The sequence below is a fragment of the Juglans regia genome, chromosome 13, assembly GCF_001411555.2.
Source record: "Juglans regia cultivar Chandler chromosome 13, Walnut 2.0, whole genome shotgun sequence".
NCBI lineage: Eukaryota > Viridiplantae > Streptophyta > Magnoliopsida > Fagales > Juglandaceae > Juglans > Juglans regia.
Genome location: NC_049913.1, coordinates 38,928,394 through 39,072,572, shown reverse-complemented (window position 1 = coordinate 39,072,572; position 144,179 = coordinate 38,928,394). Strand labels below are relative to the sequence as shown.

The following is a 144,179-nucleotide window of genomic DNA, read 5'->3' as shown; positions in this document are numbered from 1 at the left end:
TTATATTTATCTGATTCTTCAACTACAATAACTTTCAGTATAAGTCAATTAAAGTTTCTTTATATCTAGGCATGCTAGAGAAGTGAGGATGACTAGATGCAGAAAACAGTTTCTAGCAAGTTTTTTCTTGAGAAGAGGATGGTACCCCGTAATTTTATTCAGGAACCCTCATTTATGGCGGAGGAGTTCCTAGAAAATTGATACTGATGTTATTCTTTCAACAACTTCTCAGTTCTCAGTCATCTCCTAGTATGCAAATACTCCAAACATAAAATACCCAACATCAGAACTACATGGATACCATCTACATTCAACAGCACTAGTATCCTCATTTTCAAAGAAGTCTCATTTCCCATTGTAGATGGGAAATGTAAAAGGTGACAGTAACATACCTAGTTCAGTCTGAATGACATATTCACCTTTGTAAAGTTTGTAGAACAAGTTGAATAATTCTCATTAACTAGCAATAATTATGTGGATGAGAAGCATACCATTCTATATCAACTTCTGAAGCTTCGTTTCCATAATCACTTTGACTTGTCCTCTGAATCGAGATAGCAGTGACACTCTCATGCTTTGACTGAGGAAGGGACCTTTTAGCTTTCCTATATCCAAAGATGAATTAGTTTAAATAACGAATAAGAAAATAATACAATGAAAGAATTCCATCCCAATGTCTGATATTTTCTACATGATGCAAAGGGTCTTTAGATCATTTCAACAAAATGTTTGCTTTCGTGCGTTACCATAAGATGCAGAAAATCACAATATTTAAAAGGCAGCTATAATAAACATTTGGTATAACAAGTTATTGCATCATTTGCCAATTCTGCATAACAGAACAGAGAGGAGTGGGAAAATGCATGTACAGAAAATATTTGGGCTAAAAACAAACTAAACACCAAATCCAATAAAATGGAAACATGAGCAGGATTTATTTTAAAAATGATTAATTTAATCAAAAGCAGAAAAAAGTACACAATGCTGTACATCAAGGAGTCCTGTATACAACCATGTACTTTTTCTGCCTTCAGTGAAGAGCACCCTATACTGCTGATCAACATGAAGAGCACTGGATGATGCTTATGAACATGATATTACCTATTCATTAGTGATAGCAATGTTTCATCATCAGAGTCATGTGACGCATCTCTAAAGGAATCATTAAGATTCTCATCCTTCAGATGCTTGTTGGCTTCAGACATCTTACGTCGAGGAACACATAAGCCGAGTTGCTTAAGTTTATGAGAAACTTGGAGTGCCGTAAATTTACCATCTGAATCCAATGCTTTCGCAATCATGTAGCTACATCTCTTATGCTCTTTGAATCTGTGCAGATCAGACAGTCATTTTTTTGAAATTAAATAGAAAATAATAGATTCCAGCATATCTTTATTAGCTTTCGAGCATCTACATTGTAAAAGGAGATTTAAGCTAATACTGTAAGAGCAAAAAATATTAAATCAAATCTTGTAACCATCAACCAAGCTAAGTAACACTCACTTCTCATACAGAGCCCTGATCATACCCTCCTCATCTTCACTAAAGGCCCGTATTCTCTTTCTAGAGTGCCTACAAAAATATAATAAAAAAAAAACCAATGCACCTATTAGAGAGTTATTCCAAAATGTGAAGGAAAACAGATAAACAAGAAACTTCGAACTAAAAACAAAAAAATAATACCCAGAAGCTTTTTATATGGTTCACCCTTTTTGTAATACCCAGAAAGTAAGAAATTTTTAATACTTACAGAGTCCGACTCAATGAACTTCCTTCTAAAACATCTGATTCATGAGGTCTTTCCACTACCTTTCTTTCTCCCTCATGCTCATCAACATATAACATCTTTTTCCTTGGTGCAACTTTCAGTCCTAGCTTTCTAAGCTTATTAGAAACTTGTGCTGGTGAAACATTACCATCAGGATCTATAACTTTCGCAATAAGATGACTACAATGCTGGTCATCTTTGAACCTAAAATGGCCACATTCATCGGAAAAGATTTAGTGCAAAGAGTTCAGAAGGTACTGGATAGAAATAGAATGAGCCTATGCTGCTATATAATGTATATGCAAAATGCAAACTTGGGTAGAACCTAAACGTATATACCTAATCAATTCACCAAAGGCCATTGTCATCATAAGAGATGTATGCTTCAGATTGCATTAGGTATAGATGTGATCAGACAAAGTTTCTTTTAAAAGAAACAGTCCAAGAAAAGAAAATAGTAAAGGTTAACACAGACTTACTTCTCATAGAGATCCTTAATTTTTCCCTCCATCTCACCACCAAGAAAAAGTCTCCTCTTTCTTCTAGGAGCACTCTCAGATTCTTGTTCCATGGACTGGCTTATACTACAAATATTAAATGAACAAAGGAGTTTCATAGTTTCATATATATAAAATTTTTTAAGCACAATATCAATTCCAATGAATAATAGGTCCAATGGCATACTTATCAGAATTTTCTTTGATGCCTCCTGCTTTGTCAGAATTTTCTTCCATACTGCACAAAAAAAGAGGGTATTTAACAACTCATTTTATTGAAGCACAAATATTCAATCAAAACATATTACCATGTTTCATTTCTATCCTAATTGAGTCAAAGATGATGAAATCTTATAACTATAAGTACAAAAACAGTATATGTGAACCAGACAGCCAACAAATGGTTGGTTTGAGATACAGTGTTTTCGCTAAGAATTAGAAAAATGTAGAGGTCAAGAAAAAAAAATGAGACTAAAACAACTACTCAAGTTTTCAGAAAACGTTTTACCTCTGATAGCCTAGCTCATGAGAGATCACAACATCCGCTTCATCTTCACCAAGTGCATCTGCTATGCTCCTAACATTCCATCTGTTGGCCTGCGATGGACCAATTTCTCCATCCCCAGGAACATTGTCCCCGTTCTTAACTCCTTTCTTCAAAGAACCAATCTCATGCACTAAATATTCAGCATTAATAAAATGGCACTCTTTGCGGGTCTTCCAAAAGAGGGCTTCCACGAAGAGAAGGGGTTGAATTTTCATTTTCCTTAGCATCCTTCTTACCAAACTCTTCAAGAAATCAATGAGATTTTCATATTCTTTTGATGGGCATGAGTTCTGCTCAACCAAGATATTATGAAAGATTGTGAGGATTGATATCTGCAAAAGTGTACCAGAAAGTAGCAAATTAGACATGCATTCATGAAAAACCTGGATACTTTTTTCTTTTGAAGAAGCACGATTATTATTTTTTGAAAGATATAACATCCCTGCCATTTTATAATTTTTCAACGGTAAACACATTACAAGTTTTAACTTGATAAATTATAAAATAAATTTTTTTTAACCTGATACAGCATTGGAGAGAGCTCCAAGTCCTCAGTAATCCTTCGCAACAGGCATATTATGTAGTGATTTGTACTAGCAGAATTGCTCTTATAAAACTTAAGCAACCAACATAATCTATGTATAATGTTGTTGTTTGCAAAAGCAGAGATCAAAGTTGATAGGTTAAAATCAACTTCATCAGTTGCATCTAGTTGCTCCTCACCAGAAGAATCATCAGTGCCATAACAAAGATCATCATTAGCTTGATTGGCACCTTTGTTGCCCATCTCTGGCAGACTGCCTTTAAGTTTCCTTGTCTGTGACACAGCCATTTCAGGTTCATCAACTGGAGCAGGTATAACAATGTTTTCTTTCCCGTTAGTATTTGTACTTGTTTGGCTTCCCTGGTGGCAGATGCTCATATCTGCTGATTGCTCATTATTAGAGATTCCAAACTCATTCTGAATGGTGACACAATCTCCAAGTTGTTCATTTTCTGTTTCCTTGCTGCTCGATGACTTCTTCCTCTTTCTCCTTGATTTCCTAGCAACCTTAATAATGAAAAGATTTTAATAGATATTCTCACAACAATGGCTTTCCTAGACTAATAAACGGAAATATTGAAACTAGATAACCAGAAGTAGGCTCAGGTCATGTCAGAATATCAACTATAAAAATTTAAATAAACACAAAAATATTGATCTAATAACGGATTCCTTTTCCTAGCAATAGCAATGGACAAAAATGGATGCATCAGAATACAAGGACAGTTTTCAAATCAAAAGATGCATGCAGAAATTCAACAATCATTAACAGATATATGCTACAACAAAAATCAAGACTTCTTTTTAACGAAGATCAAGGTTGCAATATTAACCAGATTAATGAAAAAAATGCTGCAACAAAAGTCAAGTCTTTTCTTTTTTATTTTTCTTTTTGAAAAGTAAAAATCAAGTATTTTTTTATGAATATCATGGGGGTAAAACTTGTCTTTGTGCCAAGCATTGCACTCTCTGCTGACTGATTTGTTCCCCTGTTGTATTCTCTATTGTTCATGGCAGATGCAATTCTATTCTTTTTTTTTTATAAGTAAGAAGTTATATTAATCCACGTAAAAAGGCAATGCCCAAGTACACGGGAAGTGTACAAGAAAAACCTAATTACAAACTACGCGCTACGGAAAGTAGCGTAAAAGTCATTAAAATTCCTCCCATTCAATACAATAGAAGAAGCCCAAAGCAACAAAGTGTGATAAAAAAAGGCCCTAAAACTATCCGGAGAGCGTTCCTTATTTTCAAAACATCGGTCATTTCTTTCATTCCATGTGCACCACATTAAACATAGAGGTACCATCTTCCAAGCAGCTGCAATATGACAGTTGCCCCTAATCCCTCTCCAACATGACAATAAATCCAAGACTCTCCTGGGCATCACCCATGCAATACCAAGCCTAGTGAAAATGTCATCCCATAAAGCCTTGACTATTTCGCAATGTAGAAGTAAATGGTCTGCTGATTCACTGCTGTGTTTGCACATAAAGCACCAATCGGTTAAGTAAAGGCCTCGCTTTTTCAGTTTATCTATAGTCAATATCTTCCCAAGGGATGCCAACCAGCCAAAAAAGGCAACTTTAAGGGGTGCATTGCTCCTCCAAATGCTCTTCCAAGGAAAGGCATTGGTGGGATGAGCCGTCAAAAACTTGTAATAAGAGCGAACTGAAAATTTCTTGTTCCCAGTGAGTGTCCATATTAGTCCATCTTCCCTACCTGCTTGTACTTTCATTGCGTATAAAACATTGTAGAAATCAATAATGTCATTTAACTCCCAGTCTTGTACAGCCCTAGAGAAACTCACTGACCAATGAATAGAATTTGCGGAGATGCTCATATTATCAGCCACCGAAGCATCCTTGTCTGATGCAATCCTATAAAGCGAGGGAAAAGCATTTTCCAAGGCCACATCGCCACACCAGATATCATGCCAAAATCTTATGCGCGTGCCCCTTCCCACCTCAAATCTAAAATTACCGAGTAGGTCTTCCCATCCATTTCGAATGAATTTCCAAACACCCACCCCATAGGCCCCTCTTACTGCATTAGAGCACCAATCTCCCCAAATACTCCCGTATTTAATGTTGATGATGCTTCTCCAAAGAGTGTCCCCTTCCTTATGATACCGCCATAACCACTTTCCAAGTAGAGCCTTGTTGAAAATTCTCAGTTTTCTAATCCCCAAACCACCGCAAGACAAAGGGGTGCAAACTTTATCCCATCTAATCAAATTGAATTTTTTCTCATCTTCTAGCCCTCCCCACAAGAAATCACGGAAGATCTTTTCCAGTCTATTTGCCACCCCTGCAGGTAAAGGGAACAAAGATAGAAAGTATGTTGGAAGATTAGAAAGTGTGCTCTTAATAAGCGTGATTCGGCCGCCTTTAGACAAGTAAATTCTCTTCCAACCTGCCAGTTTACATTCAATTCTCTCAACAATCCCATCCCACATTACCTTAGATTTGTGGGGGGCCCCCAAAGGAAGTCCCAGATACTTCATAGGCAAGAGTGACACCTTGCAACCCAAAATGGCAGCCACTTCACTTAGATTGTTAACCAAGCCAACTGGAACTAGCTCGGACTTCGATAAGTTCACTTTAAGACCTAAGACAGCTTCAAAACACAGAAGGAGGGCTCTCAAGGAGCGAATCTGATCTGGGTCTGAGTCACATAAAATCAACGTATCATCAGCGAAAAGGAGATGTGTGACTGATAAGCTTTCATGCAAGGAACTACCCACGGAGAAGCCCGAGATGAAACCCCTATCCACCACCCCCTCCAACATTCTACTCAGTACATCCATCACTATAATGAATAACAAAGGAGATGGAGGGTCCCCTTGTCGCAAACCCCCAGAGCTGCAAAAGAAACCTTCGGGGGTACCATTGATCAAAGTGGAAAAACTAATGGTTGTGATACAATGTTTTATCCACTGACACCATCTTTCCCCGAAACCGTGCCTGCCCAGAATGTACAACAAGAAATCCCAATTGACATGATCAAATGCTTTCTCCATGTCCAATTTACACAAGAGACCTGGGGTGCCGCTTCTAACTCTAGATTCCAAGCATTCATTAGCAATAAGAACGGAGTCTAAAATTTGTCTTCCTTTAACAAATGCACTTTGTGACTTCGAGATGATCTTCCCCATAACTTCACTTAGTCGCTTCGCAAGAACTTTTGATATGATCTTGTAAACCCCACTCACCAAACTTATGGGCCAGAAATCATGTACCTCCACCGACCTTGCCCTTTTCGGGATAAGGGCGATGAAAGTGGCATTTAGGCTTCTCTCAAATTTCATGAAAGAGTGAAATTTGAGAAAAACTTTCATAAGATCAACTTTAATAATGTTCCAACAAGTTTGGAAAAAAGCCATTGTAAAGCCATCGGGGCCCGGCGCTTTATCTTTAGCCATCCCGTTAAGCACACTTAGAACCTCATCCTCCTCAAAGGACCTCTCCAACCAAGCTGCACTTGCTTGATCCATTGAATCAAAATCTAGTCCGTTTACCTTTGGTCTCCATTGATATTGCTCCGTTAAAAGCTTGTCATAAGAATGCACAATGTGATTTTTTATCTCAACACTATCAGTCAAAACCCTGCCTTCCGAATGTAGGACCTCAATAGCATTGTTTCTACAATGAGAATTAGCAACTCTGTGGAAAAACTTTGTACATCTGTCCCCTTCCTTCAACCAAAGGGCTCGAGATTTTTGTCTCCAAGAGATCTCCTCCATAAGGGTGATTTTTTCCAGCTCAGCTACCACTACCATTTTCCTTACTTTTTCATCCTCCGAAAGAGTCCCCCCCACTTCTTTTACATCAAAATGCTGCAGCTCTTGAGAAAGAGTGGATCACTGGTCGTTAATATTCCCAAAGACTTCCAGATTCCATTTTCTTAGATCCTTTTTCAAAACTTTTATTTTCCCAACCAAAATGAAACTAGGGGTGCCCGTGAGTTGATAGGAGTTCCACCATGATCTAACTTTCTCCGAGAACCCATCAACCTTTAACCACATGTTCTCAAATTTAAAATATCTCCGTCCCCCGTGAAGACCCCCACAATCTAGTAAGAGGGGAAAGTGATCGGAACAAAGTCTAGAAAGTCTTTTTTGGCAAAGGTTGGGGAAGTGGACCTCCCAAGAGGAAGAGACAATGAACCTGTCCAACCTAGACCAAGCCCTCCCGTTAGACCAAGTGAAATCTCCTCCCGCCATAGGAAGATCAACCAGTTCCAACTCAAAAATAAGTGCTGAAAAATCCGCCATGGCTGGGCCCATGTTGGAATCCCCTGATCTTTCACTTGGAAACCGCGTGACGTTGAAATCGCCTCCAATACACCACAGGATATCCCATCAACTACACATACCAGCTATTTCATCCCACAGTAGTTGTCTTTTATTATCAAGATTTGGCCCGTAAACACCTAAGAAACCCCAAACGAAACCATCATCAACATTTGAGAAAGAGCAAGCTACTGAAAATTCACCAACGAAATCCTCCACCAAATTGACTACTCTTTTATCCCACAACACTAATATGCCCCCTGAAGCACCCTTAGAGACAAGGGTGGTCCATCCTACGTAAGGGCAATTCCACAAGCTTCTTATTAATTGCCTATCAATATACTTCAACTTAGTCTCCTGCAAACAAATCACATCTAACTTCCACTCCCGTAATAAGTTCTTTATTCTCAGGCGCTTGTTTGGATCATTCAAGCCCCGAACATTCCATGAGAGGATCTTGGGCTTCATGGACTATCGAGGTTCACCCTATCATTGTGTCTTCCCCTACTCACGCTTCCTTCTCTTGCATCATAATTAATGGAGCAAGTAAGCCTCTTGAGCTCCCTGTCTTTTTTAGCAACGGATTTAGCAAGCTATGGCTGTCCTGCTTCTATGGCAATAATGAGGGCTTTAAACTGTTCCTCGTAACCTTCACATGAGATCCCAAGGCAGTGTCGAAGAGCATCAACCTTTTGTAATACCCAATCAGATTGTAATCCCGCCCCTAAAGGTGCTGGTGGCAGCGAGCATAGAGGACTAGAAACATCTCCATACTCCTTACAAACTAGTTGAAGATCAGACCCATGTGAAGACTCATCATCTGAGAGAGCCCCTTCAATCGATGACTCATCCTCCCCTTCTTCCACAGTACACAGCACCATTGAAGGGGTCTCCAAAACATGGGATGAAAAAGGCAATCCCTGGGCCCTAATGAGAACATCTGAGAGTTGAGGAGGACCAGAAGTGTGCGAGGGGACGTCTGAACCCACACCCGAAGGCAGCCCAGTGGAGGTCGAAGCCTCCATGCAAACCTTCCTCCTTTCTGAGGTCGGGGGTGAACCCAAAAAATTAGCCAGAGGCCTGGAAGAGGCCATCGGCACTGTCTGTGTCTTGGGTGAGCACGACAGCTCTTTCTGAGTCGCCGAGGAACTCAAGATGGTTCTCTCAGCTGTCGGCAGTGGGTCTACCCTGATAACCAGGGGCCGGATTGAGGCCATCGGCGATTTCTGGACCATCGGCGAGCTCGAGATCTCTTCCTGTGTCGTCGGAGTGATCCCCGAGGCCAGGGTGCAATCGGCGACACCAGTCGACTCCTTCTGCCTCGGAGAGCTTTGGTTCTCTGTCGCCGTGAGTTCGCCGGCAATCGTCGGTGAGTTCTCAGCCGCTAGTGAGTCGGCGAGGTCGACCGCCGGAGGGGATGAGCCATTACGGCCCAGGCGCTGGGGCTCACGGGCTCGAGAATGCCCCTTGGCCATCCAGGAGGCTTGAGGCCTGATGGGCCTGATGGGCTCGAGGCCCACGGGCTCACTTACAACAGATGGGCACAAGGGCCCTTTGAGGCCCATACCAGACACTCCAGCTTCCTTTCCCACCTCCATTACCAAATTAAGTCCTGCATCCACTTTATTCATCAATACCGAAACTTCCTCAAATACACCAGACAACTGTGCTCTGACAGCCCACAAGATACCTTCCACCTCCCCCAATTTCGTACACAACGTTCCACTACCAATACAGTGAGAATCATCTGGTACACTGAGGTCCTTGCCTCTTGACTCCATGGCAGAATTGCCTCTTGTCTGTGAGGATGCTGGTGACTTCAAAACAGAAGCAAAAGAGACGCCATTAGAGGGAGAAGATTTCTCTGTAACCACACCACCCCCCCGAAGGCTAACCATCCTCTTAAGGTGGTAAGAAAAACCTTCCCATCCATATCCCTTCTCACCTTCAGGAATAATAAAAAAACCCCTCTTCCTACCATTCCAAAACTCCTCCAAACATAAAAAACAACCCCTACTGTTTCTATGGCGTTGGAGTATGAGAAAACTATTGCCCACCCACAACTTTCTGAAAAACACTTGGCACCCACGTGAAGCAAGAGCTTCCTCCATCATCCTTGCCAACCATGAAGCTGATGTCCCATTAATGAAGAGAAACAGAACCATTTTCCTGCCCCTCTCAGTAATACGAAAGCTATTAGCAGCCACCTTCACAAAGCTGAAAGTTTTATACTCCACCGAAAAGCTTCCATCAACATCCATGATAAAAACAGCAGCAGAGGAAGGGAGGAAAGAAACTCAAAAAAACAGAAGGAACAAATCAAACTCAAAAGCAGATGACTATCTTGAAACTTCAACCATCCAGAATATCATCTCCTAGCATAACAATAATGGCCCAATTCTATTCTTAGAAGATCTCTTTGGGAATCTCTTTAATTTAGTGATTAATAATTTGCAAATATTGTAATTGGAGACTTTAATATCATCTATGTCATGATGAGAAGGTAGGGGGTGTGCCAGTTTCTCTCTGCTAATTCTGAATTTTGAATTTAGTTTTGCACAATGCTTAGTATGATCTGCCTAATTTTTTTTTTTGGTTCGAAGTACACATGTTTCTCTTATCTCGGTTCTTAAGAAAGCAAATATGAGATTACAGAAGGCATCATTACCTCCTCCCCTCATCTTCTTAACATCAAACTAGATCGTACGAATTACCATAGTAGAAGGGAGGTTTTATTCACTTGGGAGAGGTTGGATAGAGCCTTAGTTAATCACCATTGGGAATCTTATTTCCCTAGTCATTTCAGCTCATTTAGAGAGGAACCACATTGATCATCCCCCTCTTCTGCTTGAAAGTAAAACTCATTCCAAGTCTGGTCCTTTCAAGTTCAAAAGAACATGGAGTTCACATACTCAGTCTCATGACTTTGTTGCTGGGAATTAGAATCAATCTTGTCCTTTATCTATTCTTCTTTATTGCCGTTTAAATCAAAGAGATTAAAATGGGTCTTAATAGATTTAAATCATTCTATATTTGGTAATATCTTTAAAAGGTTATTGGATTTAAGCTATTTGAACTTGTTGTGAGGTTTGGAGTAAGAGTACGATTAAGTTCTTCAAGAGAAGATTTTTTTACTTATTTTTAATAAACAAAGTCTATTTACAATTGGGGATAGGAATTCTAGTTTCTTTTTTCTTTTTCTTTTTTTCATGCGATGATTCTCACAAAGAAAGGAAAGCCACAACTTAGCTAATAGGCTGTCAACCTCAATGCCTAAGCTGGTTTCTCTACACTCTACAGCAAGGTGCCATTTTGGAAGGAAGACTCATTTCTAAAAGCATAGCACTCACGCTCAAGATTTATCTCGTAGTTTGGCTAACACCGTTAGCATAGAACTCCCATATTGGTTCTAGTTTAGGTGATAGATTAGATAACTACAGAAGTGGCCAACCGGATTGAGAATTTGTTTTGTGCTTTTTTATGAAGTGGTATGGGAGAGGAAACTAAATTCCATCTTGTAAGTTGGAATAAAGTTTGTTCTCCTATTTCGGTATGGGGGTTTGTAACTTGAGGATATTTAATAAGGCTTTATTGGGGAAGTGGCTATGGAGATATCAATTAGAAGCAGAGTCACTTTGGAGGGAGGTCATTGATCAGAAGTATGGAAGAACTTGGGGGGTTGGTGTTCTAATAAAAGGGCGTGGGACTTGGGAAGTTCATTAGAAAGGGTTGGGAGAGCTTTGTTAGTCATGTTAGTTATGCTGTTGGAGAGGGATTTGGGATCCTTTTCTGGTTTGACATTTGGTGTGATGATCGAACCCTCAATAGTGTGTTTCTGGCTATCTTTCGATTGGCTTCAGATCGAAGTTTCTGATTTGCTTTGTCGTTCTAATGGCTTGATTCAGTGGGATATTTGCTTAACTAGAGCTGTACATGATTGGGAGATTGACAAAGTTTCATCTTTCTTCAGCTTTTTATACTCTTTGAGGCTTGGTGGTAATGATGAGGATAGGATGTTATGGAAGTCTAAGGGGTGAAAAAAGTTCACTGTTCGTTCGTACTTTAAGCTGTTGACTTTTCAGAATAGTTCTCCTTTTCCTTGGAAGTGTATTTGGAGGTCTCAAGTGCCTTCCAAAGCTGCTTTTTTCATTTGGACTGCCTCTCTTGGGAAAATTTTGATGCCAGATAACTCAAGGTAGCAGGGTATTAAAGTTATGGATTGGTGTTTCATGTGTAAAAAGAATGGAGAAACCGTGGATCATCCACTCTTGCATTTTAAGGTGGCAAGGGCTTTGCGGGATGGCATTTTTAGTAGAATTGGCTTGGCTTGGGTGATGCCTTTGAGAGTGGTTGAAAACCCAACAATATGAAAGCAAAACAAACAACTTTTCCATCTAGTTTTAGTCCAACAGAGGCATGAAAAAAGCATGATCATACCCTCAATGTTCCTCGTGCTTGAAGGTTCTCCATGAGCCGCACAATTTTATGTATAATCTCAATCAAATCTGCAAGATCACTGTAAAGAAAAGATCATGAGCATGAGATTAATATATTCAGAAAAACCAAAACTTCATTTTTTTTCGTTTACATGCAATTTGTGCGTGCAAATAGAATGACATAATCACTCTAGAGAAAATTAATTTTGTCTAGGGAGGGGGAAATCAGGCATCCATACATATTAAACAAACTACAACCTTTCATTATGTGAATAGCTATTATATGCCTACAGAATATTATAGCTTTTCAAGAAGGATGGTCATTATGCAGAGGGCTCAATAATGGGATTGAATTAGAAGTCATACCACTAAAATATATAAATAAGAATGCAATAACAATCAAATAGAGGCGAGCCTAGTTATAGAAGAACATTTCCATGCAGGAGAAAGTAGTTATGTGTTTGATAAAATTCCGTTAGTTTTAGTCGAAACATACCTTTGCTCACATCCAGCAAGTCCAATATATGATGCATTATATGAAAGTGCATGGGCCTTAAAGATGTCACAAAATAGTGATTTACAGACGCATCTAAATAATGTATGAAAAGAAAAGACGGTGTCCATCTGTCCAGTTCTAAAGATTATAATATTGAAGTATAACGCAATAAAGAAAGCTTCATATTGTTTCTCTGACCAAATGTTCATTTCGATTTTCTGATATTAAAATTGAACTGCCAAAAGTAAATTTCTTGCTACTGGATTGAAAGATTGAAAAAAGAAGTTTGATAAATTATTTATGAGATTAAGATGATGAAGAAAAACCTTTTTGGTTGTTTGTGCGTGTCAAACATTCTGATCAAATTTAAAAGGAACTGTGTAATCCCTTGATCCGTCTGGTCATAAAATAACTTGTAAAGAAGGATGCGAGTTGTGCGAGGCTCCTTAGACTCTTCGGGCAATAACTTAAGCACCAAATCTAGCATGCAAATCTAAAAACAGGAAAAACAGTTAGGAAGAATGTTTTTTTTTTATCAGTACACAAAATTTTATTGATAGTAGGGATGGTAGATAGCCCAAGTACACGGGACATATACAACAGCATTACCTATGCATGATAATCTTGTGGTACAAGAAATTCAGTTAGGAAGAATGTTACAAGGCTAGAAATCAGAAAGAAGGTTAACTGCAAGCGACAAATATGCAGATCTCTATTTCTCTTTATGTAGCATGTTAAGTGGTGTCCCAGTTAACAAGTGGAACATCTGACCAAACAGAAATTTCGAATATGAACATATAATGTGTACAATTAGAAAATTGTGCATATCTTAGACTGTCTATTGCCGTCTAGAAATAAGACTCCAGGATAGGACAAGGGATGGACAAGATAGGGTATCCTATACACATACTTTGCAATAGAACTGATTAGACTGACACTTTTCAAATTACACCCAAATCATTTGTTGGCCTTCAGTGCCTAAACACATTTAAGGGCACCCAAGAATGCATCTTTGCTTTGCAATAATTCAATTTCATATGCTGCTTCAGTGCTATTCTATGAATCTTCAACAAGGCAATTTCATGTATGAATTTTGGCTTCCATAGAAAATTTCATTTCTTTTGATGAAATTTCAATCTTCCAAACAAATATTTACAATAAGAGGACAGTATCCTCAAATCAGATTAATTCACATAGATTCTGCATCCATTAACAAATCTCTCCCCATGGTCATCACAAAAATCAAATTTTATCTCATGTAAAAATAATTTGAGTTACAAAAACCTTTTCTTGTCTAAATACTATCATCATTGGAAGGTCTTGCCCATACATCCAGTTGCATAATATTTTGCTCTAATCACTGTATGTGATCTTGAAGCAGGAAGGAAAGAAATGACATGCAAATAAGCATAGCTCACATAGCCTTAATCTAAATGTATTACACTAAGTGCAGGTCGAAATAAGAAGCTCAGCAAGCAGAGAGATGTTTATTGATACATCATCCACAAAATAATAAACTATTGAAGCATATATTTGTAGGGCTAGCACAGGCAGTGATACAGAACTTCGAATTAAAAAAGTAAAAATTACCATTGTTTTCATAAGAGAACCAGCTGCAGAGAGGAATTTATAGTTATTTGTTTCCTTTAGCCCCTCGAATGCACTACGCCACTTCAAAATGACAAGTTGGAACATTGGCTCATTCATTGATTGAGCGATTGGACCACATATATCACCTCTAAAAATTGTGCTATCAGCATCTTTATCAGCAAAAGCTTCAAAAATGTCTGATCCCACATTTGGCTGTTAAACCAAAGAAAAATCAAGCGATAACTCAAGAATTTCCAACAATTAAAAAATAATTAAGTTACAGTAAGTATGATTGAGCACTAAGAAATATTTTAACAAGACATAAAAAACCGGAGCTTGAGAGAAATGCTACCTACCAAGGCTATAAGCCAGATTAGCCCTAGCTCAAAGACAATTTCTTTCTAAGAACAAGTTGGAGGGTGAAGTCATGAGTTCACAACTCACTCGATGCATGTGAAACCTACCAATTAATAAAGAGGCAATTTAACATCAAAAGTACGATTGCAACATTCAGGAACCTTGTCGATGGGCCAACTATAAGAAGTGAGATGAGGTTAACTTCCTAGTCACTAGCAAGAGAATCCCATAATTTCTAGGGATTTGAGACCAGATCTCCTGGTGGCCTTCCTAAGGTGACGATGTGCAAGACATCTCAATTAAATATGTTCATTTTAGATTTCTAGAAAGATATTAATAGAAGAGGAATGAAAGAGTAAGTTCAGCAAATTCTCTCTCTCTCTCTCTCTCTCTCTCTCTCTATATATATATATATATATATATATATGTATTTATGTTTATATGTATGTGTACATGTGTGTGTGTCATTTCCTTGCTTTCAATCACAAGCCTATCATATTCATTCAATCACAGGTTTTTCCAAATACTTTTTTTTTATTATATTGAGTCCTAATTAAAAGAAAAACACAAAGTTAGGGCTTGTCTAACCTCTAGCCAGAGTATCATCAAAGAAAAAGTCAAGTTCAAACATATGAAAATATGTAGATATAGGAATATGCTGAAGTTCATGTCTCACCTTAGATTTTAAAAGCTTGTGATATTGATAGGAAGTAACAAACTGAGCAACCTGAAAGAACACCATGACATCACTGTTCTGAACTGCATGATGCTCCTTTTCAATATCTTCACGAATCGATTGCATCAAAACTGATAAGAATTTGGATTGCATTAAGATGAGCCATAAAATTACAACTAAAAGCTTGGAGAAAAAAAGATTGTTCAAACAGGCATTCATTTCCAAAAGACTTGCCATTGTAAGCCCCCAATAGAAACTGGCTCACAAAATCATGAAGCAACTCCAAAATTTTATCCTTTGTTGAAGTTAGTCTTCCAATGTCCCATGCAATCCTTTTTACTGGACCCCGAGGAACATTGTGGTGTTTAAGCAGGATATCTCGAGTCGCAGAAGTCGGGTTTCCCTTTAGAACTGCCTTTGAACCATCCTGTGGTAAGAGCTATTGGTGTTACCAAATCTTTAAATGAGAGCCCCTTGGTAGCAACAGCATCAGTGAAACTTCTTACCATGGTAAGCCGTGTAAATGTCCCACTAAACTGAGAATGACGAACCATATTCTGTAATCTAGAAAGCCTTCTTTTCTCTTCTTCTTCCTCCATAATGGACTTGAGACTACCAACAGAAGATTTGGTGTCTTCATCCACCTATTGAACAAAACCAATTGTTATTGGATACGATATAGATGCCAATAAGCAACTGTAGAACAGCTGAAAGATTACATAAATTTTCAAATACTGTGCAACTCAACAACCCAAAACATAGAGAGAAGGAAAATTGTCGCCGGAAAATCATATCCGTCTGGTGGCTATGCCAATGTAGCTTCAGTATTTCACATCACAGATAACGATTAAGAATTATTTTATTCCTGATTTTTGTTGTTACCTTAAGAGATGCTGGAAGGAGATGAAGGGAACCAACCTTAAAACCTTTCAGATGCGCTTTGGCAACTAACTCTGGCTCTTGACCCATAAATATGTAGTGGAAAATCTCCAACAAAAGGAACTTATCATGATGGAGAAAACCACAAGAACCATCAATATGTTGACTTATAACTAAAATTAAGTCCATAAGATTCTCACGGAACAGTAGTTCCAAAAATCTATCTCTCAGTAATAAAAATTGATTAGCAGATCCCCCAGACTTCTGCTGCAATGAGATTTCTTGAATTGCTAGTACATTACGAAATAATGTAAGTACCAGTTGCACCAATTTCCAGTCATCTTCGGTGAATGTTTCACTGTTTGACATAGAATTGCACATAAAACGAATTATATATAAAGAAAAAGGTATGGTTTATGAAGCCAACAAATAAAAAGAACTAAAATAGATCATAACAAAAACAATCTTAGAGCACTAGAAACCAATGTGAAAACACAAATCTAAAAATTTGGAATCATGTTGTGGACACTTGATCATATTCAAAGAGAATGTTCATAGACACAACCGATATGCATCAGGTAACAATGGTGTTTTTTGGTACTCGCTTTTAAAGGAAAGAAAAAAAGAGTAAAAAAAGTGTTCATAAATCATGAAAACTACTCAGTCCAAAAAGCCATCTTTTCGGACAATATTTTCAAAAGAACAATGATAGAATGATCTAATTATAAGAAAAATCAAAGAGAATCATGACCTTAATTTGTTTGTCGCAAAAACTTGGGAAAAATAAATGTTTGATAACCAAATACTTGTCTTAGCTGCAGTTTAGCAAAAATTTCAATATCTGGCCTGAATGATGCAATACATATGAATTTAATTGTGCTCTTTACCATTCCAAACTTTCCAATGGGCTTTCTAGAAGTGAGACTATCACTGCCACAACATCACTACAAGTAATTGAAGACTTCAATTGCCATAGATACTCTATTTGTTGTGAAATATCATTTGAAGTACGCTCAATAGGCATCGTAAGGAACACCAAGACCTTCACTGCAGAACCAAAAAGAAAAATGATGAAAACAAAATAGAAAATAGAACTCATCAGGCACTTCCCCCTCCCCAAAAAAAGAATAAACAAGATGGAGAAATAATCGAAACCTACCTGCATTTAAAACCAAGTTATAATCATCTTGGCAGTGTTCAATAATAGGTATCAAATCTTTTGATACAGTGTTCCATTTACAGACTTGCTTAAACACATCACGAGTTTGTGGATCGTCACGCCTCAAAAACCTCAGCAAATCCTTCAAATTATCTGCAAAAAGGTTGGCAGGCAATGAAGTATGGTAAACCAAACCCCTCAAATCTCTGCACCTCAGTGGGCCAAAATTGGCTAGTGTAAAATGCGACTTCCTCTTTTATTATAGGAAGTTAAAACGTTAAATTCCAACTCTTATGGTTTTAATGAGACGTAGACAACAAACTCTTGTCAACTGATAATACATTATCCTACCTTAGGCAAGCTTTTAGATTTCTGAAACCCAATGTTAATACCACATAAACCACAAACTGTAACTTAACAATTTTAGTGACGTAGTTATGATATCAGTTTATAGAGAAAATTAATAATTTTTGAGAAATTAAGGCAGTACATTGCGAAGTGTTAATTGAACGAGAATGATAAAAAAAAAAAAAAAACAACCTTTAAGTGAGACTATTTTTAAAATTATGAAATTCAGCACAAATTTCACCCGCGATTACAAAAAGGGTACGATCAAATAGGGTGGTTTAATTAGTTTCAGGAAAAATTGGTATCCAACAATCAGCTGGGAAAGTAAATTTAGAATTCAAAATTTTCCTAATAGTTCTTATTTAGGAATCAAACGGAAATTTGTGGCCAACTTAAGGACATGTAACATCAATCAGCCTTTGGGAAACAAAACTCTAAAAAAATAACAAATCGTTAACTCCCAGCTTTCTTTCGGCACATTTTCTCGGGAACCAAAGGAAAAATTGTGGGGAAAAAGAATGAATACCTAGACAGTACTCGCCCTTTGAGTAACCGACCCGATTGCCATTCTCGTCCTCCTCGGCGATTCCGAGACCGGCACAGATTATCGATAAGCCTTCCGTGTCCATTTATTGTTACCGCTAGGACTTTGAAAATTTGGATGATTGTTTTGGGTTATTTTTTTTAGAAAGCGGGAGAGAGAGAGAGAGAGAGAGAGAGAGAGGTGACTGAGAAGTCTGATCGGGGAGAGAGAGAGAGATGCGTTAATAGTTAGGGCATCAGTGGCGCCAAATGGGGTATCCGAATCTTCCCGCGCTTCTTGCCGACCTTATAAGAATATAAAGATATACTTTTTATATAATACGAATAAAAATATACCTAAATGAAAATTTCTTCTTCTCCGTTACTATTCATCATTTCATATCCCAAATTTTATGAAAAATTCCTCTATTCCCTATAAAAAATCCATACATGTTATAAAAAATACTCTCATATCATATAAAAAAGTTATAAAGATGTAAATAGTTATTGATTTGTAACAAAATTCTACATAAATATATTTATAAGAACGGTACTACGTCCACTGCTCCTTGCTCCTGTTGGGAGAGCGGGAGCTATCGTTAGACACAATTGGTATTTTTTTTTTTAAATCTTTTTTACATGTATTTTTTTACATTTTTAAATATTTAAAAAAATAAAAATCACAATATTGTTAAAAAATAATTTATTAATTACTAAGTAAAAAGAAAAAAAAAAATAAAAAATAAAAAAATTCCAATGGTAACATTGAGTTGTAAGAACCAGTGATGAGAGTGTTATTTTTCTTAATTTTTAGGGCAGCATTACAGCCACTACTGTTCCTGTTAGTTATTTTGATTTTTTTTTTTACTCTTTTTTTACATATATTTTTTAATATTTTTTTTAAAAATTCACAATATTGTTAAAAAAATACTTTATTAATCACAATGTAAAAAAATATAAAAAAATACCAACAGTTATAGTCAGATTTATAAACCGGTGGGACTTGTATTATCCTATTTATAAACATGTGTAGTATGTATGTATGTTGACTCTTATTCCGTATGAATGGTCAGATTTAGTTGACATGATAATTTTTTTTTTTCAAATTCTTAAAAATTTAAGAGAAAATTCAATAAATTCGGTAAAATGAATTCTCCCTGACAAAAATAAATTTGGATCCATGAAGATGGATGGAATCATCCTACTCTAGTTATAATATTGTCTTATCACTTTTGTGAGTGTTAACATAAATATCACTTGCAAGTGTGTTACAATTATGTGAATTCAAAAAAAGTTTAATTTCCGACATGGTTAAACGGCGTCGCATTGATCCCACCATCGAAACCCCACGATGGCACTTTCCAAAGTCGCTGCCTAAACCTCAAACGGCGCCTGCTTCGGCTTTTCGTTTCTTCTTCGATATAACCGAAGTTCCCTCTTATCTCTCCCCTCAATATCTCCGCCAAAGTTCTTTGTTAAATCCCTCAAAGCTCGCTGGTTTCTCTCCCCCTCCTTAGTCTCTCTTTTCACACAGAACCCCACCCCCCCCCCCCCCCCAACTCTCTCTCTCTCTCTCTCTCTCTCTCTCTTCCTATCTCTGTACAATGGCTCAAGTGGTGGCCATTCGATCGATTCAGAGCTCTTTGATGTGCCCCAGCACTGGATCCATTCATGACAGAGTCGAAAAGCTTTTAAAGCCTTCAACTTTTGCTTCCAAACTTCTGGTAGGCCAGGAGAAGAACAGCTCCCGAATCGTTTACTCAAGGCCTATGCGCATTGTCGCCGGGAGATCCACACGTGCTGAGCCCCAAGTCATCCCGGTCTCGCCCGAGGATGAACCCAATGTTCGTCCTGTTTACACTTCTGAGTTTTCTTATTTCTTTGTTTAAATTGAAAGCGTTTTGAAGCGCTTGGTATTTGTGAAAGCATCTTCTAAATATTTTTCTTTTTATAAAGGCAGCCTAGCAGGCATGTGAAAAACTCAACTTGTTTATTTGCTAAGGAGGCGATAAGTATGCTTAATATTTATGGGGGCTACGTTGGGCTGCTGAGTTATGGGTTGAGAACGACGGAAATCATAAATTTCACTGCCGGGATTTTCATAGGTTTTAAGGAGTTTAGTTATAGAAAATTGTTTTTTGATAAATAAGTCAGTAAGAGAAAATGTTGAAGATAGAAACAATTCAAAAATTTTCTGCGTTTCTTCGAAAACATTTGTATGTTAGCTGAGGAAAATGAATTTGAAAAGCCAAGAAAATACATTTCTTGCGTAATCTTACTTACTACTCTTGAATACTGTTGATCAGGAGAAGTTCCAGCATTTACAAGCTCAACAGCTTCTTGATGCCACACCGGTGGGCGTGTGGTCCAAGCCGATCGTTAGGCGCAAGACAAAGATCGTATGCACGATCGGTCCTTCTACCAACACGCGGGAGATGATATGGAAGCTGGCTGAGGCGGGAATGAATGTTGCTCGAATGAATATGTCTCATGGAGACCACTCGTCACATCAGAAAGTTATAGATTTAGTCAAGGAATATAACGAACAATCCAAAGACAATGTGATTGCAATCATGCTCGACACCAAGGCAAGTTCTTGCTTCCCATTTTACTCGTCTCCTTTTTCATCAAGTTAGTGCACCGAAGCACATTTAGCGGTAAAAACTTCAAGACGCATGAGCCTGAGCGGCTAAATTTCATATTTCCCATCTCGATTAGTGGAGTAGGTTGATATAGTATATCTGGATCCAAACCAATTGCTTTTGGGTTGATCTAATGTCCTTGCCGCTCGGTGTATATATGTCTCCCCAACAATATTGGCAATATTGGCGTATTTGTGTCGGTAGCATTTACTTCAGATGAACCGATAAAAAAGAAGCAATTACTTCAGTTGAATACTGTCATCCGATTAAGCATATACAGAAAATTTATCTTCATCTGTAACATAAGAAATTTTGAACCAATATTTATCTGGTCTTTGGCTTGATTATTTCAAGAGGGCCATCCATGATTACGTCATTGCATTCTTTTTAGTACTTAACGTCATGGCACTTTGTACCGATAAAAAAAAGAAGTCATGGCACTTTGTGTTCAGAACTTGGTATATCTTGTTCTGAACACAAAGTGCCATGAAGGACATGAAGGACATATATCTTGTTCCAGTTATACGGTGACTTCAGAACTTGATAGATTTTTAAGTGGGAATATGTATTTTCTATGCAGTGGAGATGTCAACTTGGTACTAATTTTTCTACATTAAGCTTTATAAAGAGCAAAATTGTAACCTGCTGTCTAATATAATCATTGCTTGTTCCAGTCAAGTATATCTTGACTATTATTGTTATTTGATTGGTCAACATCTTTGTATATATATTTTCTTCAGAATTGATTTTCCTGTTTTTGGTTTTTGTCAGGGTCCTGAAGTTAGGAGTGGGGACCTGCCACAACCAATCACATTATCAACTGGGCAAGAATTCACTTTTACAATTCGAAGAGGGGTTGGCTCGGCAGAGTGTGTTAGTGTGAACTATGATGATTTTGTTAATGATGTTGAAGTGGGTGACATGCTTCTTGTTGATGGTATGCTATATCTTATTGATTATGTTAAGCTAGCTTTTATCATCTTTACTATGCTTATAGATAGACTAGTATCACTTGGGAGATATAATACTTTATTATTTATGCTTCATCTTTTCAACTTAATTTTGGGCATCATATATTTTAGTAAAGGTTGTTGGTATTGACAGTACAAAATCCCTGTCCGTATCTCTGGAGGGATTCATGACCCTTTTAGTTGTCACAAAGACTTGTTACCATATGCTTATATCAACTACAGAGTAAACTATGTTGCACACACGTACACACATGAACACTTCCATATTTATGTGGGAGTTTGCATCATCCTGTCACTAATTAAATATTCTTAGTTTTGATCTTGACACTTGGTGATTTAATAAAGTCTTATTTTACTTATAAAAAAAAATTAAATATTCTTAGTTTTGAGATCAACCTAGTGCACGTATTGTGTCTGTTAGTGTCACTGTGAAATCATATGATATTCCCACATGTACTAAGATGATATCAACATGAGTTAAAAATCTTTATTTCATAATTTTATGGAAGAAATAATCTAATCAACTCCAGATTGTAATCGACTACTTTTCAAGACAATGTGTACCGTGTCTCTCATATTATTCATAAATTGTATGCTGATATTGACTTATAAAAATAAAAATAAAACTCGTATGCTGATATTATAATTCAGTAGGTTCTGCTGGTAAAAAATTATTACGAATTTGTGAGTGAAAACTTTTAGATAGGGTAAAAAGATGCTGATGCCATACGCCCAGATTCTACACTTCCCTTGATTTGGATTTCAGAACCCGTAAGGCCATTAAGAGAGTTACTGTACGCTAACCATAGACTCCTTTGGTAGATGGGGTACATTTGAACTGCAAGGTTAATTGAAGAAGCCAGCCCTCTGTCGTCCGGTGTTAGACAAGAATTTGGAAAAACATAGCATATCATTGTTATGACATATGAATTATTGCCTCTTGATCTATGCTATAGGTGGTATGATGTCATTGACGGTGAAGTCCAAGACTGAAGATTCAGTGAAATGTGAAGTTATTGATGGAGGAGAGCTAAAGTCTAGGCGCCACTTAAATGTTCGAGGAAAAAGTGCAACGCTGCCTTCTATCACTGGTTAGACCTGAAACCATTTTGTAGTCTATAATATCCTACTGATTTTCCACTTTTTTTTTTCTCTCTCTCACTCAAAGATTAGGAGGTATTGAAGTTCCTTCTTATTGCAAATGGACACAAATGTCTATGTTGGTTTTTTGCAGAGAAGGATTGGGATGATATAAAATTTGGAGTGGACAACAAAGTTGACTTCTATGCTGTTTCCTTTGTCAAAGATGCAGAAGTGGTTCATGAACTGAAGAATTATCTGCAAAGTAAACATCCGGACACCATATCCTAAGTTTAGAAAAAAAACTGAGCAACATGCTTGTTACTCTGCTCCAGAATAACCATTATAATTTAGTTTTTCCATTTGATGTGGCAGGCTGTGGTGCAGATATACACGTCATTGTTAAAATTGAAAGTGCAGACTCTATCCCAAATTTGCACTCCATTATCACCACATCTGACGGGGTGATCTCCTTAATCATTTCATTGTATCTCAAATTCCATCTGTCTGATTTCTTGTGAATATTGGTATCTTAAGTATTAATCTCGGTTTGGATTGAGAGGGGCTCTCAACCCATCTCATCTTATCATTACAATTTTCACAAATTCCCACACAAAATACAATAAACAATTCAACTTTTTCAAATCCCAAAATAATAATAATATTAAACAATAATATTCTAACAATATTTTATTCAACTTAAAACTTTCATTTTAACTCACTATCCAAACCTAACCTAGTCTAAGTTTGGCTTCTTGGCTTACCAGTATATTAATTGTTGAAAGTAACACATGCCCTTCCTATTTCAGGCAATGGTTGCAAGAGGAGACCTTGGTGCAGAGCTCCCAATTGAGGAGGTTCCACTTCTCCAGGTTATTACCTTTACTAGAACAGCAATAGAAAGAGAGATTATCGTCTGGTCCTGCTATTTCACAGGGTTTTTAAGATATCAAGTTGAGTTATTCTCTCAGTTTTTTTTCAAGTATATTCTCTGATATACAGAGCATTGTCAATACAAAATGCAGGAGGAGATAATCCGAATCTGCCGTAGCATGGGGAAGGCTGTTATTGTGGCAACAAATATGCTGGAAAGCATGATTGTACACCCAACACCAACCAGAGCAGAGGTGTCAGACATTGCAATTGCTGTGCGAGAGGGTGCTGACGCAGTTATGCTTTCTGGTGAAACTGCTCATGGAAAGTAAGTTACTTCTTTATGTATTCTCGTACATGGGATGTGTTTGTTGGAAATTATTTTTGCGCATCATGAACATTGAGAAGTATTTGGGAGTTGGAACCCACCATACGGCAGCTCTGGGTTAGTACTTTCTGTATCTGTAAGTTTAGCAAGTTGAGGACTGCATGTACTTCTGACCACTCCTTGGTGCGTATAAAGGGATTTGATGTCCATGGAAACAATAACTATGGTTGAATGGTTTGGAATCCTTGCATATTCATAAATGTGTATGTCAGAGAGAGTTACCCAAGTTGTATCACTTAAAGTAACATCTTTTGCCTATAAGCCATCTATGAGCTTTAATAATGTGGTTTATTGATGTGTAGACTTTTACAGCTTAGTGCTCTCCAATTACTTGAGTTCTATGCATGCAGGTTCCCATTGAAAGCTGTGAAAGTAATGCACACAGTTGCATTACGAACTGAAGCTACCATATCAGGTGGTGAAACACCATCTAACCTGGGTCAAGCCTTTAAGGTTATTAACACGAGTTCATCTCTTTTCATCATTGAATCGATTTTTTTGTCAACGCTGATTACTGACTGGAGTTTTTATGTTCTCTGTAGAACCATATGAGTGAAATGTTTGCATACCATGCAACCACGATGTCTAACACTCTTGGAACCTCAATAGTTGTCTTCACCAGAACTGGTTTCATGGGTATCCTACTGAGTCACTATCGACCTTCTGGCACCATATTTGCCTTTACAAATGAGTGAGTTTCTTGTTTCCTTGAGTCCCATATCACAATGCAATGAGGATGCTGTTTGCATGCTAGGTTATGATTTGTTGCATATTGGAACACATCATGGCTTCATGCATATATCTGTAGGAAAATGATTTGTGCATGTCCTGATCATTCAAGTTTGAGGGAAATCTCTCAAAAAAAGGTGGCACCCACCAGGAAAAACCCTGTTCTTTTTAGATGCTTGCCTTGGGTTTGCATGCCCGGGGCTAGTATTTGGCATTACTCATATTTCATATCCTCTTAGACTTCTCTGTATGCATAAATTTCCTGTTTATTTACTCTGAGCCCATAATTATTGTGGATAAGCCGGTACAATATAGGTCTTAGTTTTCTCTGAGGTGGAGTGAGTGAGTGAGGTTCATTACTGGCTGGATTGCCAACTCATCAATGAAGTCTATGATCTATTTGGTGGGCTAACCTAGAGATTGGAACAAGGAGTATTACCACCACACCCACTTATAAAAAAAAAAGTATTACCACCACACCCCCACAAAAAAAGAGAAAAAAAACCAATGATTGTGAATCAAGTAGTGTAGCTGACGACATGACTTTGATAACCATGCAGGAAGAGAATACAGCAGAGGTTGGCTTTGTATCAAGGAGTGTGCCCTGTATACATGCAGTTCTCTGATGATGCTGAAGAGACCTTTGTGAATGCCTTAGCTTTACTACAGGTAAAGGTTTTCACAGGAGAATTTACTTGCAACCTTTGTTGGGAAGTAATTAAGATTTAAATCTGCTCAATTTTAGCTAAACCATAATCAGGATTTATTAGTTTGTTGATGTTATAAGTTCTGACTCTTCAATATTTTTTTTTTTATCTTTTCAAACCCCGAAATTTTCTGTACATTGTTGGGTTTGTTATGCATGTGGCTGGGTGCCAATGTTTTTGTCCCAAGGAAGTTGTCCTTTAGCTTTTCCTGATTCCCAGTGGTATGCTTTCTGAACAACCATGCTGTCCATTTTGGCTAAGGAATTATGTCAACCATTTAAATTAAGGGCATAGCCCTTGGAAAGATAATTTAAGATTTGGGCAAATCAAAGCTCTGCTAAGTGAACTCTTCTCGCCCTAACTTCAGAGTTTTCTTGGGAATCAGAGTTCATTGAATTGCGTTAGCCCAGAACGATGACTAGATATTTTTGTTAATTCAATCATTGTTCTTGCCGTTTGTAGATTTCCTTACATTGGAAATTGTGGTATTTTTCATGATAACATGTGTTTGTTTATGTTGGCCATCTTCATAGCTTATAATGTATCTATATCGGTTTTCACATGCAGAAACAAGGGATGGTTAAGGAAGGAGAAGAGGTAGCACTTCTTCAGAGTGGACGACAACCCATCTGGCGATTTCAATCCACTCATAACATTCAGGTCCGGAAAGTGTAGATGCAAAGTAAGATCAAGGGCCCGCATAATTTTAGTTATCTGCCCATGCATGGAGTATTCCATATTGTCAGGGCGCTCAGATTTATTCTGGGGCTTCCCCACGATTAGTGAAGTAATTTTTGGTTGGTTTGTTATTTGCGTGTATTTCGAGGTTCCATCTGTTTCTTTATGTTCTGTTTTTTTTTTTCCCGGGGAATTCTGTGCATTTCAATTTCTTGGTATGTGTTTAAATTTCATCAGCTTGCTGGTGTATGTTGTTAACACTAAAAGCTAGTTTGTCTGAGGATTATAACACTGTTATTTATGCTCCAAAATATTGAATCGTCGATCTGAACAGGCTGTAATGTCGATTAGTCATACAATAATATAACGACCACCTGCTCATGTGTAACCTTTCCGTCTCCACAATGACTATCCTCATGGAACCTGCAGAAAAATGCCCTCTAATTTTGCATGAAACATTGAAAGTAATACTGTTGTAATGAGCTATAGATATCACCCAAATGAACCTGCACGTTATTGTGATCAGATAATGTAATTATTTTAAACTTATAACTTCTGATCTAAATTATGACCGTATCCTCAATATATTATTATGATTGTTTTTGCTAATTAATGACTTGGAAATTAAGCAGGATGGTAATATATGTGTGTGGAGGTACTTATGATCTCTAAAAATAGTACATTAATTAATGCTAGGCCCTATATATACATACATATATATATGTATATATATATATGTGTGTGGAGGTACTTATGATCTCTAAAAATAGTACATTAATTAATGCTAGGCCCTATATATACATACATATATATATATATGTGGACAAATAGAAGTAGTTTAAACAAAACAAGTAGCCGGCATCCTAATTCCTGCCCCACTAGCGCCACTAAACAAAGCAAACTTGTCCCCCGCCAGCACAATTCGCACACGCATATTCCCAGTTATCCATCAATGAGAACAAAATCACGTTGGCATGCATTGAGCCAGAATAACAAAACAAGAAGAAAAGTCAAACAACATTCTCGTTTATTTCTCTTTGGAGGCAGGGTACTGACCCTGACCAGATATATCCAACATCTGGAATTAATAATTCATACACTCTTTAAAATAGTGGAACTATATCCAGTCTGATCATCATAATACTTTGACCAAAACATCACGCCTCCATACTTCCGTGACTTCCTAATAACAGGAAGAATCTGAGAGGTCAGCACGTCAGGTGGAATATACCCACTTCCGGCCGCTTGTGGAGCCGCCGGCAAACCCAAAAATATCCTCCCGGCCTTGATTTTATTCCATCTTTTCCATGAACTCACAAGGTTGGTGATGTTACCTGAACTGTATTGGCATGGAGCATTGTTATAGAACTGAACCCAAACGTAGTCATAAAGACCTGGGCAGTGCCAAGAAATCTATCGGGAAATGGACACTGGGGAGCTGCAGTTAAGTACACCTTTCTTCGTCGCTTGCTGTGTGTCTTCAGGTACTGTGCAAGGTCCTGCCAGTACTGCGTAGAGCCAAGCTCTATATCGAAGTCTATGCCATCCAATACAGCATCTCCTAGTGGACGTGATGATGACTTACCACCCAAGAAGTTCTTCCACAGAAAGCGTGCTACTTTCTTGGCATCCTTGGAAGAAGAGAGAGAGTAGTTTCCGACTCCCCCTCCGATGGAAAGCATCACCTTGATTCCAAGCTTTTGGCAACTTCTAATGCCATCACTAACTATTTTGCAACCATTGGATGCTGGATTGCAGTGACCTGCAAGGTTGATTTCTGGGGTTTGGCCATTGCCGAATATGTTGAGGAAGGCTATGTTCACGTATAAATATCTCCCCGTAGCGCAGGTATCAGATAGTGTTCCCTCGTTGCCGTTTTGACCCCAGTAAATGGCGATACCACCGGCGTGAGAGGTTTTGAAAAGTGTCAGGATTATTAGGAGGGGAAAGAGTAGAGGAGTAAGTCGAAGATCTCTAGCCATTTTTGCTGTCTACAGCTAGCGCCTCAACCTGAATCCTGTTGAACCCTCTTTTCTTGTGTGTTTGAGCTTTCAAAACGTCAAGAGAAGACTTCTTTTATAGGGTTCAACCGTTCAGATCCAGCGAGTTTAAAATTCTGACCAATACGCATTCCGAATTCAATTCGGATATAGTTAATGATGAGGTATAATATATATAAACCTAAAAAAACCTACGGCCTGCAATCTCCATTTTTTGTGCACTCAACGGCCTAGTCTTGACGTGAAGCAAGGAACATGCATAGACATGTTCTAAAGTTGTCATGGAAGACAATTAATAGATAGTTTACTTCACATTTGTTGTTATCATATGTCCAAAGCATATATATTTGTGAAAATCATATAATATATATGATAATCCTAACCTCCATATATAAAGAATTGGTTGGGAATATGAGAAAGGCCGTTAGGTTTCAGTTCTATTAGACATTACGAGTAGTTCAACAGTCCTTATCATGCATGAACAAAAATAAAGGAAACAAGAAGAAAAGGACGCATTATGCATGTATATATGTATAAGCTATATATCCGTAAGTATTGTTTGTTAGCTAGCGACTTAATCAGGGCATGTTTAGATGCTTAAAGTATTGAAGAAATTAATAGGCCTAACTTATCTCATAAAACCGGTTGTACAAGAGAGGATTGCTCATTACTTATAAACATGCCCAAAACTTTGTCCACAACCGATGTGAGATTATTCATCAACACTTTCTCTCACGTGCAGGCCAGTATTTTTTCTGGTCCTTGTCACGGGAGTAGTGTGGGCCCCTATTCGTCATGTGGTAGGCTCTGATACCATGAAGAAATTAATGGGCCTAACTCATCTCATAAAACCGGTTATACAAGAGATGATTGTTAATTTCTTATAAACATGTCCAAGACCTTGTCTACAACCGATATGAGATTATTCTTCAACAAGTATCTCAAAATTCTATGATCAATAGCAGTAAAATTATTTGAGTGAAGATGCTTTATTGGGTTTTTGAAAACGAGTGAGAAAAAATTGAAAATGAGATAGACTAACTCTTTAATGCATGTGCGGTTCCTTTCAAAGAAACTCAAATGAATGCTTTATGCAATCAAATATGAAAGGAGACTAGGCGAGCCCATCTATGTAGCCACATTAAGAGAGAGCCCCAATATTTATGCCAATCAGGGCCCTATCCCGAAGTCTACACTTCAAGTTCTTGAGGAGTTTCAAGTTTTGGCTTTATGTTTTAGAAATTGGAGAGGACGCCCCTTACTCCATTCATATGGAATGGTTGGATGGTTGAAACATTAAGATGGTTATTAATAGAATGTACGACTTGGAATCGTCTTTCTCACAACATCAAATTGAGGAATACCATGCATTCAAGTTTTGGGGTCGTGCATGCGCATCCCTAAAACATGCTTCCCCTCCTTCTCACTCTGTATGAGCTGCATATAAATTACAACATCTCCCTCTACTTTTAAGGGCAACAGACCAGGGCCTCATACTTCACAGCTGATCTAGGCTAACTCAATTGTTCGTGCATATCCCAATCGCTTCGCTCCGACTAGGGATACTCACTGAAGGAGAGAAACTAACTCTTTAAAGAATGCATGTGCAGTTCCTTTCCGGGGACACATCCCCCAAACTCCCTCCAAACTGAGAAGACTTTAAAATAAGTATCGTATTGAAATTTATGAAAGTTAATAGATAAAGTTAAAAAAATGTTTAAATATAATTTTTTAATATTAATTTTGTTTTGAAGTTTATAAAAATTGTATTAATTTTTGTATTTCAGTAATGATTAAGTATGGAGTAGAATAAAAAATAAAAAATTTAAAATTTAAAAGTGTTTTGTATTTTATTAATGTTTGAAAATATACTTATGAGAGATTTTGAAAATTTTGAAGATTTTAAAAAATTCACATATTTGCCAAGCATGCCTTTGATGAACGAGTTAAACAAAAATGAAATGAAAAAACGTGTATATATATATATATATATATATAATATTCTAACTACAAGATGCACTAGGTCGTAGAAAAATACCATTTTTTCAAAGAGATAAGACATAATATATACGACCTCTTTGAAAAAATGGTATTTATCTAGGACCTAGTGCATCTTGTAGTTAGAATTTAATATATATATATATATATATATATGGTCCTCACGAAATGAAGAAGTGGGAAAAAATTGATAGAGAGAGAGAAGGAACGAAATGAAGAGGTAGAAAAATAAAAATTTTTATTCAAAGGTTATGCGGGGGTTCCCTAGCCGGTTGCAAATAGAGTTTTTCTTTTTTCTCACCTCTTCATTTCGTTCATTCTCTCTCTCTCTCAATTTTTTCCCACTTCTTCATTTCGTTTTTCCCAATTCTGCTAGAGGGTCTAGTGCAAAGTTGAAATTCAAGGCTTCCGAAGACCACGAAGACGAGAGACCCAACAACGAAGACGAGAGACCCAACAACGATCTTGAAGATAGATGATTAAGATTTTTGCTTTGAAGACGTGCCAAAATGGTTGAACTGGAAGTGTTTGAAAGGTGAAATCAGTACCAAGTATTTCACCATAATTTCTCTGCTCATTTCAAAACCCCTCTAGTTTTCTTTTCCTTAGACTAAAATTGAATAGTGAAAAGAAAATGGATGACAATCTCAAGAATTTTATGGGAGATATTAGAATGCTTTAGAAGGGAAGCAAAAATATTGACCAATGTGAGAAAGCTTCCTGTTTTTTGCAATTAATGTTAAGATCTAAAGAGAGCTAATATTTTGGATCAACATGGTAATATTTCCATTTTAGACTGCAAAAAACGAAAAAAAAAAAATGGTTGAACTGGTTATGGAGTCGGCTGTTCTCTTTGTGGCCTTTCCGTGTAGTGTTGGTTTTGACCCATCATGATCCGCCAAGTATACCCCATCATTTCTCTGGTTGGAAAATTCTTGTTGCTTCCTTTTCTTTATACTATGTAAGTTAAAGTTGTGCTTTAATATTCCAGAAAGAGCTTTCTCTTGAAGGCTCAGAGTAGCCTCAGAAGTCTTCTTCTCATTTTTCGTCTGTTAGTTTTTTTTTTAATATATCAGCTGACGTGAGCAGATTACAGCCAATTGTACGTAACAGAACTGGGGGGAAAATTGATAAAAAGAGACCAGGAATGAAGGTAGAAAAAATATATTTTTTATTCACCGATTACGCAGCAGTTTCCAGCTGGTTGCAAATAGACTTTTTCTAGTTTTAAAGCTGTGTAGAACTAACAGATGAAGCTCCTCTTCAATCATTTTGCAGGAATCAGCATAAATGGCCAGAACTAAGCTCTAAAGGTAGTTTTCATAAAGTTGGGAACCATTGATCGTAACATCATAATAAAAGCTTTGTCATGAAGTCTTACCAATTTGGGGAATGAGCGCCAAGCTAGACATTCACAACCCAATGACATCGAAATTCTTGTACAAACGTTGCGCATTCAACTCCTCCCAGCTATCAAATTCAGACAACATTTGGGTCATCCTGCATGCTATGCAGTCAGTTCTGTTACTGTTTTCCCCGCCTAATCCTCTTCATGTAGATCTACGCTGTCATTTTCTCCTGCATTTTTTGTAAACCATAATAATCATCATTTGCAACTTATAAACAAGTGGAATGGTAAGAAATCAAAATAACCACGCACGTAACTAATACATTAAGAATATCACAAATTGGTAAGGCAAAATGTACGCCTCTTTCATATCATGTAGATTGTAAATGAAACACCTGAAGCCAAAATCTGAAATTAGATACTTTGGACGGTACTCACGTAAAATCGATCATCTTCTCGATTCAATGCTCAGATTAGTTATATATATTTTTTTTTCTGAATGGTGCGGTCAGTGCAGCGGTGCAGGATGGGTAAAGCATGGCAAGTACCAGCTATATGTCTAATTAATCTATGTATATATTATATGCAACGAGACTTAATATGCAATTACCATATATATCTATCCAGCCTGGAAAGAATACACGAGCTAGGGGACTTTCCCAATAATGCATTGTACTATTTAACACTTGTTGGAATCTGCAATCTGAAGTTAAATGCACCCACGTTTTGCTTTAAACCCTCAGTGGCTTGAAGTTTCCAAAGATTGCATGCAGGTGCTTCATGTGGTACAGATAACGCCTTGAAAATTCCAAGTCAGAAGCCAAATATATTATTTAAGAATTAATCACTAGAAAATTATTTAAGATCCAGCTTTGTAATTTATATATGAAAAATTCTATTTTCAAGCCGGTGTGTAAAGCACACTTAGTAAAATGCTTACATGGTATAATTTGATTTAGAAGATAAATTTTAGAACTTAATATATTCTCATCCAACAAATTAACAGATTGTTAAAGATACAGTTGGACAAAATGAAAATTAAAAGTCAAGTAAATTAAAGTCAATTTCTTGTGATTAGTCGATTCCTTAATTTAAGTCTTATAATCTGTTTTATACAGCTACATAATCATGTCTGTACAGCCATGCATCTATTATATATAATACTAATTAAGACAGTACTACACCTACGCTGCTACAGTGCTGTGTGCTGTAAACAACATTTTTTCAAAACATTGTTACAGATCATCGACCTGACATGAGCAACACTGACGTTGAAGAAGAGCCACATATATAATATGTAACTACGACCCCACATGCATGGCCACACCAAAAAAGTAAGACTTTGGACGTCTTATTCCAAGCACATCCATCCGACCCAACACTGCAAGAAGAATATTCCTCATATTTAAAGCCATTCTGGCCGGAGAAAATTTTCTAGTTGTTTGTTGGGAATCATACACAAAAGGTCTTTCGGGGAGACCTTCATGATCAACTCTATCCTCTATGCAAAGTCAACAGCTAGACCATCATGTTTTTAGTTCAGGAGAGCTGGAAAGATACAAGATGTACAATATATTATATCAACTTGAAGTTCTAATTCATTTGAGTATATATCCTATACTTCGGCTGTTGAATATTTGTTTGAATTCCTGCTTGGAAAATAATTTCCCATTATTTGTTTGTTGCGTGGGATAAACTTTTGCAACATCTGGCTCAACTTCCCTTAATTAATAAATATATATAGTTCTCTTCATCCTTTTTCAGCATCACCTAGCAGCTTAATTCAATACCGAATCTAATATCGTAAGCGCACGGTTCCTCCAACCAAAAGCAACCAGATAACAAAGAAGAGAAAAAGGTTATTTATTACCAAACAAACATGGGACATGAGAATTTTGAGGAATTCAGCTGACATCAAGATAGAGGGAGGGACTCACTAGTTCTCACCAACTTTATGTAAAGTTAACATATAAACATATCAGATGCTAATATCAAGATAGAGGGAGGGACTCACCGAGGAAGGGAGAGGGCGTAAAGCAATTGATCTTGAGTAAGTTCTCACTAGTGCTCTCAAGATTTTTCCAGTTATGAATAAAATCTGGTATTGTTACGTTTAAGTTGTTACCGTTTACGCGGCTGCAATGAGCATTAAAACATAATTGATCCTACAATATATTAACAAGAGTTCGTATACTTGACAAAGTACATACTATAGAAAAACTTACAAATCTGTCAAGTTTTTCAGCCTGCCAAAGTTCCTTGGGTAAATTTCCAGTTGAATTATTTCAGGATAACATCCTGCAAGGACAAGTATTCGAGACAGATCGACAAATCAACATTCAGAATAAAACAACCAGTATATTCAACTAAGTAATATATAAAAATAATAATAAAATGATAACAAGGACTCACAAAGTTTCCAAATTAACTAGCTTCCCAAGTTCTGAGGGGACTGTTCCAGAAAATTGATTTGCTTCAAGATTCCTGATTCAAAAAAAATTTCATTTCGTCTGCTATCAATTTCCCACCACGCAAACTCAAACAGTGATGTGTTTCGTAAACAGTGTTCAAAACAGATAAAAGACTCCGAAACAAATCAAGTTAGCTAGAAGTCATAATATCAAGTAAGAAAAGTTAGAATGAGAGCCACTTACAACTCTATCAACAAAATTTAACGCTTGGTCCTCATCACATTGAAGATGAAGCTGGATGATATCTGAAAAAGTGTGAAAAGAATGTCCAAGGAAAGCCTAAAGCAACATTTAAGTGATAAGTACTCCTAGAAGGTTCACCAATAATCACCACAGGAGCAAATACCAGTCTTGAAATGGTGGAATCGATTATTATCCCTGATAATTATTTCACGTTCAACTATCTTGGAGATGAGCTTGGCTGCAATATGGCAATCCCCACAGACACGGAGATTCTTGGTAATTCTAATTTGCGTCCCTGGCTCAGTGTTCAGAATGGCAAAGACAATAGCCAACTTCTCACTATGAACGGCCAGATGACATTCCTTATCCTCCTCCTCAACATCATGTAGGGCAGAATAAGTCTCCGGAACATAACCTAATTCTTTCATCTTTCCCACTAGCACGTCTAACTCTTCATATATTTCCTTAGATTGTGGATGTGATTGGTCGCCAGCAAGAAAGGTGTGAATCCTATCATTGAGCTCAATATTGCTGTTGCCAGGCACTTTCTTAATTCCTCTACTCTTCATAATTGTTCGGATAGTTGTTGCATCTTGCCATCTGCCAGCCTTTGCATAGATGTTGGATAACAAGACATAATAACTTGACTGCTCAGGAGCCAATTGGAAAAGGTGATCAGCAGCTAGAAGCCCAATATTCATATTTGAGTACACCCGACAGGCACTCAGCAGAGACCCCCAAACTCTCTCATTAGGCTCCACTGGCATCTGCTTGATGAAACTATAGGCCTCATCTACTTGTCCAGAACGTCCTAACAGATCAACCATGCAAGCAAAGTGTTCAATCTTTGGAATTATCCTATACTCCTCAGCCATCAATTTAAAATAATGTCGACCCTCATCCAATAGTCCTGCATGGCTGCAAGCCGAGATAACTGAAACAAAGGCAATAGAATCTGGACTAAGACCCAAGTCCTGCATTTTGGCAAAAAGTGCCACAGCATCACGACCTTGCCCATTAAGACCATAAGCAGAGATCATTGAGGTCCATGATACAACATCCCGGGACTTCATTCTGTCAAATACTTCCCTTGCATCTATTAAACTTCCACACTTAGCGTACATGTCAACCAATGCATTCTCCAACAGTAAATTTGGTCGAAGTTTCTTCCTCTCAACATAGTCATGCATCCGCCTCCCTAGAGATAGAGCTGAAAGATCCCCACAAGCAGGAAGAACACTAGCAATAGTGACTGCATCTGGTTCTATCCCATATGCTTCCATCTGTAAATATAAATTAACTGCTTTCTCAGGCATTGAATTATTAACATACACTCCTATCATCACATTCCATGAAACCACAGTCTTTTTTATCAACTTCATGAACATCTCCTTAACGTATGTAACATTGTTAGAGGTTGTGTTAGTTACAGCTGGCAACAGACTAGCCATTGTTCCAGCATCTGGTTTAAGTTTTAACACCTCCATTTCTTTACAAACCTCTAATGCATCTTCAAACCGTACATTTTGTGCATAACCAGCAACCATCGAATTCCAGGAAACCAAATCTCTATTGGGCATCTCATCAAGAACTTGTCGAGCCTCCATTAAACAACCACATTTCCCATACATTGCAACTAAACCATTCCCGATATACAAGTGCGAATCAAGCCCGACTTTTATAACAGCACCATGAATTTGCAACCCAACCCTCAAATCCTCCAACCCAGAACATGCTTTCAACACACAAGGGTATGTATAATTATCAGGCTCAAATCCATGGCTAGCCATGGCTTTGTAAACAAGAAGAGCTTCACGGTATAAATGGTTATTTACGTAGCTTCTTATCATGACATTAAAGAAAACAACATTCTTCTCAGGAATGTCATTAAATATGTGGCGTGTGAGACCGGGTTCCCCATGAGCTGCATAAGCCCTCATGAGTTTGATGCCAAGGGAAGGGTTTGAGTTAAAATGTTGATCAACAATGATCTTGGAATGGATTTTCTTCAAGGTTTGAATATCTGGGTATTGGTCCAATACTTTACCACACAACTCTTCAGTGAGAACTACCCTTTTCTGGGTGAATTGGGGTTTTTGGGTTAGGAAGACTTGGCTTTGCGGTTGTCTGGCAATTGAAAAAAAGTGGGAAAGATAAGTGATTGGTTTCATGAACACGTGGGGTGTCTTGAAAATGAGGTTTAGGGCGAGAGAAGTCGACCTTTCGAGATTCAGATAACATGTTTGATATTTGGTGTACCCAAGGTCCATCATCATCAATGGATGTTATCCCCTTAAACCGTCCTACTAAGCCTACTTAAATGGGCCACTTTTCTCACGTACAAGAATATTTTATGGAGTCGCATATCTTGCAGTATTGTGCTATTTATCTTTACTGCATAAGGAATGCTAGGAGTTCAGTCCTCAAAAATCTTGAAGTCTTGTGATTTTCCAGGGCGGTCTTATGGCTGAGGCAAGCAGGTGGGAGAAAGAGTGCTGACATGAGCCGAGAGACGAGACAGCTGGAAAGGGAGACCACCACACTGACATGTGGCGCGAGAAATGGTGACCGAGTAAAAGATGGGAGTGTAAGCAGACTTGAGAGAGAGTGTGTCACTCCCCGTACCCGGGGGTGAACCCTTTTAACTTGAAATCCACAAAATATAAAACTTAGATACAATAATCCTCCAAAATCAAATACCTCAAAAATATTCCCAAAGAAGGTAAACTCGACACTACTATATATTCTCTAAAATCTCACCAATCCACTTATACCACCTGGCACTTGTTTTACACTTCTCTTATAATCCTGATGTGTCATCGATTTCAGTTGTCACAACCATCAAAGTCATCTGAAAAAAATGGTTGAGATAAAAGAGTAAGTCCACCGACTCAATAAGCAGCTAACTTATACTAGTGTGTAAATATGAGTCAATTACAAAATGCACAAACAGGCAGTTCTCAAAAGCAATTGTATTTTTAGAAGCATTTCATTACAATAATAATATAGACACTATTATATCAAGTGGCAGGCTAGAGGTAAATATTAAATCCTGTGGCAAGGCCAAAGGCCACTATTGTATCTTGTGGCAAGGTTAGAAACCACTATTATATCATGTGGCACGGCCGGAGACCACTATTGTATCCTGTGACAGGGTTGGAGGCCACTATTGTATCCCGTGGCAAGGCCGGGAATCAAAGCAAAACATAATCTTATGCCTCAGGGTTTTCAGATACAATGCAATAACATAAATAATATACTAATCAGATAATATCATATGATCAATCTGAGGACTTTCAACAAAGCGCTATTGGGGAAATGGCTATGGAGGTACCATATGGAAGGGGAGTCTTTGTGGAAGGAAGTAGTATATTCTAGACATGGTGGTGCTTGGGGGGGTTGGTGCACTAATGAAGTGAGGAGGGGGGGTATGGTGTGGGTTTGTGGAGATATATAAGGGGGGGATGGCAATGCTTTGAAAATAATATTCGATTCGTGGTTGGACAGGGTACTCGCATCAGGTTTTGGCATGATGTTTGGTGTGGAGAGCATTCTTTGGAGAGGGCTTTCCCAGCTCTCTATAACATTGCAGCTAATAGGGAGACTTTGGTGGCGAATCTGCTTGTGTTTGCCCAAGGCTCTTACAAGTGGAATATTTTATTCACTCGGGATAACCATGATTGGGAATTGTTTACCGTTTCAGAATTCTTTAGTTTGATATACTCATTAGAAAGATTACTAGCTCAGGGTGATAGGTTACAATGGAGGTGCAGGGGCAGCAAGAAGTTCTCAGTCAAGACTTATTATAAAATTCTGGCATCACAAGGTAATGTACATTTCCCATGGAAAAGCATATGGAGGTCTCGCGTACCTTCCAAAGTTGCTTTTTTTGTGTGGACGGCGGCACTTGGAAAAATTCTAACCAAGAATAATTTAAGAAAGAGAGGCCTCATCGTGATGGATTGGTATTGTTTGTGCAAAAAAATGGAGAATCAATGGACTATCTATTATTGCATTGTGAGGTGACGAGAGAGCTATGAAACGGGATATTTAGTAGAGTGGATGTCGCGTGGGTTATGCCGGCAAAGGTGGCTGACCTGCTTGCTTGTTGGAAGGGTCTACAAGGTTATTCTCAGGTAGCAGCAGCTTGGAAGATGATCCTGTTGTGCATTATGTGGTGTATTTGGATGGAAAGACATGCACAGTGTTTTGAAAATAGGGAACGCACAATGGCAGAGCTTCAGAATTTTTTCATACACACTTTACTCCTATGGTTTTCAGCCATTGTTCTTAATGGAAATAGTGTACATGAGTTCTTGTCTCTAATTTAGCGTTTTGAGAATGTATTTAGGTGTCTTCTATTGTATACTCCCGGTGTACATAGGCCTATCTCATTCGTATTAATGAAACTTACTTTTACTAAAAAAAAAAAATCAGATAAAATATTTTAGAATTCATGTTCACATTTTATTCAGTAGAGAAGCAATGTACAAAAATTGCTGGTACTACGGCAGGACCCAAAGTGTAGTAGTGAGTGGTGAGGGCTTAGTGTGGTGAAGCCTGTTGGCTCACAGAGGCTCTAACAGAGGGCGTGTGGCGACGCGGTTTGGTGTCATGATCGGTATAGAGTTAGTGACAAAGAGATAAAACAGAGGGTTAGAAAGAGAAAGGGACGAAACAAAGTGATGGAGGGAGGGAGGGAGGGAGAGAGAGAGAGAGTTGGAACCGTATACCAGAGAGACACCGAGACAGAGAAAAGAGGATTGAGAGGCTTACCGGCGGTTTCGTGCGACGTCGTGAATGGGGGGGAGGAGCTGGGCGGCGTGGAGAGTGGCGGCCTAAACACGGAGGGGAAGAGAGAGGAGACCCAGTGAGAGAGAAAGATTCGGAGAGAGAGAGAGAGAGAGGCGTCAAGCCAAGGGGGGAAAGTAGAGGGGCCCTCAAAACGTACCGTTTAGTGTTTTTCTTTTATTTTTTTCAGGCGGACTGGGCTTGGGCATTAGGAATAGATCTTGGGGCTCTTACGGGCCAGGTCATTACAAATGGTGACCGAGGGGAGAGCAAGCAGACTTGAGAGAGATGGCTTTGGTGGGCGGCAAAACAGAAAATGGACGGACACTGAACCATTTATCTGGGTGGTCTCTAGTATAGGCATCCGATTCCTCATACTCTAGTAAAGATCTATTTTTCTTTTTTTCTAAGCAGTAAAGATCTATTTGCTTACACTACAAATCTCACTCAAACTCAAACAGGAAGCAGATAAAGAAACTCAGCCCGGTTCAGAGTTCACAACTTCCCAGTTCAGATTTCTCACTCTCTCTAAATAAAATTCCACGATTTCACCTCCCAAATAAAGGGAAACTTCAAACAGAAATAATTAATAAATAAGAAAATTTAATATGTCTACCGTTTCTTCCTCTATATTCTTCGGCATTCTCGCCACTGATATCTTCTCTTCTAAAACTCCTCAAAATCCACCCAAAGTTCCTAACTTTTTCCCTTCGCTTTACCCAAAATTGCCTTCATGTCTCCACCTCCTCGCCCACCGCGCTTCAAGAAAGTCCCTGACCCTGGTTTCTTCAAAGTCCTCTGGTTCCTCAGAGGAACTCTCATCAGCTAGCCCAGAGGATGAGTGGCTGAAGAAGCTTCCGGACAAGAAGAAGCCCCTATACTCTCACAGCCTGCCTTGTATTGAGGCATGGCTCAGGAACTTGGGGTTTAACCAGAGCAAAGAGGACCGAGCCGTTTGGCTTGTGGAGAAGCCCGAGTGGCACGCCCAACTCTCACTGGATGTCACTGACCTCTATATAAGGTTGGTTATGCCTTCTGGTGCATTGACATTGCGATGCTAGCCTGGATTTTGGTGCGTTTGTTGGATAGTGTTGGATTTCTAATGTGTCTCTATGCGTGTTTGTATATATTATATAACATATAAAATTAATTAGATATTTATCAAAGTTCATGTGTTTTTGGCGACATGGGTTTTATAATTTTGACAGGTTGATTGATTCGCGGTATGGTTGGGGATGTGGTGTTCAAGGTTTAAGAAAAAGCAAGTTGGGATCTATATAGGACGGTCAACAGAGGTTGAGCTACTTGGGTTTTACGTACTCTTCTTAGTTTGCGTTATTCTAAGAAGGCATGCTTGCATATTGGACCAGAGGAGCATATGAACCCGTAATTCTGTATTGGATGATTGAGTTTGTTCTGGCTCCAATATTTCCATTCACTATTCTTAACATGGTGCGATTATCATCTGCTTTATCTCTTTTGCAACTTTTGAGAGTATTGTTGTTGGGGGCTATTCAGACACAGGCTTGGTCTATTGTTCGGTTTTCCTCTAGTATAATTTGATGGGAGGTACCTAGAGATTGAAGTGAATCGTTTGATATATTGTGATTTCTTAATCAGCAGGTATAGGTAAATCTTTAATAACAATAGTCATCGAGCATTGCCCCATTGAATAATGGGATTTTGTTTTTGTTTGGTAGGGGTGTGACTGAGGGCACATAACCATAAGAACCTGAAGTTTATTAATCGGAAGAGTTTAAAATTAGCCGTGTCTTAACTTATATAAAAAAAAAAAAATAGCCGTGTTTCAAGTTGTGTAACTCCTACATGTAATTTAAGAATACCTATTTTGGGATGGAGAAAATCACCTTTACAGGCTGCTTTAGTTCCATCCACTTAAATGTTACATTTGCATTTATCTTGAAGACCATGATAGATTAAACTATGATAAATTGTTCTATGATGCATGAAACCCCCAATGGTCGAATTACCTTTTTCCTATGGAAGAACATCTGGAGAAGTAAGGCTCCCTAAAGAACGGTTTTCTTTGTTTAGACAGTGGCACCCGGGAAAATCTTACCTTGCGTAACTTAAGGAAAAGACATGACGGAGTGATAGAATGGCTTTAGAGTACAAGTGATATGAACCCGCGGGAAAGAAATCCCTTGAACCCACAGTCAATTTGAAAACTCTCCAAGAAAGCTAAAATCAAGTCAATGGATGGAGAACCATAAATCACCTTTTGCCCCATTATGAGATAGCTAGCGGTTTTTTACAAGCTGTTTTTGGACTCTTTAAGTTAGATTGGGTCATGCCTAGATGAGTGTGAGATCTGTTAGCATGCCGGAAAGGGTCATGTGACAGTCATAACCATGAGACATCATCTTGATCTGTTTAATGTGGTACATGTTGAGAGAATGAAATGATCAGAGGTTTGAAGACAGCACAAGCAAAGTGGATGACTTCAAGGCGTTCTTCTTTAATAGACATTACATTTGGATGATTGCCCACATATGTATCTTTAGCTTTAGTTTTTTAGTATTTTCTTAATCTTTTTTACTTTATTTAAGTGTATTAGGAGTAAACTCTCCATTTACTGGGATGGTGCCTTTTTCTTTATCAATAAAAGATAAAACAATGAACAATGTCTAGGCCATAGCTAATGAATTATAAGGCACAATGTGAGTTTAGAGAGATAATTCCCTCTCTTGCAATAAAGTTCTATGGATGGTATATCAGAGTTCTGGTGAAACCTCATGTAGAAGTGCACATAAGTTTACTTATAACTCAAAGTTCTGTGGTCTAGTGGCTTGAAAGTTTCCGCTTGATGCAAGAATTTGTGTTTTGCCCAGCTACATGGCATCATGTTGTACTCTGCCTAGTGTGGCTGGGCCCTTGCCACGTGGCTTATAGCTTATTGGAGGAAATGCATTATTACCTACTTTTGAATATTGTTGAGCTCAATATTGAGTCACATTATGATGACAAGCGTTATATGCCATTGTGGTTCAAAATAGTGTTGTGTTTGGTAATATAGCAAGTAGAGATGCCATGTGATAATTATACTTTTGCTGTGTAGGATGATTAGCCCCATGCCTATCGAAGCAAGCTTCTTGATAGTCTTCCTGTAGTCAAATCCACCTTTAATGGACCTGTCAATTAGCTGCTGAAGTTGTAGCTTCCTTTAATGACTTGTTCATATGCCCAATGGAAAAAAATAGGAATTACAAATAATCGTCAATAATTTTTAGCTTGTATTAGGCTATCTGGGTTAGAGATGTCTACTTTTGGGATCGGTCTTGGTCACATGGATCATAATTCTTTATCTTCAGAAATAACAAGTATCAGTTTCAGTTCTCAGCTGAAGTGCCATGCCGAACATGGATGCTAAGAAAATACCTGTTGATAAAATTAGGAAGACAGGAAGACCAAGCATATTGATTGGTAGTATTGCCCACTTTTGATAAATGTTCAAGGGGGGACAATTTGGAATGCAATGAGGATGGAGAGAGCAGAGATTTTGTGTTCTTGTTTTCAGAGAAGAAATTAGAAAATAGATAGTTCAAAAATAGAACATGAAATTTTAGAAGGTTTTGTTGTTTTACTTCTTTGGAGCTTCCCTAAAATATTAATATTATGTCCCGGCCTCCCTGCAGTGTGCCCCCCCAACCCTATATGCTTTTATCCCATTTATATTGCACTTTCTTCTTTGATTATCACGTCTGTATTGAACCTTGAAAACTGCATTTGATGCAGGTACCTGAAAAGTGGACCTGGGAATCTTGAAAAGGATGTTGAGAGGCGATTTAGTTATGCACTGAGCAGGGAGGATATTGAGAATGCCGTGCTCGGAGGACCTTAGCCAAAACATTGATTAATCTTGCTGTCATATTGTTGATGGAATTAGAAGCAGTGATGGCTTTTGATATCTATTTCATATCATTGAATGCAAACTGCAAAATGATATCATAATGTTTCAACCCTGTTGCTTTTGTGGATCCTCTAAAGTTTCTAGACATCACCGCAGTTGGAAACCCAATATACTCCCCAAATATGCCCAAATAAAAAATGGGTTAGGATGCTTACCATGATGGTGGGGCTCTTTAGTTTCTCAGTAGAAGTGGCAAATTATTATTGGTTGCTTAATTTAAGAAGAGAAAGCATGGCATTTCAATACCACACTACATGCATTACACAGTCTACAAAAGCCACTACATACATTACACAATCAACATGTTCTGTGTGGTTCTTTTTGCTTAGAATCTCAGAGTCTTTGTATCATTACTCATCCTGCTTCCGCTATATCTGATTCTTTCCATCCTTCCCATTGCTTATATAGTCTGCATGGGAAACTATTGTTCTATCTAATGGGGTTCTGTAGACTGACAACTCGACCAGTACTCTTTCACAAGCTGCCTGAACAGCGAATCTTCTCTCTTCATTAACTTCGTTGGTGCATCATACTCCACTAGTTTTCCTGAAACAGAAATGGAAACATTTCCTTCAAAGGGTCCTGCTAGGGACACCAAATATGGAAACATTTTTTTTAAAGCATATGCGTATGTACTATTTTTTAAAAAAAGTTGTTAATGTAACTCACCATCACTAATGGCAAGAATCATCGTACAATCCATCACAGTCGGGATCCTATGTGCCACTATGATCACAGTATGATCTGCAAATTCAGTCCGAATAATTTTCTGCAGAATCATGTCAGTTGCATTGTCTATTGATGCAGTCGCCTCATCAAGCATCAATAACCGTCTTCGCCTTAGAAGTACACGTCCTAGACAGAAAAGTTGCCGCTGCCCCACGCTCCAATTCGATCCATGTTCCACAACTGCATAACGGGTTCAGAATTTTTAAGGATGATCTAAAACTCGGGACATGCTGCGTGTTAAAAGTATTGAAAGCTTACCCAAGGACTCTAGGCCTTTTCCTTTCTCCAGAAGAGACTCTTGTAGCTGGCACTTTCCAATAACCTTCAAATGGGAATTTCTGTCACTGTTATTCATATTTACAACACGCAGAACTAAATAAGTGGAGAAAGAAAAATTCTACTTCTTTGCTGTACAATGATTGGTCACTCAAGAGGAAGATCCATTGATCAAGTGTACTTGAAGCAACCAGTGGCAGAAAAAGAAAATGAGTATTACCTCCCATATTTCTTGATCAGAATGTTGTGAAAAGGGATCCAAATTGTATCTCACAGTCCCATTAAAAAGAGTCGGGTCTTGAGGTATGATTCCCAGACGTGACCTCAGATCATGAAGTCCAATTTTAGAGATGTCAATGCCATCAACTGTAATCTTCCCTGAAGCTGGCTCCACCAGACGAAAAAGAGCACCTATTAGAGTACTCTTCCCACTGCCAGTTCGGCCAACAATACCAATCTTGTGCCCTCCTTCAAATGTGCAACTTATCCCACAAAGAACAAGAGGTGCAGTGGACCTATATCTGACCTGTTTTGACCTAAACTTCATTAGTATGCCAGCTACCTCTGCCGTCCTCTCTCCCCCCTCCTCAAGTTTAATCAGTAGAAGGAAAGAATATTTACCTGCAAATCTTCAATCTCCACTTTACCCACAGCAGGCCAATCGGGTGAGGGGCGGCTCTCTTGTATTATTGTAGGGGCTTCACTAGGAATATGCATGTATTGATTTAGCCTTTCTACCGAAATGATGTTATTTGCTATGCTGCACTGCTTTTGAATTGTACGAACGAGGTTGTTGCTCAAGGAAAGACCATAAGAAAGCGCCATCCCAATAAATCCTGTGATTGTAGTGTGTGTATATATATATATATATATATATATATATATCATTTAGGAGGGTCAGTACTTCAATCCCATTCTACCAATTCCATCTTCCTACAAAACTAAGCACTGGCATAGAGGTTGTGTAAACTACATAATGATTGCAACAGTTGTACATCCAGGAAAAAAATAATTGTATACCCACCAGAGCTGAAAGTCCGGGGAGGAAGCAAAACCATGCAAAGTGATGCAGAGGCAAGAACAGCAGCACTGACCATTTCTGTTCTTTGAATCAGCCACTCATCTACTGAAAAACTGTGGAAATAAGGACTAGCATTTGTGTCTATAAGGTCAAAATTCTTTGCAAAGAACCCTTCTTCCTTCTCAAAAGCCCTCACTGTCATGGCTCCTGCCATAGACTCAGCTAGATGACTTGCTATTAAGGACTTGGTTGTGCCATTTATCCGCTTCAATTGTTTTGCAGAGGCGTGGTAGTATCTCTAGAAAAAAAAATCAATTCCATTTTCTTTCAAATTGACATATTACGACAAAATAAAAATTAAAACATTTTACTTGAGCTAAAGCAAAAAAAAAAAAAAAGTCCTTGTAAAGTGCAAGAAGGGATAATCACTACAAAAACACAATTGAACCAAGCAAATGAAAATAACTGTCAACTTTGAGATTTAGAACCAAACATATAGGATGTGTAATACATTAACACAGAAGACACATATACTTTCAGATATTTAAAGATTCTGAAACTCAACCTGAAATTCCTTAACAATTTCAAAATGTTCAAGAATAACTTACAAGTTCTACATCTTATCACTAACACATGATTCGTTACTCAAAGTAAAAATAAAAAAGTAAAATTATGACTTGGTGGAACATTGATTTTTTCATATTACTTTGCTGATTTGACATAATAATTTTATCTTACTGATGAAAAGCAAGTCAATGACCAAAATTGGCCTATCTGCATTGCTTTGAAGTTCATTCCAACTTGTGTAATTTCCTACCAAATGATCCCATGCAGCCAAGGTGATGGTTACAGAGTTTCTACCATGTTGGTGACTTATATGGCATATTAAAGAGAACTGCTACCTTAGAAAATCATTCATGAGCGGGTCTCGTCTAGTGTTACCTGAAATCTTATTGTGAGATAAATCATTGGTATAGAGACAAACAAGACTTGCCAGGTTACAACGGCCAGTACTACAAGAGCAGAACAAGTGTTTATGGAAGAGGAAACAGAGAAGATGAGGCTGAAAGGCACATCAAGATCTGTATCACTCAGATCAGAAGAGACCTGCATGTAAAGACAGCAAGCACATAGAAACATTAGTTTTAGGCATTAGATAATAGGGACAACATGGTTAAGTTTCACATTCTTTACCCGACTAAGTATCCTTCCGAGAGGCGTGGAGTCGTAGAAAGACATGGGCGCGTGAAAAAAGGAGTCTAATAGCTGTGAAAACAAGGTTTCTGAAGCTTTAAGACCCAAAGCAACAGTACAAAGACTTCTACCCAATAAAAAAAGTATTGAGACTAATCCTATCAACATGTAAACCAAGACCAATCTCAATTGGTTAACGTGGGGATGATCAACTTTAGCAGCCATCCAAGAGTTCTGTAATATCTGACCAATCGCAAATAAAAGGTGAAAGAGAGCTGCCACGGAGAAGAACAAGAACCCTTTATTAAGATTTAGATATTGCCTGTAAGGTTTGAGGCCGGTGTCTCCTCTTTCTCTCTCTTCTTGCTTAATCAATTGATCACAATTATCGTCTTTGGATTGCTTCTCTACATAAGTCTTTGTAATATCTCTGGATGATATTTCACATCTATGGCTAGAACAACCTACTGCAAGTCTCTCAGAGCCCGCCGTCTCTTTGTGTGCGTTAACAAAGTCCAGAAATTCTTTGCTTGAGGCCACTAACCGATGATAAGGACCTTCTAGTAGGATTTCGCCATCTAACAGCAACTGTCCATAAAATAAAGCTCACATCAAATCCTTATTTGGAAGTAAAAAGATTACAACATAAAAAGCAATGCGAAGAACAATATGTTGTGCAGCCTAAGCTACTGCTTCAGGAAATATAGTTCATGGCACAACTAGAGAGTGGAGTTACTATCAAGTTCTAATGGAGGTTGAGAAAAGAAGATAACAATGGTAGCATAAGGACACTTTTATCAACAAACACAGACATAGACGCTTAATTCCTAAAATTGTTAGTGTAGTAGTGTCATTTCAAAAGATAAATAGGTGCTCTTTATACCCTAAATAACTATCCTGTGTACTCTGGATCTGTCATTAAGATATGAAAGACTCAGCAGAAATCACTTATGTATACAAACCAAGACAGAATCAAAAGCAGGCAGAAAATCAACTTGATGGGTCACAAGTAAGACCGTCTTCCCAGAAAGCGCTCCCAAATAGTATTCCTGTCACCGTTTATGTAAAGCGTACTCTCCAAATTAGTAATTGAACGACATATAAAGGTAAGGTAAACAAATAAAAGGCATGGAAAGGTGTTGGCGAAACACGATTACATTAAATACACTCATGGCAGTCTGTGCGTCCAAAGCACTGAACGGATCATCCAAGAGAAATATATCAGCATTCTGATAGAGAGCACGAGCAAGTTGGAGGCGTTGCTTCTGACCACCACTCAAGTTAACTCCTCTCTCCCCTATTTCAGTGAGATCCCCAAAGGGAAGCAACTCGAGGTCCTTAACCAACGAACACCTCTCTAGTGTTTCTCTGTATTTTTCACTATCCATTGCAGACCCAAATAAAATGTTCTCCTGTATTGTCCCCGTCTGAATCCATGCTGTTTGAGAAACATAGGAAATCTTTCCATAGACTTCAATCTGTATATTCAACAATTAGAAACAGAGTAATCTATTTGAATACTCATCTTTTTCCAATGTAAGAAACTAAAAGAAAACTAGCAACTTACAGTTCCCTGCGTCTTTGGTACTTCTCCAAGAATTGCCTCCAGTAGGGTTGATTTGCCCGAGCCAACTTCACCACATATGGCCACCTTTTCACCAGCTCTAACCTCCAGATTTATGTTTCTCAGAGTCGGCTTTGATGAATTCTCTCCCCACGAGAACTCGGCGGACTTTATAAAAATGGAGTGATTCACGCTCTCTGTGTCGCAATTTTTCCTAGTATTTGCACTCTGCAGCTCGGGTGCCTCGAGGAATCTTACAATGCGTGCAAATGAAACCTTCGCTTGAATGAACACCCCAATAGCGTCAGGAATTACTGCAATTGGATCCTGAACAAGGCGAAATGTTGCTACAAAGGTGAAAACATTATTTGCATGTAGGGGAACTCTGAGGAAATAACATGTTACAAAGGTAGTCGAAGACACCCAGACAGGGGTTGACCAAAAGAGAAGGCTATGATATCCTTTCTCCAACTGCACTGAAGTTAACCATTTACACTCCACCTTCCTTAAATTCTCTATTACATTCTTGAAATGAGTATCCCAAGCATACAGTTTTAAAACCTTCATATTCACCAGAGCCTCGGAAATAGCCTTGAGTCTCTCATCTTGGGCCACCATTAGCTTGGATTGAAACTTATGTTGTAACTTAGCAAGTGGGATATTGCAAAGTACAGTTAGAATTATCACCACCAATGCTGCGGTTGTAGCTAGTTTCACAGCACGGAAAACAATCACCAATGTAAGACATAGCTGTAGACTTGTCGTCCAAATCTGATGGAACCAAAATAGAAACTCTCCAATCCTATAAGCATCTAAAGTAACATAGTTCATTATCTCACCACTTGAGTGCACCAATCTAGCAGAGTTGGATAATCTCAGTTGCTTCTTATAAATTGCTGCTATGAGCAATGACCTCACTTTCAGTCCAGTAAGCTTGCTTCGGAAATACCATTGTCTTTGAGATATGGATTCTATGCTCTTTGACAAGAAAAATGAGATTGCCAATAAATGTCCTTCGTACTTGAATGATTTTTTTCCCTCAGCAACCAATATGAAGGCGTTCAGAAGTAGGGGACCGGCAGAAATTGCGAGAACCTTTAACAAAGCAAAGCACCCAGATAGGAAAATTTCTTTCCAGTGGCATGAAATTAATGCCTTAAGAATTGATGGTTTTGCTCTTTTCTGCTTATTCAACTGCTCCAAGAACAGCCTGTAACATTCTTCTGCTCCGTCTGCCTCTCGCAGTTTGGGCATATCTTCATCCTCAAGAGTTTTCGCCCGGCCCGTTTTCATCAACGGATTTAACCACCAAAAAGACATTCTACTGAGGAATCCGGCTTTTGAAAATGGAGTGACACGGTCAACAGACGGTGTTTCAACCTTCATGTTTCTTTTCCTTCTGCTCTCCATACTCTGTAATGCATACAAGAGCAGAATTATAGGTACATAGAGAAAGGATCATGCTACAGCCCCCGCTGGGGGCTCCCGCTGGGGGCTGTAGTATATATTATATGTGTTTTTTTTTAAGTTGTTTTTTTTTAAGTTGTTTTTTATATAATTTTTTTTTATTATTTTTTAATATTTTTTAAAAAATAAAATAAATTTAGAACATCATTAAAAATATTTTTTTAATCAAGAAGTAAAAAAAAAGTTATTAAAAAATACTTCCTTAATCACGAAGTAAAATAAAAAATCATAAAAAAATATTTTATATTTTACTTCGTGATTAAGCAAGTATTATTTAATAATATTATAAATTTTTTTATTTTTTAAAAATATCTAAAATTATTAAAAACATCTATATAAAAAAAGAATTAAAAAAAACACATAATAAAATACACTGGAGCTCCAGCGGGAGCTCTCAGCGGGAGCCCCCAGCGGGAGCTCCAGCATTTTCCATAGAGAAAACATGATCATGTCTACCATTACTTGGGTAGTGATAGGCTTACAACCTATCTACTACCCATCTATTATTTATAGTGTTTTTATTTTTTTATTATTTTATTTTAAATATTTTTTTAACATCCTTAATCAATAAAAAAAATTAAAAAAATATATAAATTTATTAATTATCACTTCCTTAACTATTAAGTAAAATAAAAAATTATAAAAAAAATTAAATATAAAAAAAATAATAAATAAATAATAAGAAAGTAATAATCCAATCATTTTTGTATCTACTAACGTACCATGAAGGGATTGTAGTTCAGGAGTTGCCACAAAAGGAGACGTACGTCAGAGATGACGTAATTTGCTAATTGAAACAAACCCGTCAGGTTCATAAGAATTTGGCATTTATATTTATAAATTATAATGGAGGTGAATAGGAGGGGCTCTCGCCTCTCGCTCCCCCAAAATTTGAGGAAAAATAAATTAAGGGCATAAAGTGAATTTAAAAAAGAAGTAATCCTAAAATATATAATTCAATCTTAAATTATATCATCTCATCTCATTTAATTATTATTACTTTTTCATCATATTTAATCATTATAATTTTTTCAAACTTCCACACAAAATATAATAAATAATTCAACTTTTTCAAATCACAAAACAAGAATAATATTAAAAAATTATATTATAATAATATTTTATTCAACTTTCATCTTATTTCATGTATAACCAATCGAGCTCTTAAAAAGATATTTACTATTCATCATCCTCACACATCACACAACACACTTTTTTATATTTTTAAATTTTTTTTAGTTTTATTTTTCTTAAACTAACTGAATTCTTCTATTCATCATCCATATACCATATATTTGATAAGAAAATAAAATAAAATAAATTGTGGTGTGTGGTGTGTGGTGTGTGGGGATGATTAATAAAAATTTTCTTACGAAAAATATGAATGGTCTGTTAGTGATGAATGAAGTACTCTCGAGCCTTTCCTACAACAGCGACCAATCACACTAATGACGAACTCTCTCATTAGCTCCAGAGAAATTCTTATTGCAATCCCCGAATGGGGACTGCGTTGTAAGTATAATGAAACACAGTATTTCATTACTAAATGAAATGGCGTGTTTCATTACATGGAACCAAAACCAAGTTAGGCCATACGATGAAATCGACCCCCCCCCCTCACCTAGATGAAATCGCCCCCATACCCAGATGAAATCGCCCCCCTGGCCCCATCACCATCGCCGTGAAAGTCGTCGTCGCCACTCCCCATCGCATGCTACATCGTCGTCCCCTTCCTTAAAGAAGAGTAAATCCCCTTTCTTCCTCGGATGCAGAGTAATGGCTCTTTGTAAGGAAGGTTTGTGTGGGATTCGTATTGGGTGATTTTGTGAAGAAGCAGTAGGAAGTGTGAAAGCATCATGGAGGTCTCTAGGTTGATCACAAGGAAGTTCATTACAAGCAGATGAAAAATCGTAGAATGTGTTTGGTTCTAGTAATTCCTTTTCTTCCTCAGTTGCAAGCATATGGTAATTCGTGTTTGGTTCTGGAAAATTGTAGAATATGCAAATTACTAGTAAATTTGTGTTAATTCGTGTTTGGTTCTGTAAATTTGTGTTAAGATCTTTATGTATTTATGGTTTGAGTTTTCTGGTTTTGATTGTGTGCACTCTACTTGTTTGTAAAAATTTGTAAATGGGTTCCATTTGGTCCAATTCAAAGATAGCTAAAGGCAAATTACTTGGTGTTATTGTATCATGATGACTTCGTCGATGGTGGAGTATGTGACTCTGTTGATGGTGGTTAATGGTGGCCAAGGAGGTCGTTGGCAGTGGAGTATGTGACTTCGTCGATGGTGGAGGAGATTGGGTTGTAGTGGTCGACGATGGTGGAAATCCGACAGGGTGCACGACAGAGGCGAAACAAAAATCTGCAATTTCAAATGTTTTGGCTTTAGGTTGTAGAAGAAAGAGGGGTAATGTAGTCCATTCAAGCCTAAAAATGGAGACAATTTGGTCATTTCTTACACTAAGACTGCAATACAATTCTCTTAGAAGACTGTATATAACACTGCTTTTAGCTCCAACCCTAACAATCTTGAATACCAATCAATTCTTGTCCTTCTCCATGTGTTACATATATGAAAAATATGGGCTACAGCTGCAAAATACTTTATTAAATTAAAGTTATAAATGGACGACATGATTTCATATAATCTGTTAAATTTATTTTAAAATAATAATAACTTTACAATATGACGTACTGCAACAAACTACATTAGTTTGTGAATTTATTTAAATGAAATATCTTCGTAACTAAAGTATTTCTCAATTAAAATATATTTATATTAGTGTTTTGTTGAAGATGTGTCAAGTTTTTAAGCTTGTATTTCATTAATAACATTTTTGTAATAGATTAATGGCAAACTTATAATATTTAATTGATGACAAAGTTGTAATTATGAAGTTTATATATGAAGATAAGTACCTACGGGAATCGAGAGGCAGAAGAGAAACTTTACCTTTTCCTTGTGATGTCGCGCGCGATATTGGAGAGCAACGGAAGGGATTTTTCTAAACTCTAGTTTTATCAAGATCAAATTGAAGTTTGAAGAGATGATCAAGTGTGTTTTTATGGTATAGTTTTATTAGAGGATAATACAAGGAAACCAATCCATATTTTGTGCGGTGATCAATGATTGTAAGTGATTGTAAACTCAAGTTTTGATGCATTCTTCAATAATAAAGACTCATAGATCGTTCTTGCCGTGGATGTAGACCATTAGGATCGAACTACGTAATTTCTTATGTTGATTTCGTATTTTTTTTATTATTCATGCTTTTATTTTTTGTATTGCATGAGTATATACTATATACTGTGATTTCGGGTTTCTAACAAATTTAAATAGAAAACTAAACCGATTACGTTAATTATATATTTTCTTGGGATTTGGTTGTCTGTTGTTCATTATTAATTGCATATTACAACCAGTTACATTAATGATTTTTTGAGTATTTGTTTGTGAAAGAGCTAAAATTATAACAAGTGGTATCAAGAGCTTTGGTTCGATGGGGACTACAAGGTTCGATATCGAAAATTTTGATGGAAAAATTGAATTTGGGCTGTGGAGGATCAGATGAAAGCCCTTCTCACTCAACAAGATCTCCAAGAAGCTCTTCTAGGAGAAAAGAAAATAGAATTTGTTGAAGATGAGGATAAGGAATAAATCTTAAGGAAGGTTCACAGCACACTCATTTTTTCTCTCGGAGACAAAGTTCTGAGGGAGGTAGCCAACGAAGACACCGCTGCTGAAATCTGGCTGAAATTAGAGAGCCTCTACATGACAAAATCTCTGGCCAACCGACTGTACAAGAAAATAAAACTCTACACATTCAAGATGTCCGCAAGTATATCGATTTCTAACCATCTCGATACTTTCAATAAAATTATTTAAGAGTCGGCTAATATTGATTTTAAAATTGATGATGAAGATCAAGCAATTTTATTGTTGAGTTCTTTGGATAATTCTTACACTAGTTTGAAAGAGACCATGATAAGCACTGACCTTAGATGAGGTTTAGGCTTTATTACACTCTAGAGAATTACAAACCATGTCTGAAATAAAATTTGAAGTTGGGGAGGGCTTGACTGTGAAAGGGAGAGCTGAAAAAAAGGCCAAAATGGAAAGTACAGTAAAAACAATGTGAGGGGTAAGTCTAAGTCTAAAGGAAAGCAATTAAAATGCGTCATACGTCACAAAGAGGGGCATTTCAAAAGAGATTGTCCCAATAAGAGACCTAACAAAGGAAATGGGTTTAAGGGGGAGGGGGATGTCTCGGTTGTGAGTGATGGGTATAAGAGTGCTGAGGTTCTAAATGTGTCCGAGGTTGATTCGAGAAAAGAATGTATCCTTGATTCAGGATGTTCTTTTCACATGTGTCCTAATAAAATATGGTTTGAAACTTTCACTAGTTTAGATGGGGGTTTGTGATGCTTGGTAACAATAAGTCTAGTAAAATCCAAGGTATAGGGTCGGTGAGACTAAGGCTCCATGATGGTATTGAAAGACTTTTAACTGAGGTTAGATACATACCTGAATTAAAAATAAACATAATCTCACTAGGTGTGTTAGACCAATCCGGGTACACTTTTAAATCTGAATATGAATCTTTGAGGGTTGCTAAGGATTCACTCATCGTGATGAGAAGAGTCATTAAAAATGACTTGTATATCCTCATTGGAAAAACTGTTATAGGTGAGGTTTCTTCTATCCTAGATAAGGGTGAGGATAGGGTTGTTCTATGGTACAAAATGTTAGGTCACGTGAGTCACAAGGGACTTTTTGAACTCCTTAAGCAGGGATTGCTAGGTGAGAAAAAATTGAAAAATTTACCTTTTTGTGAGGATTGCGAAAAGAAAAAAAGGGTAAGCTTTAAAACAACTACTCACACTACAAAACAAACCCTGGACTATGTGTACTCGGACCTTTGGGGTCCAGCTAGGGTCAACTTACATGGAGAGGGAAGTTATTTCCTCTCTATAATTGATGAATATTCCAGAAAAGTGTGGTTGTACATTCTTAAAAATAAGAGTGACACTTTTGAGAAATTCAAGGAATTGAAGAAATTGATAGAAACTCAAGTAGGAATGAAGGTTAAGAAATTAAGAACTGATAATGGGCTTGAGTATCTCTCAAGTGAATTTAATTAGTTTTGTAAGAAGGAGGGTATGGCTAGGCATAAAACAGTAAGAGAAACTCCTCAACAGAATGGTCTAACCGAAAGGATCAATAGGACCATATTGGAGAGGGTTAGATGCTTACTGTCAAACTCGGGACTTCCTAAGTCTTTTTGGGCTGAAGCTGCCACAATTGCAGTCCATTTAATTAATAGGAGTCATTCTTCAGTCATAGGGTTTAAGACTCCTCAAGAAATGTGGATTGAAAAACTTTCTAACTATGACTACTTGAGGGTGTTTGGGTGTGTTGCGTATGCTCACACCCGAACTGACAAACTGGAACCAAGGGCTATTAAATGTATCTTTGTAGGGTGTCCTGAGGGAGTAAAAAAGTACAAGTTATATATTCATGAGTCAGGGATACAAAAATGTATCATTAGTAGAGATGTGGTCTTTAATGAACATGAAATGGCTTGAGTTAAAACTAAAAGACTTGAACCCACTCAGGATACTAATACTAAGAAGATAAATCTTGAGGTGGAGCAACCTGACAATAATTTGATAAAATTAGAAGACCATGATGCTGAGACTCAAACTTCCACTTTAGGTGATGAGGACTAAGGTGAAGTTAGCTCATACAACTTGGTCATGGATAGAAAAAGGAGGGTTATAAAACCCCCAAGAGGTATGGTCAAACTGAGATGACTGTTTATGCTTTGAGTGCAGCAGATGAAGTTGTAGAAATGGATCTTAGATCCTACAAGGAAGCCATAGAAAGTATTGAATCTCATAAATAGGTACAGACCATAAATGAGGAAATGGATTCTTTGAAAAAGAATCATACTTGGGAAATGGTTGTTAAGCCTGAAAAGGTTAATCTGGTAGGGTCTAAATGGATCTACAAAATGAAAGAGGGCAGGTTAATTCTATCCTATACTGCTTATGAAGATTTACACTTGGAGCAATTAGATGTAAAAACAGATTTATTGCACGGTGAACTAGATGAGACTATTTACATGCAACCCCCTGAGGGTTATATAAATGAGTCTAATATTGATCATGTCTGTTTACTTAAAAAATCATTGTATGGACTTAAACAGTCCCCAAGGCAATGGTACAAAATATTTGACTCTCATATGTTGGACAATGTATTTAAAATGAGTCATTATGATAATTGTGTGTTCTTTAGGCATTCTGGGACCACATTATCTGCCTACTCTTGCATGTAGATGACATGCATATAGCATGTAGGGATGCCGATCTACTTGAGGAAGTCAAGTGTATATTGAAAAAAGAATTTGAAATGAAGGAACTTGGGCCAGCTAAGATGATATTAGGTATGGAAATAGTTAGAGATAGGAAAAGAAGACTTCTTTATCTATCTCAGAGAAACTATATCACCAAGGTCTTCAACAGGTTTGATATGTCTAGTTTAAAACCTGTTAGCACACCAATAGGACAACATTGAAAACTGTCCATAAATCAAGCCCCTAAAACCGAGGAAGACATTAGATTTATGCAAGGTATACCCCATGCAAGCATGGTAGGAAGCATCATGTATGCTATGGTGTGCTCTAGACCTGACTTAACTTATGCTGTTAGCATGGTAAGTAGGTTTATGATTAACCCTGGGAAACCACATTGACATGCTATGAAGTAGGTATTACAGTACTTAATTGGAACTTAGTGTCTAGATTTAAGGTTTGAAGGGGATGTGCAACTGGGGAGTGAGTTAGAGGGATTTGTGAATTCTGACTATGCTACTAATTTGGATACCAGAAAGTCTTTGACTGGGTATGTATTTACAGCATTTGGATTGGCTATTAGTTGGAAAGGTAATTTACAATCTGTAATTGATTTATCAACAATTGAAATTGAATATATTGCTATGACAGAAGTAATATCACTACAAGAAATAAGGCATTTTGCGGCCTTTTTTTGTCTGTTGAAAATAAAATTGCCGCAAAAAGCCTTAATTGCGGCGATTTCTACATCGTCGCAATCTTTTTTCATTGAGTTTATAAAATAGTTTTTTCCAGCGATTTTTTTATTTTTTGCGATGAAAAAAATTTGCCCCAAATACTAAATTGATCATTTCTAGCGATTTTTACTTTTTACAACAGAAGTATTCGCCGTAAAAAGTAAAAAACTTTTTATGGCGGTTTATTGTTCGACGGAATTGTGAAAGTATTTGCAATGATTTTGAGCGCTGGAAAAGTCCAGATTTCTTGTAGTGAATAAAAGAGGCTATGTGGTTAAATGGTTTTTCATATGAGTTAGGCATATTTAAAGAGGTTATAACCAAGACACTATACATCTTGCTAGGAATTCAGTATACCACGAAAGGTCTAAACACATAGACATTCGACTTCATTTTGTAAGAGATGTAATAACATCTAGAGAGGTTAAAGTAGAAAAGGTTTCAACTGAAGAAAATCCTTTTTGATATGATGACAAAATCCCTACCAGCTACCAAGTTTAAGCATTGCCTAAATTTGATTAATATGGGGAGCTATTAGAGTTCGGATTACTTTGCAGGAACAGTCTAAAGGAAGAAGAAGATCACTTTGCAAGGATAAAAGACTTGTCATGGTGGAGATTTGTTGAAGATGTGTCAAGCTTTTAAGTTTGTATTTCATTAATGACATTTTTGTAAATAGATTAATAGCAAACTTGTAATATTTAATTGATGATAAAATTGTAATTATGAAGTTTATATATAAAGGCAAGTACCTACTGGAATCTAAAGGCAGAAGAGAAACTTTACCTTTTCCTTGTGAAGTCGCGCGCGATACTGGAGAGAAACGGAAGGAGTTTTTTCAAATCCTAGTTTTATCAAGATCAAAATCTTGAAGTTTGAGGAAATGATCAAATGTGTTTTTATGATGTGGTTTCATTAGAGGATAATACGAGGAAGCCAATCCATATTTTGTGCGGTGATCAATGGTTGTAAATGATTGTAAACTCAAGTTTTGATGCATTCTTCAATAATAAAGACTTCTAGACTGTTTCTGCAGTGGATGCAGACCATTAGGGCAGAACTAAGTAATTTTTTGTGTTGATTTCACATTTTTTTTATTATTCTTGCTTTTATTTTTGATCTTGCATGAGTATGTACTATGATTTCAAGTTTCTAACAAATTTAAATAAAAAACTAAACCGATCATATTAATCATATATTTTCTTGAGATTTGGTTATTTGTTGTTCATTATTAATTGTATATTACAACTAGTTACGTTAATTTAGTTTTTTGAGTATTTGTTTGAGATGGGGCTGAAATTATAACATGTTTAATCTGTTTTTGGAAAAGTTTCACGATGAAAGAAAGAAAGCATTGTGGAAAAAATTATAAGAAAAATATAGGGTGAGCAACGTGTACTTCTAAACATGCAGAATATGTCTCAGGCTAGAAATGAAGCTCGCCTCAAGCGCACAGGCAAAACTAGTTTGGGTGAGAATTGAATCTTGCCCCAAGCACTCAATATTAATTTTATCTAAATTGATAGGGGCCGAGAGAAAATTAATGTGTTAAGAAAAGCTGTATAAGTACGCAATATCTTTGAAGGAAAAATTAAAGTTGTTTACGTTTTCGATCTAGCTATCACTCACGAGCTAGAGGGACCCCCGACATCAAGAGGATTTTCCACTCTAAGTTAAAAGGCCAGTTATCGCTGAGTTAGAGATTAATGGGTTAATTATAGGATTCCTACTCATCAAGCATTGAAATTAATTAATGGTGAAAATCGTCATGAATTTTTTTCTTTTTTTAACCAATATCTCATTCATTGAATCAAATAAGTCCTTACAACAAATTAAATCGCTTTTGTCAAACCAAACAACTTGACTTACAAATCATGAATGACAAAAATTTCACCACATTTCAATATCACTAACATTCCAAGCATGCCTTGTCTCTGTGTACATGCAAAACTTGAACTTCTTGAAAACAAGTCATCATTCTTCGAATATCTTAAAGTAGAAAATCAAAACCAGTAATATAATCAGTAAGATTATTCAAAGCACTCCCAAGAAGCAAACAATTTGTTTCAAACATTAACTTTGGAACATCGGCCCATTGGACACACAATTGCAATCCTCTAAGCATAGCAATAGCCTCAATAAATTCAGAAGACGCTACCTCCATTTCCACTTTACTGCAAGCAACTAGAACATCACCATTGTAATCTCGAAGAAGCACTCCTATCCCAGTTGTATGTTGTTCATAAAAAGTTGCACCATCAACATTCAACTTAAGGTAGCCTATTGGAGGAGAATTCCAAGATACAACTTTCTTAATGTGATTATGTGAAACATCAAAAACTTGAAGTTGTTTGAACTCTAACTTCAAAGATAGAGAATTATTAACCACCATTTGTGTTCCAAGAAGGATCTGCTCATATATAAAATTATTTCTTCTATACCAAAAAATCCAAGCAATTGCAATAAAAGTAGCCAAGTCCTCCTGATCTGACCCTCTTTCCCGAGCCATATTAGCCAATCCCAAAAACTCAAACCATAATCAGCATTTCTATAAAGCTTGAGGTGGTCTACATGGAAATTAAGTAATGTTTGGATACGGAATATCAGGAGTGGAATGTTGTACCAGCTTGTATTTTTTTGCTTTCTTGTTTTGAGGGGAAAAGACAATTAAACTAGTTACTCTTGTTTAATTATTTTAACAAAAATTTTATTGAGGTCATGGTGGATGAAGATTCTCTTTGGAGTTATTATTTCAATTTGAGGGTAATAATTAAACATATAAAGTGAGTTATATCATATATGTATATTTATTATTATTATTATTATAAATATTTTGTACAGAAGTTAAATGGAGATAATTAAATCACTCACGCTCCCTGCATGCATATATTCTCTGAATTGAAACGAACTCGTTTGGCACCACAAGTGGGAAGCTTTTTTTTCATCCCATATATATATATATATATATATATATATATATATTTATGTATGCACTTACGACTGTAATGATGATTGCATGAAACATCATAATTTATTTACCTAAAAAATAAAAGAAATCAGTTTTCAGCTCATGAACATGATGATCTAGCCTTCCTCGATCTATTAGGGTAGCGTACGTGTTAGAAGACTACTTTGAAATTTGCCTCATAATTTATACGGTCACTGAAGTGAGTTTTATATATTAACACCAAATATTCCAAAAATATCTCATTTTTTCCATAATATGGAGATTTCTTTTCATTTTTTTAATATAGCGATCAGTAATGGCAGTGCATTAATATATATGTCATGTCACTACAAGTTGAAAATTATTTATAATTTGTGACTAATTATTTTAAACAAAAATAATTATTTCTTATTATTTTATTATAAATAATCGTTTTCGTCACTTTTTATTTTTCTTACGGTGTACCCAAAAGCTAGCAGCTTCAAACTTTCAATCCTAATAACTTTAACTTTGTCCGACGGTGACCTTTCAACTTTTTATTTTTCTTACGGTGTACAGATCAATATTAAAGTTGAAGTCAGTTTCAATACACAACTATAAAAAGGCGCGCAGGATGCCCATTAAAAAGAGATCAAGGAATAAAAAAAAAAAAAAAAGAGATCAAGGAATGTACGTACCCTCTTGAAATAGTACGAGATCTTCGCGCGTAGTAGTCTACAAAATTTTCTGGAAAGAAAAAGCTAAGTACGTGTCTATATATATATATAGATATATATATATATATATATATATGGTCACCAGTACTTAATTATAGGAGTGTGCAAAATTTCGAAAATTCTGACTCCGTCTGACTTTCGCTCAGATGCCGACTCCGATGAAGTCGGAATTCGAAATAGCTCCGAATAACTATTCGGAGTCGGAATCGGAGCTACAAGGAGCTCTGACTCCGACTCCGAAATTTTTTTTATAAAACCCAGCTGTAAAACGACGTCGTTTTACAACTGGATTTTAAAAAAAAAAAATTTGAACGACATCGTTCCACTTAATATGGAATGGCGTCGTTTCATATTAAAAAGGGGGAAGAAGAACGGCGTCACCCCCCTTCTTCTTCCTTCTTCAATTCTTCTTCCTTCTTCCTTCTCCCTTCTCTTTCGCGTCTCACTGAACCAGTGAAGCCGTCTCGTGTCTTTCTTGCCAGCGTGCCGCCGTTCGTCGTTGCTCCTTCGTGCCGCCGTTCCTCGTTGCTCCTCTGTTCAGCTTCCACCTACGGTGAGAGTAAGGTTATGAGCTCTAAATTTAATTCAAACAATTTAATTCAAGCACGTCTCTTATGAATTGGAGCTAGCAGTTGTGATTCTTGTGAATTGGTTGTATTGATTCAATACTATTGAATATAATCCCAACAAATCACGGCACTCAAAACCCTGAATTTTACATTGTATTGAACACTTGTGCTCGAGCGAGGTGTCGAGCGCAAGTCGAGCGCACGTTGTATTGAATATTGGCTCGAGCGGAAGTCGAGCGAACCTCTCTGGAAGAGTTATGCTCGAGCGCTACGTCGAGCGCACATCGAGCGAACCTCTCTGTATGAGTTCTGCTCGAGCGCCACTTCGAGCGCACGTCGAGGGAACCTCTCTGGATGGATTCCACTCGAGCGCCACTTCGAGCGCACGTCGAGGGAACCTCTCTGGATGGATTCCACTCGAGCGCCACTTCGAGCTCACGTCGAGCGAACCTCTCTGGATGGGTTCCGCTGAGTCGAGCGCATGTCAACCGAACCTCGATGTAATAATACATCGATACAATAATACATTATGATACAATAATACATGTCCTATACAATAATACAATAGCCTAGTTTATTTTTAAACTAATTTTTTGCTTCTAATTTAATTTTTTCAGTTTCATTGATTGTGATATGGATCCTAAACATAGTGGAGATGATCGTCCACAAGGGGATGTGACGGATGCCAATGCTACAACTCCTACACCGGTGAGTACTTCCACCCCTCGAGCCACATCTAGGGCAGCTACATCTAGAGCAGCTACATCTTGTGCGAGTAGTCGACTCCCACTCCAAGTTGATATAGAGGATGAGGATATGTTCAACGAAGAGGAGGAGATGCCCATTGAGTAAGATCAACCACCACAGCCTTCTAAAAAGAGGTCGTGGACATGAGAGCATTTCACCAAAATTCTTGGTGATATTGCGAACCCGGTAGCAAGATGTCATTACTGTGGATCACTTTGTGGATGCCATTCGAAGAAGCAAGGTACCAGTGTGTTAATAGCACATCTAAATGGTTGCCAACGATATAAAATAGCGAAGGGATTGCAAGCCACTGATCAGACCAACCTCAGTTACCAAACTTCTACAGCCATTGATGGTACACAGACTAAGAAATTGGTCATCCCTCAATACAGTGAGAAGATGTTGAGGGACATGCTTGTAGAGATAATAATTACTGATGAGATGCCATTTACTACAGTCGAGAAAAGAGGCTTTCGAAAGTTTCTAAATTTTGTTGAGCCATGATTTCCCATTCCATCACGGTATACAGTGATGGGAGATTGTATGAAGAGGCATGCGAAAGACAAGGAGGAGATGAGGAAGATGTTTATTACCACTGGCCAGAGAGTGTCGTTTACAACTGACACATGGACTTTCATACAGAACGTCTGCTACATGTGTATCACAGCACACTACATTGACAGTGAGTGAATTTTGCATAAAAAAATTATTAGTTTTAAAGAAATTGTGGATCATAAAGGTGCATCCATTGGGGCGAAGATGGATGATTGTTTAAAGGACTGGAGAATTCGAAAAGTGCTGTGTATTACAGTTGACAATGCCAGTGCGAATGAAACAACAATTGATTGGTTTAAGCGGAACACGACGGTGAGAGATGATGTCATTTGGGCCCACAAGTTTATTCACGTTCGATGCTGTGCTCATATCATTAACCTCATAGTTTTGAGGGATTAAAAAAGGTTGATGATTCCATAACTCGAGTCCGCAACATTGTACGATATGTGATGGGTTTCCCTCAAAGGCTTGCCAAGTTTAAGGCAATAGCAGAAGATCTGAAGATTGAATGTTCTAATATGCTGTGCTTGGACGTTTCGACTCGATGGAATTCTACATACATGATGTTGGATGTGGCATAGAAGTACTAAAAAGCATTCGAGCGGATGGAGGTCTAGGATGGGGGCCTGAGGTATGCTTTGTTGGAGCCAATAGGACAAGGGCTTGGTGCGCCGAATGCACATGATTGGACCAGTGTGAGTTATTTTTTTGAATTTTTAAGAATTTTTTATGAGATAACCATGCGGCTATTTGGATCCAAATATACAACTGCGAACTCATTTTTCAGCGAGCTCTCGGAGTTTCACTTCCAGTTGTAAAATAGTTGTACTGACTCTGCTAGATTGTTATCTGCTATGGCTACGAGGATGAAGATCAAATATGATAAATATTGGGAGAATATTGAGAAGATAAATAGATTGCTATTTGTGGTTGTGATCCTTGACCCCCGAGTTAAGTTAGCCGTTCTAGAATTTTGGGTAAATTCCGTCCTCGGGACAGTGAAGGCTGCAGAGTTTATTAGATTGCTAAGAAGTGATGTTGATGACTTATATAATCACTACAGTACTAGTGCTCAGCCTTCATCCGCAGCTGGTAGCTCCTCACATTCGAGGCTGACAGGATCGACAGTTTTCTCAGGTGATACTGACCCATCTGTAGGGGTTAGAAGCCATTGTATTATACGGCAGTATCATCAACTCATGTCAACAAGGAATATTATGCATTGTACATCTGAGGTTGAACGATATTTTATAGAAGCTATCGAGGCACCTAGTGATGTATTTCAGTTATTAACTTGGTGGAAAGTTAATTCTACCAAGTATCCAGTCTTTTTCCGTGTGGCCCGAGATGTGCTAGCCATTCCTGTCACTACAGTTGTCTCAGAGTCGGCATTTAGCACTGGAGGTCGCGTGTTGGATGCTTATCAGAGTTTATTGTCACCGTCAATCGTGGAGGCCCTCATTTGCACACAGAATTGGATAAGTGAAACGCCCATTGGACTAGATACCATTGGCGTTGATGCCGAGAGCTATAGGCTTGAATCAGGTAAGTTTATATGCTTTTAAATGATGATTTAATTATTTTTAATGTTTCTAACTTCTACTTTTTATGATTTTATAGATATAATTGTGAACTCTAACATAATTACCGATGATTGAGAGTCTGGAACGAACGCCACTTGAGAGTTGGGATGGAGTTGAGAGAACCTCCTTTCTTGGTAAGAATCAAATTATTCTTTTACCGTGTTCAATTTTTTTTTATCAATTTTTTTTTATCTATTGATTGCAACTTTCTATCTTCATTTCAGGCATGACCAATGGAACAAAAAACATTTGAGTGAAATCCGTGTTTAATTTTTATGTAATTATATTTCAAGGCTAAGTCATATTGCTATTACGTTATAAATGAGACTGTTATAACTTATGGCTACATCATACATGTTATTACTTTTTAAACTATTTATATAGTTATATTTATGTTGTTATATCCCGAGCAAAGACGTGGGATAAGTACTCTTTATTCTATAATTTCTATTAGTACTTATCCATCATCTCTCAAACGTTTATAATTTATTATCCAACTGAAATTAATCGAATTATACAAATTCGTACCATCATTCTTTTCTATAAAATTTTAAATTTGTGTAATTTTCGACTCATGAGTCATGAGCACTTTTAATGCTAAATTTCAGGCGGACATAAAACAAATTAAAGATGTAATCAAAATTCAGTAACAAAATCAGAATGAATATTTAAATTATTAAAAACTCTTGAATAAACCAAATATTTGTAGATGATTCACTTTTAAAAAATATATATATGTTGCTCACTATCTGAAACGAAATTGAACAACAAAATTTAAATAATAAAAAAAAAAAAACAGAAAACAACAACTAGAAATTTATTTCTAAACGGAGTTCGGAAATTTAATTCGGAGTCGGAGCTCCGACCACCGTTCAGAGTTCTGATCGGATGTCGGAGCTCCGACCTCCATTCGGAGTTCCGATCGGAGGTCGGAGCTCCGAACTCCGATCGGAATCAGACTCCGACTTAGTTCGGAGTCAGAGTCAGAGTTGGAGGGGCAATTCGGCTCCAACTTTTGTCGGAGTTAGAGGTCGGAAACGACAACTCCGACTCCATCGGAATCGGAACCCACCCCTACTTAATTATATAGTACGTACTCACGAAGGAAGATATATATATATATATATATATATATATTTGTATATATGGTCACCAATACTTAATTATATAGTACGCACTCACAGGTCACCAGTACTTAATTATATAGTACGCACTCACAAAGGAAGATATATATATATATATATATATATATGTGCATGGGATTTGGCCAACCAGAGGAATAAAAATTAAACAAACTTTTTAGGGCAGTCATCATGACCATCGTGATCATGCGCATTTTAACAGTAGTACATGATAGATTAGCTAGTTTTAATATCTGACGATTGATGCAGCTTGTCGATCGACCATATTAATCCACATTTGCAATCGGAAGAACTCTCTGATCTTTTGAATTTGGTGGTGGTACGTATAGATTTTATCTGATCCCATAATATTTGACGACCAAAACACTATCAATGGGGTTAATTGATACCCACCCAGAGTACTCTTTTCCTCTTTCTTTCTTTCTTTTTAATAATATTGATCACATACTTCACGCAATCCAGTCAGCTTGCACCAATTCATGAGCTAAACAACTGTATGTGGGATATTATTCTTGCACTCAACTTTAGCGGCCACCTGTCTCTCTCTCTCTCTCTCTCAAAAAGTGCTATTCTGATACAGCATCTCACCATCACTTAGTCTGCTTGAGAATCTTGTGATACTTCCCAAGCCCATAGTGCTTCTTTTGGGTCTACTAGATTTTTTTATCCTCGTGCAATAAAAAAGGAGATGGGATAATTAGGATAAACTAGGACAAGACTAATGCTAGATACATTATTAAAGTATTGTACAAATTTATAAGTACTATAGATGGTATATAAGATTTCTCATAATTTGCGAGAGAAAAATTCATAATCTTTATAATTAATTAGACTTCAATTATACTATTAACTAGTCATTCTTTTATGAGTATAGCTCATATGTGACGTGGACCTTTATAATTAATGCCTTGTGCATGCTTGCCAAGTGGTGTGTCCCTTGGCAAAATTGAAATCTCATTTTTTTCATATTTATATTACAAAAAAAATGAGTATTTATGACTGTAGAAAACAAGATAACTAGCATTATTGAAAATCTCTATTTTTCACTTGCAGTGAACATATACATTGTTGTGTTTTTATAAGTTACTGGTATAACAGAATTCCTAATCTATTGTTTATGTTCTAGCTATCGTTGAGTATTTAAAATTCAAAATGCTTGATTACAATCACTAACTTAAAATTTATAACTCAAATACAGAATCATCATATCCTACTCCTACGTTGTAGGAACTACTTTAACAGGTGTTGAGTCTGTTGAGATTTGTTCGTCAATATGCCCCCTCAATCTCAGGGGAATATCTCGGACACTGAGATTGGAAGACAACAATCTGAATCAAGTAGCTGCTAGCGGTTTGGTGAGGAGATCTGCTAGTTGATCTCAGCTAGAGATGGATCGAACTAGGAGTTTTTTATTTGCGACAAGATCACGTACGAAGTGGAAAGCTATTTCAATGTGATTTGTTTGTGCGTGAAATACAGGGTTTGCAATCAGATAAGTGGCCCCAATATTGTCGCACCACAACACTGGAGGATTAACCATCTAAAGTCCAAGTTCCAACGTGAGAAATTGTAACCACTGAAGTTCGGCAGCAACGTTTGCCAGAGCTTTATACTCTGCTTCAGTACTGCTTCTTGCCACTATGTTCTGCTGTTTGCAGCTCCAAGAGATTGGATTCTATCCAAGGAGGATGCAATAAGCACCCATCGATCGTCTATCATCATGGTCACCTGCCCAATCGGCATCCGAGAAGGCCTTAAACTGAAGTGAATTTTGACGTGAAATGAATATACCATGCAAAACCGTGTGTTTTAAGAACCTGAAAATTCTTTTTACTGTCTGCCAATGCGACACTTTCGGTTTATGAGTGAATTTGCTTGCCCGATAAACTGAGTAAGCAATATCAGGCCTTGTGAAAGATAAATATTGCAATCCTCCAATATACTCCTATACAGAAATGAATCCTCAAATTCGCTTTCATCATTTATGGATAGATGCGAGGTAGTGGCTATAAGAGTAACACACGGTTTACAACGATCCATTTTAGACCGCTTCAATAGATCTACTACATACTTGCACTATGTTAAATGAAGTCCATCCACAGAATGTAGAGCTTCAACTCCTAGAAAATAAGATAGATTTCCCAGATCTTTGATTGCAAACTCTTTGTGTAAAGTAGTAATTAATTTGTTAACAAATTGTGTATCCGATCCAGTAATAATTATATCATCTACGTAGATAAGGAAGAATATAACATGAGATTGAGAACGACAGATGAATAGAGAAGAATCAGCCTTATTGTCAACAAAGCCAAGTTGCAGGAGAGCATCTGCCAAGCAAGAAAACTATTGTCTGGGGGCCTGTTGCAGACCATATAAGGAATGTTTAAGTTTACACAAATGATTTGGATATTGTGGGTGTTGGAATCCTGGAGGTTGAACCTTAAAAACCTCTTCATGTAGTGACTCTTGTAGTAAAAAGTTTTGTATATCGATCTGACAAAGGCACCACCCTCTAGAGACTACAATCGATAGTACAAGATGGACATTTGCTGGTTTGATTACGGGGCTGTAAGTTTCATGATAGTCAACAACGTGTTGTTGATGGTATCCTTTGGCCACCAGTCACGCTTTGTAGCGCTCGACACTACCATCGGCACGTCTCTTGATTTTAAAAATCCACCTGCAGCCAACGACATTAACATGAGGATGAGGAGGAACTAAGTCCCATGTATGGTTTTTGAGTAAAGCATCAAACTTCAGATTCATTGCAACACATCAATGAAGATGCTTTGCTACTTCAGTATAGCATGAGGGTTCATGGTTTTCTTGTGTGACTGCAGCTAGTAACGCTCTGGGAAGAGGATGGACGATACTACCATAAGATATTTGTTTAGGTTTCCTGATGTTATTTTTGGACCATGTAGTCATGGCATGTGTATTCTTTGCTTAGAAGGGATGTTGGTGGTGCCGTCAATGTAGCCTAAGAGACCTTGGCCACGAAAGAAAGGTAAAAGTTGAGCTTTCCATACTAGATAATTTTCACGAGAAAGCTTGGTAACATTGATGGTTGGTGGGGTAATAAGAGATGGAACAGTAGTAAGAGATGTGTCTGACATGGTTGAAGAAGGAGAGGACATGGAAGGAAGGAGAGGACATGGAAGGACGTGGCTCAAATGGCTCAATTTGATACCATGTAGAAAACAAGATAACTAGCAGATTTGAAAATCTTTGTTTTTCACTTGCAGTGAACGTATACATTGCTGTGTTTTTATAAGTTGCTGGTATAACAGAATTCCTAATCTATTGCTTTTGTTCTAGCTATCGTTGAGTATTTAAAATTCAAAATACTTGATTACAATCACTAACTTGAAATTTATAACTAAAATACAAGATCACCATATCCTACTCCTACGTTGTAGGAACTACTTCAGCAGGTGTTGAGTCTGTTGAGAGTTGTTCGTCAATAGTGACGCATTATTTACGATGAAAATAAACTAATTTTAGTAAGAAATAGTCATTTTGACGAAAAATAATTCGCCACAAATAAGCAATTAGCATCAAGTGGCGCCTCCATTAGGTTCTAGAAACCTAATGAGATTTCACAAGTCCTCATTCTCTTGGTGGTTGAAAATCATTTGGCCAAGGGCCTTCCCTTGGGCGCCTACTCACTAACTATCAAAGGGATAGTTTGTGAATAATGATGTGATAGTTTTGAATAGTTTGAATAGTAGTAATATTATATTTCTTTTGTTTTTACAATGAAATGAGTTGAGATAAAAGTTGAAATTTAAATAAAATATTGTTAAAATATTTTTTTTTAATATTATTATTATTTTGAAATTTGAAAAAATAAAATTATTTATTTTATTTTGTGTGAAAATTTGAGACACTTATAATAATTAAATGAGATGAGATGAAATATGTTATGAAAACAAATGAGGCCTAAAGTACTATTAGGGATGCTACCCGCATGGTGCGGGGCGGGGGCACCCCCTCCCAGCCCCCTGCCCCCCGCCCTACCCGGGAGGGGGGGGGGGTAGAAACCGCATCCCGCTCAACCTATTGTCTAAATTTTTTTTTAGTCTAAGAATATTTTTAAACTCAAATTATAATATAATTTAAAGTATAAATTGAAATTTATACATTAAAAAAAATACAAACTCATTAGAGTTATATTATGGATTGTCTTGGCCTCTTAGGCCAACCATTATATAGGAGGTCAAGGCAATACAATAGTGATAGTTAGGCAATACATGTATTGCCTAACTATCACTATTGTATTGCCTTGACCTCCTATATAATGGTTGGCCTAGGAGGTTAAGGTAATCCATTAACTTGAAGTTAAATTTAAGTTTTTTACAAATTGTATATATTTATATATAATATATTTATATAAATTACTTATATAAATATTAAAAATTAAAAGTTTTTACATTAAAAATGAGAGAAGTAGCGGGATCAATCTGCTCCATGCCCTTGTATGTGAGGTGTGGGGTAGCCCTTCTGCCCATGCGGGGGCGGGGTGATCGGGGGGCGGGGCCTCACTGCCCACCCCCAAGTACTATAGATGTTTTGCCGCTAGGAGATATATATGTGCGTACATACTTTTCATGCATAAGACAGGCCTCATTTATATAACACTGCTCATGTGCTTTGTGCCAACCAGCTATTGGCATGCAAAAAAAAAGAAATTACTATTCATCAGTTATACTGATAACATCAAATCATATACAGCATGGGATATATTCTCTCAGATTTTTATAAAGTATTTAATGTTGTATTGTTTCATGTTCATCAATCACAGGAAAATATTACTTTAAAGATAAGAAAAAAAAAAAAAGAAGAAGAAGAAAGAAAAAGGAAAAATGGAGCTCCAGTAGAGAAAACTATACAAAAATAATATCAGAGCCAGGTTTCGATCCTGGGACCTGTGGGTTATGGGCCCACCACGCTTCCGCTGCGCCACTCTGATTTTGTTGATGTTCAGTAGTTGCAAGATTTAATTAACTCTTAGCTTTATGAGTAACACTGTTAGTTGGGCTTTGAGGTTGTGCTGGTGATCAAAGGCCACTATTTAGGCCCTTAGGGCTGTATCCTTACGAAGAACTAATTAATAAAGGTGCGTATGACTTTCAATAACGATTTCCTATTCCCTAAGAGTATTCATATCATATGCATTTTGTTTTAAGTAAAAATGAAAGATATACATAAAATATTAGTGCTCATGTGTTAAAAAAGTAAAAGTAAAAAATAAAAACGAGATGAACAAATGTTCCAAGAGTGAGGAGAAAAAAAAAAATTAAATGTTTGCTTGAAAATTTAAAAGAAAAAATAAAAATAAAACCAATTAACTTGGGAATATTGTGTTTTCCTTCTATTTTCCAGTCAAACTCAAAGAATATGTCCTCTTTAAACCAATCAGAAAAAATCAACCTAATCAAACTCTGACCAATGGTGCAAAAAAGAAAAAAGAAATAGAATGTGATTGCTGTTGAAGAAAATTGTGTGGATACAGTAAATATAATAATTGCAAGTGGAAATAATTTTTTTTTAAAAAAAATCCCCACCATGCATGTTTTCACCAATATCTTTGGTTTTCAATTAAATTCTTGGTAAATATATATATATATATATGTCAGCTTTGGTTAAGTACTTTGTAACAAAGAGATCGTATGGTGTTCAAGTATGGTCCACACACTCAAGGAAAATAATTAACTTAATTAATTCGTTGACTCTATACTTATAATAGTTCTGCCATTAAAATAAAAGATAAAAAATTCATGCGGCTGCAACTTACAAGTACTACTCCAAGATCGGCATGCATGACTCTTCATTAATAATAGACATTGGATGATTAAATATTAATTTCTGAAGTTGCATGATGATGATGAGGTAGGTTACGTGCATGATTCATTTTCTCACAACCATATATATATATATATATATATATAATTTAGGATTACTTTTGAGCGTTATTCTTTATGTTTTGATCAGCTCCAAATCTTTTTGGTTGTAATTAAATACCTAAAAAATAATATTGATTATAGTCATGATCACATGTATAACGATGGAATTGAAAATCTAGATCGTGACCAAAAAGACGTACGTATCATGTTGGTGCATGCGGGGAAAACATGCATTAATCATGTCACCTTAATTCACAAATTAGTATCATTTTTTTTTATAACCAAACTTTTATTTAATCAAAAGAGCAATACATGATACTGTTTTGATCAAACCAATTAATAGTATGAACAACAAGTATATATTTTTATTATAATTAATAACTATAATAAGTACTTAATAGGATCTCACTCATGAATTCATCTATTAGTTCACAAAACATTTTATAATAACATTAGAAGAAATTATTAGACAAGTGAGATTGTAAACTGTTAGACCTAATATTTCTGCAAAAGTAAATAGAATCGAACAATTAATTATTTCTTAAAGAGTAACGAGAGACGCACAACTATTTTTATAGATTTTTTAAATCATATTTTGAAATAAAGATATTTATTAAGTGTTACTTATACTTATAAAAATATTCTTAATTTAAAATATAATTATATAAAATGTCTGTATATAAAATATATTATTCATATCATTTAAATAAATAGTAAAATTTTATTTATAAATTATGATATTTAAATATTTGATTTGACTTGACAATAAAATTTTTCTCATTAACTTATCGTACATCTGTCATTTTCCTTCCCTACTACCCGGTGATAGTAGCGACAAAATATGAACCGTAGAGATTGGCTTTCGTACACACGTGTACACCACTTCAGAAGGCCCACGGGGCCACGTTGGTTGTGGTTGTCAGATAGAAACACCGTAGGGTAGCGTGTAATAACGTCGCACGTTGTATTAGGTCCGTCTCTGTCTCTGTCACGTCCCCAAAGAGACCGTCGTTCTTGATTGGCCGAACATCCATTTATGGTAGGTGGCTGTCAAATTCCAATAGATGGAGCGTGACCACATTTTAGAGTTTAAAGTCCAATCGTCTAAAATTCTAAATTTGTTTACCAAACCGGCAGTTTATACAATAAATTCAATTTATCTCAAATTAGTTATTAATAAAATTTATTATTTTTTTAATTTTTTTATAAAAAATTAAATTCATTTCATAATATTTCATACATTTAAACCTACAAAATTAAATTCATTTTAATAGAATCTATAAAATATTACTGTTTACAATTCAATTTAACTTATCTCAACGTATCCTAGATTTTATATATATTATTATTCTTTAAAATATATCGTATTTTTACATGTAAGTAAAATTTAAGATTTTCCAACTCATTTATTTTCCTTTTATTTTTTAACATGTTTGTCAAGCAAGACCTTAGAGATTTTGGTGTATACTTTGACTAAGGTAAAAAAAAAAAAAAAGAACCATGTCCCCTTAGAAAATCATCATCGTCGATTCATCATCATGCACAATGGCCTTAGCTTCCGCGTTCACTTATCACAAGATTTGAAACAAAGGGTCAGTTGTCTTGACTAATGCAAACAAATAAATAATTCCAATTTGCATTTACTAATTATATAGCATTATCACTAACTGCAGAGTGCTGTCCTAAAACTTGTCTTTTCTCTTATTTTCATTTCCTTTTTTAATCTTCTTCCACTCACTAAGATGGCATATCATGGGGACCAATCCGACTATAAATTATAGAGAAATGATACAAGAAAATTTTACACCACATATCTCCACTTAATCAACATGTGATTTGTTATTTTTGTCATTCTATCTTAATAGAATGATAAAAATGACAAATCACATATCGATTAGGTAGAGGTGTGTGGTGTAAGATTTTCATGTAAAATTTTTCTAAATTATATATTCAATTAGTGTATTTTAGTTACTCACTATCTATGTAATCATCCTTTGAATCCAACTATGAAGCCTAATTTGAATCAGATTCCAACCCCACCAGTTTTTCTTTAATCTAATTGTCTAATTTTGAACTAAACTCGACCCAAATCAATTACAATTTGACTAAATTTTGTTATTAGACTACGACTTGAGGGCCAGTTTGATAAAGTTGCTAGGATAAAAAAAATGGAAAATAACACTTACAAACAACATAATTTTTCCTTAAAGAAGAATAAGAACCATCAGGTGCAGAATTCTGGAGCTAATGACCAACTGCGTAGCTACCTCTTAGCTTTCTTCATCATTATCTCCTGTTGTCTCTCTCTCTCTCTCTCTCTCTCTCTCTCTGCCTCCTCCACATGCAATATCCTGGTCGTGCGCTACAAAGAAAATAATATCATAGAAATAGTAAGCGATTTAGCTTAATGATTTATCTAATGGTTTAGTATTTCCGCGCATGCATGTGATGTGATGCTGCTTTATACGCAAGCAAATAGTAAATACCAGCTCATCAACCATCAATGCCATCATTGTTTCGAGGTCCCAGAGTGGATCTCTCTCTCTGCTAACTGTTTCTCAAAGCCCAAGAATGCAGCTAACTGCCTTTTAAATTTTAATTGCTTCTGGTTTAATGCTCGGCAGAATTTTATCTTTTTGGAGAGAGCTGAACCTGGGAATATTTGGTTGGAAAGAGTGAGACAGGAGATGCTGTTTGTGCAAAGTAGCAAGTTTGGTCTCATCTGAAGCCAGCAAGTAAGTTTTGTGTTTTGTTTTTAAACTCTATTCTGATATTTCTGTTCGAATCCTTTGTTTGTGTCATGAGAAAGTGAAAGGAAAAGCCAAAAAGGAAAATTTTGTGTCTCTTGTCTATTTTGTTGTTTGTGAGAAAAATTAGAATTGAAACAAAAACCTGTGTTGGGCTTGGTAGAGTATCTTTCCCTTGGTTCAAATAAATGGAATGTCTAAAATCTGAATTTCAGATTTCTTAATCTGAACTCAGTTTTTCCAGCTACAACTGCTTATTTTGACAAAATAGAGCATGACTGGAAATCCATAAAGGTCAATCTGTTATAACTATATTTCCATGAAATGCCTAAACTGTTATTGACTATCTTATTAGAAAATGTTGAGTGTCTTGTCTTTCGGATTCTAATCCATCTTCTTTTTAAATTCGTGTAGATGTGAGCAAGTTCTGCAGACTGTTTCATTTTAACTGCAAATTTGCTTGGCCAATTGGTCTGTAACACCGATGGAGAAGATGAACAGGAAATTATCTCTCTTGTTCATATTCTTGTTTGGAACAATTTTCTCACACGTTGCTACCGAACCAGTTGAGGATAAACAAGCATTGCTTGATTTTCTTCGGAATATGTCGCACTCGCACTCTCTCAATTGGACTGAGAACTATTCTGTATGTACAAACTGGACAGGAGTGTTCTGTAATAATGATCATTCCAGAGTCATAGCCCTCCGATTGCCAGGAGCTGGCTTACGTGGTCCAATTCCCCCAAACACTCTCAGTCGCCTATCGGCAATTCAGATTCTAAGCCTCAGATCGAATACTCTATCAGGTCCTTTCCCTTCTGATTTTTCCAATCTCTTAAACTTGATCAAAGTTTATCTTCAACACAACAAGTTCACGGGCCCATTGCCTTTGGATTTCTCAGTTTGGAAGAATTTAACTGTCATTGATTTCTCAAACAATGGCTTTAATGGGAGTATCCCCACTTCAATTTCAAATTTGACTCATCTCATGGGGTTGAATCTTGCCAACAACTCACTTTCGGGTGAAATTCCTGATCTCAATGTTCCTAGTCTGCAACAGTTAAATCTATCCAACAATAGGCTTGATGGAAGTGTACCCAAAACCCTTCAGAGATTTCCGAGTTCTGCGTTCTCTGGTAACAATCTTACAACGGAAAACGCTCTTCCACCTGCTTTTCCAGTTCAGCCTCCTAATGCTCAACCATCGAAGAAAGCGAGACGACTTGGAGAACAAGCAATATTGGTAATAACAATTGTTGGACTTGTTCTGTTGTTTGTGGTTGGTGCCGTTGTTATGATGCTTTGCTCAAATAGAGATGGAAGTGGGGTTCCAAAGAAGCAAACAAAGAAAGAAGTCTCTTTAAGGAAAGGGGTTTCTGAGAGCCAAGACAAGAATGAGAAGCTTACCTTCTTTGAGGGGAATAATCTTGCATTTGATTTGGAGGACTTGTTGATGTCCTCTGCTGAAGTACTTGGGAAGGGAGTATTTGGGACAACATATAAGGCGGCTCTGGAGGATGGTAATACTGTGGTCGTGAAGAGGCTTAAAGAAGTGAGTGTGGGAAAACGTGAGTTTGTGCAGCAGATGGAAGTGGTTGGGAGTATTAGGCATGAATATGTAGTCGCGCTAAGGGCATATTACCATTCGAAGGATGAGAAGCTTGTGGTGTATGATTACCATGGTCAAGGGAGCGTGTCTGCAATGTTGCATGGTATGTTGAACCCTTCTTCTTCTTCTTCTTCCCCTGTTCAGTAGCATTACTAAGACCTTAAATTCATGCTGATCCCATGGTGCCGAGCAAGTTCTTATAAATTGTCAACAATGGTTGCTGTCGTGTTACTTCTCCTTGTCCACTGCTTTCAGCCTATAAAGCCTGATCTTTTTTTAGTTACATTAAGATGAGTGAAAAAAAACATAATTTTAATGGAATACTCTTGATTAAAGTCGGATATTGTAAGAAGACTTAGGTGCCGTTTGGATAGTGAGTTGAGATGAAATGAGTTAAGATAAAAATTAAAAGTTGAATAAAATATTGTTAGAATATTATTATTGTTTTGAGATTTGAAAAAATTGAATTGTTTATTATATTTTGTGTGGAAATTTGAGAAAGTTGTAATGATAAGATGAGAAGAAACACTTCTTGTATCCAAACGGGGCTTAACTGTTCTAAATTACTGTATGTCGGTTATGACCATTAAAAAAAAGAGAAGAAAAATAGGGTAAAACTATATGGAGCAACTGATATACCATTTTTGGGGTCAGATTCTTAGAAGCACCCTCTCAGCTAGGAAGTCCTTGTAAATTTTCTTGGGTGAAATCTCATTTCAACTTTGAAATTAGGGAAACCACATTGTACACCTGTATCTGCCAATGCTTTTACATAATGCCCAACAACAAAATTGTATAAAACTTACTGTGATCCTTACAGTTCCAAAATAAGTTTCATTCTTTGGCAAATCATATGTTTGCAATTATTGCAGGTAAAAGAGGAGAGGAGGGCCGGACTCCATTAGACTGGGACACCCGGCTCAGAATTGCAATCGGTGCAGCAAGAGGCATCGCTCATATCCACACAAAAAATGGTGGGAACAAACTTGTCCATGGAAATATAAAAGCCTCCAACATTTTCCTCAACTCCCGAGGATATGGTTGTGTATCTGATCTCGGTTTAGCAGCATTGATAAGCCCCGTGTCTCCACCAATGCGGGCTGCAGGATATCGAGCCCCAGAAGTAACAGACAGCCGGAAATCATCCCATGCATCTGATGTCTACAGCTTTGGCGTGCTGCTGCTTGAGCTTCTCACTGGAAAGTCACCTGTACATAGCACAGGTGGCCATGAGGTTGTTCACTTAGTAAGGTGGGTGAATTCTGTGGTTAGGGAAGAGTGGACAGCAGAAGTGTTTGATGTAGAGCTTTTGAGGTATCCTAATATAGAGGAGGAAATGGTAGAGATGTTACAAATAGGATTGACATGCGTTACTAAAATGCCAGAGGATAGACCAAACATGCAGGATGTAGTGAAACTAGTAGAAGAAATTCGTCAAGTGAACAAAGGAAAGCGACCATCAGCCGATCATAAGCCAGAAATCTCAACCCCATCACCTGTTATAGCTGAGATAGGATCCTCCTCTATCATGGGGTCCTCCATGATTACCCCTTGAGATTCTCTAGTCCTAGCAATTTTTATGATTTTCACATTGAGAATTAATTGAAATTGAGTTGGGCAAATGCCTTTCGTTATTGAGATTGTTTGTGTATCCAGGAGCGTTCAGAAACATGTATAAATAAGGTTATCAACTCCATGGGAAGTGAGCCTCCAGAATTTAATATACAGAAGTTTCTTATTGTACTTTTTTGTCATACATTCTAAGGGTATGTGACTGCAATTTCTTCAACACAAATTGTTTATTGGAATTTTTTTCCTCCAGATCAGATTTCTGCCAATGAATTGTATTGATTATTATGGGCTCGATCAGAGTTTTCAAGATGCTGACCAAAAAGGGAAAGACATGACAAACATAAAAGCAAAGGCAGAATGTCTAGCTGCAAGCATCCTTCCAGATAACTTTCAAAATTATATATAATCACATTCAATACATACACATGAAACTGCAGCAAGTATAAAAAAATAAAATAAAATCAAAGTATCCATTCTTTTGCAAAGGATAAACGTAAGATATTTCAATTCAGAATAAGAAAAATATTTCTCAATGGAGCTGAACTTGATGCTCAGCACAACCTCGACATGCCATGGGCCATGGCTAAATAATGCTTCATCTTTACATTAGTGTCAATCCCCAGAAGAGTCTACAACAATATGATGGCACAAGAATGAAGTGCAACTCGTTTTTTCACAAGAACTCGAGGAAACACCATTGAAATATACATATATAAAAGAGCTTCAAGAACACTTACAGTCGAGAAAACCAGTGTAACCAATAACCAAATGTGTAAATATCGTCTAACTGGAGTAGTTTTTCTCTCAGTGCAGAAATCTTTTCTTTGCAGATAGTATCACAGACCTTCAACTTCCTCAAATTGTACTTCCTCCACCAGTTCAGCAGCTTCATGATACTCGAACCTTCCAGAGATATGGAACAACATACACCCAGTAAAGAGCATTCTTCTGAACAAGTTTTTATTGCAACTCTATCAGAAAATTTATAGATAAAAATTGAAGATTTAACAACAAAACTTTTGATCTTTTCTTCTTAATAAGCTACAAGTTTCAATGTTAAGATCTTAGTAAGAACAACTCTTAGGGCAGGTTTGGTAACCAAAACAAAACACAAAATTTTCATTTCATCTCATCTCATCATTACACCTTTTTCAAATCTCCATACAAAATATAATAAACAATTCAACTTTTTCAAATCTCAATACACCTTTTTCAAATTCCAAAACAATAATAATATTAAAACATAATATTTTAAACTTCAAAACAAAACACAAAATTCTCATCTTACTCCCCAAATCTGCCTTAAAAAATTTCGGGCATCATTCTTAAGTTAAAATTACAGGAACTCATAAGAAAGCAATACTCTTTCAAAACAAAGATTACTGCGATCAGGAATTGTAGATATCTCAAAATTCTTATGCATTCTAAGACCAACTACCGTTCACAAAAAGAAAACCTCTCCATAATCCCCCATCTAACAATATCTCTGTCTACATAATGTAACAAGTCCGATCAAATACACGCAGAATAAGTACTCTCTTAGAGGAGAGAGCCTCCAAACAGGGTAGAAGAAATAGGGACGTAGAGATAGAAGAAGAAAGCTTAGGGTTTTTTCATTACTCAAATCATACCATTACCCTATTACATCTGGGTACATATAGTCCGCATAAATTTAAAAGGGCCATTGGCCTTCTAATGGGCTCTTAACGAGCTGAACTTAAAGAAATAAGTAAAAACAGTAAATAACATAGATGAGAGCCCAAGACTCCTGCAGCCCACTAATTCTCGTAAATGACTAACAGACAATGGGCTCAGAATGGTCCAGCCCACTACTTCCCAGCAGACTCATATCCTACGAATTAATCCACGGCTCATGGACTCAGATGGCCCAGCCCGCTCATTCCCAACACCACTTCAGCTTTGACTTCACTTCAGAACTACACTTCAGTTAAACTCCACCCACGTGCACTTCATACTTAGGTTTCGGTCTCTTCTTCCTCAAGACCTCCAGCGCCGCACCAGTCCTTCTTCGGCCATGGTTGTCACATACCTTCCCCCATAAAAAAACCTTGCCCACAAGGTGGGGAAAATCATCTTTGAGTGTGGAATACACCTCCCAAGTCGCATCGGTGGCATCTTGGCCATGCCATTTCACCAGAAGCTCTACCCGAGCTCTATTACCCACTTTCACCATGCGACGGCTGAGCACCTCCTCAGGTTCCGGACGGAAAACCCCATGTTCATCGATGGGAGGGAGGGACGGAAAAGCCGAGATTTTTGACCCGATCTTCCTCTTGAGTTGGGACACATGAAACGTAGGATGGATCCTTGAAGATGGCGGCAGATCAAGCGTGTAGGCCACGGCCCCAACCTTCCTCAGTATTTTGTATGGCCCAAAGTACCTCGGAGCCAGCTTGAGATTCCGCCTGTGAACCACTGATGTTTGGCGGTACGGCTGCAACCTGAGGTATACCCACTGTCCTTCTTCGAACTGCTGCTCTCTGCTAAGATCTGCATATTTTTTCATCCTGTTTTGAGCATGTTGTAAATTTTGTTTGAGGATTTTGAGAATTTGGTCTCTGTTACATAGTGTCTGATCCACTGTTTCCACCCGTGAACTGCCTGGGGTGTAGTCCATTACTCGGGGTGGGGGATAGCCGTAGAGAGCTTCATAGGGTGAGACTTTAGTCGAGAGATGTTTGGTGGAGTTATACCACCACTCTGCAAGTGGAACCCATAGTGACCAATCCTTTGGTCGATCTCCCGTAAAACATCTTAAGTAGTTTTCCACCGCCTTGTTAACTGCCTCGGACTGACCATCCATTTGGGGATGGTATGATGTGCTCATGGACATCTGCACTCCCTGTAAGGTGAAGAGTTCCTGCCAAAATTGACTAGTAAATGTAGGATCTCTGTCAGACACAATTGATTGGGGTAAACCATGTAACTTAAAGATATTTTTCATGAAGGATTCAGCCACTGATTTGGCTGTATACGGGTGTTTCAAGGGTACAAAATGACTATATTTAGTCAAACGATTGACGACGACCCATAAGCTATTGTATCCATGAGAGTTGGGTAAGCCGTCAATAAAATCCATGGTTATGTGGGTCCATGGCTGAGAAGGTATAGGTAGTGGCTGTAGCAAGCCATTTGGCAAAAAATTGTCGGCTTTTACCCGTTGGCACAAGTCACATGCGCGGATAAACTGTTTAAGATCCTTCTTCATCCCGGTCCAGTAAAAATCCCTTCTCATTCTGTGGACAGATTTGTCGTAGCCTGAATGACCCCCCCACGGACTACTATGGGCTAACTCCATCAGTTTGTTTTTAAATTCCACGTTGTCGGGAATGTAGAGTTTATTCTTGAACAGCAATAAGCCTTCCCTGACAGTGTAATTAGAGCTCAATTTGGCCCCCAAACAGCTCTGTAACATGGCCTGTAGTTGCCCATCAGCTTCACAAGCGTTTTTTAATTCCTCAATCCAATCTACATTAGGAAAAGTAAGTAGCATTAAAGTCCCTTCTTCCTGCTTGTCCTTTCTGGACAGGGCATCCGCGACCCTGTTTTCAGCTCTACGTTTGTATTCCACTATAAAATCATAGCCTAGGAGCTTGGTGATCCATCGTTGTTGCATGGGAGTGCCAATTTTTTGGTCCAGCAGGTGTTTAAGACTCTGTTGATCAGTTTTAACTACAAAAGTCCTCCCTAACAAGTAGGGTCGCCACTTAAGGACTGCTGACACTATTGTAAATAATTCATTCTCATAGGTAGACAACAAGAGTGACCTTCCTTTTAGAGCTTGGCTGAAAAATGCAATTGGTTGCCCCTTTTGCATTAAAACTGCCCCTACAGCCGTTCCCGATGCATCACACTCAATTGTGAAAGGTAGAGTGAAGTCGGGTAGCGTTAACACCGGAGGTTGTGTCACCGCCTCCTTAAGCTTGTCAAAAGCCAGCTTAGACTCCTCCGTCCATTGGAATCCATCTTTTTTTAGCATTCGGGTAAGAGGAGCTGCAATACCCCCATAACCCCGTATAAATCTGCTGAAAGGGTAGAGTGATGCTGAAAGGGCTGTTGCTGATGCTGAAAATTCTGTTGCTGAAAAGCCTGCTGTTGTTGCTGAAAGTTCTGTTGATGCAGGTGCTGCTGCAGCTGTAGACTACCCGTTTCATCCCTAGGTTGAGCTCCATCAGTTGAGTCCGTATTGGAGCTGTTGCTAGGATTTTTCTTTTGCATTGCCACAGTAAGAATGGCCAGTTGTTGTACTATGGCTTCATTTTGTCTCTTGAGGGTTGCCATGTCGTTGTCTACAGTAGAGAACCTAGCCTCATTCGATTTTTTTATTTCTTGATATTGCTCATTTGTAGCCTTTTTCATTTCCTGGTATTGAGCATCGGTAGCCTCCATAGCTTTTTTGAGTTGTGCCCCTCTTGTAGTTGATTAGATCTAGTTCCTTCTGCCATTTTCTTCACAGGGTGAGTCTCTGGATACCACTTGTACACAAGTCCGATCAAATACACGCAGAATAAGTACTCTCTTAGAGGAGAGAGCCTCCAAACGGGGTAGAAGAAATAGGGACATAGAGATAGAAGAAGAAAGCTTAGGGTTTTTTCATTACTCAAATCATACCATTACCCTATTACATCTGGGTACATATAGTCCGCATAAATTTAAAAGGGCCATTGGCCTTCTAATGGGCTCTTAACGAGCTGAACTTAAAGAAATAAGTAAAAACAGTAAATAACATAGATGAGAGCCCAAGACTCCCGCAGCCCACTAATTCTCGTAAATGACTAACAGACCATGGGCTCAGAATGGTCCAGCCCACTACTTCCCAGCAGACTCATATCCTACGAATTAATCCACGGCTCATGGACTCAGATGGCCCAACCCGCTCATTCCCAACACCACTTCAGCTTTGACTTCACTTCAGAACTACACTTCAGTTAAACTCCACCCACGTGCACTTCATACTTAGGTTTCGGTCTCTTCTTCCTCAAGACCTCCAGCGCCGCACCAGTCCTTCTTCGGCCATGGTTGTTACACATAAAATCCTTACATGAAGTACCTTAGCTATTCCTCAACTTCATTAAGAATATATATTTTCTTTTCTGTCAGTAAATTATGTAGGCACCCAATAGGTCTGGAACCTATGATCTCACCCAAGCTCTGTTGATTGCATAAAAACACAAACGAAGACTGAAGGGATTCCGATAACATTTTCTTTATTTTGTAGGAGGGGCTCTTGACTCTTCACCCGTCTGACCCACTAATAGAAGTACGTGGTATAGAGATGATAAATATAATTTTTAAATGTCGTCTCATATCAACTCGTAGCCCTATAATTTCTTCTTTCTTATTTTGTTGAGTTTTTTTGTTTTTATTAGAAAAATGGTTGGAGAAGAGGTGACTTTTCTATTTGACAGCGCGATACTGCTAAGGTATAAAGAAATTTTATAAAAATAAATACATAAATTTAGTTGACTTTATGTTATTCGTCAGGTATATTTTATAATAAAAATAATTTTATAATTTAATATATAATATCAAATCACATCAATTAACAATTTACTTGTATAAAATTATTTTATAACTAAAGTATTTCTTTCATTATTATAATATCACTTGATTCACCTTACTACTGGAATCAGATAAAAGAGACTTAGGCGGTTAGAAGCCGCGTGCAATACTTCAAGTTGCGATTGAACTATGATTTATTTGAGGAGTGTTATAGTCATAAAGTGATTATATAAAAATAATTTTATAAACTGACGTGATTTTATGTAATTTGTTAGATCTATTTTATAATAAAAATAATTTTATAATTTGACAAACTATATCAAGTTATATTAATTTATAGAATTATTTTTATATAATTACTTTATAACTGGAACATTTCTCTATTTAAATTTCAGCCGGACTAAAATTTTTTAAAATCCTTAAATAGTTATTCCACATACCATATTTTTCTTGATATATTATTGTTTAATCTTTATATTACATATAAAAATTATTACATTAAACTCTACAATAATATAATTATTAATATGGTAGGATAGGAGCTGGATAACAGCCTAATATTCTTTCTTACATCAATCTAATAGGAAATTCATAAATTATAATTAATTTGTTCACTTAAATATTTTGAATTGTATTAAAATTTCCTAAATGCTCTCCAAATTGGATAGAAAAATATAAAGGAAAATTTTATTTATTGTCATTTTTATTAGAGTAATGGTAAATACAATTCGGGATGTATAAATCTCGCGTACTAATTTAAAAAAAAAAGAGTGATATATACTATTAAACTTATCAATTTTTAGTAAAAAGAATACACAAAATTTATATATTTCAAGACTACATAAATTATTTTTCTTCTTGTTATTTTCATCTTAATATTATTTAATATGATATTAAATAATTTATCTATAAATAAAGTATAATAAATAATTTTAATTATTTAATAATATATAATACGATGATGAGATAGAATGATAAAAAGATAAGGACCGAAGTTAATCTAATATCAATCAATTATCAGCAATAATAATTTGTACGGAAAAGACCGAGCGGGACCCAAGCAATGGGAAACCAATCAAAGGACAAAGAGGGCCGGAGACGGGGCATTTGCATTTGCATAAAACAAGTCACCACCTTACCGAATCTCGATTTCCTTCCTCTTCTGTTTTCCTTGCCTTTGCCCGGAAACCACGAGGAAAGCTGCACAAAGGAAGGAGGATCTCTATCTCTCCCTCTTTCGGTACGATCCCCTTCCCTCTTTCTTTCTCTCACATATAATATATATATATATATTTATATATAACCCATCTAAGGTTTATGTCTTTGTATTGTTGTACGCGCCTCGTGTTTCTTTTGTTCGGTTTGGTTTCGGGTTTTGTTTTGATAAGTAAGTTTCGGGTTTTGTTGTGTGGTGATTTGTTGTGATCTGAGGATAGTGCGTTTTCGATCTTCTGTAAATTAGGGGTTTTAGCGATGGCGTCCAAGCGGATCTTGAAGGAACTCAAGGATTTGCAGAAGGATCCTCCTACATCTTGCAGCGCCGGTACTTTCTCATAACCACTTCTTTGGCCGTCGCACTATATATATATATATATATATATATATATATATATATCTCTCTCAAAGTTTTAAGCTTTTAGTATATTTTTTTCCTTGATCGCTGTTGTCATTTCGATTTTTACTACTGCTTCTATTTATTCTTATTTGTTTTTTCATTTCGAAGGTATCTCGGTGCGGTTGTTCATTCCATAATTTTTATTTTCATTTTGGTATTATTCTTACTTGTAATTATAGTTAATTCTCGGCTTTTCTTCTTTGATTTCTGGTTGATGTTGATAAAAATGGAACATGCATAATGGATGATCTGGGACCGTCACAAAAGTGGCCAATTCAGCACTCCGAAATGGGTTGGAATTATTTTTTTCTGGAATGATATTAGGAGCTTCTTTGGCCCGGCGACTGACCCATGTATTATATAGCTCATTAATTGTTTCAGTTCTGGTTGGGTCTTAGATGTTGGGCTTCTCTAATTTGTGTGTTTTAGGCCCCTTGGGATTGAAATAGTTTCAATATTCGATACGAGAATGTTGTTTCCAACAGGAAGCACGTCTAGAAGATGTTATGGTTGTACTAAGCTTGTATTGCTTTTGGTAATGACAAGGGGTTTTAACATTGTTGGGTTTATAGAGCCTGGTTTGTTGCTGTGTCAGCCCGATTTGATGACCCGACCTGATAGAGAGTTCGCTTGAGGTGCATTCGACACTCCGCTCTAGCAAATCACACAAAAAAGTGAAAATTAGAATTTCCGCCATGTGACACTATAAATATGTAATTAATGCATAGTATGAGTCATGAGTGTTCTGAATAGTGAGAATTCGTCCTAAAGTGTATTTTGTGATTCTTCATTACAATAAAATCCTCTGCAGTTCTATTGACGTAGGCACGTTGACGAACTACGTTAATTTTGTGACGTGTGATTGATTTGGTTGTGTTTGCTTTTGCTTTGCCTATCATTGTTTTTCACGAACATAGTTTGAAGTTTACAAGTGATTCTTATTCCATTTTTGGGGATTGTGCTTAACATCATAGTATGCTATTAAATTCTGGGGTACCTTTACACGTTGTATTCTGAAATTTCAGCCAATATAAGATTCAAATTATGGTTTTCTTGAGGGAAACTAACTGTGAACCTATGGACAGGTTTGGGGGGTGAGATGAGAATTTTGTGTTTTGTTTTAAAGTTTAAAATATTATGTTTTAATATTATTATTATTTTGGGATTTGAAAAAATTGAATTGGGATTTAAAAAAGTTGAATTGTTTATTATATTTTGTATGAGGATTTGAAAAAGGTGTAAAGATGAGATGAGATGAGAATTTTGTGTTTTGTCTTGTGTCCCAAACCAGCCATTTGCATAACAATTGTGCCTTTCTGAAGAGGAGGTTGATTTCAAGGAACTATCAATGCCATTGTTTTTTCTAGTACTTGTTTTGTTTAGTACTTTTAGAACTTCATCATGCTCGGGTGCTGTGGCCAGGATCCTTGTTTGAGGTACTTTTATATGATACTTGGAGTTGTCTATTTTTGCTAGATTTCCCTTTAAGAAAGTTGAAATTGCTGTCCTAGAGCTCATGAAATGGAAAAAATATATAATATTCTGTAATACCCCAAATTGAGTATAGGAGCTTGCATTGCTCGGAAGCGAGAAGTTGTTGTCATTTTTAATGATTCCAAGGGGCTGTCCTTGGGTCCTTACAATTGGTATCGTAGCCAAACCTAACTACAAGTGTGGGACTTGAGCCATGCCACCTATGATGGAATGACTTGGCCTAACAAGGACATCAAAGATTTGTAAATCGTGATGAAATTGTGAGACGATCACCTTTATATGTGAAGCATATTGTAACGAGACTGAAGTCTGAAGCTATGAATATATGATTGATCGTGTAGCACAACTATGCATACACATTCCATACATGCATTTGTTTGCTCTGGACCTTAGTAAGAAATATTACCATTTAGGAAGTCATTTTTTTGCACATCATGTCTTACTGAAAATTAGTAATATGATAATTAATTCAATTTTTTATTAATATATATATATGGAGATTAATTTAGAAAAGAATATAAGTTTTTTAATCTTCAAGGGTCTTTGACTTCTTTTTTCTGACTGCTGTGACAAAAGAAGACAATTTATTTTTCCAGTTTCTTGCAGGTCCCGGATCTTTTTTTTCCTTTCTTTTTAATATAATTTAGAAATAGTTTTTTAAATTGTTAAAGTGAAGTTTCATAATTGACACCAAAAATGTTTTCTAATGTGTGCAAAATGTGAAAAACTTTAAATCTCAAATATTATAGCACTCAAATATTTTCCAATTAAAGTGCCCCCACTCAGTGTAATATGGCTCTGCCCATGCTTTGGAATGGCTATCAAGGTGCTGAAGTGAGCCAAAGGTTTTTACTTGTCAGAATTGGAAAATAAGTGGGTATCAAGGCAATCATTTTTTAGGAAAAACTTTATTTCTAGTTAAGGGCTTGTGTTGATATGGGCCAGCTTTGATTCTTGTCCCAATTTTTTGATCGGTAATTTCTTGTCCCAATTAAGTGGAATTCATGTCTATTTGGACATCGATAATGACATATTCAATTAGTTGGGATTGGGAATCTTACTCTACAGTTAGATGAGGAGGTAGAGTGAGAGTAACCTTTGCATGGAGCTTTGATATGCATGTTCAGGCTCACTGTTTCCTGATGAAAATGTAAAATTTATGGTGATGCTGTTGGATTTTCTGTGGACAGGCCAATTTATCAGGTCATACCTTCATTCTACTCATTGAATTAGTGCATCTGGCTTGATCTTCTTAATTTGAGTACTCTTCGCTGTCTAAAGTACATTGTGCGTTTGAGGCATGGAAGTCTGAGGAACTGGCTGGTTAGAATTTAAAATGATGCACCCCATATTGAAGTATTTGCATAAAAAAGGGTATGTTTGGTTTGAACAAAATTTTCTATGTTTTTAAAGTCAAATCAAACATTTTTTATTCTCAAAAAACAAAAAAATTATACTTTGCAAATTCTCATCCAATCATGTCCCAAACAAAAAAATCAATACAACATTTAGGAACTCCAAAAAAAAAGTACTCTTAAAAAATAATATCCAAACAACTTTCTATTAACAAAACATACCCAAAAAAATCCCTTTTCAACTCAATACTTTTAATTGATTGAAACTTGTAATATATTGTGACATCATCAACTCTGTTCTCGTTTTTGTTTTCAATTTTTCTTCATATTATTATTATTTTTTTTATAAGTAAAAATATTATATATATATATATATCTCAAAAGGAGTAACCAAGTACACTGATGTATACAAGAGAACACCTTGCCCATAATAGAAAACCCCTAATAACCCAAAAAGCTCGTGAAAAACAACCCAAAATACACCAAACCCGACCCCAACCCCTTGTTTCCCGTAGAACTAAAACTCTGAGATGTGTTAGGTCTATAAAGAGAATTACAAAAAGAAAACTTACAAACTCACTTATTTTGCTGTGGTATGTCAAATCTACTTTACCATAAAAAGTGTATTACAATTTAACGTTCTACATCAAACTACTTAGTTTCTAAAGTAGTCTTTTATATTTTTTTTTGTGGATCAAGCATTTCTCTATTATTATTGGATCACATTTATGTTCAGTTTATTTTTATTTTTTGATTGAAAGATTTATTCATAATAGAAGAGTTGGCAGAGCCCAAGTATACAGGAAGTATACAAGAGGAAAACACCGAATGAAGAGGAAGAAATAGATACAAGAAAATCATGAATTTCAAGTCCATTGAAATCGATAGCTTTAGCCCTTATCAGTCCTTAAGCATGTGACTCTATGGCCAGACACAAAAATAATAAATATATAACACGTGTTATTCAAATAAACTGGATGATTATATATTCCAGGATCGCATTGTATTGGTGTATTATTTTTAGCACACTCCAACATTTTTGGTGTTTGTTCTGGGCATTGCCTTTAAGATGTATTTTGAATTTTTATTCAACTATATGCTTTATTTTGGTTATGGCTATTAAATATCATGGTTGTTTATACTTTGTAAGCCACAAGAGAAGTATATACATTTTGATGTTCGGATTTTATATAATTAGTTGATCACTTAGTTGTCATGTTGCATAATACTCTAATAAAAGAGTTAATATGCTAAATATATTGTTATCTTGCCTTTTTAAGTTTTGTTGTGTTTTATCATTTTTTTTTAAATGTGCGCTTTACTTGCTTAGGCATGCACTTGCACTTTGTGCCTTGGCTCTAAGTGGCTTATGTGCTTAAGTGCACCTAGCGCATTTAACAACACTGGATACGATTCTCAATATGAAGCATTAAAATAATTCTACCATTAGTGGTTTAATGCAACATCAATGTTATGCAAATATTTTTGCTATTTGTTATATTTGTAATTAAGCCACTCAACCTGTGCTGGTAGTGCAACAATGCTTTTGTATATGTCCTCATTAGTTTTACCTTTTTTGGGTACTTGTAGTGTGTATTTTTGTTTCAGTCTCATAGTATTTGATGTTGCAGGCCCTGTTGCCGAAGACATGTTTCACTGGCAAGCAACGATTATGGGTCCTCCAGACAGTCCTTATGCTGGGGGTGTTTTCCTAGTTACTATCCATTTTCCTCCAGACTATCCCTTTAAGCCACCAAAGGTAATTTGCTCATGCGTTATGTTTGCATTGGAGATTATTCATGCCCTATAATAGTTTAATTTGTAATTTATTTAAGTTTCAACTGTTCATTATGCTTGTAACTCTGATTGTTTGCTCAGTGACGGTGAGGTTGAAGTGTGATAGGGTTAATCTCTACCATGGTTCAGAAAACTGTAACATACTCGGTGTTAGATTTCTTATCATTTGGATATGCTATTTTGGGGTCAATCTATTAGGAGTAGGGCTCCATGGTGCTAAAAATGGTCTAGTCTGTGCTAAGGATTTTGGGATGCAAAGCATGCGAATGTTGGTTTATATTTGTATACTTTGAAGTGTCATCAATCCTTGATGCTTCCCCTCTCTCTTTCTCTCTCTCTCTCATCGATTGTGGATGTTTGGGGATCTTGCAGGTAGCATTCAGAACAAAGGTGTTTCACCCTAATATAAACAGCAATGGGAGCATCTGCCTTGACATCTTGAAGGAGCAGTGGAGCCCTGCCCTAACAATTTCCAAGGTTTTTGTCCTGAAAGGATTCTAGAAGTTAAAGGTTTTTGTTCATTATAGTGTTCGCTTTCTGCAAAAATCTGTACGAGATGATATTTCTGCAAGCTTCTTATGTTACTCTTCTGAGATTGCTCATCTTTAACAGCTTCTATAAGCTGAATCATCAATTGGAACACAACCAATATGACCAGCCCCATCTCCATCCCCCGCTATCTCTTGGGCCGTAGCAGAGAAGAGATCAATTTCAAAACTAGTACACTGAGAGCACTGGCATTGGCCTAGCCAAATGCCAGTGCCTAGTCAAATTTTGCCTAACTTTTACCAAAGTGGTCTGCATTGGAGTAGTCAAAACTCCAATGCTCCACTTTTGAACTACAGTAAAGTCAAACTATTCTTCAAATTTGGAATTTTACTGTTCATCTCCTAAACAATTTTTTAGTCTAAAAATATTCTCGAAGTTCTACTGTTCAGTTCCCATTTTGCTTTCTATTTTTTTCTCTTCCTTTAGTGGGAGTGTATTTGTTGGATAATTAGGTTGGGAAAAAAAATAGTTGGGAAACATTAATTTTAAGTAAAAATTAAATTATTAATTAATATATGGATTGTATTTGCAAAATATAAAAAAAAAATATAAAAAAATTATTATTAAAATACATAATATTATATTATTATTTTGACTTTGAGATGGATAGTCAAATGTGGATTAATATCTCCAATGACTTTGACTTTAGCCAAAACTTCAACTTTTAGAGCCGGTTTGGATTATCTCAACTCATCTCACTATTATTCACAAATTTCAATTCACAAATCTCACTTTTATTCACAACCATCTCAACTCATTTCATCTCATCTCTCAAACCAAAACTTTGAGATGCTGATAGAAGTCTGAAGTGATTTTTGTAAATGGCAATATCTATGTGAAATACGGCATCAGCCTGCTGTGTTCACTTCCTGATAAATGCGGTTTATTGATACATCCTGAAAGTTAGCCAATATTTGTTTCATGTCTGTAGAGTTTGGGGCCTGGTCTATAGGGAACCATAGGAAACATTCCTTTATTAAGTTTGAGCTGTTTGTTTACTCAAGGTGTGACTAAATTATTTGTCCATGTTTAAAACTGTTCTCTTTCCATCTTTAGGTGTTGCTTTCAATCTGTTCACTGTTGACGGACCCAAATCCCGATGATCCTTTGGTGCCGGAGATTGCTCACATGTATAAGACGGACAGAAACAAATATGAAACAACTGCAAGGAGCTGGACCCAGAAGTATGCTATGGGCTAAACAAGCTGGGGTACGTGAGGGGATGGGCACTTTTTCATTTTACTGTATTGCACTCTATGTATTAGTGTTTGTTGTCTCTTCTATCCTAAGATGAACCAAAGAAGAGGTTCATAACATGTCCTCGGTTAAGGATGAAAGAAGCACGTATGGTCCTGTCTCGTTATTTGTATGGATAATTTTATCTTTAGAACAATGAAACTGTTGCCCCTGATCCTTTCGAAAACCTGATCACAATACTGGTTTCCAATTTTCATTTTGATGGAAGAGAAGGAGCAGCCTGTTATGATCCTTCCAGTTCTTGATAAAGTACGGGACTCTATTTGTATAGTGTCTGGATAATTGAAGGAGCATTTCCTTTTTCCATATGTTAACTTCGGTACCTGGGAATGACCTCTGTTTTAATCTGGTCTTGCCTAGGGAAACTTGAGTTGCTGTTTCCAGATACAAAGTTTCAGTTCTTGACCTCAATACATCTCCAGTGCAGAAAGAATGCCTTTTTCTTGTTTATTGTAATGTCAAAAGTAACTTTACGTTTTTGCAGTGGAAGAGTCGAAAGTCATAATGAAAGCCCAAATGACCTTTAGATAGAACCAATTTCACGGGCTGTACCTATATTTTCTTTTTTGGGGTCAATATCAGCAATGTAGTTATCGTAGTGGAACGATATCTGTGGATTCTATCAAACCCTTTAAGGTTAAGAGTCCCCGGAGTTAATCTTACTCCTTTGTGTCAACTTGTGGTTTAAAGCCAATGATTCAGAGTATTTATGGGAAAGGGTGAGATGATCTCCACACATCTGAATTGAGAAAGTGTTTGTTTTAAAGGCAATGTTAATGCCATATGTTTATAAGTACTTAAAAACAATGTGGCTTAGGATTTACTCCAAATCAAATCTTATTACTTAAGCACCTGCACCTGGTTGAAATGATCCAGACCCACCACATTGGATGAATAGCCTATAGGAGTGTTATATGGGAGACTCTGACTCAGATGATTTGCCCATGGCATGAGTATCTCAGCCACGTACCATTGATTGTGAGAATGGTTTTGCTCAACATGTGAAGCCTCATTAGACATTCGTCTCAAATAAAATTGTAGTACTCGTCCAGTTGTACATATCTCTACTCTCATATTCCACATTGCCTTCAAACAAAACTTGTTATAACTTATAGAGCTGGGTGATTGCTAGTTAGTGGCAATCAAAAGGAAAGGAAAAGAAAAGAAAAAGAACTAATTTTCCATAAAATCTCGGTGAGTCTATACCAATTTTCATTGATCAAAGCCTATAGAATAGTACTTTAGTCAAACCTGGAACTAATTTTATTCTGTCAAGGGATTATGATTGACCCATTTTTATAAGAATGCATATAACGTCTCTATATGATCCCATACCTGTAAGTTTTTATGTCATATCAATCACAACCCATACGCCACCCACAAAGATTAATTAAGAAGCCCATGGAGAAAGTTACAGATGAAGAACATGAATACCTAGGAATTATATATTATAAAAGCACAAGATTTCTTCATTATTTTTTAATGTCTTAATTAGTTATTCTTCAAAATGCTCGGAAATGCGACCCAATTTGTTTATATATATATATATATGTTATGGGTATTTTACTAATTAATACAGTACGTTGAATCTTAATTCAATTGTTGATAACCCGAGACCAAGACTAAAATAATAAATCCAGCAAAGAGGTCGTGCCCACGAGTGGGGGTGGGGGGGATCAGCACATGGTCCCTAAAATCGGGTTTATTATAATAGTTAATAATCATAAACAAAAGTAGCTAATCCCAGTTCCATGTCGTTGTCTCTACGCTCTGCTAAGAGACATGGGCAAAAGGTTGATAGCCCACAAGCTCAACATCATATCATATCATATATACTTCCTCCTCTCGATCTCTGGATCATTTTTACGTGGCGAATTGTCAATTCCATGCTCATTGGGTGCATTGTGGTCCCTTTACCTCAACATATCTGCCAAAATAATCATTAATTACTTACCTAATCATGCAGCTTCGAGCCATCACTGACCACTACTTTATGTCTAACACTCATATATATATATATATATATATATATATATATATATATATCAGTCAGTTTTACATTATTAAAAAGCTAATTTTAACTGCAAACATTTTTCTGTAAATGAAAATAATCTTGAAGGGTCTGACCATGTGTTCCACCATATAATTATACGCGGCGAGCTAGTTATCTTGGCACATAAATATTTCTCGATTGTTAGGATGGAGACTGATTTTAGAGCTGAAAATTTGAGAAACAGTGAGTTTGCTCGAGTCTCGAGCCCAGTGACAAGCGTGACTCGAGCAAACTCATGAGTTGAACGAGACACAAACTCTAGGGTTTCGTTCTAGCTGCGCTCGACACACTGCTTGAGCCAATGTTCATTGGCTGCTCGCTCGAGGTACACTCAACATGCAGCTCGAGCGAATGACTTATTTTTAGCCAATTAGGATTTCCAATGCCGTTTGTTATAAATATGTTATATTTTGACTTGTTGTGTATGACTTTCAGTATATTTTATGAGAGAGCAAAAAATTATAGAAAGTGTAAATTGAGATTGAGTGATTGTAATCTCCTTTGGTTAATAAGATTTATGCAGCTCTATGAATGTAGGCAATTTGCCGAACCACATATATTGTGTGTCTTGTTTGCTTGATCGTGTGCTTGTTTACTTTGGTTGCCATCGTTGGTGTAAGTGTGTTTTGCACAACAACTGGTATCAAGGGCCAAGGTCGGATCTGAAGGAGAGCGATGACTGTGGACAAAGTGAAAGAACCAGAGATCGAGAAGTTCAACAACATTGATTTTGGGTACTGGAAAATGCATATCGAGAACTATCTCTATGGGAAGAGGCTCCATCTTCTATTATTGGAAAAGAAGCTGGAGAGCATGAATGATGCTGAGTGGACCTTGTTAGATCGAAAGGTTCTGTGGATTGTTTGGCTGAACATGTCCAGAATAGTGGCACACAATGTCAGTAAGGAGAGAACCACGACAGATCTCATGATGGCTTTGTCAAGCATGTATAAAAAGCCGTCGGTGAATAACAAAATACACCTAATAAAGAAGTTGTTCAATCTGAGGATGTCAGAAGGTATGTTTGTGGTCCAACACTTGAATGAATTCAATAGAATCACAAATAAACTATCTTCTATAGAGATTAGTTTGATGATGAGGTCATAGTGTTGATTATGTTGGCATTGCTGCCAAATAGTTGGGAGATCATGGGATGGCTGTGAGTAGTTCAGCCGATAAGATGAAACTGAACTACGACGACATATGTGACATGATTGTTGCTGAAGAGGTACGTAAAAGAGACTCGGGTAAGTTCTCGGGTTCGGGATAGGCCTTGAATGTTAACAATCGAGGTAGAGAACATGACAAGTCAAGCTCCAAAAGCAGGGGGAGGAGCAAGACAAGATCTGGGCAGCAGATCACATACTGGAGTTGTGGCAAGCCAGGCCGCATCAAGAGAAATTGCAGGAATCAAGAAAGTGCAGAGGATGATGTTGTGAATGTAGTGGCAGAGAAAATTCATGATGCCTTAATTCTTGCAGTGTACAGTCCGATTGATGATTGGGTGTTATGGAACGAAGCCCCGTGTTGGACTCAGGAGCTTCGTTCCATAACACCTCACATCAAGAGATCATGCAAAACTATGTTGCTGGTGATCTTAGGAAGATGTATGCAGCTGGTGGAGAGGCACTGGATGTAGTGAGTGATGTGCGCATCACACTTCCAAACAGGTGCGTGTAGACTTTATAACAAGTTAGACACGTTCCAAATCTGAAGAAAAAGCTGATCTATGTGAGACAGCTTGATGATAACGGTTATACAGTAGCGTGGTCTGGAGGAGCTTGGAGGATCACTAAGAGATCTAACTTTTTGTATTTAATATCAAGGTCCAGTGATGTGTAGGAAAATACAAGAATTCAAAACGGCATGCTTGATTGTGTGAAACATATGAAGAAGCAAAAGGGAGGCAGCTTTTCCGTTCCTCATGTAAGCCTGAGGAAATTGATTGAGGTTGCCAAAATCGGTTCGAGACCTAATACTCCTAGTGCAGTGAGAGTTGTGAATCACCCAGTAGATATGCTGACTAAGGGCGATGTACGGGGGAGACTAAAGTCGAGCTCGACTTCAATGCATCTTCAGGCTTGAAGATAGGAGCTATGAGTTGCAGAGATGATAGGGCTTGGCTGGAAACATGGCTGGCATGTAGAGAACCAATCTCCAAGTGGGAGATTGTTGGGGTGGAGACTGGTTTGGAGTTGAAAAATTGAGAAACAGTGAGTTCGCTCGACTGTCGCTCGACAGTGGGCTAGAGCGAAACTCAACCTGTGAGTTCGTTCGAGTTTTGCTCGACACTGGGCTAGAGCAAGATACAAACTCTAGTGTTCGCTCGAGCTGCACTCGACACACTACTAGAGCTAATGTTCATTGGCTGCTCGCTCGAGGTACGCTCAACACGCCGCTTGAGTGATTGACTTATTTTTAGCCAATTAGGGTTCCCAACGTCGTTTGCTATAAATATAATATATTTTGACTTGTTGTGTACAACTTTCAGTACATTTTGAGTGAGAACAATTGTCAAATGAGTGTATATTATGTAAGAGAGCAAAAAGTCCTAGAGAGTGTGAGTTGAGATTGAGTGATTGTAATCTCTTTTGGTTAATAAAATATCAGCAGTTCTGTGGACGTACGTAATTTACCGAATCACGTATATTGTGTGTCATGTTTGCTTGGTTGTGTGCTTGTTTATTTTAGTTGTCATAGTTGGTGTGAGTGTATTTTGCACAACATCAATTGATATGTGCAACTTTGGAATCGTGATTAAGTGAAATGTGGGGTAACCTAAAGTACTTATCATTCGTGTGATTCTCCCTCCTTTTGAGTCCTTTTGGATTTAAAACCAAACAACGTAACTAAACCCATTAATATTCGTTCAATCTCCAATTAAGGATGTTTTTTTATTCACGATCTCCAAGCATGTTGAAACCAAACCATATAAAAGAACAGAACATGATGTCCCTCTAACACACCGCCCACATGATTTTGAGCACTTATAAAAAGTTGAAGTTTTATGAAATTCCCCACCCCTCATTTTCAGAGCTGATCTATGGATTGCAAACCAATTAGCAAGAGGACATAAACTTGCACGAGTTCCATTACATATGCAATTATATATCTCTGCATTATTGACGTATATATAGTACTTAATAAGAAACTTTTTTCTCCAATCAGGTCCAATATACTTCAGTAGTACCCTCACATGGGAAAGTAAACGTTTGCCACCTTCATGGACCATGGACATTCAGAGGACGTGAATGGTGCCGGTCACCGGTAGTCAAACGGTGAAATGTCAGTTGGGATCGAACCGACTGAGGTGGTCACCGTCTGTCGTAAAGTCCCGGGAATAAAAGCTCCTCAGAGACCATTTAATCATGTATGTAGTAGTATTTTTAGTTCTTCCCAAAACTTGACCATGAGATATATACTTGAATAGAATATAAGGTTACTAGCTGTAAGCTATAATTGGCAGTACTGGTGGACTGGTCGGAGACAAATTACAAACATATAAAAAGAAAAGATAAAATGTGGAAGCGATTTTTTTTTCTTTTCTAAATGTTTTCTGAGTGCTCGGCCTTGAGTACCGTTGTTTGGTCATAAAAAGTGCATTAGTTTATTCTTTGCACTAAATTCAACAACGGGCGTATGATCTGATGCTATATATGACTACGTCCAGGTGCTCCTCTCTGAACACTTCATCACATGATGCCCGCACGCGTCCCCTCTTAAATTAGTAGTTTAGATGTTTTGGAGTCATTTTACAATCGAACAACTCAAGGTCTGATCAGGAAAACACCAGTACCCATGAGTACTAGAGAACTACTTGATCATGAAGGTGAGAAAATCAGTAACACGTAGATGATTGGATCATATGTATTTTTTGACTCTCATATCAAAACCTCTGGGAGTAGTTTCCGATGTAAGAATTAAGAGTACATGACTTTGGACATGTATTTGTTTCTTTATTATATGTATTTTAAGAGTACTACTACTAGTGCATTGAAGATCTAATTCATGACTCTGGTGGCTTAATGTACATTATATATATAGTTCGTGCATGATCGGTGATCAGAATATTTGGCGTTGTATCTTAATTATGAGGTTATAACATATTAACCCAGATAATTTGTTTTGATCATTGAAGTAGAGATCAGAGGCAGCTCCTAGCTTGTTAATACGTTAATACAAATTATATATTGAATTAGACCACAATTATATATATATATATATATATATATATATATATATATTTGAATACAAGTTCTAAGAAATTTAGTGTCAACTAAACTTGCCATTCACATTCATTGATTAATGCAAGGGCTCTTAATCGATCCTATTGAGGTAATGAACGTCGATCCCAAATAACAAGTGTCTGTAATTCTGAAACAAACTGCCACATGCAGACACATATTGATGATCATGAAACTGCAACAACAAGATCAGCATGCATATTCAATATCTAATATCAATCTAGTACTTATTCTCACTTTTTTTGCAGTCAGTAGTACTAGTGCCGTTGAAACATGATAAATAGCTGGTAATTATAATTTCACTCAAATCCAGGCCTGCATGCATCTAGGGCTTCGCATAAATTTACTTACTGATGATTGAGGGCCGGGGGCGACTAATGACTATATAAAATCGAACAAGTATCTTGGGCTTGATGCTCAATATTATTGATCACTCATCCCAAGCTAGCTAGCCTCTTAATTAGTTTCAGCAAACCACCATATATATATATATAACAACAAATAACAAACACCAAAATGTTTTGAGCTACTGATCTTGTAAATATGGAAAATTCTATATATCATACAACCATCTCACTTTCATCCCACTAAGTAAGATTTGACACATTTATCACTATTAAATGATCATTTATTGCATGATTCTTTATCATCTAATGGTGATGAATGTGCCACATACTACTTAGTATAATCAAAATAAGATAATAGTGTGGTATATAACATTACTCTAATTTCAATAACGACTTGGTCATTGATATTGATCACCTGATTTCTTATAGCAGTTGGGACCTTAATTAATCCTTAATGATGGTTAGAAAACTAGTTAATCCTTATTAATCAGAGATCATGTCCAGCTCAGTTATCAGTTAATTGACACCCAATGAGAGAGGACTACCATGCGCTCCTCTGCAGATCAGGGCACGTACGTACATAGGAGAGATGAAAAGAGTAATGCTATAAGAAATTAAGGTCCCAAGTGCTATAAGAAATCAGGTGATCAATATCAGTGACTAAGTCGTTATTGAAATTAAGCTAATTGGCATTGAGAAAGAAACTTCTCCTGTAAAATATTGTAGGGTCTCATGCCTCCCACCATCCATGCCCGGCATACACAGCTAGGGTTAATGCTCAATCGATTGAACATTAGAATTAATCGTTATCCAGTGAGATTTGGGTAACTTATAATTAAAGTACTTATAATCATGTGATTAACATGATTGAATACGCATTGTTTCTGGGTTGTTCACAACATTTATCTGAGATTATTACACATGATACGTGGATCAGTCTTAACAGATTCTAACAAAAACATACATGAATGGGACAAATTAATATTGAGTACTACTGGGATATATTAAAGAAATCGATCCAATTTTTTCCCCACCAAATCTCCCGGCCTCCACACCTTTTTTTGAGGCTTTTTGGGTCTAAAGTCAAACGTCCAAACCAAACCCATTAATATTTCTACAATCTCCAAGTTGCTGCATGTTGAAACCAAAACATATAAAAGAACAGAACATGTCCCTCTAACACATCCCGCATTTTGAGGCACCATATGAGAAGTTGTATTTTTAACCCTCCTGATTTTTGGAGCTTTATGGATTCCAAACCAATTATATATCAAGATCAGGTGCAATTGCAAAAGCTCCATTACCCATACATGATGCAATCATCTCTGCATTATTCACATATATATAAACTCATTTTTCCAATCAAGGGCCACATCATCCGCACATGGGAAAGCACACGTGCCTCCTCCATGGACCATGATCATCGAGAGGGCGCGAATGGTGCCGGTCACCGGTAGTCAAACTGTGAATGTGTCAGTTAGTTGTACCACCTGAGCTGGTCACCGTCTGTCATCAAGTCCCGGGACAAATGCTCCCTTCAGATATTCTTGAATATGAGTCTATTCATAAATTATAAGGCACTCGACAAGTTGGAGACAAAATGAAAGATAAACTACGAAAGATCTTTATCTTTTCTAAATGCCCTCAAGTGTTTTGGTCATAAGACGCGCGCTATCCTTAGTTAATTAGTCTCTCAACTAAATTTAATTAGTCTCTGAACTAAATTCTGTATAAACGTTCTAAGAGCAGGCCTATCTGATGCCATGACTGCATTCCAAGTGCTCCTCTCTGAACACTATCACATGATGTCCGAACGTCCTCTCTTAAACTAGTAATTTAGATGTTTTGGAGTCATTTTGCTGAGCAAATTGAAGTCCGAATAAAATATATACACAATATGCAGAGAAGAATTGAATATATATATATATATGCAAGTAGCTAGTCAGTAACACATGATCGAGTTTGTTTGGTACATTTTTACTGTCATATATATAAAACCCTCTAGCTAGGGGGTAGTTTACAGCTTTTTCTATGAAGGGAAATTGGTGATCAAGTTTTTATACCACTCATTCGATATAAATTAATTCTCTTTCCCTAATGGTTATCAAATATTGATATGCAGACAACAGATCTTTTATTTTATTTATTTTCCTTATTATAAGTAATATTCAAATCTTCACTTTGCTAGCTAGCTAGGGAGCAACCAATTACCTTTTTTAATGATTAATATTTCACAAATATTCAATTAAGAGAAACGATATATATATATATATAGATATATCATCCTCATAAATTAATAGCATAATATATAACTACTCTAAAGTATATATGTTAAAGTTGTAGTAGTGTATTCAATTTCCGGCACAGTAAAAGCGATCTTTGGATATTTCAATTAGTGCTAATTACTTCAGAAGGAAGACTAGTACTCATGTGATTCATCTAACGTGCTAACATGCCAATTAGGGGCATCATGCAGATAGCTATATTTTAAAACCCCGGGATAGATTTGGGTAAGAATGATAGCTGAATGCTTGCCGTCTTTTTCCGTTTAAAAGTGAATGAAAATCGAAGCGTTCATTACTCAAAATATTTGATAATTATTTTCACTGCATTGGTGAAAGAGAAAACAATGCTTTTATGTTTCTTTAAATTAATACTAGTGCTTATATATATATATATATATATATATATATATATATATATATATATATATAAAGTCTTCGATCTGGGTAGAATTAAGTAGCTAGCGGAGAGATCAGATTGAGAGAAACCGACATCTCTTGCTTCAAAGAGAAGCAGCTTATATAATAAGAGTATAAGACTATATATTTATATATATATATATATTGTTTTTCAATGAAGATCATAGCATTTTTTTTTTAATTATAATAATACCATATCCGACTTCTCACCTGCATCAAAGTTCGAGCGAGCTCAGACGACGTTGCTTTGTGTTGTAACACATACTAAAGACCGAAACGATAATAAATTAGCTTCAAATTCGTGTACTGAGGTGGTCCTTCTTTTGAGAATGGATCTTGTCCATTATTTTATGCCTACGAATTTTATAAGAGAAACAGATGGATTGCTCCTTCGGCCTCAACCAAAACAGAAAAAACGTTTTCACTAATTCCCTGCATGCATGCCCCCAAACCGAATGATCCCGCTACTACTACGTATAACGTACGTACATATATACATACCTACATACAAATAATAGCTATTTGTCTTGCACTGATGATGCAGACAACACATATATATATATATACAAATGCAACTGCTACGTACTAACTAAATAAGGATGGTATGAACAGCCAAGCTAGCTAATAGATATGATCAACCTTATAAATTCCTATGATCGATGATCTCTAGTATTCTTATCACCGTTGAAACGACATAAGGAGCATGATTCGCCGGTTTCACTCAAATCAAGGGCATCTAGGGCTTAATTTGCATAAATAATTAAACTTATTGATGATTGAGGGGCCGGGGGCGACTTACAAGGACTGTAAAGAATCAAATTAAAGTATCTTGGACTTGATGCTCATTGACTAATCCCTAGCTTACATATTAGTTTCAGCAAACCACCAAGCTAGTACATGTTACAAAAAACAAACACCAAAAATATTGCTACATGATCAGTTACAAATTGTATATATATAGACAACTGGGCAGGAGTACACGTAGTCTCGAAAAAAGAACGACCACCGGGTGCTTTGTCGAATTTGATGTACTTCCTTAGCTGTCTTTTGTAATATGTCTCACTTGGCTCAATATTTAGGTGGGACACAGTCCAAGAAACTCCAGGGCATGCAATGAGGATTGTCATTGACAACATCATGTATATATATAATTATTACTCTCTCTCTCTCTCTCTCTCTCTCTCTCTCTCTCTCTCTCATACAGCTGATGAAACGTTTTGCAAAAATCAACCCCTCCAAATATTTTTAAAAGAAAAAAATTCTGATAATATTAACTCGTACATCTGCGGCTTAAATTGAAAAATTTTATTGGTTAAGTTGATCATTTGTTGTGATCTCCCCCTTAATTACTCTTATGAGCTATGAGGAAAATTTGTGTTCTATTAGGAACGATAAGAGAAAAAATAAAATGAAAAGTGAAATCAATCACACCAAAGCAAGAATTTTTACATAATTCAATAACGTGTTTACATCAACACCCACAAAACTGTAAAAATTTTTATTCAGATCAATGATAATCAAAGATACAGTGTGGCGGCCATACGGTGTGTGAATAATTAATGGTGGTTTACTCAAATGAAACTTATGATCAAGTTCCCTTTAAATATCTTAATAATTAATTGAACTTTTATGCGGTGTGCTATATATACATGATATATATATATATGCGTTATACACAGTACATCATTGATGTCTTAATTGAACTGCCCTTGATACGTAAAATGTGATCTGATCCTGCGTGATCAAATTTTCAACCTGATGATGATCAACCTCCGCTCCGCAAACTTTGAACAATTAAAGCTCATCACATGATCATGTTCAACCTGAGTTTTCTACCACGAAGTCCTCGATTGAAGAGATTGATGTGTGCTCCAAATAAGGATCATGTGACAAACGAAATGGTACAACGACATAATCATGGGGCCGGAGACCACCATCACATAATGAGCTCCAATAGTCCCTTGTACTTTTTACGTGCAGGCGTGCTAGCTCCAATTTGTAGCTAGTTTGGTTACAAAAATGCTTACCATACCCATAATTAAAGGTCCTGATCATCCACGTGAAAATAGCTTGTATCTAAAGGTTCAAACACATGTATCTAAATGCAAGCAGATGGAATATAAACCAAAGCATGCAGACTCAAAATCGGCGATCGAATTACATCATGTTTTTCTAATTAAAACCCATCATTCGTATACCTAATTGTGATTTTGAGAGCATAACAACCAATCATTGGGTACCACATTAGGATATATGCATGTTTAGACATATGAAAGCCGGGTCACACACGTAGAACATATTTTTTAAGGTTTTTAGTTTTGAAAATTTCGAAATTTAATATTGATATATATGCAAGTCGGCTTGTTTGTTTGATGCACCGTTTGAGGAATTAACGTTTGAAATTTAATATTAATATTGATAAGCTAGCAAGTGATCATGATCTCTCCCTGCTGGCCCATATCTCTCTCTCTCTCGAGTACTTAAATCTCCAGGACAAAACCATATACATATGCATGGGCATGGCTGTCTTAAAGATACCATGCCTGTCTTCATTGTTGTAAGCAAGATACAAAATTATGATCTTTCTTATAATATCGTGTCTTTTCTCTTTTGGAATTGTTCAGTCTATCTGAACTTGATCCTTAATCATTGGAACATTCACAGTAGTAGTACTGCATGCAAATTTAGGGACAATTTGAAGTACATGATCATGAGCCAGAATTAGACACTATAACAGTAGTACTACTACTAGTACCACATATATATATATATATATATATATATATGGTTTAAACCTACTACTTTAAATGAAATAATACTACGTAGTACTGCATGCTGTTAACAAAAATTTTCAAACATGATAAGTAGAACTTTTAATTTTCCTTGCCCCTAAAATAGAGTAAGAAAAGGAAAGACAAATTTTCCAAATTATTCAAGACGCGCGTTATAAATGTAATATTTGATCTTATAGAATTTCATATGTTGGAAATATTGGATTTTAAAGCCTAATTAAATGATCTGATCATGTATATATATAAAGGTTATTTCTGTGAACGAATTACTTATAATTTGGTAGTGAGATCGACCAAACCTTAACTATAATAAAATTTACATATTATTTCTCTATATATATGTTCGATATCTATAAATCGTAGAAAATTAATAACAAAAATTACAGAAAACTCTGACCCATATTGTCCATCGACACAAGCCGTATGTGAGCGCACGGTAGAGAGAGAGAGAAGGGGGAGGTGGGTTAGGTTTAACTTAACCCCAAAACAACATCGTACCGTTGTTATATATATATATATATATATCTGTGTGTGTGTGTACATATGTATGGCTTAAGTCCAGGCTTGGGGGTGCAAGATGCAGAGTCCATCTCTGCCCCCGCTGAGTGTTTTTCCAATAGGTTGCCCACACCGCCTAGGTGGGGTTGGGGCGATGGATGTGAGGTGGCGGATGGCAGTGCCCCGCCACCCAACCCTACCCAAAATGAAATTTTTCCAAAGCTTGTTAAGAGTATAAGTTTGACCAACAAATTGAAATATATAGATTAAGAAGATTTTCTCATTTATAAATTAGTGTAAAAATATAGTATTTATCATGAGATCCATTATAAATATAAAAAGTTTCAAACGCTACTAATTTTTATAAAAAATGGATATGGAAAACTTTCACATAAGTTGTATTTTGGTATGTAAATAAATGAAGTTGCAAATAGATTTTTAATATATATTGTCGGTTTGCAATCGATAGTCGGTAAAGAAGAAACACTATTTCACAACTCTAATATGGCAGGAACTAATTTGTATAAGAAATTTAAAACTTTATATCTCATATTTTCTTTTAATATGATATGTGGGCAGCATGGATGATGTGTGCTCCAACTCGGAGACATGCCGGTTAATTAAACATTGAAGCTTTCATCGGCATGTGTGTAACTTGATCAAGAACATACACAAATGTCTCATTTTATCAACCAGACATGATCTCTAAGGTATAGCAATCAGGAGCATATATGAGACCTTTACATAGAAAAATGAAAACAAAAGGAAACAAGAGAAAAGAATGAGAATATATGAGGCAGTCCACCAGGACGCGTGTGACTGGCATATCTCAATTACAAGAACAAAAAGACCAGAAATAATGTGGAGGAGACATACAAAATCCATATATAAATGGAGGCAAATTCTTTTGAGTGTAAACTTTCCTTCATTCAAATTCATAAAAATGTCAACCATTACATAATCTATCTCTTGCCACTGACAACGTATAAACTCAGGGCCATCCTCGATCCATACCCTCTCTTTCTCTAATTGCAAAGCTTTCCTAGCTAGAATGTGGGCAATTGTATTACTATCCCTATGTGAGTACTGCATTTTTCACTCAGGTTTATACATTAGAAAACTCTTTTACATCTTCTATAATGTGATCCATGTAGGACATATCTTCTTTATTACTATTTACAACATTGACAACAGCTTGAGCATCCTCTTCAATAAATACTTTTTGAAAACCAAGATCCTTGCATAACTCTAGGGTATGCCACAATGCTAGACATTTGTTACATTGTTCTTTCATCTACAAGCAGCAGCCATTACCTCACCCCTATCATCTCTGATAATAATGTCTATCCCCATCCTCTTGTTCTATTGGCCGAGAGAGGCATTCCAGTTGGCCTTTACAAAACTTCTATTTAGTTTTTTTCCACTTCTGCAATATCCTCCCAATCTGTGTTGCAGAAGAACTTTCCCTTGAACTCAATTGTGCTGACTGAAACTTTTGAAGACCATCTTTTTCTGATCTTATTACTCTGCTAGGGCTTTGAAACCTTTCTTCAAATATATATTTCTTCCTTCTTAGCCACAATTTCCTCATGACATAAGCTATTAGTTCTAAGTCAGCCTTGTCCATTTTTCCCATCAGTTTCTCCTAAAGATTAAGAAAGTTATCTTCTACTGTTCCCCACTTCTAAACTGGGCTAGGAGGCTCTGTCCACACATCCTTTGTAGTTGGGCAATTCCAAATTACATGCATAACATTATCCTCCATCAGTTTCTTCCTTGTAGCCAGTAACTCGTTCCCTACTTTCCAAAGAAATATTTTCACCATTCCTGGCATATTCAACTACCAGATATTTTTCCATCTTGCACCCATGGCCTGTTCATCGAGGTTTCTACCTACCTTGATCTTTTCCTATCAAGTTCCACATAATAAGCACTCCTCACAGTGTATTTACCCTTCTTTGATGGGCCTCAGATGATTCTATCCACTAAACCCACATAATGGCGGCAAGTTCTAGGTTGCCCTCCACGTTACTCTAGTCTCAGCTATAAAAAATAATAAAAATATATAATAAAAACCTGTAAACAGTAAAATTAGAAATAAAAATCTTATTCTCACTAGCACATTCTCAAATTAACTATAATACTTCCCAAAATGATATTTTTACAAGGCTTGTTAAGAGTATAAGTTGGACCAATAAATTGAAAAATATAAATAAAGAAGACTTTTTATTTATAAATTAGTGCATAAACATAGTATTTATCGTGAGATCCACTATAAATATAAAAGTTCCAAACACAACTATTTTTTATAATAAGTGGATATGGAAAACTTTCACACTATAAGTTGTACTTTGGTATGTAAATAAATGAAGTTGCAAATAGATTTTTAATATATATTGTGTCAGTTTGCAATCAGTAGTCGGTAAAGAAGAAATATATAGCAAGAACTAATTTAGAGGAGAAATTTAAAATCTTTTATCTTATATTTTCTTTTAATATGATATGTCGACAGCATGGAGGATGTGTTCTCCAACTTAGGGACATACCCATTAGCAAATAAAGCTATTAATAAATTAACTATATTTTTTAGCTTATATGGCTCCCTTGTCCAATTTTGTTTGTGCTACATTATATGCACATTCTCAAATTAACCATAATCCTTCCCAAAATTAGAGGTGCTACCCGCACCCAATGGGTTGGGATTCATAGTTTTGAATTCCATTCCAGTGACCATTTCGATTAAGTTACTGGAACGAAATATTTCGATACCAATATCATCTCAGAATTGTCTATAAATGGATAAATTAATTATATATATAAAAAACTATATTCCAAAATAACAACAATACAAGTCATAAACTCAATAATACTTTTTAATACAAGTCGTAACAACACAAAACTTAATAATACTTCCAAGTTCTCAATCCAACTGTTAAAATAAATAATCACACATCTTCATCAATAAGACAATAAGGATCAACTTTCGAAATATTAATCAAAATATTTTCGTCAATGTCACCACCATTCTCAACATCAAGACCAACATTATCATCGTCTTCCACATTTAGTGAGTCTAATGGCTCCTCAATACTTTTCCAATCAAAGTCTTCTCCATCAATAAGCTCAGATTCTTCATTCACCCATTCCTCCATCAAGTCAATGTTTTCAAAGTTAATTGGATCCAGAGCATATCTTCCCTTTTTTATGTTTCTGTCAAAATAAAATTCAGACATAAGTGAAAATGTTACATATTTTTCAACAATGAAAAAACATTATTATTGAAAAAAATTTACCTATATCGCAATTTCAAATTATAACAAACAAATACTAAATTATTCAAACGTTTATGCTCTAATCTATTCCTCTTCTTCAAATGAATAAACTCAAATGTGTTCCAATTTCTTTCACAGCCAGTTGCACTACAACATTGACTTAGTACTCGAACTGTAAACTTTTGAAGTGTTGGAACCTTGTGACCAAAATTAGTCCACCATGCAACTATAGCAACAGTGCAATTATAAATTATTACTTAAAATTAAATAAAAATAAAATAAGGCAAAAATTAAAATACAGATTCACACTATTTAACAAATGATATTGATAATAACTGGACTAATTTTTTCACGCTGGCGAATTATGAAAGAATGTCCAAAATCACCTTTTGCATTCTTATACAATTCAAGTTCTTCAATGATCTTGTCTTGATTATCAAGATCAAGTTCCAACTACATAGCACAAGTCATAAACCCACTTGAAACATCATTTTTATTTTTAAAGTAAGGGTTATAGTAAATTCAAGGGTTAAGAAAACAACCTGCCGCATTTAATGGATTGTGAAGTTGTTTATCCCACCTAGCATCAATGATCCTGATGAATGGCATAAATGCAGTAACTTTGTTATTGCGCCTTGCTTTTATATTCTCTTTGACTCTTTCCATTGCATTATACAAGTGTCCCATTGCAGGCATCTCTTCCTCGGGATTGCCCCTTTCCCTCACTAGGTTGCCTCTGGGCAGAGGGGTGTTTGCCCTCCGAAATCTGCCACCGCCTCTCGAGGGCGTGGCCCCCTGTCCATTTGTTGGGGTACAGGGGTGGACCCTTGGTTCATCTGCCTCACCACCCACCCACATCTGTCACAACTGGAAAAAATAAAAAAATCAAAGAAAAGAAAAAATTCACAACAAAATACAAAATCCACAACAATGAACAAAATACAAATCAAATCTACAACACAATACACATAAAATCGTAAACAACAAAAAAATCTAAACTAGTGAAAAAATCCAAGGCCACAGGTCCACGGTGACTGCGAGAGGGACTTTTGGAGAGAGGGTCTGAGAAGAAGAGGAGGAGGATGAGAAGAAGAGGGCACAGGCCGCATTGCCTTGGCGATTGTGAGAGGGATAGAGGCCAGTCTGAGAGGGCAACGACGCAGAGAGTAGAGAGAGAGTGAGAGAGAAGGGGGAGGTGGGTTAGGTTTAACTTAACCCCAAAACAACATCGTACTGTTGTTATATATGTGTGTGTGTGTGTGTGCGAGCGCGCGCGCGCGTATGTATGGCTTAACTCCAGGCTTGGGGGTGCAAGGTGCGGAGTCCATCTCTGCCCTCGTTGAGTGTTTTTCCAATAGGTTGCCCACACCGCCCAGGTGGGGTTGGGGCGATGGATGCGAGGTGGCGGATGGCAGCGCCCCGCCACCCAACCCTATCCAAAATGAAATTTTTCCAAGGCTTATTAAGAGTATAAGTTTGACCAACAAATTGAAATATATAGATTAAGAAGATTTTCTTATTTATAAATTAGTATAAAAATATAGTATTTATCATGAGATCCATTATAAATATAAAAAGTTTCAAACGCTACTAATTTTTATAAAAAATGAATATTGAAAACTTTCACATAAGTTGTAGTTTGGTACATAAATAAATGAAGTTGCAAATAGATTTTTAATATATATTGTGTCGGTTTGCAATAGATAGTTGGTAAAGAAGAAACACTCTTTCACAACTCTGATATGGCAAGAACTAATTTGTATAAGAAATTTAAAACTTTATATCTCATATTTTCTTTTAATATGATATGTCGGCAGCATGGATGATGTGTGCTCCAACTAGGAGACATGCCGGTTAACAAATAAAGTTATTAATAAACTAAATACATTATTTTAGCTTATATAGTTCCCTAGTCCAATTTTATTTGTGCTAGATTATATGCTACTTTTGGCAAAGTGTTAATGATTAAAATCTTAAATGGAAATAAGAGGAGAATTTTCACTTAAGGTAAGCGTATAATCTTTTGAGATGGTTATGGGAATGTATGAACAAGCTAATGTTTTGAAGACAGAGTGGCATTCCTTTGTCGACAAGCCACAATTAACGGCTATCACCGGTTGATAATTAGGGGTCCAAGTCGTTCTACCGGTTACCGGAGTGAACTCCAGAACGACTCAAAGTAATGCATGTGGCAGCTCCTATTGCTTTAGATTATGAAAATTAAATAGAAATTGGTCATCAACATCAAAGGCCGTACGTCGTCGTCTATGTGTTATTGGTCAACCACTAAGAATCTAACAAATTCGCTTGGATTCTATTTCTATACGTACTTTTTGAGTATATATAGCGAATTTCAACCAAAGTCTTTCTTTGATGTATCTCCGACCCATAAAAAGAAATTAAAATCTTTTTACAAACTCATATTTTTTAAGAAAAAATCTATTAATCATCTTAACTCTCATCATCCTCCAATCATCTCATTATGTGACATTAGATAATAGATTTATAAGTAAAATATAATAAATAATTTCCAATCACTTAATGCCACATCATAGGATGATGGGAGGATGATGGAAGTTGAGATGATGAGTAGTATTATTTATTTATTAATTTCGTATGTCAATATGTAAACTTGTTTTCTATTTTTATAAATATTAACTAATCTTACACAAGTGAAACCCCACACATGACTCATATATGTCTAAAATAAATCCGTTGTTAGAATTCTTCTTTTTTATCAAAACATAAAAAATAAAATAAAAAATAGTAGCATTGCTGCCACGCGCTCTCACATGTTCACCTTTTACGACATTTTTCTTTAAAAGAAGCAAAAAGGCACACAGAGAGGATTTTAAAGTTACTTTGACCTATGTATTTATAAAAATGGCTTCATTAAATTATAACATAACTTTTATTTTTACAGATAAGATAAAAAAAAAATAAATAAAATATTATTAGAATAAATATTTTAATATTATTTTTATTTTAAAATTCAAAAAATTCAAATTATTTATTTTATTTTATATAAAAATTTAAAAAATTATAATAATTAAATGAGATAAAATAATATAATATAAGATAATAATGATTATGAAAACATACTATATTTAAAATCTTCATTTGAGTAATAGAAGTGTTATTAGGATATTATAACAAATATTATATATATATATATATTTTTTTACATTAAAAAGATTTTTTTTTTCTTTTTTTTTTTCTACTTTGGAAATGATATCTTTCTTTGTGAAAAATATGTATTTCTGGAGAGTCGAGAGTGTATGCATTATTCATGGTGAAATGGCTACCGGTTGTCACTCCCTCTAGAACTAGTAGTCTAGAACTCAGGAGGCCCCGTCTCTCTCTCCCTCGTAAGTCGCACTGGATGAATTATGAACGGGAACTACCAAATTCGTTTTCTATTTTTTTATAATTTCTTTTTTCTTCGCTTAATTAAACGCACGGACAAATTATTTTGCTTAATTAATAAAACAAACAAGCTGCACACCGCAGAGGACACCACTTAAATACAGCCCTTCGGTTCTATATACCTCTCGGGTTTTGTTTCACAACCTCCACCACACTATACACTTTACTTTTTTTTTAATTTTTAAAATTTTTAATATGTTTTTAAATTTCTTTTAAGTTTATTTTTTTAAAATTATTTTAAATTTTTTATTTATTATTCATATAATAAATATTTAATAAAAAAAATAATAAAAATTAAAAATAATGTGAAGTGTGAAATGTTAGGAGGTTGAGAAGATTTATTCATACCTCTCACTCTCCCCCTAAAGCCTCCGGTACCCTCTCTCTCTCTCTCTCTCTCAAAAAACCTACAGAGAGGTTGCCTTTAAAATCTCCAACCCACGATTTCACAATGACTTTTGTGTAGCCTTTATATCAGTGTTCCTCATCCCTCCTGCTAAGACACGAATTTGATCACTGTCTCTCTTCTGGCTCTACCTCTCTTACTGCTCGCTGAATCTCTTTTCTCCTGTTTGTTGAAGTCTCTCTCCTATCTTCCCCATGACTATATGCCTCAAGTTTCTATCTTTTCTCTTGATGGATTTCCAGATTTAAACAGTGTTTTTGCCTTTTGTTTCGAATCCACTCTTTCCATCTCTCTGTGACATATTTCTTATTCACCCTTTTTTCTAATCTTCTTGCTCACTGGTCTTTCACTTTCTTCCGCCTCTTTATTTTCTTCTCCTTTTGAAAGAATCTGATAGGAGAAATCTTTACTCGAGGGAGAAAAGATACAGACATGGAACAGGACCAAGGTATCCTATGCCCAATCAAATACACCGAGCACCGAAACATTATCAAAAAGCTCACAAAGCACAGACAAGTGCCTGATGGTCACCGGAAACGACAAGATGAGCCAAACCCCCCGAGAGTCGTACGGATATCAGTGACCGACCCCGACGCCACGGACTCGTCCAGCGATGAGGACCATGATTTCTTCGGCCGGCAACGTGTGAAGCGGTACGTCGAGGAGATCAACATCGAGTCCGGTTGCAAGAACAACGTTGTTTCGAAACCCCGGAAACGACCTGCTGGAGAGGCCCCCGCCTGCCGGAGGCCACTGAAGGTGGCTCCGTCGAATGGCAAGAAGTTTCGAGGAGTACGGCAACGGCCATGGGGAAAGTGGGCGGCCGAGATTCGAGATCCCACAAGACGTGTACGACTGTGGTTGGGTACCTACGACACCGCTGAGGAGGCTGCCATGGTTTACGATAACGCAGCCATTAAGCTTCGAGGTCCCGACGCTTTAACCAACTTTGTTACTCCACCGAAAGAAAAGCCCGAAATTAATGTTCCTTCGGTTTCGAGCTATGATTCGGGCGACGAGTCTCACTGTCACGGTCACAGTCTTTCTTCTCCGACTTCTGTTCTTCAATACAGAACTCCTTCCAGTGAAGAAGTCCTTCCCACAGAACAACATGAAAAACAGCAAGAAGAACAGGTGGGAGAGTGTAAGCGAGAAATAGCTATGGAGGAAGTGTTCGTAGAATGTCAAGCCGAAACGAGTCTCCCCGATGATTCGGGTATTGGTGTGTATTTACCGTTCGATTTGCCGTACTTCGATGATGTCTTTAACTTTTCCGAGCCGTATTTGCTTTTCGATGAACCAATATCGAACGATACAATGATGGACGAATTCGGTCTCCTGTTCGGCGAGAACTCAAATAACGAAAGTTTGGGATCCTCATCGATGATGAATCAGAGTCTCAGCCAGAACCAGAACCAGAACCAGAACCAGAACCAAGGAGATGATTATTTTCAAGAAATCTTGTTTGGTTCAGATCCTCTTGTTGTCCTATGAGTGAGGAGTGCTTTTTTGAGATGAGTGTTGTTGGCTGCTGCCGTTGGCTTGCCGATTTCTCGGCAGATTTTGTTCCGGTCGCAACAAAAGAATCGGCTACTTTTTTTTCTTTTCTTTTTTAAATTTATTTCTTGATACATTACTATGGAGTAGTAGTTTTGTATTAGTGTTCATTTTTTTTTTTTTATTATTGTTTTAAAAATCTCCATCAAAATCAAAGGAGAAATGAGTGAAGTTTTGTTTAATTTCAATCTGAATTTTTTACAAGGCTTGTTAAAAGTTCCATGTTTGGTTTTGACCATATAATAATTTTATGAAACGAATAATTAAGCTATTTTCAGCTTTTATTATTCTCTATCATATATATTATAAGTACTTTTGGCTAATATTAATGATCCTGGATTCTAGAAATGAAATCAAGAGGACTTCTGGAAACATTTTCATGTAAGGTAAGCGTATAATGTTTGGAGATATTTATGGGAATGTATATATAAGCAAGCTTATGTTTTTAGCATTTATTGGTCTTAATTATAGGAAGAGAATGGGATTATGGGGTAAAAGATTTATTTATCCCATAAATTTGGGTTTTTTTTTTTTTTTAATTTTTCCCAAAAAAGAGACATACCCGAATCATCTAAATAATTGTTGTGATGATTTTGAGACATACCGTTTTGATTTTCTTAGAGAAGCAGAAGAAAAATAAAAATAAAAACTTGCAAGAAAAAAAAAAGAAGAACAAAGATTTATCAATGAGATTGTATACAAAGTCTTACACTCAAATTGTAAATAGAATTTCTAAAAAATGATTGTTGTGATGCAGCAATGCCAGCCTCATTGGCATTCCTTTTGAGCCCACACCGCACACGCGTAGGCGCAATTAGCGCTTGAGGGACGGTCGATGGGGTCGGAGTCGTCGTATCCGTGTGAACACAAAACCGTTGTAATTTTTTTAAGTAAGGCGTGCGTTTTCGTTTTCTAATTTCTTCTATTGCCAAGTTGTGCTGTCGCAAAAGCAAAGTTTTAGCACAAAGGAATATAAATTTCACAGCTTAAAAAGCATGCATATTTAGGAAATATACAGTAATGTTGAAGAAATCAGCATAATTTTAGTTTATTTGCTTTCCTAAAAAGAAAAATATTTTAGACACAAATGGATTATATAAAAATAAATCATCTACAAATTAATATAATACGTCAGATTGTAAAGTTATTTTTATTGTAAAGTACATCTAACAGATTCTATAAAATCACATCAATACTTTCTGAATTTATTTTGTATAATCTCTTTATGATATATGCTGTAGTTCTCTTCCTAAAATGCAAAATGTACCTTTTCTTCACTTTCTATATGGGTACCATAGTTTAGAAGAAAATGATCGGAAATAACGCTTATGAACAAAAGTTAGAATTATGTGACATGCTAATTGCGTCATACTAACCCATTATTATGAGACTTTGGCTAAATATTAATTAGACAATGAGTGAGATGGGTTTATGAACATATATAGCTGGCAATATCCAAATCAAGTTGTTAAATAATTTGAATGAATTATAAGATCATTCCTTATATTATCTTTTTAGCCGTCATATTTGAAAAAACATTAATCGATGGATCGGCATCTTATAATTTCAATCTCATAAAAAGATAAACATACGGAATAATATTATAATATTGCATGAAATATCTCAAATGTTTAATTCTCTAAATATTACTATTCACAAAATATTATTTATTATTATTTTAATATTATTTATAAATCCTCTAAAATTATGTAGCATCCAAAGTACATAGATTGGAGTATAAACTCTTGATGTGATTGGACTTTGACTTGAAGACAACAAGTCAAGGGAGCATTCCTAAACAGTCCATGGAGCATTAATTCTAAATAATTTCTTCAAAAATCATGGTTTTGTGCTCCTCATCGCTTCTATTTACAATGTTGTTCCTATTTTATTCATGTCTACGTACGTACTGGTTTAGTGGTTTTTATTATATCTCAGGCAAAAATATATTAATTCGTAAATTGCATGTGGTCAACCCATTATCAATCTTTTATGAAAAGGTCAACCCAATAAAAAAAAAAGTCATAATATATTTTTTTTCACCATATTTTTCGCTTCTATTTAATTAATGATTCACGTACAAACTGGCAGAATTAATGGTATATTTGGTAGTCAATCATAAAAGCGGAACAATGAGTACTAGTTTTAGCCCTTTTCCTGGATGGAAAAAATAAAAATACCAGGATTCTGGTAAGATTCCTGTACCTACTTTTCAAATAAATTTGAAATTTAGTAAGTATAGGTCCTAATTAAGTGCGTGCACATGTTAATCACTAAAGCTCGTTTTTAATTTTTTATAGGAGAAATACTTCTAATATAAAAAAAATTTATAATTTAACGTGATTTAATGTAACAAATTGAATTGTAATTATTTTTATTATAAAATAAATTTATCAAGATATATTTTTTTTATGGTAACACATGTTAATATATGGTGATTTTTATTTTTTTGTCACAATGAAAAACAAAAGGACACAATGTACCATATTGACAAGTGTCTTCTTTGGGGTAGGTTTGTGGCTAGGGAAAATAAAGAAATAAATAAATGGTAATGAAAAACAAAAAGGGCCTCTAAATTATATAAAAATGGTCTACAGGGAAGAGCCTACAACCTGCGTGATGAGACTGCGAGCATATATAATATCTCTGCAGTGAGAGAGTACTTGCTTAACGAATACTCAAAAGACGCAGAGGATCAGTGACACGAAAAAGTTCCCATGATTATGTCTCGAAGCCAGACAATAATTCCATTGTTTTTTATTTATTTTCTAAAATAGCAATTCAGTTAATTCCCACGAGCTGTCAGGTGTTCATCACCTTAATTAACTTGAAATTAAGAAAATAAATATCACACATAAGGGTGTATTTGTTTTTTTTTTTTTTTTGAATAAACCTCATTCATTCATGGAAATCATTCATTACAAGCCATATCAACAGAAATCAAACTTGAGATTAAATCAGAACATTCTTCAACCCAACATGTAAAATTTTCTAGTTTTAAGGCAAATTTTGCCAACTTATGAGCAATCAGATTGCGCTCTTCGCGAACAAATTGTATCTCCCAGTGCAGCAATTTCTTTCAGGCTCTTCACATCTTTCACTACCTGATCATACCATGTCCAGTACTCCCAGTGAAAGACAATGAGGATGTATTTGAAGTATTTTGTAAGGAGATCATTAACTCTATTCGAGTGCAAACAGTACCACTGTTAATCATGGGGGGCTATATAATAATATATATATATATATATTGCATGGGGGGCTCTAGAAGCAAATAATGGTTCTAGCAATGAAGGTTGGGTACTTAGTAATGGAGGGGTCGTTTTTTAATGGTTGCCGGTTGGTAGAAAATTTAGGGCAACAAAAAAATGGATGTAGGCAATTACAGTAAGTAGTAGTACTGGTACTTGTGGGTTTGGGATATATGACCCATGACACGTGAGAATCTGTCCCGTCCCATGCCGCTCGCTTCAGATCGGCCTCCTGCATCTTGAATGAATGAATGAATTACGTACCTTCTTTTTCACACCCCTGTTATTACGTACCCCTTGTAGGTGGTATTAAGACATTTGAAGAACCAATTGTCAAGAATCAAGATCGAGGAGGCACAGATCATCATGATCTTGATCATGCACGAAATGTACAGATGATCAGTATTAATATTACCTTTTCGCGCGAATTAGTAAGTACTTTAACATTTTTCTATTTGTGAATTTTGTGCTTTTACGTCATAGAAGTAGTAGCGTAGAAAACGTACGTGTTGAAAGATAGATATTAGGTCCTTTAATTAGTTGTTAAGAATATTTTAAATTATTAGTGAATATAATTGAAATAGTTTGTGAACAGTAAAATTATCATGAACTGTTTATAAATAATAATAAAATAATATGAGAACAATTGTATTTTCAAACATATTATATATCTTTAAACAAATATTTTAAAACAGATTTTATGAAGATATTGAAGGGCAATTTAAAAAAGAAAAAAGAAAAAATAGTATAACCTGCAATCATTGACTGAAAGAAGAAAAGCATCGATCCTTCCTGATCACGATAAGACCGACATTTAATAGTCATTTAATAGTGTAAGAGAAATGTTTTAACCACAAAGATATCTCATAAAAATAAATTTATAAATTGACGTAATTTATTATGAAACATTAAGTTGTAAAACTAATTTTATCATAAAATAAATATATATCACTCTAACAAATATTTATTTGCTTAGAACTTGTCGTTTGGTCGCAAGTAGCCAATATTTGGTTACTTGTTTTCTTAGAGTTTATCTGCCCTTCTTTCTTTTTTCTTTTTAAAAATACCACTTATATTTATTCTTTTTTCCTCATTTATATTTGTTGTCATTTTATATTATTTTGACATTTTTATACCATCCCAATATGGTCTATATATTCATTGAGATGTAGATTGAAGTAGGTTAAATCTCTCACCAACTTTTGTTTCTAGAAGCAGCAGCAAATATTCTTCCCCACCCCCTTTAATTGTCTCTTTTTTTTTTTATGACTAGAGGTGGTAATACATGATACGACCCTTGAATTCAATACGAACATGTCATGAAATTAGTAGATTCGGGTTTGATGTTCACAGGTTCGGATCAAAACAAGTTGACCCGTTAAGACATGATTTACAAACAGATCAATAACGGGCCAACATGTTATAGTGATAGTTTGTAATGCTGATTTTATTATATGTTAAAATTTAAAAAATATTGACACAGATTTTTAAGATATTGTGGTTATTGTTAGAGATAACATTGAAGATAACCAACTGGATAATGTTGTTATCGACAATCATCATCTGCAGCATGTTGTTCCTAAAGATAAGCAACTACTTGATGATAGACAAACACTATGGCATCTGATATATATGTAACAACCACCACTTATCATATAAGATGAGTTATCTATTTAGATAGTTATCACTTGTATTTTATCCTTATCATTTGAAATCTTTGTATTTATCAGCACTAACCTCATGTGCTGGCTGTTACTTGTAATTCTATATAAATTACAATTAATACACTTTGTTTTGATAACTTGACCAAAACATATTCCTTCAACTCTTTTAGTTATTAATAAATATAGATTTTAACTTTATATAAAATTATGTTAATCAGGTCAAATGAATTATGCGTTTTAGTTCAACCAATTTACATGAACGGGTTTAAATGAGACGTGTTGTGTTAGCGAAATATTAAACAGATTAAAATGGGTGACAACACGAACCGTTATCTAAATGGATTGGGTTAGAGTTTGAAAGTTTGACACGTTTAGCTTAACGGATTAGGTTCAGGTTGACCTATATAGTCGAATGTTCATGAGTTGATACGACACGAATACGACTTGAAAATATTATTTGCCACCCCTACTTATGACATGATCAGTCATGAAATTAAGGGGTCACCCAACGAGAGTTATTTCTCATTAACATTTAACAACTCGTTTTCTTTTTTGATAAATGATATGTCCGTTAATGTTTCGTAGTTAGAAACATCCTTCAATACTTGTTTGGATATGAAATAAACTAAGATCCAGCTAGCCAATTAGAAGTCCATTGTCAAGAATGAAAGGAAGAGATAAAGTTAGAGAAATTTAAGGATGAAATTAATTATATATGCCAAGTAGGATTCAATTATTCTAAAGAAAGGAAAAAGATCTACATAAAAGGAAGAAATCTCTACAAATCAAGAGGAATGATCATCGGATTATATGAAACACATGCAATTAGTTTAGAAGGACAATTAACTTATAATTTTTATTTTAAAAAAATGAGATTATTTAGAATTCTTGTCTAATATTATAGAGAGGCCAGGGTTCAACCGGCCTGATATATATCTATGGAGGATCCAATCGTAAGGGGAAAATAAAATTAATTTGCTGACCGGCAATTAAATTGCCACTAGGAAAATAAAAAATAAATTGCATGCCCTTACGTACAAATCATGACATTATGATTGCAAAGTAGTCATGTCGGGAAAATTATAAAAATGTCTTGGCGTTTAAGTTAATAATATTAAATATTTATTTATATATTCATTTGTATTCACAATTCATCTCAATTTATCTTAATTTATCTTATTATTATTTAATAATTTTAACTCACAAATTTTATTATTATTCACAACTCATTTTATTATTATTTACAATCTATTTTAACTTATCTTAACTCATCTTTAAATCCAAACGATAGTTATATTTTCTGTCGAACTATAATCATGATGTCCTTAATTCTTCACGTGAGATATCTACTGAAGTTGGTGTAATTAATAATAATCTTTTACTGACTACTTTGGGCAAGAAACCGACGGTACTCATGCTTATACTTTGAGCCCGGTTTGTACAAAAAAAAATAATTATTTTAATTCATTTAATCTTATGATTTTTTCAAATTTTTATATAATATATAATAAATAATTTAATTTTTTTAAATATTAAAATAATAATAATATTAAAAAATAATATTATAATAATATTTTATTTAATTTTCAACTTTCATCTTAACTATTTATCTAAACGGCACTTTATGGGAGGTTTAAATAATAAATTGAGATGAAATGAGATGAAAATTAAAAATTAAAAATTAAATAGAATTTTGTTAGAATATTATTTATTATTATTATTATTATTATTATTATTATTTTATAATTTGAAAAAATTAAATTATTTATTATATTTTATATAAAAATTAAAAAAATTAAATAAGATAAATTAAGATAAATTAATTTTTTTTTTTTTTTTTGGGTATCCAAACCTCCCCGGGCCGCTCTCTGGTAGGTCCAGCTTGATTACTTAGGTGGTGGTTGCCAAATTAAAAGGACCACCAGCGGGCTCTTTTATTTATTTATTAGTTGCTTTTGTCATTCCTTTAAGAAAATATATATCATTTTCCATAAAAAAAAGAAAAAGAAAATATGTATCACACAATTTAATTTGTTTTTTTTAAGGGAATGTAAAATTTATTACTTTAAAAGATAAAGTAATCTCATCTCTAATTTGAAATAAGGGTTCCAACTAACATTTTAATTAAATTAGAGCGTAAAAACTGAAAATTTTCGGTGTTTTTAAGAGTGAAAAATTAAGTACTGATAATAGTTAATCGATTATGATGTAGATGATCATTTCAACTCATCTCACTATTATTTATAAACTATCTCAACTCATCTTATTTCATCTCTGAATCCAAACAGGATTTGATGTAATTTTTACAAAATAAAAGAAAAAATTGAAAAAAAAAAAAAGTAAGAAGAAAAGGCCTTCTGATCACTTTCATAAACCAACTCACATGAGTGACTGACTGGTGAATTTTGTCCACTTGGTCACGTGTTAAAATCATACATTTAGCTGTCACATTATTCAAATCATTCACTCTCATAGACTATGGTCTATTGATCTTTATAATATATATATATCTTTTATTTAGCCAACACTGTTTCATTCTGTACCTCCTAGACCACTAGAATACATGATACATACATATATATATATATATATATATATATATAAGCAAACATCAGTTCACGAGTACAATAGTGAATTAAAGACGTTGAAAAGAAGAGGGGGAAAAAGTGAAGACCAAGGGGTTAACAAAGAAGAAGGTAGGGAGGTGTAAGCTGCGATAAAACAAGAGCTCATTAATATCGTTGGCGTATACATTGTACAAGGTGAAACATCAGGCTTCTTTTCAAGCTGCAACTAGCATGTGACTTACTGTTCATTCATGGTAGATCAGTGGTACGTTGGAAGACCCGATCGAGAGATTGTGCATGGCACACAGTTCCTCATGACAGTCATCTGCTTCTGATCTCACTCTCTCTCTTACGACTAACCAATAAGGTTGTATCTACCACTTCTTTGCCAAGGAATGGATCTGATCAACAGCTACTCATCACCTTATCATTTTTCACGTTTATTTTTTGGCCATATTTATCTAATTAGTTGTTATTATTGACATGAGTTGTTGAAATTTAGTTGGGGAAGAGAAGGGAGTACTAGAAAGGGAGGAGAGGAGACACTTGTTGCAGAGGCAGAGGCAAGAAGAGTACGGCTACATTGCAGGCTTTTCTCTTTTTTTTTTTTTAGAGAGAATTAAGAAGAGGGTGAAATTTGAATCGATCGAGCTGCTCACGAAGAGAAGGAACACGCATGGAGAGCGCCCTGCACTGCACATATATATGCACCGCAAGTTGTGGCCGCTTTGTCGACTCTCTGTCATACACTTGGAAGTGCTGCATGCGGCGGTGCAATTTAATGCTCAGGGACAGCACCCGAGCGCCTTTGCATTGTTTTGCTTTCCCTTACTGCTGCTTCGTCCTTTCAACGTGCAATGTTCAAAGCTTTGGTCCCCCCACTTAGGCATCACATCATGGCATACCTTCAACAATGGACTCCACTTTTTAACAATAAATTTAGATTCTTTATAGTTCTTACCTAAATTTTAATTTTTTATTTAATTTAAAAAGTAAGAAATAGATATATACCATAAATCTTTCATATATATATATATATTCCTAAAATTCAAAATAATAAGAAATAAACAAACAAATTGGTTCAATTCTATGAACTTTTGGTTCAGAACTATACAAAACATTAACGTATATATGATGGTTGATTATGAAATGATCAAGATGGTGAATGACTATTTACGATAAAATTAGATTTATTTTAATTAAAAATAATTATTTTATTAGAAATAAATGATGATAAATAAATAATTTTTTATACGAGAATTAAATGGAAAAAGGAAAAAAAATGTTGGATGTAGCAGATCGATCGAGCTTAGTTTGACCCGGTAGTTTTTGGACCCACAAAATTTGATACAACTCGGTACCTCTGCTCCACCACATTGAGCATAATTTATGGCAAAATCATGACCTTTTTAGCTCAAAGGATCTTATCAGAGGTTGACTAATGATCACCCACGTGCCCATTAATGTATGCTGACCGTCCAATCTATTAAATCTACTTGCCCCCTCTCTTTCACTATATATCCTACGCCCATGCACTTTGATTTTTTTTTTTCTTTCTCTGTATTTTTAATATTTGGAGTTCACACCATAATCAGATGGGCCCCTATTCAAATGTAAAAAATAAAATAGAAAGAAAGAAAGAAAGACAAATCAGGTCGGCAACACGTGATTATGTGTATGGGACTTCTGCACCCAATTACGAATTTTGTCTCTGATTTCTTGTCCACGTGGCAGCCATGATCAATCCTCAGCAAAGCCAAATCATTGACACCTGGCATGGGCCGGTGTGAAAAGTCATGGCCCATATTGCATAGAGAGCATTGTGAATCCGAGGATGGGAAGGGCGCCCATCATGCCCTGCCCCATAGGGTCGACACAAGTCCTCAATTTCACCTACCGACAAGAGGGTCATGGCCGATGGGAAGTCATAATCAAGATCTTTCCAATCTTTGATGATCATGGAATTCATTTCCAAATGCATTTTGTGCGCGTGAACACAGTAACATATATGATCGAGCTTCCAATTTTAATAGCTTGAATCTTTGTCTGTCTTTGATTACATATTCATTAATAACATGACCTTTTTGTTCAATTCTAAGATCTAAAATAAAAGCAAGAGAATTATGCATATGAAATAAGTTCTAAAACATTTATATGGTAGAATTGGTTGGTAGGTATGGCTCTTGAAACGATCATTATTGCTTTCAATCTATTGTACTTTACGTTTTATTTTTGAAAAATGCTACTTTGTCCACTCTATATGTCTCTTATTTTGATACCTCATGTATTATTTTTTAATTTATTTCTTTACTTAATATATAATTAAAGAAGTGACTATTAGTATATTAATATTTTAAAATGATAAAAAAATATAAATAAAAAAATTGAAGAAAAATAAAATGAAAATTTTGAACTAGTGGTAAAATTGAACGGTGCACTCTGAGTGACAGATCATCAGTAGCACATTCTCCTTGCACTCATGATTTTAAATAATAAAAATAATTTCAACCCTAATATGTACTTATGTAGGATTTAGTACGTACGTAGTAGTGGTGGAAAAGATGTATTCATTCGTTTTCAATTGGATTCTGCAAGATCAATCATCATGTTGGTACGTAGTACTTCGTAAGTAGAAAAATTAAAACTTTCTTTTATCTCTGAGTCTTAATTTGGGCGGGTGGGTGAGAAGAAACGCTATAAATGTAGATCATCAACATCTTCGAGGAGTACTGCTAGGTGGTGGTGGGACAATGTTTTTATTATAGTTCCCAAATCATCCCACAACTTTGTCTAGATCGATCATTCCCACATGAACTTTGCCTGCAATCTTGTGCATGATACACGTATAATTAAATCATCGTATTTAATTTGGGGCCGGTACTGGCTACATATTTTCAAATTGCAAGAAAATATATATGAAAGAAAATTTGACATGGAAAGGAAAGTTGAAGTAGCAGGCCGTAGCTAGCTAGCACATGATAAATACTTCTCTTGACCAAGCTGACCAAATGTATATCTGAAACAACTTTGCATGACCATATATGCACCGAAAGCCCCCAAATCTTTCATTTCAGATTTGAGATGACAAGAGTGAGGAAAATAGGGAAGCAAAGTTGGACAAAAAGGGAAAGATGTTTTCTTCTTGTCTTGTCTTTCACCTTCGAAAAAGGAGAATTCCGTTTTTATTTTTACGTGGGGGACTTCTGAGTCATGCATCCAATAGGAAGTCAAAGAGAGCGGTTTGACAGCTACCTGCAGATTATGAGGCTAATCATGTGTTCAAACTTCTACTTTCTTTTTTTTTGGGTTGGAAAATAATTTACATACAATATTTTATATAATTATATTTTAAATAAAAGATATTTTTATAAAACATGCATCTTATAAATGTAACATAATTTTATAAAAATATCCTTATTTTATATTATTATTGTGTAATGTATTGTACAAACCTTTTTATTATTATTATTATTAAAAACCAGAGTCAACAAAGCGTGAACGGGATCAACATTAACTTTCCGACATTCTTCTAATTCATTAATGTTTTTGTATCACGTACCTAATTCTATCGATTTTCTATTTACCATGACTTTTATATATATTGTGTTTAATTTCGACAAGCTGTCTGAATATGACAACGCTACAAGGAAATGCTGTGATGGGCTACAAAGAAAAAGGCTTTTGAATGAATGTGACATATCGTGTGTTGCATGGTCAGTATTGATAAATATTTAGATTTGAAAATGATTAACGTTGATAGGGAAAATTACTTTCCATCAAATTTAAAATATAATAATTTTGATTTGAATAAACGAACCAATAAAATTCCCTAAAATATGTTAAAGAAATCCTCATCCGAAGTGAAGTTACACACACACACACCTTAAAAAGCTCAAAATCCTACATATCCACCCATCAGAAACCAGTCTACAGAGAATAGCCCACTGGGCCCTTCTTTCCTTCTATAGTTTCCTTGGATCATACCCGAATCCATTTGCTACTTCTTTCTTTGCATCCACAATGTCATGTGCCACAACCCAGCCCCGTATGAATCGGTATGACACCTTTTTACACCTTAATTCCCTCTAGTTCTTTACTTACGAGATAGAAATATAAACAAATAAAATAAACCTATTTCTTCTTCCTTGAGACTCTTAAATACCAACAAAAATTTAAAGAGATTTTTTCCATGAATCTGAATCTTTGAGAAATGGTACAGAATTAAAGGATGATATACATGGCTAGCTGATCAAAACCTAATAAGTGGTAGTTAATTAAAATTCAAACTCAGAACCTCTGCTGTCATTCTACGTGAAATCTCTACTTATCTCAAAAACTTAAACCGATAGAAAGATAAATTTAATTATTTGTATTATATTTTTAATAAATATAATTTTTTCCATATTTCTCTCCCCAGGATTTGGGATTGAGGCGACTACAGTACATCATTAAACATCTTCCAAGTACTCACCGAGAAAGAAGTGATTTTGGATTCCGAAGATATCCATACCAGTGACGCTTCTAAGGACATCAACGCGTCAAAGACTTCGCGGTAATGTCGAACATCCCAAGAAAATACAGCAGTCTACATAAAAATTGCAAGAATAAAATATTCACAAAGATATTAGCTCAGTCGAAAGTTGGGAAAAGACCAGAAATATGCAAACTACCATACTAATCTAAAGCCTCAGAAGTAGCTCCGACAAAGATCAACAAATTGCATATGAATGATCGTCGTCCTAACTAGTTTGCCAAACCCTTTCAAACTTTCGTGGGAGAGGCTGAGCCAGAGCTTTTAAAATCATAGGAGCTAGGCAGTGCATCCTTCGACAGACTGCCGCAGAATCCAATTTTTCCACTCAACCCCTGCCTGACAACACATCCAACTGGCTCAAATGACTATTCGATGATGATTCCTCCGCCCAAAAAGTTTGTCTCACATTTCTTTTGCTGGTGATATCATCTTCACGCTTCTGTGGATGCTCCTTATAAACCACCTGATGCAGATGCATCAATGCAATCATGCTTACTGCGAACAAAGCAGCATTGCCCAATATCCCACCCATGCCATCCAATTTAAGCGATTTCTTTGCAAAATCGAAACTCGAGATGAGGACTTTGATCAGTATATTAGGCCGATTGTCTCCGTGAGTCACAAGTTTTTCACCGAATGGACTATATGGTTGACCATAAAGTTTCTCAGGTGAAACAAAGTGACCTGCATCATGTACATCTCCCACAAATGCCATAGCTTCTTCGATGACTTTGAACTTCTTACCATGATGTTCAGCCAATCTCATTGCAAGAACTATCCGGCTTTGTTCTAATCGGGCAATTGCAGCATCTCTTTCAGCCCGCTGCTGCATTTGAACAGTCTGTCAAAGAGAAAAAAAAACATGGAACCTGTCAGCAAATTGCAATTCCCCAAAATCAGCACCGACTGCCATATCTTACTTACCCTTACTTCCATTGAAAAAACAAAAAAAAAAGCAACAACAACAAAAATACAGAAGGATTTTGGACAAAAAAGCATTTCTCTATCAAAATTCTAGCACCTAGATAGAATTCCTATCAACAAACCCCCGCCCCAACTATTAAAATGGACATAATGTATAAAATTCGACTCCATTCTACTCATTCTAGGACCAAAACTCCAGTATAGTCATAGTCGACAACATTGTAAAAGAATGTGACTTATCATTTGATAGTCTCTAAAGGGCCTTAGAAATTGAGACATTTCCATCCAAAAGTTACAAGTACCATGTAGCCAACTCCATTTCCAGTCATCCTGACGTGCCATATTCCCGTAATTTCGTAAACGGTTTGTTGGCTACTCGCCTATTTCATTCTTGTCCAATTTAAAGGCCAAAGTCCTCTTCCTCTCTTTAATATGAACATTGTAACCAATCTCAGCTTACTTACGCTCCATTTCATGGGCTCCTTCAAAGTGTGCTTTAGCTTTTAAGAAGCAGGAGCCAACTGTTTATTGTTAGCTATTACAGAGGTGCTTTTTAGGTGACTTTTGAGAAGCCAAAAAGTTTCAGCTACCAAACTGACTCTAACTCAACCCGAATCAAACTAAACTAACCACAAGATAATACCTTGGTCGAATAAAGCATTTTCATTTAGAATCCAAAAGAATAACAGGAACTGTTAAACTCAAAGTTTCATGTTCCTTTTCCTCCATTTTTATAGCAACCAAACAGAACGCCAACAAAAACCAAAGTGATGCTTAATGTGAAGACAACTCAAGATAGTGACAATACAGTGAAAGCAGTGAAGAAAATATCGATTTCTGTCTGTTTTTAGAGAAAGCAGTGAAGAAAATATCTTCAGTCATTCTGGCTAGCAATAAAATTAGGACCATAGGACAAAGAGGAGGATTTCTTTTCCTATCCTCCACTTTTACAATAAACAGAATTACGAGCTAATCTTGAAATTCCTTAAAAGACAACCCTCTCACCGCAACCCTACATTTTCAAGCTTCATATTTTCAGCAACCAGACAGAACATAACCAACCAAACTTGCATGATGTTCATAAGAAATAAGACAGATATAACTCAGGCCAGATAATTCAAGCTAAATCGACATAAAAAAGAAAGAAAGAAAGATAATTCAAGCTAATTTTAAAGTTGCAGCAAAATCGCATGAGACTATTAAGGCAAACAGAATTTAACCAAAAAAGATAGAAAGCATCACATATAAACCCTACGAAATCAAGTTATTTCTAACCACGTAGGGCTCAAATATCAAAAGCACCTATTCGTTAATTCTCACACAAATTTATCTCGACATTGAAACATCGAGAACTCAACCAGAAGAATCGCACATAAATGAAACAAGCGACTCACATGGAAAAAATCGAGCTGGTCCTCGAGGTTCTCGAGCGCGGTCCGAATGGCGTTGAGGCTCTTGGCCTCCTGAACGGCCGAGTCGTCGCCCTCGTCCACCCGGAAGTCTTTGACGAAAACGAACCCGGAGGCCCGGACGTTGTCCTCAGTGGCGTCATTGTGGCTATTTTTGCAGTTGTAGGAGGGATGCTTTATCTTCTCGGGCTTCGTCACGGCTTTGACGGAATTGAGGAAATGAGTCCGCGAAATCGAGTGGATGGCATCGCTGAGCTTGTCGTGGAGGTCCCAGATTTTCTCCAGAATCGCTTCGATTTCCTCTAGCTCCATTTCCCATTTCATTAGGGAAAACCCCTGATCCTGAATTTTCTGGGGTCTCTCTCTTTTCTTACCGATCGAATTCTGGGAGAGCAAACTAACCGCACATTTCCTAGATTTTTTTTTTTTTTTTTAAGAAGAAAAAAAAATCTGAAAAACACGCGTTGTACAACCACAACGACAGCGCTTTAATTTAAGAGAAATCATTACTACAAACTTTAAATACCGTGAGTTTGGATTTTAAATTCATCTCAATTTATCGTTACAATTTTTTCAAATCTCAATACAAAATATAATAAATAATTCATCTTTTTCAAATTTTAAAATAATAATAATATTAAAAAATAATATTCTAACAATATTTTATCATCTCAACTCAATTCAACTCAACTCAATTTAACTTACTTCAACATTCAAACACAATCTAAATAGACAAAATCCATACAAATCTTTGTAAAAAAGTGAATCTACATTAAAAAAAAATATAAAAAAATTATTTTTTATTAATAGGATCCATTTTTTTACAAAAAACGTATATGTGATTTATCTATTTGGAGTTTGTATCTAGCATTACTAATTGTATATATAATTATAGACTGTGAATTTTTTTTTTTTAAAAAAATCTATTATTTTTTTTTTAAAAAAAAATTACTCGACACTTATTCAATCTACGACTGTAATTATAAATTTTTGATGGAAAATTCTATATAACACACCATCAGGCCACTTTTATTCCATTATACATGATGTGACACATTTATTATCATTAAATAATTCTTTATTAGATGATTCTTTATCATTAAATAGTGATAAATATGCCCTGTAATGCTGTACAATACACTATCATTCTATTTTTATCATGCTAAGTAATATGCAGTACATTTATAACTATTAGATAATAAAAAAATATGTAATAAATGATCACTAGACTAGAAAAAAAATCTTTTTATAAGTGAAATTCACATTTTAATAAAAGAAATTAATAAATAAATAAATAAGAAAAATTCTTATTTTTCTTGAAAATGTCGTACGTATTAACAATAAATCAGAAGATGATATTTGCAAGGATAAAAAGCAGAAACTTCTCCAAAATCCACCTCAGCAACTCTAGAATATTTTTAGCTTTTTGTCCTATTCAATTCTGTTGTAACCAATTTTATTATTTATGTTTTCACGCCTCTGCTGTACTGCTTGGCTATATTAATGCAAGCATTCCTATGTAAATCATTGAGATGAATATACAAACATTTGCAAGGCATTTTCACTTCTTCTTTCAACATGGTATCAAGAGCCATTAGACTAGCCGTCCTTTTTTCTTCTTTTTAAACAATGTCTTCTTCCCAACCACCTCCCCCTACCTCCGTCCCCTCTTCCTTCACTCATTTAGTATCCATTAAACTCACCATTGAGAACTATATACTATGGAAAGCCCAGATTACTGCATACCTACGTGGTCAAGATCTGTTTTCATATGTCGATGGTACACATAAACCACCTCCCAAAATCCTTCCTCCCGAATTTAATGTCCCTCCCAAAATCAATCCCATGTTTCTCTCTTGGCAACGAACGGATCAACTCATCTTGAGTATCCTGTTCTCTTCTCTAACCGACTCTGTCGTTGCTCATGTGATTTCCGCAGGTTCTGCTCGTGAACTCTGGACCACACTTGAATCGATGTACAGCTCTCACTCCCAAGCCAAGGAGTTTCAAATCAGATTTCAGCTTACAAACTTGTCCAAGGGTGACCAATCCATTTCGGATTATTACAACAGAGTCAAGATGCTTGTTGATACACTAGTTGCCACTGGCAGTCCAATCTCAGACAAGGAGTTTGTAACGTATCTCCTTAATGGACTTGGTTCCAACTATGATGCTCTCATCACCTCAATCACAACCCGGACAGAACCCATTACCTCACATGAACTTTATCATCTCCTCCTCATACATGAGAGTCGAATGCTTCATAACTCTCGTTCCAGTACCTCACCTTTTGAACCATCTGCTAATCTTAGCACCAACAGCCCACGTGATCAACGTGGTCGAGGTTTCTTCCGAGGAGGTGGAAACAATTTCTCGTGATGTCATTTTTAATGAAACAATTTTTCCTTACACAAAGCCCATTTCTGCTCAACACAGTCCGCAACCAAACCCTTCCACCGTTCCTCTTCCAGTTTTTCCATCTTCAATTCTCGGCCCATTTCCACGTGAGTCCAGCCCTCCCACTCCAAATTCTTCCTCTCCTCACTCTGGTCCAATTCTGTCCCTTCCGCACATTAACCCCACTCCTACTGGCCCAACACCACGGCCCACCACTCATACGACCCAGCCCTCCCTCTCTTCAGATATTTCCCCATCGTCCTCAGCAGAAACTTCTCCAGATATTTCTCCCGAAATCCCTAATCTCTCATCTGCCATTCCCAATCCTTCAGCTCCTCCTCATACTTCACAATCTCAGTCCCTCTTAGTTCCTCCTCGATCACCGATTATAACTCGCTCCCACACCAACTCTTCTCGACCTCGAATCTCGACCGATGGAACTGTTCCGTATTCAACTCGAAATTGCTTTCTCACTACTGTCATGGTCCCCGATGAACCATCCTCATACACTATCGCCTCCAAATTTCCAGAATGGCAATTGGCCATGGTCCAAGAATACCAAGCTCTCATGCAAACCAATACGTGGACTTTAGTACCACCTTCCTCTGCCTCAAACCTCGTTGGCTGCCGTTGGGTATTTCGCACAAAGTTGCGATCTGATGGGTCAATTGAAAGAAGAAAAACCAGACTTGTGGCGAAGGGGTTTCACCAACAAATCGGTATAGACTATACCGAAACTTTTAGCCCTGTGATAAAACCTTCTACAATACGGTTGGTGCTTTCGATTGCTGTTGCCCGTGGTTGGTGTTTTCGTCAAATAGACATTCAGAATGCCTTTCTTCATGGTAAGCTTTCTGAAACCGTCTTTTATGCAACAACCGCAAGGCTTCGTAGACCCTGAACGACCTACCTTTGTTTGTAAACTCAACAAGGCCATTTATGGCCTCAAGCAAGCTCCACGAGCTTGGTTCTCCGAACTAAGCTCATGGCTGATCAGTTATGGTTTCACAGCATCCAAGGGTGATCCTTCTCTGTTTATACTACATACATTGACTCTCTGCATGTTCATCTTAGTATATGTTGATGATATGATCATAACCTCTTCATCCTCGGCTGCTGTTGATGATTTAATTTCGACCCTTGGTAATATGTTTCCAGTAAAAGATTTAGGCTCATTGTCTTACTTTCTTGGTCTGGAAATTGAAAATCTCACTGATGGAATTCTGATAACTCAGAGAAGATATGTGTCTGACCTGTTGCAAAAGACAAATATGATTGGTGCTAACCCCATTTCTTCCCCCATGTCGGCCTCAACAAAACTCTCAAAGTTTGATTCTCCTTCTTTTGATAACGTTACTCTGTTTAGGAGCACTGTTGGCAGCCTGCAATATCTCTCATTAACTAGGCCTGATGTGTCTTTTGCTGTCAATAAAGTATGCCAATTCATGCAAGAACCCAAACTATCCCACTGGACAGCAGTAAAAAGGATTTTACATTATCTAAAGTCCACCATAAACTATGGTCTTTTCTTCTCCAAAACATCACCCTTTACACTGCATGCTTATTCTGATGCCGACTGGGCTGGATGCCCAGATGATCGAAGATCTACAGGAGGGTATTGTATTTTTCTTGGGAATCACCTTGTTTCATGGAGTTCAAGGAAACAACACATTGTTGCTCGTTCTAGCACTGAAGCCGAGTACAAAGCCTTAGCCAACACAAGTGCTGAACTTATATGGCTGCAAACTCTAATTAATGAGCTTGGTTTTCCCCTTGCACAGTCTCCCATATTGTGGTGTGACAATCTAGGGGCAACATATTTGACATCTAATCCTATTTTTCATTCTCGCACCAAACATATCGATATAGATTTTCACTTTGTGCGAGATAGAGTGGCTGCCAAGACTCTACAAGTATGTTTCTGCAGCAGCAAAGAACAGTTAGCTGATATATTCACCAAACCCTTGGTTGCTGATCAGTTCTTTAACTTCAGATCGACTCTCACTGTGTGTGACACCCCGTTCAACTCGAGGGGGCGTATTAACAATAAATCAGAAGATGATATTTGCAAGGATAAAAAACAGAAACTTCTCCAAAGTCCACCTCAGCAACTCTAGAATATTCTTAGCTTTTTGTCCTATTCAATTCTGTTGTAACCAATTTTATTCTTTCTGTTTTCACACCTCTGCTATACTGCTTGGCTATATTAAGGCAAGCATTCCTCTGTAAATCATTGAGATGAATATACAAACATTTGAGGCATTTTCACTTCTTCTTTCATCAGTACGCACATAGAATCTCATGTTTAATCTACATCTTTTTTCTCGCTCATCACTTATCCATCATCTTGGTCACAGTGATTTATATTAGCCTTACTCTACCGGATTTCCATCGAATATTGATTTGCTAAATAAATTATTATATTTTAAAACATTGATTTATTCAACCATGTGTAATTCTATTTTAAATTGTGAGTATTTTCATAAAATGATGTTATTTTTTAAATTATTTTCTAAAAATACTTCTTATTTAAAATAAAGTTGTGTAAAAAGCTGTGAAAAAAATTATATGCATATTAATTTTCTTTTAATTAACACTCTACTCTAATTAAGTTATCAAAACTCAAAATTTTATCGTTCTATATAAACGAAAATATTTGTATACAAGATTAAATTCTAGCGGTTAACATAGATGAAAAAGTAAACCATGTATGTAACATAATCAAATTAATTGACAAATATTATATGAGCCTGGATAATTAATTTCGGAAAAAAATCTATACATCAGTACTGTACTATCTCATTTTCATCTCATTATATAAGGCGTGACATATTTATCACCATTAGATGATTTTTTATTGAATGATTTTTTTTATCATCCAATAGTGATAAATGTGCAACATTTTACATAGTGAGATATTAAAAGTGAGATGAGAATGTATTGTATAAAATTATTTTTAAATTTCGAGACGCATAAATAATTTTTCATAAAAAAAATTATATATCTTTAAAACTTTTTAGCTATTATTAATTTCAGCTTACAAGTAGCTCTGGCTGTAAGCCATTGAAAAGAATCGAGTAGTTTGTCTGAATAACGTTATTTTCTATTTCTTACCCCCGATAACATAGAAGGATATTGTAATCTATTGTACTTAGATCTTAAATAAAATTAATTTTCTTTCAAAATTAACTTAGACAAAAAAGATAGTACTCGTCAATTAACTGGTTAAACTTAGAGAAATATATTAATCATAAATGAATTACATAAAATTAAACTTATAAATTGATACGATTTGATTTGATACTTCAAATTATAAAATTATTTTTATTATAAATTAGATTTAACGAATTATATAAAAATATTAATGTGTAAGTTTAATTTTATGAAATCTATTTTTGTCAGTAACATTTGCTAAATTTTGAATTAGAATGAGAAGTATCGAAGAATCTGCCCTCTTCATCGAGTGGGATTGATACTCTCTTGAATTACTGATCTTTTCATCTTTCTCATACTACTAAAAACTTCAAAACTGGCAATTTTTAAATGATTGGAATTAAAAACAAGAAGTAAACATTGAAGAAATCATTCGTTAAAATAGAGAAAACAATTTCTCAAGGATTGAATGAAAAAGACGATGAGAAAAAGGCAGAAGTTCGAGTGCTTACTGCCAGGGATCATCTACAACAAGCAGGCTCTATGGCCAAATGAGTACTAGTGATGAGGGATATACCAAACAGCTTGCAACCGTCAACTCCCTTAGATTTCACTTCTTTTTGCAAAAGCAGCGTCCGTGGTTTCATCAATGTTGGAGAAGGGGGAATCTGGGACGTTACTTGTCGGGGGCAGCAAAGGTAACAACAACTTGTTTCCAGGATGCTGCTTAACTTATGCTGCAAGAAGTTTCATGCAGCTAGCATTCCATATCAAATGAGGGATTCAGAATGGATTGGGAACATGCGAGGAAGTTAGATCTTTGATCCTGATCTAAAACATGCTTCTTCATCCAATCGGCATTATGATCAATAAGGCGCCAACTGAATTTGCGCGTAGGGGGTCCGAGAACCAGACATGAATTCCTATAGCTCATTTCATTCATCGATTTAGGATTACAGTCATCTCGTCCCTCTCTTAGAGTAAAACTAGATTCAGTTTGATTCATATTCTGAGTCTGAGTTCATAAAGCGAGGTTTTGAGCAGTGTCTGAGTCATTAATCTCAGCAAATATACCTTCCATGGTTGATTCTGTAACTCCATCTTTACTCCATTTTTTTTAATTCCAATCCTGTTTCTGACTGAATACCATGCAGAAAATTATGTAGCACGGTCCGTGATATCTATATTGTCGAATTTTATTTGGTTGGTTGGATGTGGATGGAAATTAGGCATCTGAAGAGGAGTTGCTGGGTTGCTTTTTCTGTTTTTTTGCTTTTGCCTTTTACTTTTCTGATGCTTCCTTCTATTTTTCTTACGTTCTTTAAATGGGATTGGTGTCTATTAAGGCATATTTCAAAACTGCTCCAGCAGATGAAGCTCACAAAACAAACTTTGGCAACATTCTCTCAAGCACAGATAAGGCTCCAGCCACGTCACATAGCAGAGATAAAAGAATGCACTAGATGGCTCTAGAAGGATCCTTTTATAACAGACTTGTATGAGTAGTATATAAATATCAGTGTGATATTGAACGTTTGTAGAGTGAGAGAGGATGAATACCAAAATCTGTAAAAACTGTTAACGTTTTTGAATGAAATACTTTCTGTGTGACTTTTCGTAGAACACTTGCTGGTCTCTTTATGGTACCAGAGCATTAGAGGACTAACGTCCATTTCCTTCCTTTCTACAAAACCAAGGAACCCGAAAAAACCAATCCCACCATAAATCCCAGAGTTATCAACTCAACCACTCATTTCATAACTTAGAAACTCTCCATTAACAATTACCTATTATGGAAAGCCCAAATCCTCCCATTTCTCAAAGGTCACCAGTTGTTCGGCTTTGTCGATGGTTCTATCCCCACTCCCCCTTCCACCATTGATGGCCAACCTAACCCAGATTACACAAAATGGATTCTGCAAGACCAATTACTCATCTCTGCCATCAACTCTTACCTGATCGATATTGTTCTCTCCCAAGTTCTTGATTGTAATACCTCACGAGAAAGTCTGGTCCACTCTTCATAGCATGTTTTCGACTCAAACCTCAACCCACATCATGCAAACACAGTTTCAACTAGCCACCCTCAAGAAAGGTTTCGAGAATATTACCTAGTACTTCCATCGAGCAAAATCCTTAGCTGCCTCTCTCGATGCAGCTGGCCAACCTCTCTCCCTCTTTGAGTTTATTATTTACCTCCTTGCTGGCCTAGGAATCGACTACAAGTCTTTTGTCACCTCCATTACCACTCGACGCGATCCTCTGTCCTCTTCTCAAGTTTATGGTTATTTGCTTAACCATGAATCCATACTAGCCCACCAGGCAGTCCTCTTCAAGCCCATATGACAATCACCAGGTCTAATTTCCCATCCTCTAATAGAAGCCGTGGTCGTGGTCGTGGTCCTCGACGTGGTCGTGGCATTGGCCGTGTCCCTCACACAAGCTCTAATCTCTTTTCTCATCAGTCTACCACCAAACTCGTGTGCCAAGTCTGCCACAAAACTGGTCATACCGCGTTATCATGTTATGATCATTTTAATCAGTCTTACCAAGCATCTCCACCATCCTCTCTTATTGCTCACTACACAAACCTCCCACCCTTCACCACTAATCACAGTTCCTGGTTCCCAGACACGACAACCACAAATCACTTCACAGCAGATTTCTCTAATCTCAATTTAAAATTTGCTCCCTATCATAGCATGGAACAAGTCAACATTGGAGATGGCTCTTCTCTTCCTATCTCAAACACTGACACTGCTAAACTTTACATATCCAATGGCAAATTTCTTCTTCGAAAGCTTTTACATGTTCCTGAAATTAATCAAATTCTTATATCTATTCGTTAGTTTTGCTTAGATAATTTTGTTTATTTTGAGTTTCACTCTTCTTATTTTCTTGTGAAGAATTTTACACACCCAGGAGGTGCTCCTCTAGGGTCCCATTAGGAATGGTCTTTACGAGCTTCCCACCGATGCCGAGCTTACCTTTTCCTCCTCAGCTACTGCATTTATTGGTGAACGAACCTCTTCAAAAATTTGGCACTCTCATCTCGGGCACCCTTCTCCACAAACCACTTCCTTCACCCAGTGGCGGACCTATTAAGGGTCGGGGGGGCCATGGCCCCCCCAAGTTTGAAAAATATATATATATATATATATATATATTAATTTTTCTTGATTTAATAGGATTATATTAATCTCATATTGTGTTGACCATCTCTCTAAAAAATTATCTTAGTCTCTTTTACAAAATTATTTTGATCTTATAGATTATTTTGACTCAGAAATAGAATAAGAAATATTTTATTATAGTTTTAACTTTGCTCGGCTCCCTACAACAAATTCTTGGTTCCGCCACTGCCTTCACCATTTGTCATTTTTAGCTCCCTCTTAGAACCAATATTGCGCTCACTCCATGCTCAGCTTGTGCTTAAGCCGAGTCACATGCCCTTCCTCATCCACTTGTCTTCTCGGTCAAATAAAACCTTTCAATTATTGTTTCTTAATATTTGGGGACTGGCGCCTGTGTTGTCCTCCTTTAGTCATATATTTGATCTTTTCATTGTAGAAGATTTCACAAAATATATTTGATTTTTCCCATTTCATGCAAAATCTTATGTATCCACTATTCTTTTGGCCTTCTTGTGTTACGTTAGTAACACTTTTTCTTTAAATGTCATATGTATTCAAACTGACTAGGGTGGCGAATTTTGTCCCCTGCCCTTCATACTTAAATCCTTTGGCATCACTCACTATATAACTTGTCCATACTCACATGCTCAAAATGACAGTGTCAAAAGACGCCATCGCCATATAGTTGAAACCGGGCTGTCACTTCTGTCTCATGCCTCAGTTCTCGCCAAATATTGGATTGAGACTTTTCAAATTGGTGTTTTTCTCATAAATTGAATGCCCACACCGATTCTCTAGAACATTTCCCCATTCCAAGCCATTTTCAGTCATTCTCCTAATTACTCTTTTTTGCGTACCTTTGGCTCAACATGTTGGCCTAATCTACGTTCATTTAACCATCATAAAATGTTATCTGATGTTATATTTGCCTAATCTACGTTCTTTTTTTCAATCTCTTTGGTATGCATGAAGTGTGGAGCTAGATCAGGTATATATGTATATATGAGCCACATAACATATATAAATATCCCAATCCATGTATATATATGTATATATAACAAGATATATACTGATCACTGACAGCTTTGTGGTCACCCCCAAATGTTATCTGATATCATCATCTCCTCATGCCTCGTCATAACGATTGTTTCGTCTGCATTGTCTTGAGCTCCTATGCCTCATTAATAAAAAGGATAAAGGGTACTGCTCATTAGTTAGATTGAAGATGATCAACTACATAAAACCAGTTGAAGTTTAACCTCGAGATCAGGTACTTATTAGACTGTTTTAACGAAAATGAAAAACAAGAAAAGGTCCAACAACAACATCACAATTACTTGTAGAGGAAAACACCTCAATTAATTACTTATTTGTATAAATCCATACACTAAAAGCACGAAATAAGATGAATACAATAATAAAGTTACGTATTTTTCTTTTTTTTTTTTCCTCATAAAATGGATTTCCGCTACCAATTGTGTGTCTTCATGGGATATACTCCTGATCATAAAGGATATAATTGTTTACACATACCTACTGGACGAACCTATATTTCTCGGGATGTTCGATTTAATGAGGCCCATTTTCCCTTCATGACTCTGTCCAGTTCATCACCACTACTGGGCTCACTTCCTTGTTTATTCGGTCCCATGGTCTCCCAATCTCCATTGTTTTCGCTGGGCCCATCTCCTCAACTCCTGCACCCATCGACAATCCCATCCCTATATCTCACCTAGGCCCACTCCAGCCCCCTTCATCTTCTCAGTTACTTGAGTCTTCCTCTCCAAAGAATAACCCTAATCCCTCACCCACTGTGCCATCTCCTTCCTCCTCATCCACTGTCTCTCCCTCACCTCCACCTTCTCGGCTTCTCGGCCTGTGGCATCCCATCTGATGATAACCAGATCTAAATCTCTCATTCACCGTCCTCTCCAACTTTCCGATGAAACTATTCCATGGCCTCCCCCCAAACCATCCATCTGCCTCACTGTCTCGACACCATCTCCAGTTCTTGAGGAACCTTCCTCCTATGCCGAAGCCTCCAAATTTCAGGAATGGCGCATTGCCATGAATATCTTCAAGCCCTTCTCCATAACAAAACCTGGATCCTCATTCTTGCCTTATCCAATCTCAATGTCTTAGGATCCAAATGGGTCCTTAAGATGAAACGGCATGGTGATGGATCTTTTGAGCAACGCAAGGCTCGCCTTGTTGTCAAGGGTTTCCATCAGCAAACTGGACTCGATTACATAGAGACTTTTAGTCCTGTTGTGAAACCAGCCACCATCTGTCTCCTCATTTCCATTACTGTGCAAAATAGATGGCCTTTTCACCAACTCGACATTCAGAATGCCTTCCTACACTGAGACCTAGAAGAGGACGTCTACATGCAACAACCCCCTTGATTTGTAAATTTTGACTTTTCTACTCACATTTATAAATTGTGCAAATCTATTTATGGTCTGAAACAAACTCCTAGGACTTGGTTTTCTAAGTTGAATACTAAGTTTTTAGCACTAGGGTTTCAAGGTTCCAAATCTGATTCATCACTTTTTATTTTTTCTACTCCTAGTGCCTTGGTTTTTGTCTTAATATATGTGGATGATAGTTGTGACTGCTCTCATTCTACTCTTATTACTGATTTGATTAATGCTCTTAGATCATCCTTTCTTGTTAAAAATCTTGGTGCTCTACATTACTTTTTAGGTATAGAAGTGGTTCATACTGCCACTGGTTTATTCATGTCCCAAACACAATATATCTCTAACTTGTTATCCTGCACTAACAAGCAACAATCAAAACCAGTGTCCACCCCCATGTCTACCTCGGTAAAACTTACTGCCCTTGATGGCAACTCCTTTAAAGACCCTCAACTCTACCGTAGTGTTGTCAATAGTGTAACACTCGGGCCAGCCAAGCAACTTTACAAAAAAAAATTTTATTTTAGTTAAAATCATTTGGGATTACGAGTAAAAATTTTTTGAAGAGAGTTTGAGCCTAAGATATTTTTGGCGGTGTATAATTTTTTTTTATAAGTTTGATATTTAGGTTTTAAAGCTTAATGGATCAAGTGGATATTCATCAAAATTTATAGGATAATTATATCTATACATATATATATATATATATTTTTTTTTCTTTTAGTTGATTAGAGACCCGAAGCTTTAGATAAAAGCAATGCATTAATCTCGTTCAGAGCCCAGCCGTGAGATCGCGCGGGTGCAGACTTCATCGCATGGCGTCCAGCCAGTTCTATTTCATGCACGTCCATCCTTTCCTTTTTAATTAGGTTTGTTCTGCTTTCTACTTATAGTTATGTATAAGTTTAGGTCTTCTCAACCCTAGTTCATGTGCCGCTGCCCTCATTTTCACGCCCCAGCACACAAGAAACCGTGGCCTTGCAGCCAGTCCCTACACTTCCGTAAAGCACCAAGCTGCAAGCCTCGGTTGCGTTCAGCAGTTCCGCCACTTCCACAGCCAAACCAACGTGTAACCACTTCCCCGAACCCAGTCCACGCGGAACCTCAACCGCCACCCAATGCCTGCATAGCATCTGTTGCAAGCCACGGAAACCCTCTGCTTTAGACAACCGAAACAGAGCCACGCCTACAGCCACCCCAACTCCTCGGTGCCACCTGCCACGACTCACCCACGCCCAGCGTAGTGCCGTAACACCTCTGCTTAGCTGCTTCTCCGCCGCTCGAAACCGAGAACCACCCCCACCTCACTGAGAAGCCTCTGCTTCCTGCGCCAAAAGCAGAGCATTTACTGAACTCCACCGTAAGCCACTGCATAACCAGCACCTGTTTGCACCGAAAAAACACCATAAAATCGACGGAAACCGCCGGTCGTGACATCCCCGTCACCCTGCGCAGATCGGTGAACCCAGAACCTCCGCCATTTTCGTTTCCTCTCGGTTGCTCTCTCTCTCTCATCTCGCACTCTCCGAACTCTCTCTACCTCTCTCGTGCGCTTTCGCCGCCCAGCGTAGGTGGCCTCGCCACTGCATGCTCTCCTCGGCGCCCAGCAGCACCACCATAGTTCCTGCATCCGCCCAGCTCGCCGCCATCGCGGCTCCATCTCTCGGTAAGTGCTGCTGCCGCCAATCACTGGGTGATTCCCGTGTTTTGTGTGTGCAGCAGTTTTTGTTTTCCTTTATAAGTGATTTACGTACATATATATATATATATATATTATATTTCATAGATATATATATATAGTGGTAACTTGATAGTTGAAGTTATTTCCAAATTTACCCCTTTACATTCCAGAAGTGTGTTTTCGGATGAAGGGTATTTATTTATTTATGTATTTTTGTTGTGATGTTGAAATGAGTTTTGGTTTTAAGTCTCATAAAACATTATTTTGTGTAGAAAATATTTTAACAATATTGTTAACAAAAAGAGGTAAACCTATTTTTAAGAGAGGAGTTTTGCATGGCGTATTTTATAAGACTTTTAAAGTAATCTAAGTATTCTATTAATTTATAATATATTGTTGGTACTATAGATATTTTTGAATATTACTCTTTATTGAGCTCCGCAAATGCCTAAATACTTGCTCGATTAAATCTCTTATTCGGTACGGATTTGATTAAGTGGATATTGGTGGTTTTAGAAAATGGTGGTATTATAGGAATTATTAGAATTCTAGGTCTTGAGGATTTAAATAGGTTCTTAGGTTCAATTATTGAAATACGTGATTGATTGAAAATTTACTGAATTTACGTAATTTTATAGGTGACGATTAATATTTGTTCGGCTTCGTTGAGGAATCTTGAAAGATTAAAGAGTTCTAGGTAAGCGGGGTTCCTATGCTAGATTTGCATAAAAATAAAATGGACTGAGGTTGATTTTTGAAAATAAACATGTTTTGTTATGAAAATATATTTGAACTACCTCAGTTATTTGTTTCTGCATTACTCACGAGATTCTGTTTAAGAATAAAGTATTTTCTAGCATGACTGGTGTAGACATGAGCTATTTTGTATTTTGCTTCTAAACTCTGAAAAAGAGAGCGAATATGAAAGTTTGTGCATAAAATAATGTTTTGTGATTTCTGAAAACTCTGTTCTGTTCTGAAGATGGTCTGTACTCTGATATGATATGCTTTCTGAAAATTCTGTTTTGTTCTGAAGGTATTCCATATTCTGATATAATGTGATTTCTGAAAACTTTTGGCATGACATTCTGAATTGGGATGTGGTTTGTGGATGGCGACCTATTTGACCTACCACGGGTGCTAATAGTGGCTTCTGTTTGGGTTGGTACCAACTGTTCTGTTTCTGGTGCACCCACTTTGGAAACAAAGTGGTTTTCTGGTGATCTTTCCTGTGTGCACACTCGGGGCTCCGAGAATAAATAAGGGGAAGATTCACATTCTGTTTCTGCTCGGTTAGCTACCGGGGTTTGCACAACCCTACCACGGGGGTTAAACATGGCCTCTGATGCGATATGATACTCTGGTACGATGGCGGCCAGTTATGCTATGCCAAAAGAATTTGAATAAGAATATTTTTGAACTTTCGCTCTGATATTTTTATAACATGTTCTGACCCTGCATTATGAAAATAAAAAGTGTTTTGTTCTGCATTATGAAATCTGTAAATGCTCATGTTTGCATACTAGTATATGTTCTCTGTTTACTGAGTTGTTGATAACTCACCCCTATCTCCATAATATGTTTCAGATAATTTTGATGCAACAGCTGGAGATCAGGGATATGAAATACTTGCAAATTTTGTGGATCATAGAAGACTATGTGCCCTAGGGTACCATGACTTTTGGAGAGTCTTTTGGTAGCGTTGATATTTTATGTGGCTTTGGTATGTTGAGTATTGGATATTTTTAGTCCTTGTGGAAAAGTTTATCTATATCAATGAGACACCACTGATGTGCCTTATGTAGGAACATAGATATTTGTGTTGAACAAATAGGTTAATATGTTATGGAGATTCTGGTTTATTTTAAAAGTATTATTTGGAAATGATTTTTAAGTGATATGAGTTAACTCTCCGGACCCTCTGGGACGGGGCGTTACAAACAGTGTTCAATATCTTGCCTTTACTCGACCAGACATTTTGTTTGCTGTTAATAAAGTCTGTCAATTCATGCATTGTCCACGTCTTCCTCATTAGCAAGTTGTCAAGAGGATTCTCTGTTATCTTCGTCTCACTCCCAATTTTGGATTACATTTCTCCTCCTCTTCTTCTCTTGTACTCACTACTTTTCTGATGCTGATTGGGCTGGCTGCCCGGATGATAGAAAATCTACTTGTGATTTTTGTGTTTATTTTGGGACTCATCTTGTGTCGTGGGGCTCTAAAAAGCAACCCACCGTTGCAAGGTCCTCTATTAAGGTCGAATATAAAGCAGTAGCCAATACTACTTGTGAATTAATTTGGTTACAATCTTTGCTAAGGGAACTTGGTATCTTTCTTACTATCCACCTACACTATGGTGTGATAATATTTGAACTACATATTTGTCAGTTAACCTTGTTTTACATTCTCACACTAAACACGTTGAGCTTAATTATCATTTTGTGCGAGATCGTGTGGCGGCTAAAACACTTCAAGTCTCCTTCATGTCAAGCAAGGACCAACTTATAGCCGACATTCTTAATTACTAAGCGTCTTTCCACCGCCAGATTTTCTGCTCTACAATCAAGCCTCACTATCATACTAGTGTCACTTGCATCTAGGGGGGGATATTAAGGCATATTTTAAAATTGATCCAGCAGAGGAAGCTCACAAAACAAACTCTAGCAACATTCCCTCAAGCATAGCTAAGGCTCCAGCCACGTCACGTCACATAACAGAGATAACAGAATGCACTAGATGACTCTAGAAGGATCCTTTCATAACATAATTGTATGAGTAGTTTGAGTAGTATATAAATATCAGTGTGATATTGAGCATTTGTAGAGTGAGAGAGGATGAATACCAAAATCTGTAAAAACTGTTTTTGAATAAATTCTTTTTTTGTGACTTTTCGAATAACACTTGGTGGTCTCTTTAGTGTCCACGTGGAGTTTTACATTTTTGTTAAGTACGTATAGCATTTCTCTTAGCTAGCTAGCCAGGACGATCGATGACGAGCACAAATAACTATTTAAATTGTTTTCGTGCAGGTATCTGTGTTGAAGAACTTGCACCCAATAATTTCTAGTGATTCGAATCGTGAGGGATATATATATATATATATATATATATATATATATAGTGCAACGAAATTAACATTTCACATTCAACTCCATATATATATATATATAGTACTAAATTAGCATATGTATTACAGAGTCACAACAACGGAATTAAAAAAGTTCATCCTTAGCCAAAGCTTCTTTGAAATCACAAGTTCATTACATTTAACAGCTCTTATTTGTAGGACACTACAAACCACAAATGAAACACAAGTACTCATGTGTGTATATAGATTATACATCAGAGCAAGAACCCAATATTGTTTGATAACTTATTTTGACTCATAACGTAATGTATGACGTTTCATATATATATATATATATATATATATCATATACGTACACATTAACTTCTTCGTATCAAAGCAAAATATATCACCCTTCACATTGCCTCCCCATGGGTTCCTGCAGTTCGATTCGCACCTGGTAATTGTCTAGCAGAGCTCTGTGTCTCGTTGCCGCCCGCATCCTCACCCGATATTTCCTCCAAAGACCTCCCCTTTGTCTCAGTCACTAAGAATGTGCAAAAAAAGCCCAACATGTTGGTGACAGCCAAAAACATCATCGCCTTCTTAATATCTTTTGCTTGACCATCTAATGTATAGTTCGCCACCCCAAATGCGCCAACCATTGCACCAGCCTTCCCGGCAGCTGCGCTTATAGCATGGCATGTCGACCTTAACCTGGTTGGGAACAACTCGGCTGGAAGCACAAAGGTGGTGCTATTAGGCCCAAAATTTGCAAAGAAAAATGTTAAACCATACAAAGCCGCGAACAAGGTGCCATGATCCTTGAGGTAGTCGTATTTGACCCCTATGATAAGCATGAAAGCGGACATCATGAAAAACCCCATGAGTTGGATCTTGAACCGTCCTAGCTTCTCGATGAAGAACACGGTGAACCAGTAACCAGGGAAAGTCCCGAGCAATGCAAGGACAAACATGGCGCGTGACGTCTCAAATACCTCTCGTAAAGCGCTAAGGTCAATGTCCTTCTTTATTAAATTCATTGCCGGAAAAATATCTTTCTGGGTCAGGTTTTGACTGTAAAATGCTATATCCAACAAGAACCATGTGCTCGTTGTACCTATTAGATGAAGCCCGTGACGATTATAAAACTCCATAGAAAGCAACGGGTAGCTGTTAGCAGCCTTGAATTGGGACAACTTTTCTTGTTCAGCTTGGATTTCAAGATCAAGAACCCGTCCCATATCGGCGGCAGCTTGTTTGGCATTCCCCTCGATTAAGGCAGTATACCGACCTGTTTCAGGCATTTTCATTCGCCAATAGTAAGTTAAGAGCGCCGGAACGGCTCCTATCATGAGAACAATTCTCCATAGATAGTCTCCCTCCCGTTCTACGGAAAGAAAGTGATCGTCCCAGAATGGAACAGTTTCATAGTAGCTTAGAAAGATCTTTGAAAGTATCATGGAAACTAGGCCCGCGAATATAATCCCCACCCCCTGCATCGCAAACACTGCAGCAATGAATGCCCCACGAGTTGTTTTGTTAGCATATTCGGACATGATCGTGGCTGAGAGTGGATAGTCTCCTCCAATGCCAAACCCTAGCCAAAACCTGAAGAAACAGAGCGTTGTTATTACAGATCCTGCAGTCGTGGTGCCGAAGGACAAGCCGGAGCATATGGCACAAACAACCATGATGACTAGAGTGAGGCCGTAAACTTTTTTACGACCAAGTTTATCACCCAGCCAGCCAAAGAACAGTTGGCCTGTTAGCGTGCCAACTAGCGCAACGCCAACCACGGCATTGTTAACCGCGTGGGGGAGCTTTCCAGGCTTACTGCCAGGAGCATAGTAGAGACGACCCAAGAGTTTTGAAACAGTTGAGATGCAGAAAAGGTCGTATGCATCAGTGAAAAACCCCATTCCGGCGATGATGATAGCAGTGATGTGGTACCATTGTGTGCGAGCAGAGTCAAGGGCGTCTAGCACAGCTAAGGCCATTTCTTTTGGTTTCTTTTCTTTTTTGTGCCCTATCTGGGTTTGATTTGTGCAGTACTGAATTCTATGTTGCTCATTTTTATAGTTGGTTATGAAGGAAATGATAATGAAAAGAGGAACGTTTAATCCTAGGTTTCGGGGGGAAAGACGAGAGAAATTAACAAAGTAATATTTGAAGGATATTCCATTTGCATAGATATAATAAATTAAGGATATTATATATAATGTCGCTCGTATACATGACCTACCTAATAAAAGACAATATGGCCAACCATTTAATTAATTACTAGACGAGAGCTTACGAATATACCTGCTCGATCCACAGAGACGACGTTGGATAAAGATCATCAAATATTTTAGTTTTTTATACTAATTACCTGAACATGATATATTGTAAGGTAGCTAGCTTTGGTGCCAATTTATGATCTCCACACGGCAGAAAATGTATGTACACCAATCATGATGTGTCAAGGGAAAAAAACAACATTCCATTTAGTTTGGATTGTTTTTGCAGCCAAGAACATGCATGCCTACTTAAGATCACACTCGCAATAAATAATTAGACAATGGAAAATGCTAAATGCATGTTCTTAAGAAAAACTTATAAAAAACTTATTTCTCTATACATGCACTTAGTTTTTGATATGCTGAAAATCAAGAAATTTGAAATTCAAAATTTAAATTTAAAAAAAAAACTAATTAACAAAATAAATCTTGTAATTAGTAAAAGTGTAAATAAAACGATAAGTACATG

The 144,179-nt window shown here is 36.4% G+C and overlaps 10 protein-coding genes, 1 non-coding gene and 1 pseudogene across 17 annotated transcripts in view; 5 read left to right on the top strand and 7 right to left on the bottom strand.

Moving 5' to 3' along the window:
* Positions 1-18,375, bottom strand: part of LOC109010855 (protein timeless homolog) — a 19,473-nt gene extending 1,098 nt beyond the window's left edge. Inside the window, exons 1-18 of one of the 2 annotated variants that reach the window (XM_018991790.2) lie at positions 18,118-18,375; positions 17,244-17,396; positions 16,972-17,131; positions 16,124-16,442; positions 15,712-15,849; positions 15,440-15,632; positions 15,206-15,336; positions 14,173-14,385; positions 12,909-13,075; positions 12,088-12,166; positions 3,333-3,863; positions 2,774-3,144; positions 2,453-2,503; positions 2,248-2,352; positions 1,751-1,972; positions 1,504-1,572; positions 1,102-1,329; positions 492-605 (exon numbers count right to left, since the gene is read on the bottom strand). In XM_018991790.2, the coding sequence (XP_018847335.1) occupies positions 492-605; positions 1,102-1,329; positions 1,504-1,572; positions 1,751-1,972; positions 2,248-2,352; positions 2,453-2,503; positions 2,774-3,144; positions 3,333-3,863; positions 12,088-12,166; positions 12,909-13,075; positions 14,173-14,385; positions 15,206-15,336; positions 15,440-15,632; positions 15,712-15,849; positions 16,124-16,442; positions 16,972-17,131; positions 17,244-17,396; positions 18,118-18,220 (3,347 nt within the window). In that variant the 5' untranslated portion in view covers positions 18,221-18,375. The remainder of the gene's footprint in view (positions 1-491; positions 606-1,101; positions 1,330-1,503; positions 1,573-1,750; positions 1,973-2,247; positions 2,353-2,452; positions 2,504-2,773; positions 3,145-3,332; positions 3,864-12,087; positions 12,167-12,908; positions 13,076-14,172; positions 14,386-15,205; positions 15,337-15,439; positions 15,633-15,711; positions 15,850-16,123; positions 16,443-16,971; positions 17,132-17,243; positions 17,397-18,117) is intronic. The other variant, XM_018991793.2, reaches the window with a different exon arrangement.
* A 1,192-nt stretch (positions 18,376-19,567) lies between these two features.
* LOC109010859 (plastidial pyruvate kinase 2) lies at positions 19,568-26,569 on the top strand. The gene is made up of 12 exons (XM_018991804.2): positions 19,568-19,957; positions 20,420-20,701; positions 21,527-21,692; positions 22,683-22,817; positions 22,961-23,071; positions 23,182-23,270; positions 23,616-23,678; positions 23,832-24,007; positions 24,418-24,520; positions 24,610-24,758; positions 25,357-25,465; positions 26,071-26,569. Exons 1-12 carry the CDS (start codon positions 19,718-19,720, stop codon positions 26,176-26,178), a joined length of 1,731 nt encoding a protein of 576 aa, XP_018847349.2. The 5' UTR covers positions 19,568-19,717; the 3' UTR covers positions 26,179-26,569.
* A 704-nt stretch (positions 26,570-27,273) lies between these two features.
* Positions 27,274-28,163, bottom strand: LOC109010860 (annotated as a pseudogene).
* Positions 28,164-31,342: 3,179 nt separating this feature from the next.
* LOC109010858 (putative pentatricopeptide repeat-containing protein At3g49142) lies at positions 31,343-39,174 on the bottom strand. Of its 2 annotated transcripts, XM_035684685.1 has the most exons (7): positions 38,958-39,174; positions 34,182-37,032; positions 33,940-34,011; positions 33,753-33,825; positions 33,542-33,663; positions 32,138-32,325; positions 31,343-31,757 (listed from the first exon to the last, which is right to left on the bottom strand). In XM_035684685.1, exon 2 carries the CDS (start codon positions 36,455-36,457, stop codon positions 34,316-34,318), a length of 2,142 nt encoding a protein of 713 aa, XP_035540578.1. In that variant the 5' UTR covers positions 36,458-37,032; positions 38,958-39,174; the 3' UTR covers positions 31,343-31,757; positions 32,138-32,325; positions 33,542-33,663; positions 33,753-33,825; positions 33,940-34,011; positions 34,182-34,315. The 2 variants fall into 2 exon arrangements, with proteins under 2 accessions (XP_035540578.1, XP_018847345.1); XM_018991800.2 differs by lacking the exon at positions 32,138-32,325.
* A 107-nt stretch (positions 39,175-39,281) lies between these two features.
* Positions 39,282-42,972, top strand: LOC109010861. 2 transcript variants are annotated; one of them, XM_035684686.1, is made up of 3 exons: positions 39,282-39,993; positions 40,181-40,267; positions 42,729-42,798. In XM_035684686.1, the coding sequence occupies exons 1-2, from the start codon at positions 39,581-39,583 to the stop codon at positions 40,251-40,253; spliced, it is 486 nt and encodes a 161-aa protein (XP_035540579.1). In that variant the 5' UTR covers positions 39,282-39,580; the 3' UTR covers positions 40,254-40,267; positions 42,729-42,798. The 2 variants fall into 2 exon arrangements, with proteins under 2 accessions (XP_035540579.1, XP_018847350.1); XM_018991805.2 differs by lacking the exon at positions 40,181-40,267 and having other exon boundaries at positions 39,299-39,993; positions 42,729-42,972.
* Positions 42,973-43,120: 148 nt separating this feature from the next.
* Positions 43,121-49,145, bottom strand: LOC109010857 (ABC transporter C family member 10-like). 3 transcript variants are annotated; one of them, XM_018991797.2, is made up of 11 exons: positions 47,691-49,145; positions 47,281-47,601; positions 47,086-47,172; positions 46,124-46,711; positions 45,872-46,036; positions 44,933-45,227; positions 44,530-44,744; positions 44,129-44,434; positions 43,891-43,954; positions 43,573-43,812; positions 43,121-43,449 (listed from the first exon to the last, which is right to left on the bottom strand). In XM_018991797.2, exons 1-11 carry the CDS (start codon positions 49,095-49,097, stop codon positions 43,337-43,339), a joined length of 3,801 nt encoding a protein of 1,266 aa, XP_018847342.1. In that variant the 5' UTR covers positions 49,098-49,145; the 3' UTR covers positions 43,121-43,336. The 3 variants fall into 3 exon arrangements, with proteins under 3 accessions (XP_018847342.1, XP_018847343.1, XP_018847344.1); XM_018991798.2 differs by having other exon boundaries at positions 47,119-47,172; XM_018991799.2 differs by lacking the exon at positions 47,086-47,172.
* Positions 49,146-69,406: 20,261 nt separating this feature from the next.
* On the bottom strand, positions 69,407-69,478 carry TRNAM-CAU. Its single transcript has one exon. It is a non-coding gene; the product is annotated as a tRNA-Met (tRNA).
* Positions 69,479-72,661: 3,183 nt separating this feature from the next.
* Positions 72,662-76,524, top strand: LOC109010862 (probable inactive receptor kinase At4g23740). Of its 2 annotated transcripts, XM_018991807.2 has the most exons (4): positions 72,670-72,802; positions 73,037-73,147; positions 73,574-74,871; positions 75,641-76,524. In XM_018991807.2, exons 3-4 carry the CDS (start codon positions 73,644-73,646, stop codon positions 76,321-76,323), a joined length of 1,911 nt encoding a protein of 636 aa, XP_018847352.1. In that variant the 5' UTR covers positions 72,670-72,802; positions 73,037-73,147; positions 73,574-73,643; the 3' UTR covers positions 76,324-76,524. The 2 variants fall into 2 exon arrangements, with proteins under 2 accessions (XP_018847351.1, XP_018847352.1); XM_018991806.2 differs by having other exon boundaries at positions 72,662-73,147.
* A 6,445-nt stretch (positions 76,525-82,969) lies between these two features.
* On the top strand, positions 82,970-90,236 carry LOC109010863 (ubiquitin-conjugating enzyme E2 10). The gene is made up of 5 exons (XM_018991810.2): positions 82,970-83,103; positions 83,326-83,406; positions 87,959-88,086; positions 88,497-88,601; positions 89,730-90,236. The coding sequence occupies exons 2-5, from the start codon at positions 83,337-83,339 to the stop codon at positions 89,871-89,873; spliced, it is 447 nt and encodes a 148-aa protein (XP_018847355.1). The 5' UTR covers positions 82,970-83,103; positions 83,326-83,336; the 3' UTR covers positions 89,874-90,236.
* Positions 90,237-109,723: 19,487 nt separating this feature from the next.
* On the top strand, positions 109,724-111,306 carry LOC109010865 (ethylene-responsive transcription factor CRF4-like). The gene has a single exon (XM_018991811.2). The coding sequence runs from the start codon at positions 110,103-110,105 to the stop codon at positions 111,162-111,164; it is 1,062 nt and encodes a 353-aa protein (XP_018847356.1). The 5' UTR covers positions 109,724-110,102; the 3' UTR covers positions 111,165-111,306.
* An 11,968-nt stretch (positions 111,307-123,274) lies between these two features.
* On the bottom strand, positions 123,275-125,995 carry LOC109010866 (plastid division protein PDV1). Its single transcript, XM_018991812.2, has 2 exons — positions 125,562-125,995; positions 123,275-124,084 (listed from the first exon to the last, which is right to left on the bottom strand). Exons 1-2 carry the CDS (start codon positions 125,898-125,900, stop codon positions 123,569-123,571), a joined length of 855 nt encoding a protein of 284 aa, XP_018847357.1. The 5' UTR covers positions 125,901-125,995; the 3' UTR covers positions 123,275-123,568.
* A 10,313-nt stretch (positions 125,996-136,308) lies between these two features.
* LOC109010884 (low affinity inorganic phosphate transporter 4-like) lies at positions 136,309-143,428 on the bottom strand. The gene is made up of 2 exons (XM_018991832.2): positions 141,937-143,428; positions 136,309-136,379 (listed from the first exon to the last, which is right to left on the bottom strand). The coding sequence occupies exons 1-2, from the start codon at positions 143,426-143,428 to the stop codon at positions 136,309-136,311; spliced, it is 1,563 nt and encodes a 520-aa protein (XP_018847377.2).
* Positions 143,429-144,179: the final 751 nt, after the last annotated feature.

Coding starts and splice junctions, on each gene's coding strand:
- LOC109010859 (XM_018991804.2), top strand. CDS start 19,718: ATGGCTCAAGTGGTGGCCATTCGATCGATTCAGAGCTCTTTGATGTGC. Junction 19,958..20,419: donor CGCCCGAGGATGAACCCAAT/GTTCGTCCTGTT, acceptor ACTGTTGATCAG/GAGAAGTTCCAGCATTTACA. Junction 21,693..22,682: donor TGACATGCTTCTTGTTGATG/GTATGCTATATC, acceptor TCTATGCTATAG/GTGGTATGATGTCATTGACG.
- LOC109010858 (XM_035684685.1), bottom strand. CDS start 36,457: ATGATGATGGACCTTGGGTACACCAAATATCAAACATGTTATCTGAAT.
- LOC109010861 (XM_018991805.2), top strand. CDS start 39,581: ATGTCTACCGTTTCTTCCTCTATATTCTTCGGCATTCTCGCCACTGAT. Junction 39,994..42,728: donor GTCACTGACCTCTATATAAG/GTTGGTTATGCC, acceptor CATTTGATGCAG/GTACCTGAAAAGTGGACCTG.
- LOC109010857 (XM_018991797.2), bottom strand. CDS start 49,097: ATGGAGAGCAGAAGGAAAAGAAACATGAAGGTTGAAACACCGTCTGTT. Junction 43,813..43,890: donor AAAAGGCCTAGAGTCCTTGG/GTAAGCTTTCAA, acceptor CCCGTTATGCAG/TTGTGGAACATGGATCGAAT. Junction 43,450..43,572: donor GATTCTTGCCATTAGTGATG/GTGAGTTACATT, acceptor TTTCTGTTTCAG/GAAAACTAGTGGAGTATGAT.
- LOC109010862 (XM_018991806.2), top strand. CDS start 73,644: ATGGAGAAGATGAACAGGAAATTATCTCTCTTGTTCATATTCTTGTTT. Junction 74,872..75,640: donor CGTGTCTGCAATGTTGCATG/GTATGTTGAACC, acceptor CAATTATTGCAG/GTAAAAGAGGAGAGGAGGGC.
- LOC109010863 (XM_018991810.2), top strand. CDS start 83,337: ATGGCGTCCAAGCGGATCTTGAAGGAACTCAAGGATTTGCAGAAGGAT. Junction 88,087..88,496: donor ATCCCTTTAAGCCACCAAAG/GTAATTTGCTCA, acceptor GGGATCTTGCAG/GTAGCATTCAGAACAAAGGT. Junction 88,602..89,729: donor CTGCCCTAACAATTTCCAAG/GTTTTTGTCCTG, acceptor TTCCATCTTTAG/GTGTTGCTTTCAATCTGTTC.
- LOC109010865 (XM_018991811.2), top strand. CDS start 110,103: ATGGAACAGGACCAAGGTATCCTATGCCCAATCAAATACACCGAGCAC.
- LOC109010866 (XM_018991812.2), bottom strand. CDS start 125,900: ATGAAATGGGAAATGGAGCTAGAGGAAATCGAAGCGATTCTGGAGAAA. Junction 124,085..125,561: donor ACCAGCTCGATTTTTTCCAT/GTGAGTCGCTTG, acceptor TCTCTTTGACAG/ACTGTTCAAATGCAGCAGCG.
- LOC109010884 (XM_018991832.2), bottom strand. CDS start 143,428: ATGGCCTTAGCTGTGCTAGACGCCCTTGACTCTGCTCGCACACAATGG. Junction 136,380..141,936: donor GTCTTTGGAGGAAATATCGG/GTGAGGATGCGG, acceptor AGATTGGATAAG/GCAAGAATGAGGATCCAGGT.